Source organism: Coffea arabica, chromosome 5e, assembly GCF_036785885.1.
Source record: "Coffea arabica cultivar ET-39 chromosome 5e, Coffea Arabica ET-39 HiFi, whole genome shotgun sequence".
Classification (NCBI taxonomy): domain Eukaryota; kingdom Viridiplantae; phylum Streptophyta; class Magnoliopsida; order Gentianales; family Rubiaceae; genus Coffea; species Coffea arabica.
The window spans coordinates 49,898,142-50,032,957 of NC_092318.1; the positions used below are offsets into that span (position 1 = coordinate 49,898,142).

Genomic DNA, 134,816 nt, shown 5'->3' on the forward strand with positions numbered 1-134,816 from the left:
CGACATACCATCTTTATTGACGTTATAATTAATGTGAAGGTACAGTGATTAGTGATATTCTTAATATTAATGTAAGAATATTATAGAAAAAATATTAGACTAAATTTACTTTTTCAATAAAAATAATTAATTTTTTTTTAAAATCACGTGAAAAAAAATCAAGACTGTCAAAGTGGGATAACTAGGTATGCAACTAGAAAATTAACCAAGTGGAGAAGAAAAACATTTACTGCAGCAAAACACACATAGTCCCCATACTACCATCTTCAACTGCCATCATGATCTCATGAAGCTCATCTGTTCCCACAGTTGCTACCTAAATTATTAGTCTTGAATTCAGTAATGATATGACTTTGTGTGTCACAACTTTCTACTCCAACCCAATCACGCAATGACATCAGAGCCAGCTTTAGCACTCATAATGCTGCCACTACTATAAACTAAACAAATAAGTCTGCTAAGATAGTAATTGATATTCTAATAATGGCACTCACTATTAATTTAGTGTAGCATATTACATTGAGAAAGCAAGACGAAGGAAGGTTGGCGTAAGGCAGCTGCAAATCTTACCGACCAGCCGTTAATTATTGCCTCCTCAGCCCTCGATTTCTCATGTGTCATACAATTAATATTACTACTGGAGTATTATCAGCTTCCAACGACACCAACCAACATTAATTTTTTAGCATCTTACTGCTCCCAATGTAAACATCAACGCGGCTTTAATCAATTGCTCAACACTCACCGGCAGCTGTTTCAGAGCTTGCCTCCAAATTCCTCAAACTCTCATTAATGCCCCATTTCGTTTTCCTAATCAGTACTGCTCCCTAGAAAGAGATAGGGAACAATAATGGACAATACTTAGGTAAGTCTAGTTAAAAATTTTACTTGTACATCTATTCTATAATTACATGTGATGGTACATCTAACAGCAAACTCAATTCAGCATTTAAATTTAATGGAATCATATCTTAATATATTCAGACCGCTTTATAATAAAAAATTGAACATCTGAATTGATTAAGTGACATTGAGTTTTCTAGATAAAACTTGCTCTCGAAATTAGGTGATAATCTATTCACTTATCACTGAATGTAATATGCAGTCAAACGTATTAGATTTAATACCTAACAATTCAATAACTTAATGGATTCAGACTTCAGATTTCAAATTTCAAACTTCAGTTTTTAAACTGCAATTTTGTCAAATGCACCACCCTAAGTGATAGTAACTAATTGGACTATTTGTGTGTGTGTGTATATATATATGTGTGCGCGCGCGCGCGAGACATCATCTACAAGTAAACTTGTGAATCAAATCTATTTGAATATTTACGATAATCATTTGGTTGTAAAATTAAGAGGAAAGAAAATATTGACCATCAGGCTACATTTGATTTCTACTTGCATCCGCTAATATTCTCCTTTTTCTATTCACAAGAAAAAATTTGGGGCTCAAACCCATTGCAATCAACAAATTTAAGGGTTTGTGGATGGCCATTAAATTAATTAATACTCTTTTATTCTATATCTTTATTATCATCAGCTCCTTAATTGGGTCAACCTCTCAAACACCTAAGTATTCTCACTGTATTGGCCTCCCACTCTCTCTCTTTCTTATTTCTCAACAGTTGGGTCAACCAAACACGTCATTATGTTAATTTTTTGTCCCCCTCCCCAGCAGCCCCATTGGTTTTCTACAACACCATCCTTTATAAGCAGGCCTCAGCTGAACCCTCAAGACCTCATACATCATATTTTTGGCAAAACTCATAATGGAAGAAGAAACCCATTATCCAGCGGACTCCGACCTCGACCTCAGTTTCACCAGCTGTACCACCACCACCACCGACCGGACTTTCAGTGCCCGGAGCAGTCTTGCAAGAAGCAGCCTCACTCTCAGCTTCAACGAGTCCCGTCTTTCGTCCACTTCAAATCCCACTTCTTCATCCACCTCCATCCCCAACCTCCACCGTCGTGCCCACCGCCGACATGATCCCAACTGGGCTGCCATCAAAGCTGCCACCACGCTCTCCTCCGATGGAGCACTCCACCTCCGCCACCTCAAGCTCCTCCGCCTAGTCGGGTCCGGAAACCTCGGCCGCGTCTTCCTCTGCCGTCTCCGTGACTACGATCACGCTAACTTCGCCCTTAAGGTCGTCGATCGAGACTCCCTCACGTCTAAAAAACTCTCCCATGTCCAGACCGAGGCCGAAATCCTCTCCTCCCTCGACCACCCTTTTCTCCCTACGCTCTATGCCCATTTGGAAGTCTCCCACTACACTTGCCTCCTGATTGATTACTGTCCTAACGGTGATCTACATTCCTTGCTCCGCAAGCAACCGAATAACCGGCTACCCGTTGATGCGGTCAGGTTCTACGCAGCTGAAGTATTAGTAGCCCTTGAATACTTGCACGCACTCGGGATTGTTTATCGTGATTTGAAGCCAGAAAACATTCTAATCCGCGAAAATGGCCATATCATGTTATCCGATTTTGATTTATGTTTTAAATCTGATATTTCACCAAAATTGGAAAGTAGGACCCACGTTAATCCGGGAACCACCAGGAAACGCCATAGAAGAAGAACATGCAATTGTTTCGATGGACGACATCAACGGCAAGAAACGGTTATGGAATTCGTCGCGGAGCCAACGACGGCGTTTTCGAGATCCTGCGTTGGGACGCATGAATATTTGGCTCCAGAGCTAGTTAGTGGAAGCGGCCACGGTAACGGAGTGGACTGGTGGGCGTTTGGGGTGTTGATATACGAGCTTTTGAGCGGTACGACACCGTTCAAAGGTGGCAGTAAAGAGTCAACCCTGCGCAATATAGCGTCGACCAAAGGGGTGAGGTTTTACGTGGACGAGAGAGAGAGGGAGGAGGCAGGAATGGCTGAGGCAAGGGACTTGATAGAGAGGTTGTTGGTGAAGGATCCGCGGAAGAGGCTAGGGTGCGCCAGGGGTGCGACGGATATTAAACGGCACCCGTTTTTTCACGGAGTTAAGTGGCCGTTGATCCGGGCATACCGGCCGCCGGAGCTACGTGGGCTGGCGGTGAAGAGGAGTAAGAGTAAACCGCACGCGAGTCACGTGAGCGGACTGTCATCCTCCCCTAGAAGGCGGCGTTGCTGGTGGAAGAGGCTGTGTAATTATATGAGGATTAAGGGGTCTAAGTACAGTTTAAAGTCTAATCAGAACTATTACTGTTATGTGAATAATAAGGTTCGAAAATGTGTTTGAGATGATGGATCATTAGTACTCTTTTGTTGCTTCAAATCTTACAACTTTTTTTTTTTATTCTTGTCTGTTTTTTAGGATTTTTTAGATATACTTTGAACTTGTTTTGTCAAAGTACGGGGGTGAGAGAATAGATGAGTTTTGTTGGAGATGAGATTTCTTGAGTTAGTTCAGAGATTTGTAAATGAAAGTGTACACCAATGAATAAACGTTCGATGTTCATCATCTACATCTAGCACTTCTTGCCTTTATTCTTTTCTTCTGAAAAAAAAAAAAGGTAATTTCATAGTTAATCTTTTGGCCTTCTTTCTTTTTATAAATTGGTTTTGCAAAGTTTAGCACTCTTATGTTTGAGTTGATCGTGCGTGACAATTGATATTAGATCTAATTACTCTTATGCACTTGGTAAATCTCAATTCCACAAGTAGGTTGATATCATTACCACGGCATACTTGCCCTCTTATAAATTTATTTTAAAGATCTCAATTACCTAATATTGAAAAATCTTGCAATAGCTCGTTGCTTAATCAATAGGGATAATTTCAGAAACCTCCATGAAATTTTTAAGAATTGCAGCCATCTCTCTTGAGGTTTGAGAAACCACATAAACCTCCGCTAGAAAGTATGTTTTGGTAACAAATACAAAAAGTCTAATGAATATCCTATTTTGCCCCTATTTGATTTACATAACAAATTGAATGATAAAAGAAATCAAGTATTAGCATTACTTGTTAAGTAAAAAATTTTAAGATAGTTCTTTATAGTAAAATTTAGGCCATGTTTTAAGGCATTATTTTTTAATGTTTGGATTTCTTTTTCTTTTTCTAAGTAAGCCGTGAAGAAACTATTTTTAACAAATGCATCCCTGCTAGTCGACTATTTATAAAACTAATAAAGAAGTCCATTCAAATGATCTAAGAATTGAATATAATGTATTAAGTGAAATGAGGTTAGCATTTTTGGATAAAAAAATATTTGCAAAATATAGTTTTCTTTTTCTCTTTACACTCACTTTTACGTAGGATTTGGAGAGTTGTCAAAACTATTATAGTCTGTTCATAACATCAAGAGAGGTAAGTGTAATTTTTTAAACCTGAAGGGAGGTGGCCTAGGCTGCAATTGTTAGAAGCCTAGGGGAGGTTTATGAAATTACGCCTCATTAATATCCTTGGGCCATCAACCAATTTACAGTCTTTTGCTGCTTGTTATCAATTTCATGCCCTTTTTTTTGTGCGTGTATTTTTTCTTTATGTGCAAGTTTACACATTCATGCGGATTTTAGCGGAACCATGTTTGAAAGACGTTGGAGATGTAATTCATGTGGAATGCCCAATTCTGTACTAGATTTAAATGAAACGTATTACAGGGCATGTGGAAGAAACATCAAACATGATGGATCATCAACTTACCCAAAACAAATGAAAAAAAAAAAAAAGAATTCTCATCTTCACTGAAGCAACTAGCAGGAAAGAGAGGAGGGTTTGACTTTCAATAAACCAATAGTCAAGAATATGATCAAGCTAAGTTGTAGATTCGTAACAATATCCAGATTTTTTTACTTCTCAGTACTAAACAAGTTTAGCTGGAAATTTTTTTCTTCCGAGACAGCTCAACACTGAAAAAAGAACATGACCATAAGTTTCATAGGGAATAAAAATATTGTCAACTTGCATACCTGCAGTTTCTCCAGAAAAATTACTCCAGCTTAAGGGTTAAGGCCAATTACACTTATTATTTAATTGATAGTATAAATTTAGTGGATTTGGGTCAAAACTACTTGTTTCATTCAGAGAGCCAGATGATGATATATTCTGGGATGGTATAATATGGGCTCATCCTGGACTGGCCCATCCTTAGAATTGGACTAAATTGGACGAGTAGACATTCTAATGCCAATTTTGGTGTAAGATATATATATTTTTTTAATTTATGAAAGTAATTAGTTATTTCCCAAGAAGAAAGAGATGAAACAATATAGTAGTAATAAGGAACAAATAGAAATTTCATCTGGTAGCCTGGTCAGAAGATTCAAATACGATGAGATTATAAGAAGCGCATTCGTCATAATATGTAAACCACTACTACTACTACTAATCATGCTATAATATGCATTCACACGGAGGAAATTGATGCGTTGCATGCAACAATAAGGCTGTTGTAGCTCTAATATATAGAAGAGTTTTTATTCATTCACAGGTAGCTTAGATTTTGATAATGTCTAAGGATTCATGTCGCGGGACGTGGGATTGAGAGCTCGTGGAGGGGAAGTGGGATTTGAGCCTTCATTTGCATCACAGTAGCCAAGAAGAATGTCACTTTCTTCAGAATTGATGCCAACAGAGCCAAGCATGGATGGCCAACAATGGTGTTCAATGGTTCTTATTGCATTGCAGCAGCTTGGACCAAGGTATGTTTCCCCATTGAGGAAGAAGAGAACAACTTCACCGGTGCAGGATTGAAGCTCAAACAATGAGTCCCAGCAAGTAGATGTGCCGTCTTCGTCTAGTTTTAGCCTCTCCCACAGGGTTGACGATTTGGGCTTAAGTTCCCTGGAAATGACTGTGAGTGATGAAAAAGAAAGGACTAGGAAAGCTAATAACAGGAGTCTGGAAGTGTATGCCATTGTTTTTTTTTTTGGCCCCTTGGGTTAGAAATGGGGAAGAAAGAAGCAGAGAAAACAGTACATTATTGGACGAGGAGGTGAGGATTTATATAGCAGTACTGAATGGAGGTGAGGAAGCGACAGGGAATTTACGCAGGAGAAGATAGGAAGTCAGAAGTTTAACAAAAACTGATGTTACCTTTGAATGAAAGGAAGACGAATCATTACATCTGCATATATATATGATCATCCTATGAAGACGTAATTCAATTAGACAGAGGTCTTGAAAAGGTTTCTGAGTGTAACTGAAGATGAGTTAATGGTTATTCGTTCTAATCATTACATTAATGGTAATAATTTGAAGTGATCTTGGATCCGGGAAAGCAGCATAAATTGTTACTTGCACGAAAGATGCATCTCTTTAAATTCACAGGGGCAAATCGATATACATATTTGCATTTTGTTCGTCCTTTTTTCTTTTCTTGAATAGGACATGAGATTGAGAAACATGAGATTTTTTGTCATTGAATGTGAACATCTTTTTTTACATGTTAGGAATCATATGCCATTCAAATGATTGATACATATTAACCTGCCTCGACATACTGATGCCTAATAAAAATAAACAAATAAAAACCCAGGAGTACAAAATCTGCATCTCCTATTCTCCTAGGATGAAGCAGAACTCATGGCTCATTAAAACCTGCAAAATGTACAGTAGATACTCAATGTTATTCCAACCTCCTGATAACACATTTATCACCATTGGCACTGATACAAAGTAGGCAAGCCAAGTTGAGGACTAATGGGCATAATGCGCAAACATATGAGATGAGAGGATTTAGCTACCTTTATAAGAGCCATCCTCGTTCAAGGGAGTTTCCGATGTTGGAGATGATGGTGAATTGCTCGCATTCTCCCTAGCATCAATCAGCATGGCTACGACTTCTCGCATTGTTGGTCTGCTGAGATGAGAGATACTGGTACAGAACAATGCGATCTTAAGAACAAGAGCTATCTCGTCACTTGTCCTCCTTACACTGAGGTCTAGCCGTTTGTCATACACTTCTGAAATTTGTACAACTTTATGAATTGATCGTTTTACCCAAGTGACCAAATCGCCTCCTTGATCAAGAGGTTGAACAGGAGACTTCCCAGTGATTAGTTCCAATAAAACAACTCCAAAGCTATAGATATCAGATTTCTCTGTAACTTTCAGTGTGTAAGCATATTCTGCAATGAAGAGAAAAGCCACAGATATTCCTCAGTGTCCAAAAGAAAAATTAGCAACGATAGAACTTCTTACAGCTTAATGTTATGCTCGACACAACATCTTTTTTATCAGACACGATGTTTATTACAGATGTTCATTTTTTTCAGAAAATGCCCAGGGTGAAATACTGATGCTTGTCCAAGACCATTACTAGAATAGAGGAAGTATCAGCACTACATTAAGCTATAATCGAATCACAAGGAAGAAAGCATCAGAATCACTTGTAGTATTCTTACCAGGAGCAATATAGCCATATGAGCCAGCAACAGCAGACATGGACTTTGAGTAGGATAAGTCAATCAACTTTGCCAAGCCAAAATCTCCCACATGTGCCTGGAACAACTCATCAAGGAGAATGTTGTTTGATTTTATATCTCTGTGAATGATCTGGGGCTTACAATCGTAATGAAGATAGCATAAACCTTCAGCTGCTCCAAGAGCAATTTTGTAGCGCGCATTCCAGTCCAGCAAACAACTTCTGTTGCCACGCAAAAGCTCTCCTAGACTTCCATTTTCCATGTACTCATACAAGAGAAGATTGGAATCCTGATGATAACAGAAGCCATAAAGCTTTACAATGTTCCTGTGCCTAATCTTGCCAAGAGTTGATACTTCAGCATGAAAGCTATTGTCCGAACTAGGTGCTTCTCCACGGCCTTTCAGCTTTTTAACAGCAATGACCTCACCATCAGCCATTACGGCCTTGTAGACTGTGCCACAGGCTCCACTTCCTATCACTGCACTGTCTGAGAAGTTGCCGGTAGCTTCCACAATGTCCTGATATGTGAAACCTTCTTTTGGAAAGTAATAGTTTTCTAAGACTTCAGGTCTTACTTGATCTTCAAGTGAGATAAAGGAAGGTTTTTGGTGCTTTATAACCCAACAAAGAGAGAGAATGAAAGTCAAAGAGATCAATCCAACAATAGCGCAGACAATGCTAACCAATTTTTCCTTGGAAGAACCTTGCTTCAACCAGCTCAATTTTGGGGTTGATGAGGTATTAGTAGCTGGATGACAATGATATGAACCCAGTCCGCATAAACCTTCATTTCCAGCAAAATTGCTTGGGTCCATCTTCTGGAAAGCAGGGGTGTTTGGTATTATCCCAACCAGGTTGTTGTTGGAGAGGTTGCAGACAGTGAGACTCATTAAGCCTCCTATTGCACTGGGAATTTCACCAGAAAGCTGATTGTCATTGAGATAGAGCGATTCAAGCATCTGCAAGCTCCCCAGATTGACAGGAATGGTGCCATTGAGCATATTATGACTAAGGTTGAGGGATATCTGAAGAGCAGTAAGCTTACCAAGCTCAACAGGAATATTCCCGGAAAAGAAGTTGCCCCCAATTTCTAGTTCAGTAAGTCGTATTAGGCCTCCTAAACTACTTGGGATTAATCCATTAAGTTTATTATCTGACAGCTTGAGCCGTTCCAAGTTTGTCAGCATTCCAAGTTTTTCTGGAAGATATCCTGTGAAAAAGTTCCCACTAAGGTCAAGCCTCTGAAGTTTTACACAATTTCCCAATTCATGAGGAACGCCCCCAGAGAGTCGATTAGAAGAGACGTTGAATGCAACAAGCTTCACAAGTTTACCGATCTCAGAGGGGATATTTCCAAAGAAATAGTTGCCTGACAAGAGCAACCTTTCTAAATTCGTTAGATTGCCTACTTCTGGGGGTATGAATCCTGAAAACCTGTTATGAAAGAGCTCAAGAGCCGAAAGATTCTGAAGTTTGGACAATTCAATCGAAAGGCTTCCAGTGAGCAGATTGTCTCCCAACATGAGTGTCTCCAGAGATCTGCAAGTTTTTAGGCCATGTGGAATGTTTCCAGACAAATTATTTGACCCAAGGCTAAGAAACATCATTGTGTGGCACCTGCAAAGCTGTGCTGGTATGCTGCCTACAAGATTGTTCATGGACATGTCAACAACTTGAAGCCTGCTATTTAGTCCAAGTAACGGAGGAATGATCCCTTCAAGATGATTGTCGAAAAGCTGTAAATTCTCCAAGCTCTGCAGGTTTTGAAGCTCTACAGGGATAGTTCCAGTCAAATTATTTATTGACAAATCTAATTTACTGAGCTGCTTCAACTGTCCTAGCTCCCTCGGAATATCTCCTTGTAAGAGATTTTCGAAAAGATGAAGCAACCAAAGATTCGGAATTTGTCCCAACTCCTTTGGGATGAAGCCAGTCAAGTCATTTTCAGAAAGATCAATCTCAGATGCACTTGAACAATTCCCCAATTCTCTTGGGATTGTCCCATTTATCTGGTTTGTGTATACGTATAATCTTTTCAGGTGAGATAACTTCCCCAGCTCTTTAGGGAGGGAGCCAATGAATGCATTTTCATGCAAAGCAAGTAATTCTAACCTACTAAAATTCCCAACTTCAGGAGGAATCTCACCATAAAAAAGATTCTTCCAGAGAATCAAGCTGTTAAGATTGACAAGCTTTTGAAGCTCAACTGGAAAAGAACCTTCCAGCTGGTTTTCAGCCAGTCCAAGGACTTCCAAGCTCTCACATTCACTAATTTCTGCTGGAATTGGACCCGACAGATAATTTCGACCTGCCCTTATGATCCTAAGCTTTTTCAATCTGCCAATGGATGGTGGAATTATTCCAGTAAGATTGTTACTGTAAACTACAAGCTCTTCAATTGAAGCCATATTTCCAATTTCCTCTTGGACTTCTCCGAAAATGTAATTCTCACACAGATAAAGCTCCCTGAGGGATGTAATGTTGTAAAGCTGGGCTGGAATTTTGCTGTGGAGCCTATTTGTACAGAGGTCTAAAATCTCAAGACTACGACAGATTGCAAAATCAGCAGGAATGGGACCGGAAATGAAGTTTGTAGATACATTGAACTCAGTTAAGTAAGGAAGCTTACAAATGCTTGAAGATAGAGTGCCGGACAAGTTCAGGCGACTGAGATTTATGGAAGTCACCCTATATTCATCAGTACAGCCTATACCAGTCCAGTTACAGGGATTGGAATCCAAACCATCCCAGCTTTGCAGATTGCCACTGGGGTCTGTAAGGAAACTTTTGAACTCCAAGAGAATTGATCCCTCTTCATTCACAGATTGAATAGAGATGACCATGCAGCTACAGAGCAAGAATAGTAGCAAATGCTTTTGAATTTCAAAAATCCAACTGTTCTCCATTTTCAGTGGAAAAAAGCAAGAAAGGTCACGTGCTGGAAAGCAAAAATGAAAAATTAGAAGGCCTGCAGAAAGATCAAATTGCACTTGCCCGATGATCCTGCAGCATTGTCTATTCACAAGGGACTAACAAGAAGTGTATGGAAGAAAGATACACTCACTGATATTAATCGAAAGAATCTAAAAGAATCCTGAGTAAGGGAATTATTGTTCACTTCAATCTCTAATTTAAGATAAGTCTAACAAATTAGATAGACAACTTGGGTTGTTGAGGATGATAAGTAGCAGATAAGCAAAGCCAGACAATCTGAACGGAGAAAGACAATCGAGTAACAGTCGAAGTGCTACAGAGGCCTAAAGACAAAAGCCTGATTGCATAAAGAAAGCTTTTATTAAGGACTCTGCAACACGATACAGAGGATCAAAATGCTCAAATGTGTCTTAGCCATGACCCTTCAATTTCAATATTAGTTCAACCAATGGACCGCAAAGGACCAGCATACGGGGCAAAAAACTAGAAGAAGGGCCCTGTTCTAATGGGAATTTGATTTTAGTTCAAGCGTGAATAGCAATGATGATACTGATGAGCAATAGAAAGAAAAGGATAAGGCGTAGGAGAGAAAGAGCATGGCCTAGAGAGTAGAGGGTGGGGGAAAATAATGCATTTCTTTTCTTTCCGTGACTGATTGATAAGGCAAGAAGCAAGAGATGGACCGTGAAGGTCACGATCCAAACGAGAGAAAGAAAAAAGAGTCAACGGAAACTTTACAGTTGTGAGTACATGAATGTGCATGCGAGTGAGTGCTGTTGGTGGTTTGCTGCAGAAATTGCACAGCCACTTGCTTCTAATCTCCTTCTTCTTCTTCTTCTTGCACTCATGATCATCATTTTTTTTCCTGTGTAAGGTTTGAAAATTTTGATGCTTTAGTGGGGTGGAAACTGGATTGGACTTTGTACCATGTATGTGTACTAACTCGGGACAAAGATTGAGATTTGTCATGGGAATTCTCGGATCATGATCTCAGGCCACATTGCTTCTTGGCCTAACAATATGGGAAAATTTTCAATTGCCAATTAGGATTCTGGTATATTCGGTATCCTCTCTTTTCACCACCCCTTTTTTTTTTTTTTGGGTCTTGTCTCGTTTCTTTTACCTGTAACAAATTACTACTAGTGTGGAATGTCATGATTTGAAGATAGACTTCAAAGAGGAGATGAGTCCATAGTGGAGGGATGAATTGGAATCTCTAGCACCTGCCTACTTTTATATCAATGAGTTTGGCAAACCTTGGAAAACTATATGCAATCTCCTTCTAGAGCACAGAATTTTTTGGCAGATGACCAAAATGAAATGACATCAAGTCATCAACCATCTAATCTTTGAGGACTGTTGGCTTGGCTACCAAAAGTTGATTTTTTTTTTTTTTGTTTGGTTGCGGACTGTTTTCATTTAAGGTGCCTATATTTGACTGAATCACTAAAGATTGGTGTTCATGTTTAGTTGTTTACTCATCTTCCTGTTGCCTTATCGGTAAAACCATGGACACCAATCCATTCATATTTCCACTAACTCTCTGTCGGCCGTGGACAATAAAATTGGACTAGCATTCTTTTTCTTTTTATATTTAGATGTACAGAGAACACAAATTTCACTCTAATTTGGAAAAAAAACCTAAAAAAATAGTTGAAACAATTAAATGGACTTTTCCCTTAGAGGCACTGTTTTTAGGTTCGTATTTGATGTGAACTTATATTATAAGATTAATTTTTTTATATACTAACAATGTATACACCGTCCAATTTAGGTGTATGATAATTAATTACAATTTGAATTTAAAATCTAATCTTTTTTTATATATGACATGCATTCTACCCTAATAATATGTACACTGTCAATATATAAAACATTAATTCAAATTCATAAGCTGTCGAGAGTTAAATGAATGAATCAAAGTTACACCCATAAACCAAGTATAGTATAGTATGACACCTTTAGGCTTTATAAAAGAAAGTTCACACATTTTTATGTAAGAACCTAGAATAGTTTGCAAATAAATTTATTTAACTACCCATTTTATATAGGTTCCTCTAATGTTTAGAGCAAAATTAATTTTCAGAGAAGTAAAGACGAGCGACTTTTACAAATAGCACAACGCTGCAAGGATGGGCCGTTATTTAGTATGCGTTAACCCACTCGGAGTCAACAAATTAATATTTACAATTGGGCCAGTAGTTGTTTCAAAAGAACAGAACGTTGAATTGGGCCAGGCGTCAGCCACGCCAAGACGACAATGCACGACAATTGAAATAGACGGTGCCTTTTTATTCCCATGCAAAGCCGCTCTCAACAAAACTCCAAGAAATCCTCCTTGAATAAAAGAAAGAATTCGTTGAGGTTATCCTCTTCTTTTTTTTCTTTTTTGGTTTTGCCTTTTGAATTTATTCAAATGCTTATGTTTTTTCAAGAGTAAATTTTCATGGTTTTGTGATTGAGCGATGACATCATAAACTTGTTCAAGATCCATAATTCCTTGAGCTTCTTTTAATTGTTTAGACTTGCTCCATCACTAGTTGCCTAGCTATCTTTATAATGTAGTATTAGTTTTTCTTTTTTGCATCCTCATCTGGTTCATGAAAAAAAAAAAAAAATTCTATTGCAGACTGGTTGTGCGGCAGTTTCGGGAGAGGAACAGGGGAGGTGAGGGGGGGGGGAAGGGAGAAGAAGCGGGAAGTGACGAAAGAAAAGAAAAAAGAAAGAAAAAAAAAGAAAAAAGAAAAAAGAAAAGAAAGAAAAAAAATGAAAAGGAAAATAAGTTTTTTAATCTTACAAAAGTTGTTCTATAACTTCTACAGTGATCTACAGTAAAATTTTAGATAAATTTTCAAAAAATTCAGGTTCCAAACGGGCCGTTTTAGCCTCCCAAACCCAATTTTCTTCTCTTTTTTTTTCATTTCTAAATTCTAGATATATCCATTAAAATACTATTTCCTAATATAGTTTTCTATAATATCAAGCCATAGACACTTCTCAAAATATTTCAAAAGTTCTTTAAAAAATCAGGGAAAATATATAAACTACAATAACGATAACAGCAATCAAATCAAATTGGATTAGAAAAATGCAAACTTTCTTCTGATCAACGATCCGCAACTAGACGTTGCGCCCTCGGCCTTCATTAAGATATGGGCCAATTGCCAATGAAATCCTCCCTTTGGGCTTGATTGGGCTCTCCGCTCTTGGCCTATTTCCAATGAAATTTAGGTTTTTAAAAGTTTTTGCTTACGAAACAAGCAAGTTGGCCTGGTCCAATAGTCTTCTTCGCTGTCTCTTCTTCCTCCCCTTGCCTCGCTCCTCCTCTGTTTCCAACATTCCACCACCACATCCCCCCCCCCGGCGGCCGGGGCCCCTGTATGTTTCCCGACCTTCACTTCCCTACTGCTTCTCCCTTTCACGATCGTCTACCATTCTGTACTTGAATAAAATTGGCCCTTTTTCTTAGTGTTTGTTTGGTGCAGATCTTTTAAGGAAATTCCTGTTAATTTTTTATCCCTGTGTGAACCCGGTCAAACTTGCTATTTCGTTTTAAAAACGGTAAGACCTTGTCCGCTGTGGTATGGTTCCGCTCGTGATTACCACCTGTTCGATGATATTGATGAATGTCCATGCGTGTCGTATATGACGTGATGATCATGTGCATGAATTTGTATGAAAGTTTTTTGTTGATAATCTGAACAATTTTGGGTGAATTAGGATGCTTTTGAACCTTTGAAGTGTCCAAAATGAAAACTTGGTGTAAAAAGCTTAAGAGGTCAAAGTGGAATAAATACTTCCTTTTCTCAAGCAGGGTTGGATGCTTTATAGATTAATATTCTGGTTGTGGGAAGAATGGGCCTCAGTAACCGCAGTTTTAGATTGTGGTTATCTATTTTGCTGTTGGGTTGTAATCAGAAGTTGTGATGTTCTCTGTAATCTGTATACCAAAGAAAAGATTTTTGTGGCTTTTGGATACAAAAGACAAGCTTTTGTTGCCTCGTGGGGTGCTTTGGCCGTTTGCTCTTGCTATTTTCTTAGTGGAAATTGGAACAGGATTATGAGACCAGGATCAAGAAATTTATGATCAAAAGTACATTTCAGCTCCAGTTGGTGTTGTGGTATAAGATGAACTTTCGTTTCAGGTAATTCCTTTGGTTTACCAGCATGTCGATGATAACTGGAAGTGGAAGGAGGATCACCATCCCTGCACCAGAAATACCACCAAGTCATGCTATTTTCTCAGGTAATCTATGTCGCAAATTTATCCAGTTGGTGTCAATTCTTCTTCTTGTTATCATTACAAAGTTTCTGTTAACATCAACCCAAATTGTTGTGTTTTGGAATGCTAAAGTTCAGTTGTACTAAAATGTGATATTTATGCAATGGTTGAATCTTTAATGGGGTATGGTTAGGGAAACAATTGCGACTGATTTTGTCGACTAACCTTTGATGCTTTCTTGTAGCGAAAATCAAGCGTCAGTCCAAGAAGAAAAATCAGTTAAACTTTATCAAGACATTGGACTGTAAAACATTGCAGATGTGCGCCGCAGCACGCGAACCGTTTGGTGAAGCAAGATCCATGAGACATAAAAATCAGAGAAAGTCGGCCTCAATGATCTTTCAATCATCTTTGGTAAGTTTGCTGTAACAAATTCGTCTTGTTTATCCTTACCGGATGGTACTAGAGCTTAATTAAATGTTGCCATGCTGCATTGCTTTCAGTTTTCCAATTTTTCTGTCGCATGTTAATAATCACATAATAGTAATCCCGCCAGTTTATTTTTCTTAGTTCTGCCATGAATTTCTTTTGCAGGCTGCAAGATGTGTTGCCATACAGGCTCTAGCCAGTGTAGAAAGACATCCAACACTTACGATGCCTCGAATTAAAGGTAATATTCATAATTGTATTTCATCTTGTGGATTTTTGTTGCTTAATCTTTTATGCATATGCTCGCTGCCAGCTCTGTTTCACCCAATTACAAAATTTTAATTAGGCATAGGAAGTTTTGCATTTGCTTTTAGATATGTACTATATTTACGTGGCTATGCATCAGGTGATATAATGGCACCGAAGCTCAGTGACAATGGCCCTAGAGTTCCTCCAGGAGGTGGTGGAGGTCCTGGAAGAGGTGGCGGAGGAGGCGGTGGTGGAAATGGTGGAGGAGGATATTGGTATTTATATGGTGGATTCTTTCTTCTTCTGTTTCTTGCTTTTCTTTCATATCTGAAAGATCATGAGGAGCCAGGAATGTAGTTAGGAAAGGGTACAGTAGAAATTGATAGTTTGGTTTAACTACAATGGTTTACAATAGCTAGGAAAGGTCTTCTCTTATTTCCTTACAATGGTTTAACTACATCAGTTAAACTTGCCCTTTTTATTTTTTTGGCCTTCTTGAGCCGCAATGTTAGGCAGAAAAAGGGAAATTTTTTGATCAAGCGAGATCAACTTTTGAAGCATGGTTGATTTTGCATCATATTACAGAGTTAGAATTTGTGCTGCTGTATTTCTACCTCAATATGCATTACCATGGATGTTTGAAGTTTTACTTTTGGGCTACACATCATATTTCATAATCCAGAAATGCAGATACTACAAGAGAAGCTTCCTTTTCTCCTGAGCCTGAGTTTTAGCAGCACAACGAGGATGATTACTTTAGCTTAGTAGTTGCAAATCGCTGCTGATGATACTATTAATAGATGATGCATTCATCGATCATACAAGTTGCTAATATCTGTTGTGCTTCTTCACAACGATGAATGTCTTTTGCATAAGCGAATTGCTTAACCAAGTACTGCAACAGTTCCTGTCCCGAATTCCAGATAGTTACAGGGTTACAGCAGCCAAGTCAGGAAAGGGCTATTGCCAAATGTGTTGGCAAAAAGAGTTCTTGATTCACATATAGTGGTTGTAGAAAATAAATTTATGATCCACAACCCACTATATATATCTATAGTCCATGGTTCATTGCGTGGAACGATTGCTAAAACCCCTGCCCGTAATGACAAAAATTATGGTACAACAAATTTTTTTTCTTTAAAAAGAACAGAAAATAAGGAAAAAAAAAAAGAACTTAAAAAGTAATCTCATCCAATTAGCATCAACCAAACGACTCAGAGCCGTAAGTTTTGATCTTGTACGTTGAGCCATTTTATGTTGGGAAATGGAAGCCGGTGACATCAACCAAGCATTGGCATGGCGGTTCATTCTTCTTTCTTCTTCGGTGTCTGTCTATTCTGGAAAGAGCTGAGGGAGAAGGAGAGCTTTGGAGTCCCGACAGCAGTGAAAGTTTAGAACCTAGTCAAATCAAAGGCAAATTCGGCTACGTAAGAATCAAACTTGATCTTAAAGTATTCATGCATTTCACTTTTTTGGAGTTTGGAATGATTTTACTCGTTTGCAAAATTGAGTTTAGTATTTTGACGTGATGTTCGATGCCATATGAAATCTTCAAAAAAAACTGATTTAGGAGAATTTGTTTGTCCCTGGTGGTTGAGCACTTTATGCAAAAGAAAAATGTTGAGAAGATTTTTGACATATTTCGAGTGAGTGCTATTAGTTACTAAAAAAAAAGATGCATCTTTGAAAGTACTCTTTTGAGAAAGATAAATTCCTTTTTTGCATTATTGGTTCAGAATTAACTAAAGCTTAGCAAAAAGGCTGATTACTCAAGACATCCTTTAAACCAGGGTCATTTGAAGCAAATAAATTAAAATTTGCACAAGTAAAAATACTTCAAAATTTAAATGCGCAATTGCTTGCATCTTTTATTGCTTGCTTTTCCTAATATTAGGATCTTGTTTGGATTGTTGTTTTCTAATTAAAGAAAAATTTTTATGTTTTTTTATGAACACATTTCTCAATTATTTTTTAATTTCACATGTATCAAATCGTTACACTATATTTTTCTAAAAAAAAAAAAAAAAGTTTTAAAAAATACGGATCCAAACGGGTTTTAAATGTTCCAAGTTAATGTCAACTGATCAAGGACAACTTCATGAGGGCTGAGGCTTTGATGGAACTAATATTGGACTCTCCGTCGATAAGCGATCAACACTAGAATATACAAGGTGGCAAGATCGAGACTGAGGACTGAGGACGGCATTTTACCAGATCAAATGGCAAGTGAATAATTTAATCTTAAGTGGAGTATCAAGTTCGAGTTTAAATACTCAACTATACATTTCCAATGTAAATGCGTACCAGTACCTATTCTACCCGCTAGAATTTCTGCGTAAATTTGCAAGAATGAGTGAGGCAAGTGAGGAGGTAATTCTGTTACACTTCTGGACTAGCATGTATGGCATGAGGGCAAGAGTTGCACTGGAAGAAAAAGAAATTAAGTACGAGCACAAACATGAGGATCTAGATACTGGCAACAAAAGCGAGTTGCTCTTGAAGATGAATCCAATTCACAAGATGATTCCGGTTCTGATTCACAATGGAAAACCTGTTTGCGAATCCCTCATTATAGTTGAATACATTGATGAGGCGTGGAAAGGTAAAACATCACTCTTGCCTTCTGATCCTTACGAGAGAGCTCAAGCCAGGTTCTGGGCTGATTTTGTTGACAGAAAGGTAAACAGGCATCCTCTCCTCAGCAAACCTCTATAGGTTTCAGCTATTGTAAACAGTTCCCCACACATTATTCCCATCATGTCATCAGTATGGAGGCTTAGGATTCAGTTAATTTTTTCTGCATGCATCAATAACGGGTCTAAATACATATTACTTATGTATTCATTCAGATACACTAATGTAGCGTATATACTATCAGTGTAAGAAAGATTCTTGAAAATAACGTACTCTAATTGAATTGCAGGTGTATACATATGGCCGTCAAGTCACGTGGTCAAGAAAAGGAGAAGAGCAAGAAGCTGCAAAGATTGGCTTGATAAGCTCCATCAAGACGCTGGAGGAGGAAGCCCTCGGAGACAAACTTTACTTTGGGGGTGAAAAGTTTGGGTATCTTGACGTTGCTGTTATTGGTCTCTGCAGTTGGATGCATACCTATGAGACCGTTGGCAAGTTTAGTGCAGAGATCGAGTGTCCGAAGCTGATGGCCTGGGCTAAGAGGTGCATGGAGAGGAATAGTGTCTCCAAGTCTCTTCCTGAACCCGACAAGCTCTACAAAGGCATTATGGAATTGAAGATGTCTTTTGGACTTGAATAATGCGAAGAAGAATTAAGGGTTGTTGCACGGTCCTTTGTTCTATAACAATAATATGGCAAATGATATTGTCACAGTTAAAATTTTATTTTAACGGTAAATTTTGTTAAAGTGACAAATCTCCCCCTTGCATTTGGACTTGGGAAGGATTAAATTTGGCATTTTATGCAAAAGTTGATGTAGAAATAAGATTTGTGCTCAATCATGTCATTGTTCAACTTCTTTATGTTGTCTCAGCTCGTGTTTGTAATCCAAATTACGTTTTTCTCTTAATTTGATGCATCTATGGAACTAGTAAATCAATCCTGTGTGATTTATTAGATGTTTTGTTACTTATGGTGAAAAGCAGCAAGCAATTTCTATTTATTTTAAGGTATTGGCAAAGGATCTAGGAGGATTCAATGTACATGACAACAAAAAGAATATATCGAACAAATAATTTGGTGAAAGATCGTTTATTTGGACTAATTAATACATGCATCTAAAAATAGAGGAATCAGATATGCAAAACTTGACAGAGAAACACAATGTAAATAAATTTTGTTTTAATTTTAAAAAGGTTATATTGGATAAACATCCTAAATCCATTCAATGGAATGATTAATTGAGTATAACAATCATGAAGAAAGAAGAATTTTTAAAGTTGAAGAGGTTGAGAGATTTAATTTCTATCATACTTTTAGCGTTACACTTGATTCCAGTATTTACATTTATCCCCCTTTATCATCAATAAATTAAAATGGGATTCAATAAAAAGGCAGAGGAACACGAAGTAAAATTGCAAAGGCTTGAAAAATAAAAAGCAAAATTGTAATTAAAAGTGTGGTGTAAAACCAAACATTATCTTAGTTTCTGACCAGATAAGTTAATACAGAAAAATATTAGTTTTAGTGAGAAAAGGTAATTCTAAAAATGTATTAAAAATTAGTTTTGGTGAGATTTGCCAGCAAGTTGCGGGGTAGGGGATTAGTTTGCGGGTTCACTCCCTGCTGCGGGAAACTCTTGAAAAAAAAAATTATATGACAGGAGCAATGACTTATTTTGATGGTGACTTCTGACATTTACGTCCATAGACAAAAAAGTACTTAGTAGATTATTCAAGATGTATGAAAATTTTTCAAAGTGTAAGTAATTTTATCAAACCAGAAAAGAGAAAAATGCGGTTTTGGTATTCAAATTTTGACACATGAATGGTTTTTGTCTCCGAACTTTAGATAAAAGCAAATATGGTACCCAATTTTTTAACTTTTGAACACATTTTACATTTAGTACCTTTAATCGATTTTTTCCAAATTCTTATCAGAAAGAATCACGTGATACTCACATGTCTACCAACTATTGTATACTAAAATGCCAAAAAAACGTAAAATTTAGTCTTTCAACTTAGTGTCTGATATTTTACATTTTTTTTGGCATTTTTAATACAATAGTTGTTGAATATGTGACTATTACATGACTCTTTCGGTAGCAATTTGGATAAAAACCATCAAAGATACTAAATGTGCTCAAAAGTTTTTTGTTTTTTGGATCAATGTGCTCAAAAGTTGAAAGATTGGGTATCAGATTTGCTTTTGTCCAAAGTTTGGGGACTAAAATTGCACATATGTCAAAATTTAGGTACCAGAACTGCATTTTTCTTAAAACAAAAATAAATATGTGGAGGGTAACTACTGTAGCTTAATCATGTCACTTGCTTTTGCATCATAGTGAACGAATGGATGAGGAGGTGATTCTCCTGGACTTCTTGACTAGCATTTTCGCCACCAGAGTCAGAATTGCTCTAGCAGAGAAAGAAGTCAAGTATGAATCCAAGGAAGAAGATCTAATGAATTTAAAGAAAAGTCCGTTGTTGTTAAAGATGAATCCCATATACAAGAAAATTCCAGTTTTGATCCACAATGGAAGACCTGTTTGTGAGTCCCTAATTATAGTTGAGTATGTTGATGAGGTATGGAAGGGCAAAGCTTCCCTCTTGCCCTCTCATCCTTGTGACAGAGCTCAAGCTAGGTTCTGGGCTGATTTCATTGACAAAAAGGTAACAAATTATCATCTTCTGTTTGCAGGAATACGTATATTTAACTTTATGATTTCATGAGCGTCATGTTACCTATTGCAGCTAGAGGGTTTTGCTCGTAAAATATGGTCGACAAAAGGAGAAGAGCAGCAGGCAGCAAAGATTGGCTTCATAAATTGCCTGAAGACGCTGGAGGAAGGAGCATTAGGAGACAAGCCTTATTTTGGAGGTGACAATTTTGGGTTTCTTGATGTGGCTCTTCTTGGACACTATAGCTGGTTCTATACCTATGAGAAATTTGGTAAATTCAGTATAGAAGCTGATTGCCCCAAGCTGATAGCTTGGGGAAAGAGGTGTATGGAAAGGGACAGCGTTTCCAAGTCTCTTGCTGACCCCATAAAGGTCTATGAATCTGTGTTGCTGTGGCAAAAGCTTCGTGGACAGGAGTAACATGGAGAAGCTAGCTTAATTACGTTGTTATGGGAATTTATCTCGGACTATATTTCATGATCCATTTGAAATATTAAGCGTGATTATTTGGAGAATTTTGTGTATTTACAGTTTGCATTACAAGTGGATTAGGATGTAATAACCCTTTTGTCACAATAATCAATGCTTTCACGTTCCAAGTACTTCTTGATTCAGTTGTAGCTCGTAGATCAGACAAACTTTGATGTTCATACTAGCTTCAAATTTAGAAAATTAAAATTCTAGATCTCAAAGAAAAGCTCAGATGGTTAACAGGGGTCAACTGATGCACAAAACAGGCATAACGAAAGATTCAATTATTTCTTCATAGCTCTTCTTGAATGCAAATGGCCTAGTAGCAGACAGCTTGTTTACTACTGATCCTGATGACAAAGTTAAGAAGTACCCTAACCTGTGATCTGATGCAATCAAGGGAATTTAGGCAATAGAAATCAAACAGGTAAATAATAAAAAAGATTTGCAATCCAGTAAGCGCTCTATATGTGTTTCTTTATTCAACCCCAAAATGCTTCTTCAGTATCAGAACAAAGTCATAAACCTTTTCAGGATCAGCAAGGGACTTGGACACGCTCTCCCTCTGCATGCTCCTTTTAGCCCATGCCACAAACTTTGGGCATTCAGTCCCAATTTTGAAGTTTCCACAAGTCTCATAGGCATGGAACCAACTGTAGAAAGGAATCAAAGCCACATCTACATATCCAAACTCTTCACCTCCAAAGTAAGGCTTCTCTCCAAGTTCCCCTTCTAGTACCTTGAGCGCCTCTATGAATTCCTTCTTGGCTGCCTCCTGTTCTTCCCCTTTAGCAGACCAGGTTTTTCTTCCTAAAGTATGGACCTGCATTGCACAACTGCAGATGTCAATAAATACGTATGGAAATATAATTGACCATAGCATGCAATTTTTATTGTCCAATTCTTAACAAATTCATCTCATTTTTAATGTGCAGCCACACAAAAAAAAACACAGAGAGACAGTCCATATGCTAATCCTAGTACCTTTTGGTCAACAAAGTCAGCCCAGAGTCTAGCCTGAGCTCTCTTGTAAGGGTCAGATGGCAACAATGGGTTCTTATCATGCCAAACCTCATCAATATATTGAAGGGCTATGAGAGACTCACAAATTGGTTTACCATTGTGAATTAACACAGGGACTTTCTTGTGAATGGGATTCATTTGGAAAAGAAATGGGCTCTTTTTGGGCAAGTTCTCTTCCCTGTACTCATACTTGACACCCTTCTCAGCTAAAGCTATTCTTAGCCTCATGCCAAACATACTAGCATATGCATCCAACAGAATCACTTCACCATCCATTTTTTCAGCAAAAATGACAAGAGACTTTGGACACGAGATAGTGATAGAAGCAATGGAATTGATTGGGGGTAGTGTCACATTTACTGACTCGTATATATAATAGATTGCCTGAGTTGTACCTGTTGGAGCTAAAACATATGGTTGGTAGGTCCGGGTTGTGATTTCGTAAGCCATGAAATAATATGCACAGTTTTTTAATGGATATAATTTTCTTCTTCTAATTGAATTGTTCTGAAACTGAATAGTTTACTGTTTAGACTTTGTTTTCAACAATTGTCACTAGTTTCATAATTATAATTTTATGCAGTTACACTCCCACAGCATGGCAAATCCCCTGCAATTTTCATTCCCCAGTTGAAACATATCCAAATGATTCAAGTTTGCCAGTAGTAAACAGAGTATTTTTGCTTCTGGACTCGTTTGCAACATATTTTACACTTTTGTCAAGAGTAACAAAAGCCAACAAGAATTGGTACTTTTGTTTCTTAATCAATCCCATACTTCTTCTTCAATGTGAAAACATACTGGTAAAACCTTGCAAGGATCAGCGAGGGACTTTTGACACATTATCCCTTTTCATGCACCTTTTAGCCCATGCCACAATCTTGGGGAACTCTCAGTCTCTATCTTGAAATTTCCAAGAGTCTGTAGGCATGAAACCAAATATAGAAAGGTATTTATTTGAGCCAAATCTAAGTACCCAAAATTTTCACCTCCAACGTAAGGCTTATCTCCAAGTTTTCCTTCCAAAATTTGGGAGATTTCTATATGAATTCCTTCTTGGCTGCCTCCTGCTCCTCTCCCTTTGTAGCCCAAGTTTTTCTTCCTACATTACAAACCTGGGCAAATATGAGTCTAAGAATAACACTAGTAATAAGCTCAAGTTTTTGCCTTAGAAAAAGAAAACTCAAGTGTTTGTCCCTACAGTATAAAAACTGGGCTTTCCATCATGGATCAGAACTGGGATTTTCTTGTGAACAGGATTCATCTGGAGAAATAGGGCTTCTCCCCTGTATTCATACTGCACACCCTTCTCATCTAGTGCTATTCTGACCCTCATGCCAAACATACTGGGATAGTCATCCAGTAAAACAACTCCACCAGCCATTTTTTGAGATGATTTGCATCAAAGTAAGAGTAGTTACAGGATTGATTTGGTATGAACACTTGTATAGTTTGTCAACTGTATAAATTTTAGTACTCATATGTCAATTTTATAGGTGATTAGAGCATTACTTGATGGATTAATTTTTTTAATCCGTTGAAATTTGAAAGGGTTGTTATCTAGTGTAATTTAAGTAAAATAAAAAAAACGAGACAGAATAATGGCATCTGAGTACATAAAACTATTAGGTGAACAAATATTTCATCCACTCTGCAAGATTTTGATTAGGCAATTCTCTATCTCTATGGTTTGAAGTTGGAACTCCGCCTTGTCCATATACTATGGAATACAGTACGAGAGTTAGAGCTGTACAACACTAATACTTGGTCCTGGTATGGGTGATGATGCATTTCAATTATTTTCTTTAAACTCTTCAAACAGCTGATAAACCGATCGAGTCCAAGAAACTATACTTGAATCCCTCCTTCTCCCTGCTCTTCCGGCCCCTTCCTCTTCCCACCAAAAAAAAAAAGACCCTAAAATAAAATCCACAAAATAGAAGAAAATGGAACATTCTGTGGTAATCTATTCGATCCCAAACATCTTCTTCAGAAAAAGGACAGTATCATAAACACTGTGAGGATCAGAAAGGGACTTAGACACACTCTCCCTCTGCATACAAAATTTGGCCCAAGCCACGAGCTTTGGACATTGGCTCTCAATCTTGAAGTTTCCACAGGTCTCAAAGACATAAAACCAACTGTATAGAGGAATAAGAGCCACATCCACGAGCCCAAAGTTTCACCTCCAAAATTAAGGTTTTTCCCCAAGTTCTCCTTCCAAAATTTTCCGAATCTCTATGAATTCCTTCTTGGCTGCCTCCTGCTCTTCACCCTTTGTTGCCCAGATCCCTCTTGCTGGATCAAAAGCCTGCATATTCTCCATTAGTTAGTCAAATTTGTTTCTTCTTGCATAGTGTAACTTTTAGTTATTTTCCGTTTCACACCTAACATTAGTTAGTCAAAAAATTTTTCTTTTAATTCATGCAAAATCTAACTCGATAAAGAAGACTTTCTCCGGAAAAAAAATGAATAATATAAAATTCACACAGAAATCTTGCAGGGTACCTTTTTGTCAACAAAGTCAGCCCAGAACCTATGCTTGAGCCCTCTCATAAGGATCAGATGGTATCAATGGATTCTTGTCATGCCATACCTCATCTATGTACTGGACAATTATAAGGGACTCAACTATTGGTTTTCCATTATGAATCAAAACTGGAACTTTCTTGTGAATAGGATTCATCTCAAGGAGGAGTAGGCTCGTTGGTCAAGTCTTCTTCCTTGAGTTCATACTTGATACCCTTCTCAGCTAGTGCTATTCTGACCCTCATACTGAACATGCTCGGATAGACACTCAACAAAATCACTTCTTCACCAGCCATTTTCCCAGAGGATGGTATGAAGCAGGAGGAGTTTTCTTCTCTGGTGTGCTAGTTTTTTTCAAAGAAAATTGATGGTTGACCCACAAAAGAAGAGTGTACAGATTCCTGTTTTTTTAATAGTAGTACATTTGGTCGTCATGATTTTATTATTTAAGTTGAACTAGTACCAAGAAATGGTACCGGATCGTTCCTGCAACTTTCGAGCTCCACGCCCCCCAAGTCAGTGAGCCATTTTTGCTGTACTCAAGCAAGAGTTAATATGAGTTGGTCTAGAGATTTTCGCCAACTTCATCCAAGCAAAACATTTTTTGTAAATGAAGTGCACATATTTCACAAGTCAATAAAAGAAAGGAGTATCACATTAACATAATTTCGACATGGAACGAACACTCTGCTTAACTGAGGACAAAGACAATTGTCCTCTAAATTTGTGGAAGAAATAATATGCATATAAACAGCAGCATATCCATGAAATCCTAGTAGTAGTAGTAAACATCATTTACTACCAGTCCAGGATATCAGGAAGACGACGCTAAATCTCTTTTATTCTCACAAGCCAAGCAAACAAAACTAAAGGATTCTAAGACAGATCTACAAAGCCCAAAAAAGACAAAGCAGTCCCAAATACATATTCGTGCGTAGACTTTTATTCGATCCCCCATTTAGCCAAAAAAGTTGAAAGAGACTTTATTCGATCCCAAGCTGCTTCTTCAAGGACACAACAAATTCGTAAACCTTGTGAGGATCAGCAAGGGACTTGGACACAGTCTCCCTCTGCATGCATCTTTTGGCCCATTCCACCAGCTTTGGACACTCCGTTTCTGTCTTGAAATTCCCGAAGGTCTCATAGGCATAGAACCAACAGTAGAAAGGAATCAAAGCCACATCCACATATCCAAAGTTTTCCCCTCCAAAGTAAGGCTTATTTCCAAGTTCTCCTTCCAATGTTTTCAGAATCTCTATGAATTCCTTCTTGGCAGCCTCCTTTTCTTCTCCCTTTGTGGCCCAGATCCTCCTTGCAGAATCATAAAGCTGCATTTCACCTTAATTATCTCAGAAAAAAATTGAACAGAAAAATCCCTCCTTAACATAATATTTTTATCCCATATCTAACTTGTCATGCTTGCTTATGTTGTTTGCCTAAAATAATCTAGTGAAAATAGGTTAAGAAATGCTTAGTTCCACGACTAGACGATCTTGGTAAAGACAGTGGAAATACATGCCCGAACAACTGATTGAATATCAGTTGACAAAATTAGAGTTTCCATAAGAAAAAAATGTTACCTTTTTGTCAACGAGGTCGGCCCAGAACCTGGCTTGAGCTCTCTGGTAAGGATCAGATGGGAGCAAGGGATTCTTGTCATGCCACACTTCATCTATGTACTGAACAATGATAAGGGACTCGCAAAGAGGCTTTCCGTTATGAATCATAACTGGGATTTTCTTGTGAACAGGGTTCATCTGAAGAAGAAGGGGGCTCTTGTTACCCAAGTCTTCTTCTTTGTATTCATACTCGATGCCTTTCTCTCCCAGAGCAACCTGGACTCTCATGCTAAACATGCTCACATATGTACCAAACACAACCACCTTGTCACCAGCCATATTTTCAGATGATATTCGACCAAAACAAAACAAAAAAAAAAACAAAGAAAGAACTTTTCGCTAGAGGAGATGAAAAGAAAGCAGAATGATGGGCAATGGTAGCAATTTGTGAGCAACTAGCAGGTATAAGAACCGGGGTCCTGCGTTTTATAGTGAATGAGTGGCTGGTGATGGCAGCATGAAGGAATGGTTGGTAAGTGGTTGATTGTAGCAGGACATTTGGGTCCTCTACCCTTCAGCAATTTAGGCCACAAGTCAAAATGCAGGTTTTTTTTTTTTTCAAGCAGTAGGGATAGGATTTAAAGGCAAGGGAAGGAGAATTAGAACCATAATTTCGAAATCTTGAGAAAATGAAGGATCGCTTTTTCATGTGCTATTAATTAGATCTTTTTTGACTCTTTAATTTTTTTTTTCAAGATTCTTGAAAGCCACTGTAGGAATTTACAACCTATACTAGCACGTTTTTGTTTTGATATATGCTCAAATTTTTAGCATATAACTTAAGTTACTTGATAATATTTTGAATACAAAATTAAGTTTCCTTTTTCAACTACTCACTATAAATTGATAGAAAGTTCACAAGATGAATAATGGGTGCTTAATTGCTGTTCGCTCACAATTTTGACCAATTGCCACGTCTAAATCCAGCAAGTGCTTATCGCATCTGTGTGATCCGATGATTATTTAATTTTCTTTGATTTATAGGATTCAGTTGCATCTATACCCCTTCTTCCATAATCGATGTATGACCAAAAAAAAAAAAAATCACAACATTGTCTCTACGACTAAATATTAAAACCCGTTCCACTTGTTATTTTTAAAATTTCTCTGAATTTGAATAAATATTTCGAGATAAATACAATGCCATTTGAATGCAGAGTCACAGCTTTCGCAGTCAAAGTTCAAAAAAGAATTGATTAAATCCCACTGCCGTCCCCAATCAAATCAAAGGTTGTAGAGGATTGTGGTACTCAACAAATAAATATTACTAGTACTAGAATATTCGTTGTCTAGAACTTGTTCTAGGATGCTTGTCTTGCTTTTTTTTTAGAGGTGGCAATTTGTCCCAAGTTCCAGTGGGTCACCCATGCCCATAGGAACTTTGGGCGGGATGGGTACTGGAATTTGATATTGGGTTTAAAATGGAACAAATCCCAATTGTACCCATTAATTGATGGAAAATTTTGGAAAATACTTGGGTACCCATTGGGCTCAAATAGCAAGGGCTCTGTTTGGATTAGTTATTTTTTTGGGTGTTTTTGAAATATTTTATTGTCGCAGTGTATATGAAAAATTTTTACTATAATTTTTTTTGAAATATTTGATATACTAATATGGATGAGATATTTTTTGAGTTATTGTATATTACTGTAACATTGTATTTGAAAAATTTGTTTTTTGAAAATATAGCCAATCCAAACGGAGTCTTAGATTCAAAAATTATCTTTAACAATTTTTATAGTCATACCAGCGAATATAATCTAGCAATCTTCCTAGTCATTATCCACAAGAATTTCCAGCATTTCAGTCAGTTTAGACCTGTCATCCTTGGACAATGATGAGGATAAATATTCGACACCCTAAGTGCCTTTGCCATCTTGATATATGTTGGAATATGGCTGTATTATATCTATCCTTTCCTTTATTTGTTAATCCAATTTTTGGTGGGAATCCTGAGTATAAAGCACTTACATGTTTATTTAATAAAACTAAAAGAAATTTAATAAATCAAAAATCTTAAAGTTATATAAAAAATAAAAAATGAATTAAAGGAAAAATATATATAGAAAATTTGGGTATTGGGCGGGATCAATCTAAACCCATCCCAAAGTGATCCCGCCCAAGTTAGTCCCAAAACACATATGGGTAAGGTTGGGCCCAAACCCATATGACTCGGTTCCATCTTAAACCCAAGCAAATCCCGCCCATCCCGCCCATTTTGCCACCTCTACTTTTTTTGTTCCTCCTAATCACCCAAAATTACGCGACAATTATCTTCTCCATTAATGAATCAGAAGATTCTGGTAATTGTGAGTAAAATTATTCCCATTACCAGTTTTTTCAAACCAAATCAGCGCCCTGGTGGAAATTAAGCTGCTAAATATTAAAAGACTAACTAAGAAATTGAGGAAGAAAAACTTCGGTCCACGAAAAAGGTTATGGTCTCTTTTTCTTGATTGTCTACGTAGTAGCTGCTGCTGGTGGTCCCTAATTATTGGGTTCCCAAGTTTTTAGCTAAGTGCTTACGCATAGTCTTGAGGAATTTGACGTCACTCCTTAAGTAATCACATTCAAGCTTTTATCTTTCCCCCCCTCTCTCTCTCTCTCTCTCTCTCACGCACCTTTTTCTTCCTGATTTGCACATTATTTAAGTTCAATATGAAAAAAAATACGAAAATGGACAATTCAACTAAACCAAGAAAACAAGAAAAGAGTACCCCACCACATGTTATGTTTAAACTGGTCCGTACAATGGACCATAGAATTAATTTTTTATATATTGTTAATGTATAATTATTTTTACACCAACAAATTTACATCATGTTACATAATATAAATTTAAATTTAAATTTACACTGTTAGCACGTAAAAATTTAATTCTATATATGCTCAAATTCAATCATTTAGCTCTAGTTCTACCCCTTCTACATGGATGAAAGTAACTCGATTGTAAGGGTCAAAATTGTGTTAACGTATCAAAAGGTTGAGTTATGTATATATTTTAAAAATCATAAGAGGGTTATATGATAAAACATTAAATTATAAGAGAGATGTATGGTAAAACATAAACCATACGGGGTTAGAGTGTCATGCATATTATGTTTATATATTTTGATCATTTCAACCATTTTAGTTTCTAAATAAAGGTAATTTCGACATTTTGATGGGTTTCGTTACAAATAATCATATTCATTATTTTAATAAGTTAATCCAAACTATGAGGGAATTGTATATAACTTTTAAAACTATAGGGAAATTGTGTAAAAGATTACTAAATTACAAAGGAGTAAAGAGTATTTTGCCCTTATTTTTATGTTAACAAGTTTTTGGTCATATCACATAATATAAATCTAAATTAAGCGGAAATTAACACACACACACACCTATAATTAGACTAAACACACTGGAGTTAACGGAGAAATCGCTCCGAAAGCAATATAAGGGGGACCCACAAAGAACCCACGTTCAGCCAATTTGTGACAGAACGAGACCCCTATGGACTTTAAACCCAGAATAAAGACCCCACGATCTTCCGATGTGGGATGGTTGCCCAATCCCCCCCCCCTTCGGTGCACGCACCCTCACTACAAGAATGAGTTTGTTTTTTCCCGAAGCGGGAATCAACACACACACACACCTATAATTAGACTAAACACACAGGAGTTAACGGAGAAATCGGCCCGAAAGCAATCTAAGGGGAACCCACAAAAAATTCACGTTCAGCCAATTGATGACAAAATGAGATCCTTATGAAAATTAAATCCAGAGTAACGACCCCACGATCTTCCGACGTGAGATGGTAATTAGGTTTTGTTTGGATTGGGTTTTATTTCCCCAAATTTATTTGCTTACATCATCATTACAATTTTTAATACACCTTTTTACCTTTTCAATTATTTTTTTATCTCGCATACATCACATCACAAAAAGTGCTACAGTAAAAAATCTTTAATAATTCACAATCCAAACAGATGCTCAAAAGCCATCATTTAGCTCTAGCTCTACCCCACTACAGGGACGAAAGTAACTCGGTCATAAGGGCCAGAACTATATGTTAACGTGTCAAAAGGTTGAAAGGGATCTTGCTCGTTCTACAAGGATCCCGCTCGATCTCGAATTCTCGATCCACTAGTTTTTTCCTGTAAGAGACTGAAATGACACCATTATGAGACCATCGTATCTACGTGGCTATATTAAAAGGCCGCACCTATCAAAGTCAAAAAAGAAAACAGGGCATTTTCTTCTCTGGATTTCGATAGGGAAATATGGCGGTAGAAAGACTGTTTCCCATTTAGTAATCCAATTGACCTGGTGACCTTCAAAATCATGTTCAAAAGAAATTATGAAACATAATCCTTCACCCTTTCTTTTTCTTTCTCTACGATTTTATAGAATTTTTGCCTTTTTTTTTTTAAGTTGATGCTAACCTCTTCTACATCCCACTTGGTCAGTATTGCACATTGCAATTTGCATCCATCCATTCTTGAAATATTTCAAGAGATTTAAAACAGTTCTTGAAGGGGATATCCAATGGTTATTTTCTCCTCTTTGTAGTGGTTTGTCTCCCTCTAATAAACTGAACCAAATCAATTGTTTTTAGCAGAATTTGCACTATGGACCTTTTCACGTATGACTCAAATGCAGGTAGCGATATTGGTTTCTAAATACAATTGACTCATTCTAGATTTGTCTAGACATAAACATTCAGACAACAAATATATTTTGTCATGTACAAAACCTTGAAAATAGATCAGATTATACAATTGAACTTATTCAGTTAAAAAAAAAAAAAAAAAATCCCAAGTGTCTTAGTTTTTGCCTTTTAGGACTCTAATAAAGAACTTGAAATGCCCAGTAGGGTTCATGATCCATGTGCACAAATAATTGCAATTGTTGGCTGTGGACACTGTTCATTATGAAATTCCTATGTAGATTATTAATCTTTGCTTTCTTTGTGCCTATGATGCCAAATGATTGCAGTTGTTTGCAATGACGGAGCCAGGGGGCAGAGGGGGCCATGGCCCCCCCTAAGTTTTGAGAATTTTAATTCATAATATGTAAATATGTGTGTAAAATAAAATTGGCCCCCCCTAAATTTTTTCAATTTTAGTTTATATTATGAGAGTTGATATATATATATATATATATGAATTAGTCATCTTTGAATGGAATTTCAATTTTGGCCCTCCCAAAAAAAAAATCCTGGCTCCGTCACTGATTGATTGTTAAACCCATTTAGAATATGCCTGTCTCATTTGAATTGCAACTTTTTTAGAATATTTTTTTTTGATACATTCTTCTACTAGTATCTTTTTACGTCGCATACTCACGTCACTACAGTCAATATTTTTCAACAATGTCACTCAAAAACTCCCATCCAAACTGGTTCTTCTTATACTTACATTCCTTATGAGGTTTTCATATTACACAATAATCAAAGTGTGTAATAGATGGTATGTGCATTGAACCTTATTACCTAATCTCGTGTTATTGGATGAATTTATTTTATTTTGGCGGGCTAGTTATAACTTGTGCAAGACTTTAGAGTTGAGTGTAAAGCATTTTCAACCTTCTTTCACGATCATACGAGAAATGTTTACCATTCAATCACGTAGAAAATTTCCTCCATAAGCAATTCAGAGTTGGTCTCTAATCTATGTTGAAAAAGGTGCCCGATTGGCCTCCATATTGACTTTCGTTCGCTCTCTCGAACGAATTGAATGGAGGATGCTGAGCCCCGGTGAACATTTACAGGTGAACGGAAGGATTTATAATTGGAGATTTGCACGAATAATTAATCGCAGCTGGAGAATGAGAAAAGATACAGAGAGGACAGATTTCCCTTCTTGTCATCCATCACTGATACTTGTCTTACTAGTTTCGAACGGGTCCAAACATTGACATACGGTACTAACTGCTAACAGCTAAAGGCCGGGATATATCAGCTTGCTATCTCAAAGAAATATCAGCTTCAGTTAACATCAACACAAGGTTGCAGATTTCAACCTCTACTTCAGCATTACAGCACCTGCTGGAACTGTTTCATTGAAAGTTAAAACCTTTCTTATTGAGGAAAAAATCATAAGTGCAAGCTAAAAATACTCAATTATTTTTAACACGACATGTTTACACCTAGAGGGTTTTTTTTTTTCTCTAATAAGTGAGAGGTTTTGAATTCAGAACTTTCTATATACAATGCCTCTCAACTTACTACCCAACTAAACCCTCTCCCTCCAAGTTGCATCTCTTCAACTTCACATAAAGAGTGCTTAACTACAAAAAACCTATGAGGGAAACTACTATTCCAATTACTGTTCTGTTGTTTCACTCCAGTTTGTGAAATCATTAATTGTGATTTCTCTCCGTATTTCGGATAATTATGTGATTGTTCATAATCACCAATATATGGTTGTCGTTTCAAAATCACATATCTAAACCTAATCATTATTGTAGGGTAAAATAACTTTAAAAAGACAAGTCATAGCAATTTCAGCAAATAGATGGCAGATTTTGTACAAGTTAGAAAGAGTGATCTCACCTATTACATATATACTATGTTATATGACCAGATCAAGTCAAAAAAAGAAAAAATTAGAAAAGGGCTTTTCTTGTTTTCCAAGTAATTAGCGCAACAAGTCAAGTAGCTCCCTCATGTCTTCCTAATCCAAGCAGCAAGGATGAAGTATACTGGACTACACATGCCTCTGGCTCTGATTGGTTCACTATTAAATCAGCCATGATGGCAGTGACTAGAACCAAGGGGGACAAGGTGGGTTGGTTTAAACTTGTGTGAGGAAAAGGTGCATTTCAACGTTACTTTTTCATTGTTTGGCTATTATGCAAAAGGAAGCTGTCCAGAAAAGACAGACTTACGGCTTGGGGAATTCATATGGCTTATGACCTCTGTGAGCTTTGTAAAGGAGAAGTTGAAACCATGGATCACATATTTTTTGATTGCCCAGTATCAAGCATAGTATGGCAAAAGGTGTAAAATTTTCCCTGTTGAAATGGATGTGTGATCATTGTAGCTCAAACTCTTTTACGGACCAGGTGAGGAGACTTGTGCTTTTGCAGTTTGCTAGCGTAGTGTATCAATTGTGGTGAGCAAGAAACCAAGCTATTTTTCAGCAAGTTTCGTTATTTGCTGTCAGCATTATTTCTCCTGTCCTTGATTCTGTGAGAGATGCAGTTGCAAGCTGGAGACGCATGCCTTTTAACTACGCAAAACTGGGACTTGGCTGTGGCGCTGGGGCTACATAATGTGTGTTTCAGTAGATAAGTATTCTGGTTAACAGATGATTGTGGCATCATTTTGTGTAATAGTTATAGTGCTAGCTGCTTACATAGTTGGAATGAGTACATTCCTTTGCGTACACGTTCATTGCTGATCAATAAAGATTCAGTCTTGCTTACAAAAAAAAAAAAAAGGCTGACCATATTTCCATAATTGACAGGCTGACATTCTCTGAAAAAGAAAAAGGGAAACCGAAAGGCAAAAACATGGCAAAGAAGTATAGTAGTGGCGGGACATTTTTGTCAATAAAGTCAACCCAAAACCTTGCTTGATCCTTCTTGCAAGGATCAGATGGTAACAATGGGGTCTCATCCTGCCATGCCTCACCTATTTATTGGAGAATTGCAAGGGACTCAACTATCGGTTTTCCATTGTGAATCAAAACCGGGACTTTTTGTGAATGGGGTTCATCTCAAGGAGAAGAGGGCTTTTGTTGGGCAATTCTTCTTCTTTTGAGATCATACTTGATATCCTTCTCAGCCTGTGCTATATATTTTGACCCTCATGCAGAACATGCTAGCATAGGCATCCAAGAAAACCACTTCTTCACAATTGTCCTCTAAATTTGTGGAAGAAATAATATACATATAAACAGCAGCATATCCATGAAATCCTAGTAGTAGTAGTAGTAAACATCATTTACTACCAGTCCAGGATATCAGGAAGACGACGCTAAGTCTCTTTTATTCTCACAAGCCAAGCAAACAAAACTAAAGGATTCTAAGACAGATCTACGAAGCCCAAAAAAGACAAAGCAATCCCAAATACATATTCATGCGTAGACTTTTATTCGATCCCCCATTTAGCCAAAAAAGTTGAAAGAGACTTTATTCGATCCCAAGCTTCTTCTTCAAGGACACAACAAATTCATAAATCTTGTGAGGATCAGCAAGAGACTTGGACACAGTCTCCCTCTGCATGCATCTTTTGGCCCATTCCACCAGCTTTGGACACTCAATCTTGAAATTCCCACATGTCTCATAGGCATAAAACCAATTGTAGAAAGGAATTAAGGCCACATCCACATATCCGAAGTCTTCCCCTCCAAAGTAAGCCTTGTCTCCCAGTTCTCCTTCCAGCATTTTCACAGTCCCTATGAGTTCCTTTTTGGCTGCCTCCTGTTCCTCTCCCTTTGTGGCCCAAAGCCTCCATCCAGCATCATAAAGCTGCATTTCACCTTAATTATCCCAAAAAATTGAACCCAAAAAAAAATAAAATCTCTCATTAACATAATACTTTTATCCCATATTTAATTTGTCATGCTTAGTTATGTTGTTTGCCTAAACTAATCTAGTGGAAAAAAGGTTAAGGAATGCTTAGTTCCATGACTAGACGATCTTGGTAAAGACAGTGGAAATACTTGCCCGAATAACTGATTGAATATATAGCAGTTGACAAAATTAGAGTTCCCATAAGAAAAAAAATGTTACCACCTTTTTGTCAACGAAGTCAGCCCAGAACCTGGCTTGAGCTCTCCGGTAAGGATCAGATGGGAGCACGGGATTCTTGTCATGCCACACTTCATCTATGTACTGAACAATGATAAGGGACTCGCAAACAGGCTTTCCGTTATGAATCAGAACTGGGATTTTCTTGTGAACAGGGTTCATCTCAAGAAGAAGTGGGCTCTTGTCAGCCAAGTTTTCTTCTTTGTATTCATACTCGATGCCTTTCTCGGCCAGGGCTATTCGGACCCTCATGCCAAACGCGCTCACATGTGTATCCAACAGAACCACCTTGTCGCCGGCCATCTTTTCAGATGATATTCGACAAAATTAAAAGAGAAAGGATTTTTGCTATAGGCGTCGAGAAAAGAAAGCAGAATGATGGGCAAATGGTGGTAGGATAAGAGCCGGGGTCTTGCATTTATAGTAAATAAATCCGAGGTTGGTGATGGTAGGATTGATGCTACGCAAGCAGTAGATTCTGGGAACATTTGGGGCTCCACAGTCCACCCTGCAGCAATTTAGGCAAGAAGTCAAAATGCAGTGGTTTCTTTTCCACGTGTTATGAAAAAAATTAGTTTTTTTTTTTTGGTTGACTCTATAATTTTTTTAAAAAAATTTCTAGAAAGGCACCTTAGGAATTTATAACATATACTAGCACCTTTTGTTTGTTTTGAAAAACAAGCAAAAGAGAGCAGAAAACTGAACGCTGTCCCTCATGTCTAGGTAGGAGAGGATTGTAGGACGCTCGTACTCAACAATTACTAAAATATTCTTTGGTCTCAGGATTTTCGTCTTGTTTGTTTTCTTGTTCCTAATCACACACATAATTTGACAAAGTTTGTAGTCCTAATTCCACAAATAACTGCTTCATTAATAAATCTGAAGATTCTGGTAATTAATTGTGTAAGTAAATTATTGCCTATTACTCTCCTTTTCAACAAATTCAGGGGCCTGATGGAAATTAAAGGGCTAAATATTAGTATTTAATACACTGACTAATAACTAAATGATCCATAGAAAGGGTCAAAGACCACTTTTTTCTTCATTGTCTATGCAGTAGATCCTGCTGCTCCCTATTTGGTTCCCAACATTTTGCTATGTGCTTACGCACATTCTTCAGAAATTTGACGTCACTCCTTAAGTAATCACATTCAACCTTTTTATCTCTCTCTTTTTCCTTTTTTGTTTATATATATATATATGTATGTATATATGTATGTATATATGTATAAAGAGAGTGAAATACTATTACTATGAGGCTATCAGATTTATGTTGCTATGTTAAAAGGGCTGCACCTAACGAAGCCAAAAAAAAAAAAGAAAATATTTTCATCTCTAGATTTCGATAGGGAAATTTGGTGGTACAAGAAACTGTTTCCCATTTAATAATACAATTAAAATAGTGAGCTGCAAAATCATGTTCAAAGAAAAATGAAACATAATCCTTCACCCTTTCTCTCCTTTCTCTACGATTTTATAGAATTTTTGCCTTTTTTTTTTTAAAGTTGATGCTAACCTCTTCTACATCCCACTTGATCAGTATTGCACATTACAATTTGCATCCATCCATTCTTGTTATAATTCAAGAGAGTTACAACAGTTCTTGAAGGGGATATCCAATGGCTACTTTCTCCTCTTTGTAGTGGTTTGTCTCCAAGATCTCCCTCTCTTACGAACTGGACCAAATCAATTGTTTTTAACAGACTTAGCGTAGCAAGTCAACTAACAAAACAAGTTGAGTTTTTTTTTTTTTTGGTTTTTGTCACAACTGAGGAATATGAAGCATTACCTCCTAATTTTTGTTAGATTTAAATTTGGCATGCGTAAATAGAAATTAAATGATCTCAACATGCACTTGATTTTGATATAAAATCTTACTTTTCCAATTTTGATCTGAAAATTCTCGTGTTAAAAATCAAGTTAAAAATTCTTTTTTTTTTCAATTTAAGTAAAGTACATCGAATTTGAAATTTCTCATTCACACTTCTTCCTCCTCCCTGGCACCTAACTCAAAAAAGATCCAATTTTTTTTTTTTTTTTTTTTCCTTTTGAAGCAGCACCAGCTCGTTTGTTGCATTCTTTACTGTCAGAAAACTACAAAAGGAGCTTCAAAGAACGCAACAAGGTCCGATTGGCTAATTCAGAAGCCAATACAAGCAGCAAAAAATCTACCATTCGAACCAAACCAAAGCAAAGTGTCCTTCCCACAGGCAACACTCTCCGATTGGTGGTCTTTTTGGTTAGTCGTTACTCGTTCCTCTGAGCAAATATAAAAAAGAAAAAGCCCATTGGCCTTTTTTCCTCCCTTATTACTTCACTTGGGACTGTTAGTTTCTTCTTGTGATTCTCGTTTTTCAGTGACCCCCTCTCTCTCAAGATGGCAGATCCACCCAAAAAAGCACTCAGCAGCGGGGTGGTAACCTACGCTTACATTCTTCTTTATATTGCACTTTCCAGCGGCCAGATCTTCTTCAATAAGGTCCAACCCTCTTCTTGATTCTTATATATATACACATTAATTGACTGATTATATGTTCCTGCATTACTTTTCTTTTTTCTTTTTTTTTGTTGGGGGGGGGGGGGGGGGGTGGTATGTGTGCTTATGGATTGCCTCGGAGAACTTTAGAAAGCTTAATGGGGAAATGGGTTTCTGGGAATTTAAATATCTGATTGAAAGTGAAAAAGGTTGTCGTTAATTTCGACAATTAACTTGTTCAGATGAAGAAAATGTGGCATCAGTTTATTAACATGTTGTTAAGTGGGACTATATCAGTGTTATTAGAAGACCTTGGGAGGAGAATATTATCCTGGATTTTTTTTTTGGCCCGGGAATATTCAGGAATTGGTGTTGTTAGAAACAATTTAGCAATGCTAATGAATTTTATGCTTTCTGATCTTTCGGGTGCTCGTGGGATAGCTTTAAAGTTTGTCATGTGTCAGACTATTGGGGTAGGTGAAGTGAATTGCTTTCCGGAAGCTAGTGATGATATATAAATAATCTCTGCTTTCGTGCCATATAGGCATTCTTGTGGAAATATAGCCTAATAGGGTGACATGGTTACTTCATTGACGACTGACCTAAGGATGTATCTAAGCATTGTTATGAATGAGCATAGAAGTTTCTTGCAGCAGATCGTGTACAATAATATCTACATGCGCGAGTGGTGTTGCAGCTGGACACTATGAAAATGTGGCTTTCAGAAGACTTATTGGACGAATTGTTGTTGTTTTCTTAGGTTCTAAATTTCTAGGAGATTATATTAGCAGTGTTGCTTTGCTGCATTTTTAAGTAGTCTGAGAGTTTCGTTTCATTTGTATTGATCATCCAACAAAAATTTTGTGCAATGCAGTGGGTTTTATCCTCAAAGGAAATAAACTTCCCATATCCCCTTGGATTGACTCTGCTTCACATGGTCTTCTCCTCTATCTTATGCTTCGTGCTTACAAAAGTTCTCAAGGTATGTAAGTCAATAAAAACAGAAGTGTGGGCTTTATCATCTGGATGCTTTACATCAGTTCCTGTCCTTCTACATATTGTAACTTGAATGCTATATGTTCTTGTAGATTATGAGAGTTGAGGAAGGGATGACTCTTGAAATGTGAGTATTTTCTTATTCAATATTTGAAATAAATGGGCTGCTTCGCCCCCTTTCCTGTAAGACCCAAGTCCTTCTGGACAATGAATCCTAACAAAGGAGATTGTGTACATAAAATGTCCTTTTTGATCTCCTTCCCTCTCCAACCTCGAGATATATGATCATATCTTTGTGATAATTTTGTATTTGTATGGATCTTGACCACATCATCTTTTCCCAGCAATTAGTTGACCATTTAGTTTACTTCTTTGCTAATCTGGTTATGACAATTTCTTGTCCACTTTGGGCTCTGCAGATATCTTACATCCGTCGTACCTATTGGTGCAATGTTCGCTATGACACTTTGGCTGGGAAACACTGCTTACCTTTATATATCTGTTGCATTTGCTCAGATGTTGAAAGCAATCAGTAAGTATCACATACTCTTAGTGATTTTATATATAGGCTTTGAGATATATCTTATAGTAACCAATTCATATGGTTAGGGTGTTTAAACCCTTGCCAAGTATTCATGCCCGATATCATTCTTTGTTGCCAGAGATTGAGCAGTCTTATAGCCCGAATCATGCGGTCATAAATTACTTCCCTACTTTTTGGTAATGATATTGTTATACACAACTGTTCTTATATCTGCAGTGCCGGTTGCTGTTTTCATTCTTGGTGTGGCAGCAGGACTGGAAATGATGAGTTGTCGTATGCTTCTGATTATGTCAGTAATCAGTTTTGGTGTATTAGTCGCTTCTTACGGTGAAATAGATATCAACTGGGTTGGTGTTGTTTATCAAATGGGAGGTGTTGTTGGAGAGGCTTTGAGGCTTATATTCATGGAGATTCTGGTGAAAAGGAAGGGTATCAAACTAAATCCGATATCAGTTATGTACTATGTCAGCCCATGCAGGCATGTATTTGTAACCAAAGGATCTATGAACCATGATTGTTTAATTGTTCGGCCCTAGACTAATATGCTGCCAATTTAACAAAGAACTCGGTTTCCTGTGCAGTGCTCTTTGTCTCTTGATTCCCTGGATATTTTTAGAGAAGCCGAAGATGGACGATCAGGGGACGTGGAACTTCCCACCTCTTATATTGACTCTTAATTCTCTCTGTACCTTTGCTCTCAATCTCTCAGTGTTTCTCGTCATCTCGCATACAAGTGCTCTTACTATCCGTGTGGCTGGTGTTGTCAAAGATTGGGTGGTTGTCCTACTATCTGCAATTCTTTTTGCAGATACAAAGCTAACGCTCATCAACCTGTTTGGTTATGCCATTGGTAATTTTCTGAAATCTAGTTTTCACAATTTCTAAGAAGATTTAGCTTCAGATGATTGTGCCAGATATGCTTTTACCCATAAGGTTATCTGTATATGCTGAAGTTGTGCAATTCTTGTCATTGCTTCTACATATATTTAACAATATCGGTGACGATATCATAACCATTGAGGTTTACTTTGAGGACATTGGTATGGGTCTGGAGCTGATTTTTATCCTCGTCAAACCTGCAAAATGTGTAGGAAGGCAGGCTTTTATGCCACTTGTCTAAGGACTCGTTGGCCATTTTGCTCTGCTGTTCAAACATACTCCCCCATGTGCTAACTTAGAAGAGTGAAAGATATCATTATTAACCTATTGGCTGTATGGGACTCCTTGCAGCTATTGCAGGTGTAGCTGCCTACAACAATCACAAGTTAAAAAAGGAAGCTACTCAAGTCAGCTCAAATGAGTCTCAACCACCTCAATTGCTTCCATCTGTGTCTTCCAATGACTGAATGGATATCAAGAGCAGCATGCAACTTACTGTGACAAGTGCAGTGTGGTTCCTTCTTCCATCTGGGCCAATGAGATCACACGAATTTTTTTCCGGGAGAAGCTACCGTGCTTTTTTGTGCTACTGGTGAAATGTAGACTGATCTATTCCGAATTTTGCAGCTGGTTAGGGGTCGCTGATTTTCTTGGCAGTCAGGACAAGAAGGACCAGAGGAAGTTGGTTGTGAGTTATAGTGTAAAGTTGGACGCATCCAACCTTAGTTTTTCACGTGAGAAGGTTGGACATACACGGACAATATGTTTCTCTGCTTAAATACTAGTAGACATTTTTCTCGTCTTTTTTCTTCCGACATTTGATACATTAGAAGTTCAAATATCATCTAATTTGTACTACAAGAACAGGCTGTTGTGAAAGACATGCATGATTCCTCTTCTTTTCTTGTATGGATTTAGATGTATTCTGGCCTTCGAATCCCAGTGGAGACATTGACTTTGATTAGGCGCTTGCAAATGTCTGTACCATCTACCAAGTAAAGTCTGCCTTCCACAAACGTCAGTCAACCAGACTAGCAAACAAAAAGAAAAGAAAAAATTCAGATGTCTTAGTCAGATAAGAGATAAGACTGATGTTGTGGCATATTCATTCATTGTACAAGTGCTTCTTGGTTTTTTGACGTCTTGTTGCCGGCACATGATTGAATGAAATTCAGTAGAATATCCATTGTAGTTTTCTGTGCGTAAGAACAGTATGGCAATTATGCTGCTTAATTGTTAAGGGTCTGTCTAACGGCTATTATAAGGCACTCATTAAAATAAAATATATTTTAGGTATTATATATTTAAAAATATAAATAAGTATAAGAGAGGATAGATAAAATTAACTAGTGAAGGTATATAAATGTAAGAAAAGGTGATAATTGTTAGTATATATACTTATATGGTAGATTAGGTGAATGTTAGATGAGTACTCAGTGGGCATTCGTTAGAAAAATCCAATTGTTAATTGTGCGACATGAAACCTTTATGATTTGTTTAAATTCTTTGCTTGATTACTCGCCAATTTTAGCCTACTCGATCTATTTGCTTATTCAATACAGATTTACGTACTTATTTTGTTCTAAGCATTTTTTTCTTTACTCAGTAGTTCTTCAATTGAGGTTTAAATGATTGTGATTTTGAGTTTTTTTTTTTTAACTCAAATTAGGCAAATCACTACGAAATTATCACAAGGAGAAGGATCCAACAAGATACCAAAAAAAAAAAAAAAAAAAGTTACCGTGCAAATTTGTTTCAATACTACGGCAATCAAAATCTTTTCTATTTTGATAATTTAAAATTTTACTGTATCATTTTCAGATGAGAATTCAAAATCTTATTTTTTTTTCTTTGTAAATAAAAGCAATTTGATGATTTATATCCACCTTAGTGCTTTTTCTATTTTGGGGTCAAAGATGTGAAGAGAAAAAAATTTAACCAAGTCCATTATAAATAATAATAAATACTAAAAAGAAATGAGATATTTTTGTGCCCCTGCCCCTAAATTGTTTATATTGGCCGCCTTTCTTTTTTGTAGTTTTAGTAATGGACCCATATTTTTAAGTGACCCAAAAATTTTCCCAAAAAAACTTCATAAAATTTCCCCAAAAGGGAGGCTTTAGTTTTGTGGGGACTGTTCCAGTTTCCTCCTCTCCTCCCGATACTTTCCCTTCTCCCCCAAAAAAACGAAAAATTCCGCCAATTTTTCATATACAATCCTCCATATCTCTGATAAATCACAATAAAACCCTAATTTCCCCAACTTCGTCACTACTCTTATAATCTCTTGTATAATTTTTTGTCTCCAATTTTCAGATAGAGAGAGTTTTTGAGTTTCGAGTTAAGAAGAAGGCAGCAGGCTATGCGATCGCGGTGGGGCGAGGTGGCGCAAACCGATGTGGCGGCGGCGGGAGTGGAAAAACTGGAGGAATCAGGTCGTTAATGGCCGTACTGCAAATGACGTGGCAGCCGAGCTCCCTCAATCAAAAACGCAAGTCTGGTCCACCTCTAGGGCTTAAAAACCTCGGCAACACTTGCTATCTTAACTCCGTTCTTCAGTGCCTCACCTACACCCCTCCCCTCGCCAATTTTTGCCTGAAGTACCAGCACTCCTCTTCTTGTGAGTGACTCCACGCATCTATGTACTTATTCCTTTGTGTATTTTCGTCAACATCGACCAGGAAGCTAGGTCGAAGTGAGTTATTGTGTTTTCTTACCAGTATTTGTATGATTGCGTGTAATTTTGTTGCAGTTTCAGGAATTTTGAATCTTGTGCATGTCTGTGCGAGTTTGACCTGCCAATTCTATTGACTTGAATTTGTGTGATATGTTACAAATTTAAGAACTTTCTGTTATGTATGAGATTAAATGTGTCAATTATGTGTACATATTTTTGAATTCGAGCTGGAATTGTGCTTAGTTGTATTCTTGTGGTTCCGTGGTTAGTTTTTTGTGTAGTTATGTGTGATATCAGAAAGTTATTGAATTTATGTCTATTTATGATTCTGTGTTAATTATGTTATATTTCTTTTGAACATGAGTCCTGTATCATTTAACTTGAGTTCTTGTGCTTTGTAGCATATTTCTAATAATGTGTTATTTGCTGACAACTTAAGAAAGTACATCTAGGTAGATTTTTATGATTATGTCTATAATTCTTCATGTTTGACAGCGTTGAGTTGATTTTTTTTTTTTTTGTGTGCGTTTTGTTAGCAATTTCAGGATTCATGTTTATGTATGATTTGCGCGGCTCAATTTGACTTGGGTGTGTTTTTTTTGGGGAATATGTAGGTGATGCAGCTGGGGTAGCATCGGACAAAAAGAGAGAGTGTCCATTTTGTATATTAGAGAAAAGGATTGTAAGGTCCCTGAGTATAGATTCAACTTTAGATTCACCATTGAAAATAAATAACTGTTTGAGACTTTTTGCTGAGCATTTTAAACATGGAAGGCAAGAGGATGCACATGAATTTTTGCGATATGTGATTGATGCTTGTCATAATACATGTTTGAGATTGAAAAAACTGCAGTTGCAGCGAAGGAAAGGTGGGAGTTGTGGGGAGAGTGGTAATGGAAATACCATAGTGAAAGAGATATTTGGAGGTGCTCTGCAGAGCCAAGTAAAGTGTTTGTCCTGTGGGGCAGAGTCAAATAAGGTGGACGATATCATGGATATCAGCCTCGATATCTTACATAGTGGGTCTCTCAAAGATGCTTTGCAGAGGTTTTTCCAGCCTGAGATTTTGGATGGTGGCAACAAGTACAAGTGTGATAGGTAAGTACTTTCATTTTCGTTTCATCAGTTGTGGATATTTGTGCATGCACAATGCACTTTCATTTACTAGATTGTGGGTTGAGGGCTTGTTTTTGTTTAGTTGTAAGAAATTGGTGGCAGCACGGAAGCAAATGTCTATACTTCAAGCACCAAATGTTCTTGTAATCCAGCTAAAGGTAGGATATTATCTTGTCTCTTGTCTTTTGGGCATTTCAGTAATAGATGTGTGCTTTTTTGTGACTAATGTTACTTTTCTTAAAATGGCACAGAGGTTTGAGGGTATTTTTGGTGGGAAGGTCGACAAGCCAATAGCTTTTGAGGAGGTTTTAGTGCTTTCCAGCTACATGTACAAAGGAAGCCAGGTGTGTTTTCTCTTCATTGATGATTTAAAGGATCTTAATAATGTCGGTGGAGTCTGGCAACGTGTGGCGCATTGGCGAAAAACATAAGCTGAGTGTTTCACAATCACGTGCCATTACGCGTTAATTAGGCTGGCGAAAGTCATAGGATGAAATGATAAACCTCCACGTTGGCAATAGTGATTTACCGGCATGCAACTCACTAATGAGCCTCCCCCCCTCCCAATAAAAAAGCAATCAAAGAGAGACAACAGTAAAAATTAGGGGTGTATTCGCGTTGAGTCGAACTCGAATTCGATGTAATTTAGCACTACTCCAGCTCGAGCTCGAGCTTGAGCTTGAATGAGCATACTAACCAAGCTCAAGCTCGACTTGCTCATATTTGTTACCAACTCGAACTCAACTTGTTTGGACTCATAAATAATTCGAGCTTATTCAAGCTTGAATACTCAATATCCAAATTACAGTAGCATAATCAAAAACCAATTTCCAAAATTCCAACAAATTTCAAAATCAGTTTATATTTTCCACAAAAAAAAAAAAAAAGATTCAACCCAAGTACAAATCAACAATCTGGTGTTTCATAATCTTAAAAGCACCAAATGAAACAAGAAAAAATTACTTGAATAAAATGCAGCTTTTTAATCTTAACGTCACAAAGTGAAACAGGAAAAAATGCCAAGAATAGAAAAACATGGCATTTGCCATGGAGAGTACTTATTTGAACCCTTGATTGCCCAATCTTCCTTGTCTGAGCCCAACTTGAAATCCCAAAATTAGTTTGAACTTCCATGAGTGAAGCAACAATTGAGAGACGATGAAGAGAAAGAGAAGGCTAGAGAGTGGGACGGTGGTCTTTTAATTTTCTGTTGTTTAGGCCCTGAGGAGAGCAGTAGAAAGGGAGAGCGAGAGGGAGAGGGAGAGGTAGAGCGATGAATGTTTGGCTGAGAGAGAGTGGCAAAGACAGACAGAGATGGAGAATGGCAGAGAGATGAAGAAATGGAAAAAAGGGATAGATAGGATTGTTTGACTATTTAGGTAGGGTTTTTAATTTTTTACTATATTTATTAGTCTGCCCCCGGAATTATTGTTTTAAAGAATGACATTTTATTAATTTTTGAATAATTCTTTTCTTTATATGTGTAATTCCATTCTGATATAGTAATTAGATATGCTACTTGATTAAGCTCATCGAGTACTAGAACATGGCATTATAATGCTCGAACTCAACTCTAACTCAGTCAACACTGAGTCGAGTCGATCGGGTGACTTTGCACCCCTAAGTAGAATAAAATCCATCGTCTTTAGATTATGCTCCCAAGGTGGACACCCAGCCTTGTCCTTCCATGCCACAAGGTGGACAAATTTCACTGGCATATTCTGGTTCTAGGATCATTACCTCAGATTAGTCTGGAGTTCTGTTTGATGATCTTCTTGCCAGAAAGCCTAGAACAAGTGGATGAGGCTAGTGAGGTTGGAAATGTAGCCATGGTTGATCTTCTCTAACAAAGAACAAGCAGCTTATTTATAATTTCAAACAGTTTTGTTCTAAGTTCCTCTCAGTAGGGAAGAGAACACATGGTCCAAAAAATCAATTTAGCCCATCCTTTTGATGGATGAGAATTGTTTTTGCAATGTTGAATTGGAGTCAAGGGACCTCAAAACCCATTGCCTTGCTGCTTTAAGTCGTGGTGGGTTGATGCTTTTGTTAAGTTTCTTTATTGGGGTTCTCATGCAGTCTGGGTCTGTGTAGTATTCTATGATGCAGAAACAGATGAACACACATTTTTTTTAATGCTTGTCAAAAGGACAATGCAGTTACGTTTACTAGTTTAAATACAAGTGGTATTATATTAGCTTTCCTGGCTTAATCTTTGAACAGTTTGCATTTAGTTTGCAGCTCATAGAGTTGCTCATTGCATGATCAATGATGTTTGCGTTCTGGTGTTAAGTCATGTCTCTGTGATTTGTCTATCCTGGAACAATGCAACTGTTCTTTGACCAGTTGTCCAGTTTGAGAATGTGATAACTATTTAAGTACAATATGTATCTTGAATACCTGAAAGGTTACATATTAACCTATGTCATTCACTTTTTGTTCTTTTAAAAAAATATATATATTCTGCTGACCAATATTTTATTTCTTTTCCTTGTTACAGGATCTTCATCCAGAGTATAGACTTTGTGGTACCATTGTGCATGCGGGCTTCTCTCCAGATTCTGGACATTATTATGCATATATAAAGGTATTCCATGTTTTCTGATAGAATAGTTAAAGAACAGCTTTGTATATGAGTGAAAAACAGTTTTCTTGAATTTGAAGTTCTGATCATGTCGGGCATGGCAATTTTGATAGTGAATTTTATGGAATTGTATAAACAGGATGCTATGTCCCGCTGGTATTGCTGCAACGATGCTTATGTTACCCCTTCGAGCTTGCAGGAGGTTCTGTCGGAGAAGGCTTATATTCTTTTCTTCACCCGTTCTAAACAAAGGCAGCCACTTGTCAAGACTGGTTTGCTGGCCAATGGATTGAAGTCTCATGAGTCGAATGGCATTGATGCCATCTTATCAAAGTACAATCAGTCGAATGGCATTGATGCTAATGGGTCAAAGTACAATCAGTCAAATGGCATTGATGCTAATGGGTCAAAGTGCCATCAGTCAAATGGCAACGATGCCAATAGGGCAAAGTCCCATCAGTTGAGTGGCAGTGATTCCAATGGGTCAAAGTTTCATCAATCAAATGGCAGTGATGCCAATGAGTCAAAGAGGCATCAATCTAATGGCAGTGATGCCAGTGAGTCGCGGAGACACCAATCTAATGGCAACGATGCATCCAAAATCTTGAACTCATGCCAATCAGAAAAAGTGACGAAGACAAAACATGTTTTTGATCAGCACTTGGAGACTAATAATCTGACCTCATCAAAGGTCAATAAGGTGCCTGCTGGACTTTCAAGGAAGTTGAGTGTCTCTGAAAATTCTGATACAAGAAAATGCCCTGTCAATGGTGGTATCAAAATAATTGTTCATAAAAAGGATTTCCCTGCAACAACTTCCAAGTCTACCACTTCTACTGATACAGAGAACAATAAAAACAATGCACAAACTGTGACCGATGGAAATGGTGTTGGCAAAGTTAGACGAGATGAAGCCTTATATACTGCCAATAGCGGATCTTCTACGGTGGCAAATGGTCACTGTAAGATTCAAAATATAAATGGTGATTCCGTCGAGAAAGGTCATAAAGAAAACCATGTTAGGAGGGATATCATGGCAGTAGGAAGAACTCATAACCAAAAAGAGGAGTCTAATCCAGATGTTAAATGCCATTCTGATGGCTCAAGGTTGAAAAGAAAGTCACAGGACAAAGATCCTTGTATTTTGCTCGCAACAGATGCTCAATCTTGTGCCAAGGTGGAGGAGTTCAAGAAAGTGTATGTTTCTACAATTAATATGCTTATGCAGTTATCTTTTTTTGTTTCCGCTCTTTAAATATATTTTTTTATGCAAATTATTGTGTGGGGAAGCTCTGCTAACTAAATGCCCAACTGTTTTCCATGTGCTAAATAAAAGTGCATATACCAACTATTTTAGAGTATGATTGCTCTAACGGAGTTTTATGCTACTTTTTTCACGAGTATAATCATCTCAAGGAGTGACTTTATATGAGCTTGCTTCTGTCTGGGGGCCTGATTTTGATTTTTGATATGATCTCAAATTGCTTACGCAACGGTCTAAATTGGTTGCCTCTTGCGCACTTTTAGTTGTGCCTTGCACATTTATCTCAATGTATGTGCATTTATGTTGTCTTTGTTCGTTTTACTGGCTCAGCAAGGTTTTATTTTTGAATGATGTGGTGACCATTATGATGATCTAGTTGTTGCTTTTGCTGGTATATCTAGAGGAAAATCCCATATTCATTGCTTTTCCTGATTATAGATAAGGGTTTGGAGAGATGGTGCTTTTAGTCAAGAAGTATTTAAGTCAAGAAGTGCCTTTGAAGATATTGCTTGAATGTAAAGCACTTTTAATAATTGATATTTCTTGGTAAAGGCACTTATGTCATATGCTAAAAATTGTAGTTTCTTTTTTGGCAAAGTGCATTCATGGCCATGCATTACTTTCGCAAACAACCTTTCTATAAAGTCTCAAACACTTGCTATCTTTCATATTGATCATTGATCTAAGGATTCTCTCTCTCTCTCTCTCTCAGCATTGAGAAAGAGACTTCATCAGTGCTGGCATCATGTGGTTGGTCAGAAGAAGTTTACACTTTTATGCGTTCTCGGAAAAAGCTGTGTGTGGGACAAGCAGAATATGATGCATCAAATGTCAACCAATTGAAGTAAGTTTCTTGAGTTGTTGAAATTCAGGTTTTTTCCTCTGGCTTTCATGTATTTCATTCTTTAATTAATGCTTCCTTCTCTTTAGTTAACCTGGATGTGGAACATTTGATGCTTTATAGATGACCAAAATTTTCAGACACTGATTAAAATTGCTAGAATATGAGGAGCTGAATGTGTCAATAGTGTTTAGTGTTCCTGAATTTATTGTGTCCAAACAAATGGATTCAGCATACTGATTTCAATTGTCCTTGTATTCTATTGGAGAGCTCTCATGGACTGTGGAACCTTTTAAGCCACAAATCTGATTGCCATATTATTGCATTAGAGGTTGTTAACTGAAATGGGAGGTGAGACAAGTTAACCGTGGAATCAGTTTGTTTACCTGGATGTTGTGATTTATGATGTCATTACTCCCTTTTTACATGATTATCCACTTATCAATAAAATATTTTTGTGCCTGTGGAATTTAATTATGCAACCTTTACATGCATTTGATATTTTGTATCTTCTCTTCTTTGTACTTATTTGTAACTTACAGCTCATATGGAATCTCGTCTACATTTATGTCATACAGGAGGCTGTTGATAAAAGATGCCAAATCAGCCTTCATTTCAAAAATTCCCGAGTCGTTGAAGGGGAGGCTTATTGAACATCTAGTATTATTCAGCAAAGAGAAACAACCTTCTATTGCGTGAGCAGTCTTGCAAGGTAAGCATTCAAGAAAGACAATTATGTTCTCAAGATTTACTATGCTCCTCATTAGAAGAAATGAGATTTTACCTGGTCGCTCTGCCTTTAATCTCTTTTCCTTGTATGGACTGTACTTGAACATATGTTTCGGCCGCTTGCAGCCTCTAGCAATTGTAGATGTTGAGGTTGGCTCCTCATACTGTGATGCTGAAAATGATGGAGTTAATTTACTATGGCATCCTGAAGTCTGAATTTAATTACGAGTATATTCTATTTCATCAGTGGCAGAAGATACTCTTATCACATCTCTAATGTTTTTGGAACTCGGTAACTGGTCAATTGAACCAATTGTAGATGATCGTCCTGTAAAAGATAAGGCAAGGCATACAAAAGTCGAGCCTGGATGTCACCTTAAATTTTCTTCTTGCGGGCGGTGCAATAGGTGTTTGATAGAGAATGACACAAATGTTGCTCATATTGTATGATATCCTTTTTGATCGTATGTGTAGCATAGAATCCCATTTTATGGATGTATCACAATTTTCCCATCAAAATGTGGCCGGAGTGTACGATTGGATCAGCAATTGAGTATTATTACTGCTACTTTTTCTAACATTTGCACTGATCTTGCTTTTACCGTTTTGAAGTGGTGTTGTACTATATATGTTGTAGTTGTTGTGGACCTTCCTGCCGGTATACTTTTGGCGAAGTTTTTTTTTTTTTTTTTCTGCTTTTTTGGTTTTTGTAATGATTAAGTGTGATTCTAGTCTATTTCTGGTCCACCCCTTCTGGATGAGGGTGAGTTATTTAGTGAGCAAATTTGTATAACAAAATTTTTCCCCTTTAAACGCAAGTCTCTGTGTTAACCACGGAGGGAAGCTAATTTGGGGTCCCTCAGTCCGAAAGTTCTTTGACTACTTGGAAGTGGGTGAATGCTATAAAATTTAGAGAAGCTGAAGATGCTTATGTAGAATCGCGCTACCGTGTACCGTAAGATTTTTCATGAGAATTGAATTCTTCATGTGGTGTCTTACATAATAATCAACAGTTATTTTATAGCCTATGTTGCTAAATAAAATCTTGCCATAAGGTTAATATAATAGCTCTTATAGCTATTTTGAAAGCAAGAATCGAAGTGTGGAGGTTATTGATCTCTTAATGGGAAGGGAAAAGTTTTCGATCTTTTACTGAAAACTTTCACCCAAAATGATCTAAATAATATCTTGCCACAAGGTTAATAAAACAGCTCTTGTAGCTATTTTGGTCATTGATCTCTCAATGAAAAAGGAAAAGCATTCGATCTTTTACTGGAAAAGGGAATTGTAGAACCAAACTTCACTGAAAATGAGAAGTGGACTCAAATGACGCACTTACTATCCGTCATAATGTCAGGAACAGCGTTCATACGTCGTCGTTCTAATGAGTCTAGCTGAACGATGCAGTTGCACGAGAAACGGTGTCGCTTTACTTAAAAGATGTTAGTTAGTCGGTTGCATCAGTTTATAAATAAGGGACTCTGTGATTGGTCAGGGCATCTGATTGTAATAACAAATTTCTGTTACATTCCCTCCTCTTCCTTCTCGTTCTTGATTCTCTCTCTTTTTTTCCCCTTTCCCTCCAATTTCCAAATCTGGTCAATCAAAACCCTGACAAAGTGGTATCAGAGCTACCGATCCTTGGTAGCTCCAATGGCGGAAGGAACTCGCCTAAAATCCTTGGAAGAACACGTGAAGAAGCAGGAAGCAAGACTACAAGAGGCTTTGGAGGCATTTCACTCTTCTCAGCTGCAATTTCGAGCTGATTTTGGTAATGAAATCAGAGTAGAGATGGAGAATTCCAACATGAAGTTGGAGAAACTGGAGGCGGCGATGAGCGGATTGGAGCTGAAATTTAACTCTTTCCTACAGATAATGATGAACAGAGAAAAGAGCATTGCGGAGGAGGCAAGAGAAGGACCACTGCTACCTACTCCACCGCCTCAACATAGGATCAACAAGGGAGGCGAAAGCAATGGAGACTTCACCAGAAGAGAGGAAGGTAGGATCTATGCACCTCTTCCTCCTAAACTAGAGTTACCTCTTTTTCATGGAGAAAATCCACAGGAATGGCTAAGAAAATGTAATAAGTATTTTCTGAACTATCATATTCCTGAGAACCAGAAGGTAGATGTAATCGAGATGTTTTTAGAGGGAAAGGCAGATAGATGGTTTCAAGGCCTTAAGATGGAAAGGACAGGCCTCAGTTGGACAGAATTTGAGGAATTTTTGTGCAAGAGGTTTGGTAACAAAATTTGTAAAGATATAGTGGAAGAATTTAACAAGATCCAGCAGGTTGGGAGTGTTGAGGACTATCAGGAAAAGTTTGAGGAGCTCAAGCCATTAATGCTGATAAAAAATCCCTAATTAGATGAAGGATACTTTGTGTCAAGCTTCATTAGCGGACTTAAGGAAGAAATTAAACCAATCCTCAGGATGCTTAAGCCTACAGAACTGTCTGCTGCCTATGAAATGGCCCAACTACAGGAGTACTCCTTGCAGTTGCAGAACAGACAAGGAAGGGAAGTGCAGAAAAATCTAGCGGAAAATAAGTTCGGCATGCACAAGAGTCAGCCTCCAAGCACCAACTCAGGAAATCTATATAGGATTCCCCCTGTTAACCAACCCAAGTTTTCCAATGCAAGAAGGACAGCTGCAGATTACAATTCCACTAGGAGGATTTCACCTCAGGAAATTTAGTACAGAAGAAACAATGGACTGTGCTTTAAGTGTGGGGAGAAGTACGGAGCTGGACATTAGTGTAAAATGGGACACCTAAACTTCTTTCTTGGGGATGAAGAAGAGGACACGGAATTTGAGGATGCAGTGGGGGAACAGGATGAGCACACGGGGAATCTAGGAACTGTTATGGAGATGTCCTTACACACACTGTCAGAATCTCTCAAAAGAAACACTATCACAATCACATGGCATCTAGATGGAGAGGAGGTGCTAATCCTAGTGGATACAGGGAGTTCTGATAGCTACATCGACAGTGAGTTGGTCATTGCACTAGATATTCCTTACAAAATGGTTTCACCTTTCTCTGTTATTGTTGGGAATGGAGCATGTGTAACCAGCAAGGCCATCTGTCCAAGGGTCAGATGAGAAGTCAATCAACATCAATTTGGTTTTGACCTGAAAGTGATGCAGCTAAGTGGCTGGCATATTGTGCTAGAAGTGGATTGGATGACTCATTTTAGCCCCATCACGTTTGATTTCCACAATCTTAGGATCTCTATGGAGTATCAGGGAGAAACAGTTCATCTACAAGGGAGTTCAGAGGATTGTGAGTTGGATCTGATCAGGGGCAAAGATCTTAGGCATTTCATAGAATATAAGAAGAGATGCCTTGCTATTAGAACCATAGAAACAGAAATGGCTCCAGCAGGAGTCTCAGAAGGGACAAGAGAGGAGCAGCAACCTCAGGAAATCAAGGAATTGCTGGAAGAATTCTCAGAGGTTTTTCAGCAGCCTGTGTCTTTACCACCTATCAGGGCATGTGACCATGCGATTCCCTTGAAGGCAGGAGCTCAACCATTCAAGCTTAAGCCTTATAGATACCCCCATTCTCAGAAGGATGAAATTGAGAGACAGGTTACAGTGATGTTACAACATGGAATTGCAAGGCACAACAACAGTCCATTTGCATCACCAGTTTTATTGGTCAGGAAGAAGGAAGGCTCTTGGCGATTCTGTGTGGACTACAGGAAGCTGAATGCAATCACCATCAAAGATTGCTATCCCATTCCAAATGTGGATGAGCTGCTGAATGAGTTGGCTGGATCCAAGTACAAGTCTAAACTGGACCTGACTGCAGGTTACCATCAGATCAGGGTCAAACCTCAAGATGTGCACAAGACAGCATTTCAAACTCATTGTGGCCATTATGAATTTTTAGTCATGCCTTTTGGGCTGACTAATGCTCCTGCAACTTTTCAGTCCTTAATGAACCAAGTTTTTCGACCTTATTTGAGAAAATTTGTTTTAATCTTCTTTGATGACATCCTAATCTATAGTAAGACATGTGAACTACACTTGCAGCACCTGAGGCTTGTGTTGACTTTACTTAGGGATAATCAGTTGTTTGCTAAAGGCTCCAAGTGTTTATTTGCACAAATTAGAGTGGATTATTTGGGACACACCATCTTAGAAGAAGGAGTTAGCATGGATTCTTCCAAAGTGAACAGTATTGTAACATGGCCTACACCCAAGTCAGTGAAGGATTTAAGAGGATTTCTGGGACTTACAGGGTACTACAGAAGATTCATTAAAGACTATGGGGTTTTGTGCAGACCTCTGACTGAACTACTAAGGAAGGATGCATTTGTGTGGACTGACACAACTCAGAAGGCCTTTGACTTACTCAAAAGAGTGATGACCACAGCTCCAGTACTCAGGTTGCCTGACTTTAAGCAGCCATTTGTGGTGGAAACTGCTCCGAGTGGAGGGGGAATTGGAGCTGTGCTCATGCAGGAGGGTCATCTTATTGCATTTCTCAGTAAATCATTGAGTCCAAAGAATTTAGGGCTGTCTGCCTATGAAAAGGAATTGTTAGCATTAGTGATGGCGGTGACAAAATGGAGACACTACTTAGTGGGCTACCATTTCATCATCAGGACTGACCATCAATCTCTAAAATACTTGCTGGATAAGAAGTTGACAACAGCAATACAGCACAAATGGTTAACCAAGCTTCTGGGACTGGATTATGAGATTCAGTACAAACGGGGCAGTGAGAATTTGGTAGCTGATGCACTTTCCAGAAGAGCTGCAATGGGAAGTGGGGAGGAGCACAGGACAGGCACCTGTCTGGCTTTAACTACTGTTAAACCAGTGTGGATGACAGAACTAGTCAAAAGCTATGAGCAAGACTCTCAGTGTCAGGAGTTAATTGCCAAGATGGTATTAGAACCTGAATTCCCATATCAGTATCAACTAAGTGATGGTATCATCAGGTATAAAGGGAAGCTCTATGTAGGATCAAGTAATGGAGTCAGGGAGCAAATCATGGGAGCCTTGCACTCTTCTTCTATTGGAGGCCATTCAGGACAGAGAATGAGTTGGCACAGAATCAGTAGCATATTTTATTGGCCTGAATTGAAACAGGACGTTAAGAAGTTTGTACAGACATGTGATACTTGTCAGAGGAACAAGGCTGAGCACATTCAGTATCCTGGACTTTTACAGCCTCTTCCTATACCCAGTCAAGCGTGGATACACATCTCTATGGACTTCATAGAGAAGCTACCACTTTCACAAAACTTTGATACCATTCTGGTGGTTGTGGATCGACTCACCAAATACAGTCACTTCTTGTTGCTTGTTCATCCCTTTTCAGCTAAGCAGGTGGCACAAGTTTTCATTGATCAGGTGTATAAGCTCCATGGATTGCCTGAAACTTTAGTTACAGATAGAGACAAAATCTTTACTAGCCATTTCTGGAAGGAGTTATTTTGATTGGTGGGGGTGAATTTGTGTTACAGCTCTGCATACCATCCAGAGACAGATGGTCAAATTGAAAGAGTTAACCAGTGTGTAGAGGCATATTTGAGGTGTATGACTGGAGAATTTCCAAGTCAATGGAGTAAGTGGCTTTCCCTAGCTGAATGGTGGTACAATTCTGCTTATCATTCAAGCTTGAATGTGACCTCCTTTGAAGCTCTCTATGGCTACAAGGCATTACCTTTACCAATGGGTCCCTACTGTGACTCTATCGTTCCTGCAGCAGCTCAAGCACTCCAGGACAGAATGAGGATCTCAGCCAGTATCAAGGAGCATCTACTTAAGGCTCAGCAGCGAACTAAATATTTTGCAGACAGACATAGAACTGAGAGGAGTTTCGAAGTTGGGGATTTAGTGTTTCTCAAGCTGCAACCATACAGGTAGCAAACCATGGCCATTAGAAGGAACCTTAAGCTGTCAGCAAAATTCTATGGTCCATTTGAAGTGGAAGAGAAGATAGAGGAGGTTGCTTATAAACTCAAATTGCCCCCTGCAGCAAGGATACACCCAGTGTTCCATGTCTCGCTACTGAAGAAGAGAATTGGTCCACCACAGCAAGTCTCCACTACCCTGCCAGAATTCGATTTGCAGGATCAATGCCCCTTGATGCCAGAAATGGTTCTGAAGAGACGAGCTATTCTAAGGAAGGGAGTGCCCGTGGTACAATACCTGATCAAATGGCAACAATTGGAGTATGATGAAGCATCCTGGGAAGATAAGGATTTCGTGGAGCACCAGTTTCCTGAATTCAAGACTTGCGGACAAGTCTAAACTGAAGGAGGAGGCAATGTCAGGAACAGCGTTCATACGTCGTCGTTCTAATGAGTCTAGTTGAATGATGCAGTTGCACGAGAAACGGTGTCGCTTTACTTAAAAGATGTTAGTTAGTCGGTTGCATCAATTTATAAATAAGGGACTCTGTGATTGGTTAGGGCATCTGATTGTAATAACAAATTTCTGTTACATTCCCTCCTCTTCCTTCTCGTTCTTGATTCTCTCTCTTTTTCCCCTTTCCCTCCAATTTCCAAATCTGGTCAATCAAAACCCTGACACATAACTCAACTAATGTTGATATGGTGCTATTACTTATTCATCATTTTCCAACCCCTTAATCGATCATTCCCATTTCTGTGCCTGAAAGTCTTATTTGGTATGCGAACTTTTTGTTCACTCCTGCCGTCAAGAAGAAATGAGTCAAAAACTCCAATAATATTGTGTGTTTGGATAGAGATAATTTGAAAAAAAATAATTTGCCTCACAAATCCCAATCACCTTTTTATCTTACATATATCATATCACAAAAAGTGTTACAGTAATTATCTCAAATAAATCATCCAAATAAACTCTTACTGTGTATGAATGAATTTTCAGATGAAAGTGGAGAATTTTCTTAACATGTATTAAAAGTCGAGAAATCGAGATGCCATATCAGAAAAAGCTACAGTACAAACCGTGGAGAAACCTAAGGCTTCATTGGGATTGAGGAATTTGATGAAAGATTTAGTTGTTTAAAAATTATAAGAGGTATTTCGGTTTGTAATTCACCAATTATATAAATACACTTTATATATTAAATTAATTGGTAATTCACAAATCCAAATAACTCCTAAATCATCTAAACAATTAGAGGGATTTGAGAGGATTTCATCAAATCCCTCAATCCAAACACAACTTAATTTATCGCTCTTAGCTTATTGCAAGCTAATGCAGAAAAAGCCAGGCAAGCTTATATAATCAACAGTAGAAACAATAAAGAAATCATACTTGATGAGCTCATCGCTTAGCTAATTCTGTTAAATTTATGAGGGCAAACAGTCGGAAGTCCTTGAAGTGCCCAGCAAGAAACATTGATGTTACGAAAACTATGACAAATTTCCTATAAATACAACTCTGCAGGGTCTCCCTTCTATCAAACAACACCCGAAAATTGTGTAGTTTTACCGAACCACTCCAAGTCTCCAACCCTTTTTCTTTCCTTTCGTTTTTCTAGAAAAGATTCAGGTTTTGCAAAGCCCGCAAGAATGGCTGATGAACTGATTGTGTTGGACCACGAATATAGTCCTCCTGCTAACAGGGTAATAATTGCATTGAAAGAAAAGGGCATAGCCTTCGTGTCCAAACAAGAAGATTTGCCGAATAAGAAGAGTTCATTGCTCTTAGAAATGAACCCGGTGCATAAACAGATCCCTGTCCTAATTCACAATGGGAAGCCGATTTGTGAATCCCTCATCATTGTTGAATACATTGATGAAGTCTGGAACGACAAATCTCCTTTGCTGCCAGCTGATCCTCAAGACCGAGCTCACTCAAAGTTCTGGTCTGATTATATAGACAAAAAGGTAATTTCGACTGAATGAACCATTCTGTTCTCCTATTAGTAAAATTAGAACGAACCATTTTCGTGCCAGCTTAATTTCTTGAACAGCCCTACGTTAATGCTTCCACATAGGATTTTATGAAAATTTACAGAGAGTATGATGGCTTTTGAATTTTCTGATCTGATTATTGCGAGCATAATCTAACTATCCCGGAGTATATGGGTTGTGTAATACAGATCTATACTTCTGGAAGACCAGTGTTTGACAACCAAGGGTGAAACCCAGGCAGCAGCCATGAAAGAGCTAATAAGCAGCCTCAAAGTATTGGATGCAGAGCTTGGAGACAAACCTTACTTTGGGGGAAAGACTTTTGGCATCACAGATATTGCCCTTATACCCTACTACAGCTGGTTTTATGCACTGGAGAAGTTTGGAAACCTGAAGATGAATGAGGAGTGCCCAAAACTTGTTGCATGGGGTGAAAGGTGCAGGCAGAGGGACAGTGTGTCCACAACTCTGCATAATCTGTACGAGACTTGTGACTTCGTGTTGGAGCTAAGAAAGAAGCTTGGAGTTGAGTGAATGATAGGAATTGAGTATCTTTAAACTCTCGTATTTTATTTCGAAATCTCCTTTTTCCATCTGCATTTGTGATATAAACAATGCAGGCTTGCAGAATTAAGAAGAATAAAAGTTGCTTTAGGTAACAAGAGTGATTCTCACCCTAGCTAGTTTTGAAGGTTCAATTAGTGATATTTTCTATGGTTACTATTTTGTTCAAATATCACTTATTCAATGTTCAAATCGGCAGAGCTGAGATACATGTGTTATCATAAAAAGATTGTTTGAAAATAATTATAAATCAATAAAAATTTTATTTCCAATTTCATTTTAATGGCGTTTGCTCGGATGTTTTATTTGTCTCATTGTGTTGCTCCTCCTGTTTTGATGAAGCAAAAATTGCAAAAATATAAACACAGTGATTTTAAATGTTACAGCAATTCTTAAGTATCAATCATGTTTTTGTACAACTAAACTACTTTTCTCTTATTCAATTCCCAAAAAAAAGAATAACTTACATATCCTCTTGAAATTATTCAATTCTTAAGTGTTGATCCTCCCGTGCTATTAGGGTTAATTCTATTTTGCACCCTTTAACTAGAGCCTAATTACGATTTTGGTCCTTAAACTCTAAATTAGGACATTTTAATCCCTAAACTATACCTTGATTTCTACTTTGGCTTATTTTTTTCATTTTTTGAAAAACAGTTTTTAGTGTAAATGGAAGGTTTTCGAACATGTGACCTCTTATTTGGACCCCCTCCTCACGTCCCATCCAACCTATCCTTCTTCCCTAATTTTTGGTTTGATTCTTAAACTTTAAATTGAAACTCTTTAATCCCTAAAATATACCTTGATTTTCAATTTGGACTCCCAAAATACTCTCTTCCTTCTAACTTTAGAATTTTTTGGGTCATTGTTTAATTTGATTTTCTTTCTACGCCCTTACAACATGTAATCATGCTACTCAAATGACTATTGACCAGTATTCCGTTGTTTTTGGGGATTTCGTTAATGACTGTACTTAAATAGGATCGTTTTGATAGTTTAGAAACTAAAGTGTCTCAATTCATAATTTAGAGATCAAAATAAGAATTGAAGTACAGTTAAAGGTTGCAAATGGAATTAATCCCAAACTTTGGTGCTTTCACCCTTTTAACTTGCAAGACCTCTCCGGCAATTTTCTAAACTCTCTAGCATACAGATTAACAACCTGACACTCTCGTATGTTTCAGACGAGCATACTAAAGAGCTCCTTTCTTAGCCAAAATGCCAGCACAAGGATGTCTCTCTCTCTCTCTCTCTCTCTATTATACCCATGAATAGAGAATAAATCAACTCATTATATGTAGGACTTAGGGGTGGCAATTCCTGACCTGACCTGAAAACACGACACGAACCTAATACGAAATTAATGGATTTGGGTTGAGGTTTGGGAGGTTCGGGTCAGAATCGGGTCGAATCCGAAAAGAAAACATGTCGATTTCGGGTCAACCCGTGGTGACCTGATATGACCCGATATGACCCGTTTACAAATTAAAAATAATTTAATACACATAAAAATTATTGGAAATTTCGCCATTTTCGTCCCTAAACTTTTACACTAAAACCAATTTCGTCCTTTATGATTTTTTTTAGCCAATTTAGTCCTTTGACTATTTTGAAGTCTCCAATGTAGGACTTTTGCGGCAGCAACACCACATTTTACATATTCTGTACAACCGACGAGGGGTATATTTGTCATTTAAATTAAATTCTTTAATTTAAATGGACTACTTCTTCTCCATGGAAATCTCATCCCATTCACCAGAAATTCACACAAACTCTCTCTCACACACACTCAATCATGAAACAAAATTTACAAGAAAAAAACAAAAAATCAAAAGCTGAGTAATATCGTACATCTACTTATTAGTGCCACTGACAATTGGGTTTGCAGGGGGAAGGGCACTGAAGAACCAGAGTGTTAGCGGCCAAGTTTTTAGAAACAAGACAAACTCATGGAGATCGGATTTCCACGCATTTTCTCTTTCCGCCCCCCGTTTTTGGTGGGTAGGGGGGGTGCGCTTCTCGCTTCTGCTTGAGCGGCTAATCTGGGATTTAAGTTTTATTGTGTTTGTTTTCTCTTTAACTTCATATTAATGTTGCATTGAAATAATGGGGCGGTTTGGGAAATGATGAGACTGTTAAACCATTTTTGTTCAGAGGCTCTATTAGATTATCTGGGTTGTGCTGAACAATCTTTTGCACATCAGTCTGATTCCGAACACCTTTAATAGTTTGACTACTATTAAGGGAAAACAAATCAATTACTTCAACTTCCATTTGTTTTTTTTTTAAATAGGGGTTTTATCTTATTTTTTTCTCTTTCTCCAATTTCAGCAGAAAATTTGCCATCTGGGCGTGCATGTTTTAGTAGTTACCCGTTTTGTTTCTTTTAGTTTCCCAGTTTTTTTGATAGTACCTTTTGCCAGTTCACTACACGTGAAAATGATTGAGTTGGAGTAGATTCTGTAATTGGCAGTCATACAGGGGTGAGAAGTATTCAGCCTCATTTTGATGTTAACTATCAATTTGACGTAAAGCAGAAAGTCTTCAATTTTCTCAGCGTGGACTGAAGAATATATAATATGTGTGTGTGAAGTGAGAGTTTGTGCGAATTTCGTGAATGGGATGAGATTCCCATTGGAGAAGAAGAACTATAGTCAAAGTGCATTTAAATTAAAGAATTTAATTTAAAATGACAGTTATACCCATCATCGATTGTACAGAATATGTAAAATATGGTGTCGCCGCTGCAAAAGTCCTACATTGGAGACTTCAAAATAGTCGAAGGACTAAATTGGCTAAAAAATATCATAAAGGACGAAATTGGTTTTAGTGTAAAAGTTTAGGGACGAAAATGGCGAAATTCCCAAAATTATTTGATCTAACTAAACTAAATCATTCTTTTTTTTCAAAGGCATTAAATCATTAATTACTTAATCCTAAATGAATTTATTTAACTTGTGTGAAGTTGAAATTATCATATTTGGACAAATAATATATTATATTATTTTTTACTTTTATGCTATTTTAATTTATTTTATATTTGGTTTGGGATAAAACACTTTTACGGTGTTTAATTTATTTTACATTTGGTTTGGAATTATTTATTTAAATTTTTATTACTTGATGATGTAATTAATTTTGTAAGAAATTGATTTTATTAGAAATTATAGTGATAAATTAATAAATCAAAATTAAGTTTCGGGTAATTTCGGGTCGACCCTGCCAACCCGCCAACCCGAAATTTTCGGGTTCGTGTCAGGTATCCTGACCCGTTTCGGGTTGGCGGGTCAGGTTCGGATCAGCGGGTTTTTTGTTATACTTGGGCCTCAATCCGACCGCCAACCCGAACCCAACTTGATTGCCACCCTTACTGTAGGACCCTCATGGTATGTGTTGGACAAAGATGTCAAACAACATTTTTGTGCAGTATAGATAGTGGATGGCTCCTTGTATAACTTTAAACATTAATTTGGTTCGTAATAAACCTCGGGATAAATTGTATCAAAAAATGTATAGATAGTAGATGTCCTCTTGTATAACCAACTCCCTCCAGACGAATTGGCCATCACATTAATTAATTATGGAGTGGGAGATCAAAAGTTCAAATCTTGCCTCCCATCAAGGTTCCTCCGGCTTAGTTGAACCTTTCTATAGAATAGATTGCCTCCTCCCCCGCCCCCTAGGAGTAAGGGTAGACTAGACATGTGCATTTACGACAAAAAAAAAAGTCCTCTTGTATAACTCTAAACGTTAATTTAGTTCCTAAATAAACTTCTATTTAGGCAGGTATAAAAGAATAATTATGACTACGGTTTGTGGAAGAAATTCTGTGAAGAAGAAGCATACACAATTGGAAATCTTTAGACAATTTTTTTTTACACAGTAGACAACAAAATTATGTTTATTTCTATGCACCAAAAGTTTCCTAAATTTTCAACTAGTACTTGGCTTCATTTCAGCAATTTTAGGTGGGTGCAATTATAGGACAGTATTGAAAATTGACAATTCTTTTAAGCCAATTTTGAAAATTCTTCAAAGTTGAGGCGGTCCGCCACTGTTGTGCAACCGTTTACCATGAGATTTTGGAGAGAATCAGAGAAGTGAAATCATCGTCTAGTGTTTTCTGTTTTTTTTTTTGTTTTTGTTTTAGAAAGTCTTATTTGGTATGCTAGCTTTTGTTTAATTTTGCTGTCAATAAGAAATGAGTCAAAAACCGCCATTAGACTGTAAATGAATGAATTTTCAGGTGACGAAGATTTTAGTGGAGGAAAGAAAAAGATTCTGTCATTTCTTAAAGATGTAAAAGTCAAGAACTTTTGATGCTGCCTCAGAAAAGGATCGGCTACAGCTGAAACAATCAAGTAAACGTACTCTTAGCTCATCGCATACGTAATGCAGAAGAAGAGAAGCGAGCTTATATTATATGTAGAAACCAGAGAAAAAAGTCATACTACTGAATCAGTCTTAGGCCTTAGCTCATCGCATAGCTAATGCTGATAGAAATAGTGAGGCCAGAGGTCCTTGAAGTTCCTAGCAAGAAACTTCCCCTGTATGATCAATTTAATTATGGATTGATTTTGGGAAGACCATCACGACTTTACTATAAATACAACTCTAAACTGTCTCTTTTCTATCAAAAAAAAAAAACTGATTTCGCATAGTTTCACAGAACCACTCCTAGTCTCCAACCCTTTCCCTTTCCTTCTCTTTCTCTGGGTTTGGCAAAGCTTGTAAGAATGGCTGATGAAGTGATTCTGTTGGACCATGCATATAGTCCTCCTGCTGTCAGGGTCAGAATTGCATTGAAAGAAAAGGGCATAGCCTTCGAGTCCAAACAAGAAGATTTTTCGAATAAGAGTTCATTGCTCTTAGAAATGAACCCGGTGCATAAACAGATCCCTGTCCTAATTCACAACGGGAAGCCAATTTGTGAATCCCTCATCATTGTTGGATACATTGATGAAGTCTGGAATGAAAAATCTCCTTTGCTGCCAACTGATCCTCATGACCGAGCTCACTCAAAGTTCTGGGCTGATTATATAGACAAAAAGGTGAGAGCAACTGTCCAAATCATCATCTCAATTTTTAGTGTGTCCATATATCACTACTGTTCATATGGTTAACTAAATAAAGTGCGGTCCCTTATATGTAATACCAGAACGAATTATATTAGTGCCAGCTTAATTTCTTGAACGACCACCCTAGATTATAATGCGATTTTACATGGAGGTGGGTGAACAATGAATTTTCTGATCACTTTATTGTGAGCATATTCTAACTATGCCGGAATACATGTGCTGTGTAATACAGATTTATACCCTTGGAAGAGCAGTGTGGACAGCCAAGGGTGAAACCCATGCAGCAGCAAAGAAAGATCTCATAAGCAGCCTCAAAATATTGGAAGCAGAGCTTGGAGACAAACCTTACTTTGGGGGAAAGACTTTTGGCATCACAGATATTGCCCTTATTCCCTATTACAGCTGGTTTTATACATTGGAGAAGTTTGGAAACCTGGAGATGAATGAGGAGTGCCCAAAACTTGTTGCATGGGGTGAAAGGTGCATGCAGAGGGAGAGTGTGTCCACAACTCTGCATAATCAGTATGAGACTTATGACTTCATTTTGGAGCTAAGGAAGAAGCTTGGAGTTGAGTGACCAGAAGCTTTGTGATTTTCTCTGCGCATCTCTTTTCCATCTTCATTCAATGAAAAAAAAAATAAAATTGCAGGCTTGCAGGATTAAGAAGAATAAATGTTAGTTCAAGATATGAGAGTGATCCCCACCCTAGCTAGTTTTGAAGATTCAGTTTGTGATAACTTGTATGGTTACTATTATATTCAAATAAACACACAGACGATGTTTAATATAATTTGCCCAGCACCATGCTTTCAACTTTCATCAAATTGGCAGGGTTGAGATACATATACTAAAATAGTGAAGAGATTTATAATTTTTGTTCGTCCCATTGAGTGTTCTGCTTCGTTTTATTATTATATTGTCTGCACAGAGCCTTATGCATGTAGGATTTCTATATATGTTTGTGCCCATATGCATTTTGGTTGGCACTCATGCCTAGAAGAAATCCAGAGTTACATTTGTCCCCTCTATTAAATGCTCAAATCCAGAGCCAAAGAATTCCTCAGGTCAAGTGATTTTTTTTTTTGTTGGCTAATTATATAATTATTTTATCTCCTTATCCTTATATTTTGAATATTTTTAGTCTTTTAAGTCACTTTCATTTTTTTCCGACTCAAAACAATTGACTTTTGTGGAATGAAATAAACCTAATCCGAAAGCTAATATCAAAAGCCGACAACTCTTTAGTCTTTAAGTCACTTTCATGAGTATTTGAAATCTCAAACAGTGTAAACTAACCATAGGATAATTTTATGCATGTCTGCGTCCATTTATCATTTTGGATTCAAGAATTGATAGAACCTAAAATATGTGGTATAGAGCCAACCATTTGCCTCTCTAATCGGATGTGGTTTAAAATGCTCACCTCAAATTTGTGCCTCTCTCTTCATGACCATCACCCCCATTTGTCTTCATCTCAGCTATTATTTTATCACCTTTTTTTGTTCCATAACTCGTCATTATTTTTCTTGGTTCATTGTCCTTTTTCTCCTTTTAAGTTTATCTTCACTTCTCTACTTGCGGTTTCCCTCTGCATGCACTCTTCTCACTAGTCTTGCAGAGTTAAGGTTTGTCCCCTGCTTTTCACTTTGCTCTTTGCTTCTACTGACCTTATTTTGCTTTGCCAGACTCACATGATCAACCAATCCAGTTGCAACTTCCAATTCTATGATTCTTATATTGCATAACTATTTGGGCTTCTGTACTTCCAATTTTGTTGGGTTCTTGCTTAATTTTTTAGGCTCTTATTCAGGGGTTATTGCTCTTTCCTTAATGATTTCTTTCTTCGAGTCTTTACAGAGTATTCATACATATGCCGTGATGCATATGCCCCCTTACGTAACAGATTTTGGATGCTTCGGAAAAAGGAATTTTTGTGTCTTAACTGTTGCCTTATATGAACAATTAGAGAATATTCTTGTTTTGGGGATAATAAAGAAAATATGTGGTTTTGAAAAAGGATCGTGTAATTAATCTGTAATCTGAGTTTTGTGTCTCTCTTAACAAGGTAGGATCTTTAGGAGGGGAAGCTTAGAGAGTTTGCCGCAGAGATGGGGGAGATTACCAACGTCACGGAATATCAGGCAATTGCCAAGCAGAAGTTGCCAAAGATGGTATATGATTACTATGCATCAGGTGCAGAGGATGAATGGACTCTGGCGGAGAATAGAAACGCTTTCTCCAGAATTTTGTAAGTTGATGCCTATTTTCAAGGCCTAGAATAAACAATGGTTCAGTAACTCTTCAGCAATTTGTTAAGATTGATTGCTGATTTCATCTAACTATGCTGCTTAATTGAAACCAATACAGGTTTAGGCCACGGATTCTAATTGATGTGAGCAGGATTGACATGACCACCACCATCTTGGGATTTAAGATTTCAATGCCCATCATGATTGCCCCAACTGCCATGCAGAAAATGGCTCATCCTGAAGGTAACAGATTCCTAGCTTTTAACAAAACAACTTTCTTTCTTAGCAGCTGATACCCTATAAGTACCATAGGAAATGACAGTCTTCAAAGATTGATGATTGATTAACTCATATTCGTGTTAATACTGTTCAGAATTAGAGAACCTCCTGGAAGATATAGTCACGTCTCCTGGAAATATCCATTTGGGAATCCTGATGTTACCAAATTGTTCAACTAGGATTGTTATGCATAAAGCCATACTGTTATCAATTTGTTTCGACTTGCTTAACTTGAAGTTGAGCTTGCGTGACGTCTTCAAACTTCAATTTCTGTTAGCAAGCAATACTTGGCTGATCTTAGCTACCTGGTTGCACCCATTGCACCAAGAACCTTGCTCAATGTCCTTTTATTTGATGTAGTTTGCTCCTCAAAGTATTCTACTTTTGGATAAATGTAGTTGCAGTACATTTTGCTGATATCATACCTCCTTGGAAAGAAAAAGGGAAAAATGGAAAAGGAGACTTTTTGACTTGTTTTATATTTCTCTATGACAATTAAAGAAGCAGGAAAATCCTCTATATTTCTCTATGACAAAACAAAAGAAAGATTATTTATTGGAATGGGAACATTTTTAAAGTGATTGAAAAAGAAAAGATGAGTAGGATAATCCATGAAGGAAATGTGATTAATCTATTAGTCTCTGCATGATGTGAAGCAGCTCACTTCTTTGTACCAAACATGCTTTTGAAGTTCTTGAAGCTGATATGGACTAATTTTATGCAGGTGAATATGCAACTGCAAGAGCCGCATCAGCTGCAGGAACAATTATGGTTAAATACATATCCTTGGGAAATTTATATCGAATCTTTTGAAAGAAGATTTAGATCATGTTTAAATTCATAGAGTCACATTATTTGGCAGTATCTACTCTCCAAGAAGGCAAGAACTATCAAAGTTGACATGACAATGTAGCAAGATTTTTACGTTGTGTGGCTTTATATAGCACACTGGAAAATAATGGAACCTGGAGATTAAACTACAAAGACTTGTAATATACACTGAATTATTAATGTATGATCTGTTGGTGATTTCAGACGCTGTCATCATGGGCTACTTCCAGTGTTGAAGAGGTTGCATCAACAGGACCAGGCATCCGGTTTTTTCAAATTTATGTAAGCATGAATTTGCAATCCTTGCAATCTTTTTGTGTTACTGCTGTTGCTGTTCCAGCTCTTGACTTGTCATCATCAGTTACCTATAGACAAATTTCATACCTCTGCTATGCAGGTCTTCAGGGACAGGAATATTGTTGCTCAGTTTGTGCGAAGAGCTGAAAGGGCAGGTTTTAAGGCTATGGCCCTTACTGTTGACCTACCTAGAGGGGGACGCAGAGAAGCAGATATCAAGAATCGGTGTGTTTGAATTCCAACATTATCATAGATCTTAGACTTATTGAATTAGGTTGTGCTACATCACAATTTGAGGGGTTAGACTTTAACCTTAAAGTACTAGAGGTTAATAAACTATCTCCGAAGAGTGCATTTGACTGAATCTGATACAGATTTACTTTGCCACCATTTTTGACATTGAAGAACTTCGAGGGATTAGACCTTGGCAAGATGGACAAAGTAAGTTGCAACAATAACTGGTCCATATATGTAACTGGTCTGAATTTTTGAGGTCTTATACAAGTTTTAATTGTTGTCCTATTTGCAGGCAGATGACTCTGGATTAATTTCATATGCTGCTGGTCAAACTGATCGCACTCTAACTTGGAAGGTACAGTAGCTGCATTGTCATAACTGAATGGATCGTTTGCTAAGTCATGGACTCAACACTATGCTCACCCTAGTTTGGCTGCTTGCATCTTGGCATTCCCGTTGGAGCTATTTGTGTGGAACTAGTTTCTGAAAGTATAAAAACCTAAAAACAATTTTCATGAAACTTGAGTCAGTATCCTGAACCTAGTAGAAATGGCATACCATTCGTTATGAGTTTCCAATTTCTTTATATTCTCATTATTTGAGTAGGATTAAGGTGACATTACCAAAAAAAAAAAGGACTTTTAGAAAAACTGAAAGAGCATAGCTAGAAGTTTACCTTGTTCTTAAAGAAATCAATATTAACTATGTCTTTCTCAAAACTGACAGGATTTCAAGTGGCTCCAGACCATCACTTCAATGCCCATCCTTGTGAAGGGTGTCCTTACTGCTGAAGATGGTAAGAACTCAGAACAATGGAGGCCCTCACAATCACCTCTTTAGTGGTCAGGCTTTTGATGATATGTACTAATGTAATGAGGAAATGACTCTTGCAGCAAGAATAGCTGTCCAGAATGGAGCAGCTGGCATCATTGTATCCAATCATGGTGCCCGTCAACTTGATTATGTTCCTGCAACTATTATGGCTTTGGAAGAGGTGCCCAACTCTTGCCTGGCTTATCATCTGCTTTACATTTAAACGCCCGATGAATACACCAAAATTAAGCTAATCGGAAACTTTTTATCATATCATTATTTGGTAACCATGTTCTCTGATGTGAAAACTTTAGGTTGTGAAAGCTGCACAGGGTCGTGTGCCAGTGTTCTTGGATGGAGGGGTCCGTCGTGGCACTGATGTCTTCAAGGCCTTAGCCCTTGGAGCTTCTGGCATATTCGTAAGTTCAACATATTAACGAAATTTATAGTAGAATCTTCCATGATGTTGGTATGATCTCATTCTGTCCATAAATATGGACGAATTGGTCTAATGTAATTTGCATATGTTTCTGCAAAACAAGTGATCATGTGGTCATGTTCTGAATGGACAGATTGGAAGACCTGTGGTTTTCTCCTTGGCTGCAGAAGGAGAAGCTGGAGTTAGAAAAGTACTTCAGATGCTGCGTGAGGAATTTGAGCTAACCATGGCGTTGAGCGGCTGCCGGTCACTCTCGGAGATTACTCGCAACCACATTGTCACCGACTGGGATGTTCCACGCCTTCTTCCTCCAGCAAGGCTTTGAATGCAGCTGCCTAAATTAGAGGCAACTGCTTCATTACAATTTGAACCATGGCATTTGTGCTTTCAAGAGAATCCCTTTTCATGAAAACTCACTTATGTTTAAATGAGTCTACAATCTACATTATGATAATGTCAAAGCTTTTGAGTAGAGGTGGCAATTTGTCCCAAGTCCCAATGGGTTACCCATGCCCAAAAGGACTTTAGGCGGGATGGGTATTATAATTTGATATTGGATTTAAAATGGGATGCATCCCAATTGTACCCATTATTTGATGGGAAATGTTGGGAAATATTTGGGTACCCATTGGGCTCAAATATCTTCCCAAAAAATTTCATTTATCAAAAAATTCATCTTTGATTTTTTTTTTTTTTTTGCAAAAATCTGATTTTTTTGCACTTCCATTTTCTTTCTTTTCCTTTCTTCACTTTCCTACAAAAGAAAACCAATTAAGTAAAAATGATTTCATTTAAACAACTTAAAAAAAATAAAGATAACAATAAAAATAAAATGAATTGATAAAATTTTGTTGTCTACAAGAATCAATACTTTACTAACAATTGTTGGCACCCTTTATGTTGATTTTATGCTAATTGTTGAACTATCTACATAGATTTCTATATGCAACATTGTTATCAATTTTTAATCAGCTTTTTCGTTTCTATGCTAGTTTTATTCAGCATTTAATGTGAATTTCTTTTGTATCAAATTTTGGAAATTTTAAGAATGTCAATAAGAATGAATTTGGTATTAAAAAATCTTGTTTCTAGTTCTTGTGTTAGACAATATTATGGATAAGGTTGGAATATGGCTATATATCTATATTTTCCTTTATTTGTTAATCCAATTTTTGGTTTAATCCAGGGAGAAGATATGTTCATTCTTACCAAAATGTTATGTCTTTTAAAAGTAACTATTGATCGTTCTAGAATGTAAATGAATTCAGGAAAATATAAATTCACAATAAGATAAAAAGAAATTTAACAAATAAAAATATTAAAGTTATATAAAAAATAAAAAAGAATTAAAAGAAAAAAATATAGAAAATAAATTTGGGTATTGGGCGGGATCAATCTAAACACATTCCAAAGTGATCCCGCCCAAGTTAGTCCCAAAACATATATGGGTAAGGTTAGACACAAATCCATGTGATTCGGTTCCATTTCGAATCCAAACAAATTCATGTGCATGAGATTGGACCAAAGTTTATTCTAAAAATATGAGCTCTAGCTTTCTTATTAAGATGCTGCTATCTGAAGTATTCATCCTTTTCACAAATTTTGTTGTCTACCTCCATTCACAATTCAACATTATGGGTTGTATTATTGCAGAATCCTCCATCAGTTCCTACTTTAGTAGCTGTTAAATGGGCCAGCTGCCTGAGACATTCTGCTTTTGTATTAGACTGGCATAATTTTGGTTACACACTACTTTCACTGACTCTTGGGAGGGGCAGCAGTTTTGTGACAATATATCGTTGGTATAAGACAAACCTTTTCCATTTAAGTGTAGAATTGGACCTTTTCTTAATTAATGATTCATAAAGTCAAAACATATCTAGGATTGAGAAGCATTACGGGAGGATGGCAAGTGGTGCCTTTTGTGTGACAAAGGCAATGCAACATGAATTGGATCAGAACTAGGGGATTAAGTAAGAGTATGAATTCTCTTCTTCACATTTGGCTCTGATTGGTCATCTTATGGTTTAGCTCCAGCAAGTATTCCTTATCATTTTTGTGTTTTTATATCTCAGAGCAACTGTGCTTTATGATCAACCTCCTGAATTTTTCCGACCTGCTTCCATTGAGGAGAAGCATGAGGTACTTTTTTTTTCCAATCGGATTGTTCAGCAACATGTATTGACTTTGAGAATTTTAAAAATTGACTGTGGATTGTAGTTGTTTTGTAGGATCAGCGAAAGTCTCAGTCAACCCTTTGGACTTCAAGACTGCATAAGCTATGGTAGTAGTAACACAATTTGTTATGCAGTTGATCTTTATTTGATGTTGAATTAGTTGATGCCAATCATGGTTTTCTCTTAAAACTGCAGGAATGACTGGAACAGGTGAAAGTGATCCCAATTCTACCTTATTTACAATTCATACTGGCACAAATATAATTATGAAGCAGAACAGACCTGCCATCATTGTAAGCAGCACAAGTTGGTAAGCTGTTGATGTGTCTTCATTCAGTAGATCAACTAAGCACCTAATTACTAAATTGTAGATGACTATCCTACTCCACAGTATCTTGGGAGCTTATGAAACTTTTTAAGGTAAAGTTATGGCTTTAGTTCTTCGGAGACAGATAACCATTTGAGGAGTGTTATTGATTTGAGATCAAACTGTTCACAACACAGAAACATTGATTAGTTTAGTGATCTCCCAACAACAGAAATTAGTACCACTGCTGTTTTTGCGAGCTTCAAAACCAGAAAGAAGGGTACCAATGATAATCTGAATAGCTTTTTCATGCATTCTTCAATTCTTTCGCATGAAATGCAGTACGAAATGGTAGTTATGTGGTTAATGGGCCATAACTAAATGATGTGAGTTTATAGCAAATATAGATGGCGGCTGTTGTCTTAAGGAATAGCCAAATTGTTATAATGTTGTTATTCTGCATAGCATCTCTGATTCCATATAAGTAATTTTCAGGACTCCAGATGAAAACTTTAGCATTCTTTTGGAGGCAGCACTTATGTATGATAGACGAGTTGCAGGACTATTAAATGAGGATGATGTGAGTGATGGGGAAATTTTATGGAATGAAATCTTGTGCCAAGGTGGAGGAGTTCAAGAAAATGTATGTTTCTACAATTAATATGCTTATGCAGTTATCTTTTTTTGTTTCTGCCCTTTAAATATATATTTTTTTATGCAAATTATTGTGTGGGGAAGTTCTGCTAACTAAATGCCCAACTGTTTTCCATGTGCTATATAAAAGTGCATATACCAACTATTTTAGGGTATGATTGCTCTAACGGAGTTTTATGCTACTTTTTTCACGAGTATAATCATCTCAAGGAGTGACTTTATATGAGCTTGCTTCTGTCTGGTGCCTGATTTTGATTTTTGATATGATCTCAAATTGCTTACGCAACGGTCTAAATTGGTTGCTTCTTGTGCACTTTTAGTTGTGCCTTGCACATTTATCTCAATGTATGTGCATTTATGTTGTCTTTGTTCGTTTTTCTGGCTCAGCATGGTTTTATTTTTGAATGATGTGGTGACCATTATGATGATTGAGTTGTTGGTTTTGCTGGTATATCTAGAGGAAAATCCCATATTCATTGATTTTCCTGATTATAGATAAGAGTTTGGAGAGATGGTGCTTTTAGTCAAGAAGTATTTAAGTCAAGAAGTGCCTTTGAAGATATGGCTTGAATGTAAAGCACTTTTAATAACTGATATTTCTTGGCAAGGCACTTATGTCATATGCTAAAAATTTTAGTTTCTTTTTTGGCAAAGTGCATTCATGGCCATGCATTACTTTCGCAAACAACCTTTCTATAAAGTCGCAACACTTGCTATCTTTCATATTGATCATTGATCTAAGGATTCTCTCTCTCTCTCTCTCTCAGCATTGAGAAAGAGGCTTCATCAGTGCTGGCATCATGTGGTTGGTCAGAAGAAGTTTACACTTTTATGCTTTCTCGGAAAAAGCTGTGTGTGGGACGAGCAGAATATGATGCATCAAATGTCAACCAATTGAAGTAAGTTTCTTGAGTTGTTGAAATTCAGGTTTTTTCCTCTGGCTTTCATGTATTTCATTCTTTAATTAATGCTTCCTTCTCTTTAGTTAACCTGGATGTGGAACATTTGATGCTTTATAGATGACCAAAATTTTCAGACACTGATTAAAATTGCTAGAATATGAGGAGCTGAATGTGTCAATAGTGTTTAGTGTTCCTGAATTTATTGTGTCCAAACAAATGGATTCAGCATACTGATTTCAATTGTCCTTGTATTCTATTGGAGAGCTCTCATGGACTGTGGAACCTTTTAAGCCACAAATCTGATTGCCATATTATTGCATTAGAGGTTGTTAACTGAAATGGGAGGTGAGACAAGTTAACCGTGGAATCAGTTTGTTTACCTGGATGTTGTGATTTATGATGTCATTACTCCCTTTTTACATGATTATCCACTTATCAATAAAATATTTTTGTGCCTGTGGAATTTAATTATGCAACCTTTACATGCATTTGATATTTTGTATCTTCTCTTCTTTGTACTTATTTGTAACTTACAGCTCATATGGAATCTCGTCTACATTTATGTCATACAGGAGGCTGTTGATAAAAGATGCCAAATCAGCCTTCATTTCAAAAATTCCCGAGTCGTTGAAGGGGAGGCTTATTGAACATCTAGTATTATTCAGCAAAGAGAAACAACCTTCTATTGCGTGAGCAGTCTTGCAAGGTAAGCATTCAAGAAAGACAATTATGTTCTCAAGATTTACTATGCTCCTCATTAGAAGAAATGAGATTTTACCTGGTCGCTCTGCCTTTAATCTCTTTTCCTTGTATGGACTGTACTTGAACATATGTTTCGGCCGCTTGCAGCCTCTAGCAATTGTAGATGATGAGGTTGGCTCCTCATACTGTGATGCTGAAAATGATGGAGTTAATTTACTATGGCATCCTGAAGTCTGAATTTAATTACGAGTATATTCTATTTCATCAGTGGCAGAAGATACTCTTATCACATCTCTAATGTTTTTGGAACTCGGTAACTGGTCGATTGAACCAATTGTAGATGATCGTCCTGTAAAAGATAAGGCATACAAAAGTCGAGCCTGGGTGTCACCTTAAATTTGCTTCTTGCAGGCGGTGCAATAGGTGTTTGATAGAGAATGACACAAATGTTGCTCATATTGTATGATATCCTTTTTGATCGTATGTGTAGCATAGAATCCCATTTTATGGATGTATCACAATTTTCCCATCAAAATGTGGCCGGAGTGTACGATTGGATCAGCAATTGAGTATTATTACTACTACTTTTTCTAACATTTGCACTGATCTTGCTTTTACCGTTTTGAAGTGTTGTTGTACTATATATGTTGTTGTTGTTGTTGTGGACCTTCCTACCAATGTACCTTTGGCGAAGTGTGTGTGTGTGTGTTTTTTTTTTTCTGCTTTTTTCGTTTTTGTAATGATTAAGTGTGATTCTAGTCTATTTCTGGTCCACCCCTTCTGGACGAGGGTGAGTTATTTTGTGAGCAAATTTGTATAAGAAATTTTTCCCCTTTATACGCAAGTCTCTGTGTTAACCACGGAGGGAAGCTAATTTGGGCTCCCTCAGTCCGAAAGTTCTTTGACTTCTTAAAATTTAGAGAAGCTAAAGATGCTGATGTAGAATCGCGCTACCGTGTACCGTAAGATTTTTCATGAGAATTAGAGTGAATTCTTCATGTGGTGTCTTACATAATAATCAACATTTATTACTTATTCATCACTCACCGTGTACCGTCATCACTCAACTAATGTTGGTATGGTGCTATTACTTGTTCATCATTTTCCAACCCCTTAATCGATCCTTCTCATTTCTGTGCCTGAAAGTCTTATTTGGTATGCGAACTTTTTGTTCACTCCTGCCGTCAAGAAGATATGAGTCAAAAACTCCAATAAATGTTGGATAGAGATAACTTGAAAAAAAATAATTTGCCTCACAAATTTCAATAACTTTTTATCTCACATACATCACATCACAAAAAGTGTTACAGTAATTATCTCAAATAAATCATCCAAATAAACTCTTACTGTGTATGAATGAATTTTCAGATGAAAGTGGAGAATTTTCTTAACATGTATTAGAAGTCGAGAACTCGAGATGCCATATCAGAAAAAGCTACAGTACAAACCGTGGAGAAACCTAAGGCTTCGTTGGGATTGAGGAATTTGATGAAAGATTTAGTTGTTTAAAAATTATAAGAGGTATTTCGGTTTGTAATTCACCAATTATATAAATACACTTTATATATTAAATTAATTGGTAATTTACAAATCCAAATAACTCCTAAATGATCTAAACAATTAGAGGAATTTGAGAGGATTTCATCAAATCCCTCGTTAAATCCCCCAATCCAAACACAACTTAATTTAGCGCTCTTAGCTTATCGCAAGCTAATGCAGAAAAAGCCAGGCAAGCTTATATAATCTACGGTAGAAACAATAAAGAAATCATACTTAATTAGCTCATCGCTTAGCTACTTCTGTTGAAATTATGAGGGCAAACAGTCAAGTCCTTGAAGTGCCCACCAAGAAACTTCGATGTCAGGAAAACCATAACAAATTTCCTATAAATACAACTCTGCAGTGTCTCCCTTCTATCAAACAACACCCGAAAATTGCTCTTTTACCGAACCACTCCAAGTCTCCAACCCTTTTCCTTTCCTTTCGTTTTTCTAGAAAAGATTCAGGTTTTGCAAAGCCCGTAAGAATGGCTGATGAAGTGATTGTGTTGGACCATGAACATAGTCCTCCTGCTAACAGGGTCAGAATTGCATTGAAAGAAAAGGGCGTAGCCTTCGTGTCCAAACAAGAAGATTTGCCGAATAAGAAGAGTTCATTGCTCTTAGAAATGAACCCGGTGCATAAACAGATCCCTGTCCTAATTCACAATGGGAAGCCAGTTTGTGAATCCCTCATCATTGTTGAATACATTGATGAAGTCTGGAATGACAAATCTCCTTTGCTGCCAACTGATCCTTATGAGCGAGCTCACTCAAAGTTCTGGGCTGATTATATAGACAAAAAGGTAATTTCGACTGAATGAACCATTCTGTTCTCCTATTAGTAAAATTAGAACGAACCATTTTCGTGCCAGCTTAATTTCTTGAACAGCCCTACGTTAATGCTTCCACATAGGATTTTATGAAAATTTACAGAGAGTATGATGGCTTTTGAATTTTGTGATCTGATTATTGTGAGCATAATCTAACTATCCCGGAGTATATGGGTTGTGTAATACAGATCTATACTTCTGGAAGACCAGTGTTGACAACCAAGGGTGAAACCCAGGCAGCAGCCATGAAAGAACTAATAAGCAGCCTCAAAATATTGGATGCAGAGCTTGGAGACAAACCTTACTTTGGGGGAAAGACTTTTGGCATCACAGATATTGCCTTTATACCCTTCTACAGCCGGTTTTATACCCTGGAGAAGTTTGGAAACTTGAGCATGAATGAGGAGTGCCCAAAACTTGTTGCATGGGGTGAAAGGTGCTTGCAGAGGGAAAGTGTATCCACCACTATGCGTAATCAGTATGAGACTTATGACTTCATGTTGGAGATAAGGAAGAAGCTTGGAGTTGAGTGACCAGAAGCTTTGTGATTTTCTCTGCGCATCTCTTTTCCATCTTCATTCATGAAAAAAACAAAAAATTTGCAGGATTAAGAAGAATAAATGTTACTTCCACCGTAGTTTTGAAGATTCAGTTTGTGATAACTTGTATGGTTACTATTATATTCAAATAAACATACAGACGATGTTTAATATAATTTGCCCAGCACCATGCTTTCAACCTTCATCAAATTGGCAGGGTTGAGATACATATACTATCACAAAAACATAGTGAAGAGAGGAAGAAGCTTGGAGTTGAGTGACCAGAAGCTTTGTGATTTTCTCTGCGCATCTCTTTTCCATCTTCATTCATGAAAAAAACAAAAAATTTGCAGGATTAAGAAGAATAAATGTTACTTCCACCGTAGTTTTGAAGATTCAGTTTGTGATAACTTGTATGGTTACTATTATATTCAAATAAACATACAGACGATGTTTAATATAATTTGCCCAGCACCATGCTTTCAACCTTCATCAAATTGGCAGGGTTGAGATACATATACTATCACAAAAACATAGTGAAGAGATTTATAATTTTTGTTCGTCCCATTGAGTATTCTGCTTCGTTTTATTAAAAAGAAAATTTTAAAGGATTCGACTAAAGGGCACTAGTAATTCTAGACAGTAGTGTAACTCATAAAATTATTAATCATTCTTAAACTAGTAATTGTATTTTAATACGACTAACCTGACAATCTTTGTATCCGTGATTCACAAAATGAAAATTTATTATTATCATTATTATTATATTCAAGATAGGTTACATCTTCAAGTCTTGACTTCCATGGTCTACTAGTTCGTGTGAAACAAAAACTCTTTTAGTTTTGACAAGTTGTCGCCACCACCACAAATGTTATGGTAGACAATAATGTACATAAATAGATACTAGGAAACAAGTTAGTAGCACTAATTATTTTCAAGAAACAGATTAGTTCTAACAATCAATGTAAGCTTTGTCAAAACATGACATGTCCTAAGAATTTTCTACACCCCCCCCCCCCCCCCAACAAAAAAAAGAAAAGAAAGAGGCACCCCATAAGAAACTGCCATACAAACTTGCCTATTGCTGGCGTAATTGTCTGCACAGAGCCTTGTTCATGTAGGATTTCTACATATGTTTGTGCCCATATGCATTTTGGTTGGCACTCAAAGAAATCCAGAGTTACATTTGTCCCCTCTATTAAATGCTCAAATCCAGAGCCAAAGAATTCCTCAAATCAAGTGATTTTTTTTTTTTTGTTGGTTAGCTAATTATATAATTATTTTATCTCCTTATCCTTATATTTTGAATATTTTTAATCTTTAAGTCACTTTCATGAGTATTTGAAATCTCAAACAGTGTAAACTAACCATAGGATAATTTTGTGCATGTCTGCGTCAATTTATCATTTTGGATTCAAGAATTGATACAACCTAAAATTCCATTAATTCTGCTTTCAATCCAAGTAGTTACATATATGAATAACTTAGATCATTAGATTAAAGCTTCAATTGTTTATGTTCAAACACATGTAATATTCAAGGGAATGAGCTGAAAAATGAAATCCCAAATGTAGAAACTAGAAGCATTAGTACCTAGTTGAAGTACCAAGAATAGTTCCTTAGGAGACAAGGACTAACAGGACCCTCACCACCATTCTCTTCTTCATTAGTATGTTATCCATTCTCTGAGTCAAGAAATTTGCACCATATACAGACAAGGAGAGGAAGACAGTGATGTATTAATAGTTACTACTAGACCAGATAGAGGCACATCATTATATCAAAATAATACATAAAACGTGAATATATATGTACTCAGCATGCATTCAAAGAACTATTTCAGTAGGAGGAAAATTTTCAGAAATTTTGGTGTGGGATGATAATGAAGAAAACACTCTGAAACACACAAGATGTATGTGGTATAGAGCCAACCATTTGCCCCTCTAATCGGATGTGTTTTAAAATGCTCACCTCCAAATACTCATCCTCAAATTTGTGCCTCTCTCTTCATGACCCATCGGCCATCACCCCATTTGTCTTCATCTCAGCTATTATTTTATCACTTTTTTTTGTTCCATAACTTGTCATTTTTTTTCTTGGTTCATTGTCCTTTTTCTCCTTTTAAGTTTATCCTCACTTCTCTACTTGTGGTTTCCCTCTGCATGCACTCTTGCAGAGTTAAGGTTTGTCCCCTGCTTTTCACTTTGCTCTTTGCTTCTACTGACCTTATTTTGCTTTGCCAGACTCACATGATCAACCAATCCAGTTGCAACTTCCAATTCTATGATTCTTATATGGCATAACTATTTGGGCTTCTGTACTTCCAATTTTGTTGGGGTCTTGCTTAATTTTTTAGGCTCTTATTCAGGGGTTATTGCTCTTTCCTTAATGATTTCTTTCTTCGAGTCTTTACAGAGTATTGATACATATGCCGTGACGCATATGCCCTTTACGTAACAGATTTTGGATGCTTCGGAAAAAGGGATTTTTGTGTCTTAACTGTTGCCTTATATGGACAATTAGAGAATATTCTTGTTTTGGGGATAATAAAGAAAATATGGTTTTGAAAAAGGATCGTGTAATTAATCTGTAATCTGAGTTTTGTGTCTCTCTTAACAAGGTAGGATCTTTAGGAGGGGAAGCTTAGAGAGTTTGCCGCAGAGATGGGGGAGATTACCAACGTCACGGAATATCAGGCAATTGCCAAGCAGAAGTTGCCAAAGATGGTATATGATTACTATGCATCAGGTGCAGAGGATGAATGGACTCTGGCGGAGAATAGAAATGCTTTCTCAAGAATTTTGTAAGTTGATGCCTATTTTCAAGGCCTAGAATAAACAATGATTCAGTAACTCTTCAGCAATTTGTTAAGATTGATTGCTGATTTCATCTAACTATGCTGCTTAATTGAAACCAATACAGATTTAGGCCACGGATTCTAATTGATGTGAGCAGGATTGACATGACCACCACCATCTTGGGATTTAAGATTTCAATGCCCATCATGATTGCCCCAACTGCCATGCAGAAAATGGCTCATCCTGAAGGTAACAGATTCCTAGCTTTTAACAAAACAACTTTCTTTCTTAGCAGCTGATACCCTATAAGTACCATAGGAAATGACAGTTTTCAAAGATTGATGATTGATTAGCTCATATTCGTGTTAATACTGTTCAGAATTAGAGGACCTTCTGGAAGATATAGTAACGTCTGCTGGAAATATCCATTTGGGAATACTGATGTTACCAAATTGTTCAACTAGGATTGTTATGCATAAAACTATACTGTTATCAATTTGTTTCGACTTGCTAAACTTGAAGTTGAGCTTGCGTGGCGTCTTCAAACTTCACTTTCTGTTAGCAAGCAATACTTGGCTGATCTTAACTACCTGGTTGCACCCATTGCACCAAGAACCTAGCTCAATGTCCTTTTATTTGATGTAGTGTACATTTACAGTTTACTCCTCAAAGTATTCTACCTTTGGATAAATATAGCTGCAGTACATTTTGCTGATATCATACCTCCTTGGAAAGAAAAAAGGAAAAACGGAAAAGGAGACTTTTTGACTTGTTCTATATTTCTCTATGACAATTAAAGAAGCAGGAAGATCCTCTATATTTCTCTATGACAAAACAAAAGAAAGATTATTTATTGGAATGGGAACATTTTTAAAGTGATTGAAAAAGAAAAGATGAGTAGGATAATCCATGAAGGAAATGTGATTAATTTATTAGTCTCTGCATGATGTAAAGCAGCTCACTTCTTTGTACCAAACATGCTTTTGAAGTTCTTGAAGCTGATATGGACTAATTTTATGCAGGTGAATATGCAACTGCAAGAGCTGCATCAGCTGCAGGAACAATTATGGTTAAATATATATCCTTGTCAAATTTATATCAAATCTTTTGAAAGAAGATTTAGATCATGTTTAAATTCATAGGGTCACATTATTTGGCAGTATCTACTCTCCAAGAAGGCAAGAACTATCAAAGTTGACATGACAATGTAGCAAGATTTTGACATTGTGTGGCTTTATATAGCACACTGGAAAATAATGGAACCTGGAGATTAAAGTACAAAGACTTGTAATATACACTGAATTATTAATGTATGATCTGTTGGTGATTTCAGACGTTGTCATCATGGGCTACTTCCAGTGTTGAAGAGGTTGCATCAACAGGACCAGGCATCCGGTTTTTTCAACTTTATGTAAGCATGAATTTGCAATCCTTGCAATCTTTTTGTGTTACTGCTGTTGCTGTTCCAGCTCTTGACTTGTCATCATCAGTTACCTATAGACAAATTTCATACCTCTGCTATGCAGGTCTACAGGGACAGGAATGTTGTTGCTCAGCTTGTGCGAAGAGCTGAAAGGGCAGGTTTTAAGGCTATAGCCCTTACTGTTGACACACCTAGACTGGGACGCAGAGAAGCAGATATCAAGAATCGGTGTGTTTGAATTCCAACATTATCATAGATCTTAGACTTATTGAATTAGGTTGTGCTACATCACAATTTGAGGGGTTAGACTTTAACCTTAAAGTACTAGAGGTTAATAAACTATCTCTGAAGAGTGCATTTGACTGAATCTGATACAGATTTACTTTGCCACCATTTTTGACATTGAAGAACTTCGAGGGATTAGACCTTGGCAAGATGGACAAAGTAAGTTGCGACAATAATTGGTCCATATATGTAACTGGTCTGAATTTTTGAGGTCTTATACAAGTTTTAATTGTTGTCCTATTTGCAGGCAGATGACTCTGGATTAGCTTCATATGTTGCTGGTCAAATTGATCGCACTCTAAGTTGGAAGGTACAGTAGCTGCATTGTCATAACTGAATGGATCTTTTGCTAAGTCATGGATATTACTCAACACTATGCTCACCCTAGTTTGGCTGCTTGCATCTTGGCATGCCTGTTAGAGCTATTTGTGTGGAACTAGTTTCTGAAAGCATAAAAACCTAAAAACAATTTTCATGTTTTCTGGTGTCTTTTTGTAAACCAACGCGATGTCATCAAACTTGAGTCAGTATCCTGAACCTAGTAGAAATGAAATGGCATACCATTCGTTATGAGTTTCCAATTTCTTTATATTCTCATTATATGAGTAGGATATATTCTCATTATATCCTAAGGTGACATTACCAAAAAAAAAAAGGACTTTTTAGAAAAACTGAAAAAAGAAATCAATATTAACTATGTCTTTCTCAAAACTGACAGGATGTCAAGTGGCTCCAGACCATCACTTCAATGCCCATCCTTGTGAAGGGTGTCCTTACTGCTGAAGATGGTAAGAACTCAGAACAATGGAGGCCCTCACAATCACCTCTTTAGTGGTCAGGCTTTTGGTGATATGTACTAATGTAGTGAGGAAATGACTCTTGCAGCAAGAATAGCTGTCCAGAATGGAGCAGCTGGCATCATTGTATCCAATCATGGTGCCCGTCAACTTGATTATGTTCCTGCAACTATTATGGCTTTGGAAGAGGTGCCCAACTCTTGCCTGGCTTATCATCTGCTTTACATTTAAACGCCCGATGAATACACCAAAATTAAGCTAATTGGAAACTTTTTATCATATCATTATTTGGTAACCATGTTCTCTGATGTGAAAACTTTAGGTTGTGAAAGCTGCACAGGGTCGTGTGCCAGTGTTCTTGGATGGAGGGGTCCGTCGTGGCACTGATGTCTTCAAGGCCTTAGCCCTTGGAGCTTCTGGCATATTCGTAAGTTCAACATATTAACGAAATTTATAGTAGAATCTTCCATGATGTTGGTATGATCTCATTCTGTCCATAAATATGGACGAATTGGTCTAATGTAATTTGCATATGTTTCTGCAAAACAAGTGATCATGTGGTCATGTTCTGAATGGACAGATTGGAAGACCTGTGCTTTTCTCCTTGGCTGCAGAAGGAGAAGCTGGGGTTAGAAAAGTACTTCAGATGCTGCGTGAGGAATTTGAGCTAACCATGGCGTTGAGCGGCTGCCGGTCACTCTCGGAGATTACTCGCAACCACATTGTCACCGACTGGGATGTTCCACGCCTTCTTCCTCCAGCAAGGCTTTGAATGCAGCTGCCTAAATTAGAGGCAACTGCTTCATTACAATTTGAACCATGGCATTTGTGCTTTCAAGAGAATCCCTTTTCATGAAAACTCACTTATGTTTAAATGAGTCTACAATCTACATTATGATAATGTCAAAGCTTTTGAGTAATGATGGAACGGCATACTTCCCTAAATGGCCACAAGAGCCTGTCTTGTACATTCTTTCTCTGACACTATTACCATTGTTCCCTGAGCAGAATTTCTGTTTTTGATCTTCTGCAGTTCTACTTGATCAGATAAATGTTTGTGTTTCCACACTGGTTGATAAATGGTAGGGGTAAACTGTGAAAATGGCAGATCAGGAGCTCAGGAAGATGTTCTTTCCCAGCTCAGGAAGTTGAAACCCATTGATTGAATCACTGATGAAAACATGCAAGTAAAACATTCATCGTATAATTTCTTTAGCATTCTCGATGGGAGAAACCAACTTCAAATTAAAGAATCAGGGAATCATATTGAGAAAACAAACTTGAAAGTAATGTAAGGAGGGACCATACAATTTTCCTGAGATTGATTCTTTTGTTAGGTTCACTATTTCTGAAATAAGTCCTACTCTTTGTCGCTCATTACTTTTTCATTTTTCTGCTTTCATCCTTGTTGATTAGATTAAGAGTCTAATCATATTTTCAAGAGTAATTAATTCATAATCAGTTCCATAATTCAAGTCTTGACTTTCTTTCTATGACATTTGTAAAACAACACCGTATTGAAATCACCCAAAAAAATCAATTAATGAGACATTCTGAGAATCGTTGGTTCCGAATTTCTAATATAAAAAAAATTGGTATCAACAATTTTGTACTCCTTCTATCCACTTTGATAATAAAGTAAATTTTACCAAAAAAATTACTAAAGTGGGATAGATGAAGTAGTATAAGAATTTTTCTAATGAGGGGCACTCATCAAAACACGCAAATTTTACCAAATGAATACGCACTTAAATTTATTACTCTTGTATTAGATGCCTTTTCCAAATTAATTTGACTTTTAAAGAAAAAAAATTACTAACACTTAAAACTGTTTTAAATAGTGTGCCAGCAGCACTCATTAGTCAAACCCATTAATATACAACTTGCAATAAACTTTTTTAAAGATTCCAAAGTAATTACATATATATATATATATATATATATATGGATTTTTGCATACTAAACAAAATTAAAATCAGGGATAATTTCAGAAACCTCCCCTGAGGTTTTTGTCAGTTGCACTTGCCTCCCCTCAACTTCTAAAAATATCACCTACCTCCCTTGGCTGTGAACTGGGACCCATTGCTGACATAAGTTGCTGCATAATGACTCTTTTACCCTTAATATTTGCACTGAATAACATACGTAATTTAGATAAAATATTTTTAGGACTAAATTTGAAAATAAAAGAAGAAAACCAGAGTCTTGAACGATAAGAGAGGAATTGGCGCCAAAGCAATACTTCCAATCGCGCCATAATCTGACAATTATGTAGTCTTGTCATATATCTCCTTTATATTACTCACATCTTTACTATTGTGTTGAGAGTTGAGAGAAAGAAAGATTTCTGGAAGGAAGGTTTGAGACATAAAGATGTGAGACAATCAATTTTTCCTTGAATCACTGCTAATCTTCACAGCAACAGAGGTTAGAAATTTCGATTACTATGCTTTTACAAGGCATTTTGCATAAACTATTTTTATGATCATACTTAGTTCATGTTGTTTAGGTTAGTTTACCATGAAAACTTTGAGTTTTAGATTCTGATGATGATAAGGTTATGCTTGTTTAGATTTAGTTATGCATGAAAGTTTTGAGTTTTTGGTTGTGATGATGAAAATATAATGTTTGTTATGTCAATAAATATCATCTACATTAAATAAGTTATTCTTTAACAAATAAACTACAGAGCAACTGATTTGTGCAGATTATGACAGATTTTCTCTAGTCGGTAGTAAAAGCAAAATAATGTCGTGACATTATAGAACTAATGAATGGAGTTTTGTAGTTTTCATGTGAATAAATGGCTCTTTTAAGTGATATAAGTAGTTTTGCAGCAATAAAGTGACAAGGATGAAACTACTATAGCTTGGAAGAGGCACGTTGTTCTACTCTACGTATAGTAGTTACATGATTTCTAAGATTCCTAAGCTTATGTGTTGCTTCGATAATGCTTATCAGGTGATATTTCTTTGTGTATTTCATGTATGTTCAGATGCTCTTCATGTGTGTCATGTTTGTTCAAGTTACCAAGTGTAGTACTACGTGTACACCAGTTTAAGAATGAAGCCTTATTAAGTAATTCATTTGATATTGACAAAATCTGAGTTTTTGAGAATGATCTTTCTAAAATCTCTCATTTACTGAAATCTCTTATTAAGTGTGTTCATGCTGTATTAGTCTTTGATTACCAATATCTTAATGTTGAAATTACAGGATGGGAACTCTTGCTGCTCATGATATTGTTGTCCACTACATGGGGAAGAAAACTAGAATTCCAAATGTAGATCCTCAAAGATATTCTTACATGCAACCATTGAATGATGTTGCTGAGCAGGCATTGAGTGACATGCCTGAGAATGTGAATCTATTGCTGCACATGAGATATGGAATTCAAAAGCTATAGGTAGCATGGATATCATTGATGATCAATCTGTGAAGGAAATGTTCAAAGTTCATAAGAGTGAACTTGTAATCAATTTGTTTGTCCTTGACATGGATATTATACCTAATGAGGTTGGTAACAATTTAAATGGTCAATCTTTCCAAGAGAACTTGGGAATTAATAATAATGCCGGAAGACAGATTGAGTACTTTCAAAATTCTGGGGATGATGATGAGTATTATCATTCTAGTTCTGATGAGTCATGGAAACATCATTTGGGCAGTGATAAAAAAGATGGCTCAGATGATGATCGAGTGTCCCCTGCATCCAGTGACAGCAGTGACTTAAACTTTTCTGATATTGAGGAAAATGAAGATGATGATATTGTTCCAGATTCTGATTCTGAATCTGAGAAAATTCCTGATCCTATAAAAGAAGTCATGAAGTTTCTACATATAAGTTTCTTTTGTGTTTTCCAGAGAGGAAGAACTTCTCAAATGGTTGGTCCTTCTACCGGTAAAAGTTCCAAAATAGGAAAGGAAAATGCTTCTGCTAATGCACAATCAGCCTCTGCAGCTAATACCAATCAGAATTCCCAAACTCAAGCCTCTGTAAGCATTGAAGCTATTGCCAATATGGACAGTCAAAGTCTTACCAATAGTTTCAGCATGAGATTCTGAGTAATCTTGAAAGTTACCTCTTCCAATTGATGGAATTATTACATATGAGAGCACTATTAACTCTTATTATATTACTTACTAAAACTCAATGTAACTTTTGTTGGGTTGTGCTTCGTGGATGCCATCTCAAATTTGCTGCCCACTCATTACTTTTGGACATGCACTTGGAACTATGTTAGCAGTATGCAATCCTCACCATCTAATTGCAATAGTACACTTAGATGGTGTTTTGTCCAGGTTTGGATTGCAATAGCTAGTACTTATCATATGATGTTGGATTCTCGATTTTGCACAATATATTATGTGGCTTCTTATCTACTTTTGGTTTTGTTGGTATTTAAATTCTTCATGCATTAATCATTTTGCATTGAATCACATTCTTGGATGACAATGATAATAGCTGCATTGAATCACCACTCTTGGAGCCGTACGAATTTTTGGATGACAACTTTCACATACTTCTTCATTTTCACGAACACCCCCACACTTTTCGATTTTGTATCCCTACCACCCTATTACTTAAAACATTTATTAAAATAACATGTTGTAGGAAATAAAAAGGGCATTTGTGGGATTAAATTTCTTTCTCTTTCTTGATACTAGTATTTTAATCCACCTTTTTCTGATTTGGGCTGACAAGTTACTCAAGTTTTTCAAATAAGGGAGGTAAGTGATATTTTCAGAAGTTGAGGGGAGGCAAGTGCAACTGACAAAATCCTCAGGGGAGGTTTCTGAAATTATCCCTTAAAATTATGTATACGAATTATCCAAAAAGAAATTTATTTAATGGAATTACCTTTTTTTTTTTCAAAAAGTCGAATTACTTTTTATTTTTTTATTTCTAATCGAATTACACAACCATACCGTACTAAACAAAGGGTCAAAACGCCGACGTTAATTTTCATTTTCCCGGTTATTCACGATCCAGTCTCCGACCTCTACCCGCCCGTCCGCTGCCACCTCCTCCCTTACCCAACCGCCGGAAGCAATTGGAAAATCGAAAATCGCACCTTTGTGCTGTAAAGCAAGTATAAGAAATGTCAGGTTTGTATTGTTATTTCATTACTGGTGATTCCTATTAGTTTTACGATCTGATCAACTTTCACTACTAGATAAAAACGAAACGAAGATCGGAAGGAGAGGCCGAGCAGCTGTGGTTGTCCTCGGCGACATCGGCCGCAGTCCTCGCATGCAGTATCACGCCCTCTCCCTAGCTTGCCAGGTCTATCTATAATTCTACACACAAACAGTTACACACTTCATTTAAACTATATGAAATATATATTTTTTATTTTCGTTCAGTATTTGATGATGTTTAGTATCACTTGCAAACTGCATTTTAGCCTTTTTCTTCTGACTCTTGTTATATCAATTCCCATTCTTCGGTTCAGGCTGGCTTAGAAGTAGATATTGTTGCCTATGGAGGTAAATATATGTTTCTTTCATCAAGTAATCAATTATCAATTGGGTTGTTATATTTTCAAGTTGCCAGCAATTTTAGCATTTACAAAGATTCTTGCTTGTTGCTTTATTCTATGCTTTGATTCTGGCTAGGTTCAGAGCCCCACGCTGCCTTGTTACAGCACCAATCCATACATCTTCACAGAATGGTACTACTATGAGATAGATATTTCAAAACATTTTGAGCTGTGTATTTATAGTTTTTTAGATGGTGTATGGTAATTTACGTTTATTATGTGCTTTTAATCTGCAGACACAGTGGCCATCTGTACCTCAAAGTTTACCTAAGATACTTCGGCCCTTCATGCTTGTGCTCAAGCCATTAGTTCAGTTTCTTGTGCTTCTTTACTACCTTTGTTTTAAAATACCCGCGCCTGATGTTTTCTTGGTGCAGGTGAGTTTGAATTTTTCACTTAAATTGCCACTGAGGTCTCTTTTTCTAGTATGAGTGGTTTTATTTCTCTTATTTGGCTAGTAAGTTGTTTGTACATGTTGAGGATGTGGATTAAGTCTTTGCTTTGAGCCTTTGATTGGTATACCAGAAAACTATGTACTCTTTTATATTTTGATGCAACAAGAATTCTGTTTTCTAAAGGAAAGATTGATTTTTTTGCTTAGCAATTGTAATCTTGGTCTACTTGTTGGTTGTTTTTTTCTGAAAGAAAAAAAGACCGTTGTTCAACTTGCAGTGTATTAGCCTCAAGGAATGCAGATCTGCCTCTGCAATATTCCTCTTTGTATTCTGGCACTGGAAGGTTTTAGGGAAGAGCTTAAATTAGAATCTTGAAATGGTTTCTGGTGTAAGGATACGGAAATGAGTTCCAAGAAGTGACACTTGATAATGTCATTGACTTGATGACATCCTAAGTTCCTAAAAACCTGGGATTTACCCTTATGAAATATGTGTATGCAGCTTGCCTACCTTGGTTTTGTAGATATATCATGGCTGTGTGTTGAAAGAACACTTGCCTGCTGTAGTATGGAAGATATGAGAAAGGGAAATTTGCCAATTTGGTCTCTAGTTCAGAAAAAAACTTTTTTAGTCCTTCACATTCAAAATCAGCCAAAATAGTCCCTCAGATATTGAAAAAAAAAAGTCTGCCTATTTGGTCCCAAAGCTCATTTTCGTTCACTTCTTCAGCCAAAAACCACATTCCTGCCTCATGTGTTCACCTCAGTGAGGATGGCTTGTGCTTGAAATTATGAGCAAGTGAGGGAGGTGTCCATTTTTTGACTGGAGAAATGAGCGAAAATGAGCTTTGGGAGCAAACATGCAAAATTTTTTTTTGTATCTGAAGGGCTATTTTGGATAATTTTAATTGTGAGGGACTAAAAAAGTTCTTTATGAAAATGTGAGGCACCAAATTGGCAAATTTTCCTACGAGAAAAAATAGTTAAGAGATTATCTCTTGTATGGTGGTGTATTACCAAATAGTGGAGCAGAAGATTTTGCTTTTAATGGATCAGATGTCTTTACTTCTAAACGTGTATAGCCTCAGCAAGCAATGCCTTTCATATGCATGAGATTGGAACAAAGTTTATTCTAAAAATATGAGCTCTAGCTTTCTTATTAAGATGCTGCTATCTGAAGTATTCTTCCTTTTCACAAATTTTGCTGTCTACCTCCATTCACAATTCAACATTATGGTTTGTATTATTGCAGAATCCTCCATCAGTTCCTACTTTAGTAGCTGTTAAATGGGCCAGCTGCCTGAGACATTCTGCTTTTGTAGTAGACTGGCATAATTTTGGTTACACACTACTTTCACTGACTCTTGGGAGGGGCAGCAGTTTTGTGACAATATATCGTTGGTATAAGACAAACCTTTTCCATTTAAGTGTAGAATTGGACCTTTTCTTAATTAATGATTCATAAAGTCAAAACATATCTAGGATTGAGAAGCATTATGGGAGGATGGCAAGTGGTGCCTTTTGTGTGACAAAGGCAATGCAACATGAATTGGATCAGAACTGGGGGATTAAGTAAGAGTATGAATTCTCTTCTTCACATTTGGCTCTGATTGGTCATCTTATGGTTTAGCTCCAGCAAGTATTCCTTATCATTTTTGTGTTTTTATATCTCAGAGCAACTGTTCTTTATGATCAACCTCCTGAATTTTTCCGACCTGCTTCCATTGAGGAGAAGCATGAGGTACTTTTTTTTTTCCAATCGGATTGTTCAGCAACATGTATTGACTTGGAGAATTTTAAAAATTGACTGTGGATTGTAGTTGTTTTGTAGGATCAGCGAAAGTCTCAGTCAACCCTTTGGAATTCAAGACTGCATAAGCTATGGTAGTAGTAACACAATTTGTTATGCAGTTGATCTTTATTTGATGTTGAATTAGTTGATGCCAATCATGGTTTTCTCTTAAAATTGCAGGAATGAGTGGAACAGGTGAAAGTGATCCCAATTCTACCTTATTTACAATTCATACTGGCACAAATATAATTATGAAGCAGAACAGACCTGCCATCATTGTAAGCAGCACAAGTTGGTAAGCTGTTGATGTGTCTTCATTAAGTAGATCAACTAAGCACCTAATTACTAAATTGTAGATGACTATCCCACTCCACAGTATCTTGGGAGGTTATGAAACTTTTTAAGGTAAAGTTATGGCTCTAGTTCTTCGGAGACAGATAACCATTTTAGGAGTGTTATTGATTTGAGATCAAACTGTTCACAACACAGAAACATTGATTAGTTTAGTGATCTATCAACAACAGAAATTAGTGCCACTACTGTTTTTGCGAGCTTCAAAACGAGAAAGAAGGATAACAATGATAATCTGAATAGCTTTTTCATGCATTCTTCAATTCTTTCGCATGAAATGCAGTGCGAAATGGTAATTCTGAAGTCTTGTTTTCACCATTGTCCCAAGTGCAGAATTATGTGGTTAATGGGCCATAACTAAATGATGTGAGTTCATAGCAAATATGGATGGCGGCTGTTGTCTTAAGGAATAGCCAAATTGTTATAATGTTGTTATTCTGCATAGCATCTCTGATTCCATATAAGTAATTTTCAGGACTCCAGATGAAGACTTTAGCATTCTTTTGGAGGCAGCACTTATGTATGATAGACGAGTTGCAGGACTATTAAATGAGGATGATGTGAGTGATGAGGAAATTTTATGGAATGAAATCTGTAATGGGAAGCAATTTTTGTACCCAAGGTTGCTATTCATAATTACTGGTAATGACAGTTAATTCATGATTTCATATTTGTTGATTTACTGTTGATAGAAGTTTTTGTTGGTCACAAGCGTCACTCTACTTTTTTTTTTATTTTTCTCCCCTTCTCCATGCTGAAGGAAAGGGACCTGAGAAAGACAAATATGAACAGAAGATAAGGAAATTGAAACTTAAGCGAGTAGCATTTCGTACAATGTGGTTGACGGCAGAGGATTATCCATTGCTTCTTGGTAAGCTGTTAGAAGTTTTTCACTCCTGATCTATTCTGAAGTGGAGTATCTGACTGTCCATTGGTCTCTTGATTACAGGTTCTGCAGATCTTGGTGTTTGTCTGCATACTTCCTCGTCTGGGTTAGATCTCCCAATGAAGGTATATGTGCCAGATTCATTGTCTTTGTTTGCTAAAGAGTTATTGGCAGAGTTTCTCAATCTCATCCTTTGAAGCATGGGTCTTTTAGGTTGTGGATATGTTTGGCTGTGGATTACCAGTTTGTGCTGTTTCATATTCTTGGTAAGATATTTCTTTCAACCTGTTGTGTGTATTTATGTTTATAGCATCTATTGACTACTATTGATTTTTTCCAGCATTGAGGAGCTTGTTGAAATTAATAGAACTGGTCTGCTCTTTTCGTCTTCTTCCGAACTTGCTGATCAACTCATGGTAAGCTCCATTCTAATGGCTTGCAATGTGCTATGATGGGCTTAATAAGGAGTTAATAACAATTTGAATTCTTCAGAGTTTGTTCTTTCAGTTTGGCCTGATGAGTTGGTATTCCTTAACTACTACTGATAAGAAATCATTTTAGATGCCATATTATGGCATGATTTACAAGTTAGAGAATTGCAGTGGCTGGACATAATATATATGTAGAACATGGAACAATATGCTATTGCATCAAATAACCAATTTAGGTCAGATATGGGAGGTGGGCCAATGAGTTGTAAGCGCATTAGGAACGTGCCTGACAATTGACATATGCGATAGGAAAGCAGAATTTGGAACTTGGCTTTTGTTCTTCTATTTGTTATGACACAGATCATACTCTGCAGATGCTGTTCAAAGGGTTTCCACATGAATGTGATGCATTGAGTTCATTGAGGGAAGGGGTATTAGCAAAGGCATCTTCTGCAAAGTGGGTAACAGGATGGGATGAGAATGCCAAGCCCTTACTATCTGAGGCAAGTAAATCTTTTGTTAGCTCAAGGACCTCATCTTCTGGAAAGATTTTTTGGGTGAAAATATCTCTCCTCTGTTAACATTTTCAACGAAAAGACTGTCTTTTACTAACAGGATTTTTTTTCATCAATTTATGAAATTTGCTTGGTATTTGAGAATCTCTCTCTTGAAACACCAACTAAGTGAAATGCTTTGTCATGCGACAAGATATTCTCTGCAATTGTATATATCTTAATACTACTAGGAGTCAAAGTGCAGGTGCAGGTTTACTGTTGTGACCACAATTTTGTGGGTTTTTTTTTTTTGCGGTACTAGTCCATTGTAAGTTGTATTTTATGAACATTCTTGGACTAGAAATCAAGTGAAATTTATCCAAATCAGAGTGTCTACGCAGCATTGTTCATTTGGAACTGGAATATAATTGTTTTGCATTCTTGTTGCAGGTTATTTCTCAGAACTTCAGCTGACTCAGGTAGACTGTAGCACCGAATGTTTTGAGTCAACTATGTTTGCGAAGAGGTTGCATCTCCATCTAATTGGTTTTTGATCTGAGTGGCGTACTTTGCATTGTGGAAGTATCTGGGCAACATTGAGCCCCTCGTGATCTTGAAAATATGCATCAACAGATGGTCAGTTGTGAGCCATGTAAATTACGTTTCATCTGAAGTGCTTGTTCCCTCTTTGTGCAACTTTTGTTTAGCAAAAATTCTTCCATCGTTAATTTGAAATTGTACTAACATATTATAATGTTGTTGTTTGAGCAACAATGGTGTGTGCACCAATACTACAGAAAATAACATGTGTGGTTCTTAAACTGCGCATTGGTATGAAACATTAAGGACTGCCAATGGCAATTGAACGTTTTCGAATTTGTCTTCAATTCGACTGCTCGCCAGCTTTAAGAGTAACTTCCAGGAAACGCCCAAAGGCCTAAGCCTCCCAAGCTCCACTACTTAGAAACCATTCCAAGGCCAACGTATGTATGGCTCGAGAAGAGAACAACAGAAATGGAAGCGAAGTGAACTGCTTAATAAGTACATTAATGGTGAGTAGAACTTATTTAGAACCTCCATTAATTCATTAAACCATGGTAAAGGTAACTTGATGTACTCCAGACAAAGATGTATGTTTTGATTATTGGAATGATCTTTTTGACCATATAAGACGTTTATTAACCAAAATAAATGCTTTTAAATAGTATATTGACAATTTTGCTATTTGCTCTTTGTATATGTCCAATTTTTTGCAAAAAGATTTTTTTTTTTTTTTTTGTCAAAAATGGATAACACTGTCCAGATTGAGTGGAAGGCGTGCTTACCTAAATACTTGATTTTGTATACAAAAAGCGTTACGCAAAGATCACGCTTTCAAATGTATAAATCATAACTAGTACATATTATTTCTATCTACCTTTTACAAAATGGAGAACACTATCCAGATTGAGTGGAAGGCGTGTTTACCTGAGTACTTGATTTTATATACCAAAAGCACTACACAAAGATCCCAAATGTATAAATCTCTTTTGCTTTGTTTGGATTCATCAGTTTTTTAAAAATTAATTTTTTAAATACTATAAAAAATTTTAAAAAGTATTTTAAAAGATACTCTAAAAATAGTCTAATTTATTTTAATATTTAAAAATATCTCAAAATATATCCTAAAAATATTCTAAAATATACTTTAAAAACTCTTACACTAAAATTTTTCAAAAACACTCCCAAAACATTAATCCAACTGGGGTTTATACAACTAGGGTTTATCAGCTGCAAATATAGTGCTTCCAGCCACCACCCTTCACCAGTAATCAATGGCGAAGAAGCGAAATCGAATTACAAACCCAGAGCCGTTCCTCTCTGCCGATAATGACGAGTCCAAGTCCACTACCTCCACTTCCACGAAACGCCGAAAGCCTCCCAAGCTCCACCAGCAACAGCAACAAGTACGCCGCCGTCTCCTTTCCCCAACCCACCCCTCTTCTTCATGTATGGAATCATGTATTTATTTCGTGTTTAATGGATTTAGGTGATATCGTCGGGAATTAGTTCGAAGATACTGAAGGAGGCGTTAATTCAGCAAAAGGAAATTGAGGAAGAGGAGGCGCAAGAGCAAAATCCTAACTTGGTTTTCGTGGAGGAGCCGAAAAAGGTTGCAGAGGATGATGAAGAGGAGGATATTGATGATTTCGGGGGATTTTCTGAAACTCGGAGCCAATTTGGTGGCTGGGAGGAGGTCTGCTCCTTTTTCCCCTTTCATTCTAAACTTCCTTAAAATCGTTTTTTTTTTAACTGAATATTATGGCTGGGAATGGGAAATGCAGTAGTGACATTGGGGATTGATACTTCTCTGAAGTAGCTATTTTTAACTTAACGGCAAATATCAGCTTCATGTGATGATAGAAATAGGATTTAATTTCTATATATAACTAAGCTGTATATGCGATTCTGAAAATTTTAGCTAGGATCTCAGCAGAATATAGTTGGAATTACTTTTATATATTCAGTTGGCAACTTGGGAGGGGCGGGGGAGTGGCATGGAGTTTTTTTCGTCTTTTGGAGTTGTGTCCTTGCCCTATTATTTATTATAGTAATGCAGCAGGATCAAATTGATGAGGATGACGAAAAGCTACTGGAAGCCTTTCTGTCGGTTGATAGTCGTCCTCAGCGCACATTGGCTGATATTATTGTTGAGAGGATCAAAGAAAAAGATGCTCAAGTTTCTTCAGGTCTTCTTCTTATTATTCTTTTGATTTCGCTCACTGTTTAATGCCTTTTGACTTGATACAAAGAAAGTTGAAAGTTGTAGTCACCTGAAATGAGACTGTGGAACCTTTTTCCCCTCCTTCATTCATAAATCAAGTTGTTGCTGCTCTTCTTTCCGTATGATGATTTGCTTTGAAAACTGAGTTCTCTATTTTATGTGCTTTGGGAGTATCTTTTCTGAAATTATAGGATTTTTACAAGTTGTTTAACTGATTTAAACATCTGATGCATTAGAATATGGTAAATAAGATGAGGTTTTGATATTTTTTTTCCCTAAACTAATTTCATGTTTGTCTCTGCAGAAGCACGACCGATGCCAAAATTGGATGATTCCATCATAGAATTATATAAGGGGTACTTAAATTTTCTGACACCCCATCCCTATTGTATGTGATCTTACAAACTTTATGAGTTATTGATGTCAGTGGTTAATGCTATGCAGGGTTGGAAAGCTACTTGGCAAATATACCTCAGGAAAAATGCCAAAGGCCTTCAAACACATACCTTCAATTCAATTTTGGGAGGAAGTCTTGTATTTGACTGAACCTGAGAAGTGGTCACCGAATGCCATGTATCAAGCGACAAGAATTTTTGCTTCCAATTTGGGTGTGAAGAAGGCAGAACGCTTTTATAAACTTGTTTTACTGCCACGTGTTAGAGAAGATATCAGGAAGAACAAAAGACTGCATTTTGCCTTGTATCAATCTCTGAAGAAGTGCCTGTATAAACCAGCTGCCTTCAATAAGGGAATATTGTTTCCACTTTGTGAGGTACATTTGCTTTATAATTTTGTGCTTGCTAGATTTCCAACTCCCAATGTTCTTGCTTAAGCAAATATTTTATTTCCTTTTTCCAGTCAAGGACATGTAATCTCAGGGAAGCTGTTATAATCGGAAGTGTTCTTCAGAAGGTCTCCATTCCGCCTCTTCATTCTAGGTACTGTTACTTTTAGTGCCGACAAAATCGTGTGGTTTCTCAATTTGAGGCACAAGAAGTTGTTTCATTTTCCTTGGGGTTTGGGTTGGAATAAAAGGACAAAGTATAAAGGGTTTAATTGACTAATTTGCCATAAAATGAAGAAAGATGGCATAAGGAGAACATGACTAGAGGCAAAGAGTTTCTGAATCCCTCCCTCCCTCCCTCCCTTCCTCTCTCTCTCTCTCTTTCACGCGCGCACACAATCTTTAGATAAAATTGCATCTTTCAAATGGCATCCTTTTCTTTGAGTATTGTTGGACTCCCATGCCAAGAGGGGGCTTTTGCATGTGTGCTTTATTGAATTCAGTTTTCATGTAATCATTGCTTAGTTCCCTCTGTTTTTCTTAATTTTTCCGCAAGGGCATAAACAGTTTTAATATGGGCTTTGCAGTGTAGCATTATTGAAGCTGGCAGAGATGGAGTATTGTGGAACGACAAGGTATCAGCCCAATTTACGTTCCTGATCTTAACAACATTCCACACTCTTCTTTCAATTATGTCTTCAGTTCATCTGATAGCTGTTAGTGAATGTTTTCTTGCAGTTACTTTATAAAGTTACTAATCGAGAAGAAATATGCTTTGCCATATCGAGTGCTTGATGCAATGGTTGCTCATTTTATGAAATTCTGTGAAGATTCAAGGACAATGCCTGTGATCTGGCATCAGTCACTTCTTGCTTTTGTGCAGAGGTTTGTAGCTTAATCGCTGATGGTTATCTGACAACTAATTTGCCTTTAATACTTGTCTGATTCTTCTCCTTTTTAACTGTTTTTGTGGTGGTGGTGGTGGTATTGATTTTTGGGTTTGTGGGATTTAAAGTTTCTTTGACTACTTTAGGTGGAAATGTTTGGCATCCTGGTCTTTAGATTTGAAGTAAACATTAATTTGTTGCCGGACCTAGTTGAACAATTCCTTTAGCTAATAGAGGCAGCGTTAATGTGCATTAATTTGGATGCTCTATTTTTTTTTTTTTTTGATCCAGTTCCAGAGCTCCATAGTAGTCATCTAGGTGTCTTCTCTGATTTGCAATTATCGATGTATGCACATGAACTCTCCTTTTTTTTTCTCCTTTGTAAATTTCTCATGTATAACAATTGTGTGGAAATGCATAGGTACAAAAATGAGTTGACGAAGGAGGATAAAGCTAATCTCAGTACACTTGTTGAAAAGCAGAGACATTATTTGGTATGCTAATTAACCTAATAATTGCAATCGCTTTTCCTGTTGGACACAATGTTTTTTTAATCTAATTCATCTTCTTAAATGCAGGTTACACCTGAAATATTGAGAGAGTTGAATAATAGCCGTAACCGTGGGGAGAAGGAGGATGATCTTATGTCTATCTATATCCTTTTCTCTTCAGGATGTCTTGAGATTTTAGGTCCTTGTTTACTCTAAGAATGAGCTTACCATATCAATGACATGTATGATCGCTTACTCCTAGAAAAAAAAATTTACAGTGTACAGGGATGGAAGTTAAATATATATGGAGCTTCTGCCTCAGAATGTTGGTATGCGTTCTGTTCATTTATTTTTGCCATGATTGCGTCAGGTGATTGGAATGGCTTTAGGCATGCATTTATTGGCAGTTTCAATATTTACGTTCTGCTTTTCTGCTTTTTGTTAATTTTGTATCACTGTTTCTCTAGTATAGACTTGAACTTACAGTGTGTAACTATGGCTTTGCAGGTAATTTCACTAATAGTTGATAATAACCGGTACTTTAAGAAATTTTTTAAATGTCTTGTTGTGGAATACTGATTTCTGCTGGACTACATTCTTGCTTATTTTGTTTCTTTTTGGGTTTAATTATTAATAGATGTGTGTTTTGCTTACTTCAGTTGACAAGTATTTGGAGTATTTTCTTTTAAAATGATTGTGATCTTCAGTTCGGATTGAGCTTTATTTCCTTGACTTCCCAATACCAGCCCCAGTTTCTGTTATAAATAAAGCAATTGAAGAAGATAGGTTTGATATTCCTGAAGTTCCCATGGAAGAAGATTAATTATTTCTACGGCGACTAATTTTTGGATTACCAGGTATCCCTTCTGTTTACAATTATGTCTTATTGGAATCTTCTCATGCTTGATATTCATTACTAGCAACTGATTTGAAGTTTCTAACCTCATAATGCAGGTGGTTCCAGTTTTGGGATTCGGAGGGGGAAGAGGCTTGTAATTAAAAATTATCCAGTCAGATTTTACTCTTCAAGACACAGACAAAGGGTGTTGTTCTTGTAGGAGAGCTTGCCAAGTGCATCGAATGTTATGGTATATTTTAGTCTGGTAGAGATATTAAAACTTGTATTTTGCTTCTTGGACCTAATTGATAGTCGTGGGCAAAAATATCATTATGTTTTGGTAAAGATCATTTCTTGTACTCGGTGGAATGAATATAATCTGCCATGGGCTATTGTTAGATGGTATCCTAATAGGGAGGGGAAGAATTGTGTTGCTCTAACTGGCTGGACGTTAAACTGCATGCCAGAATGAGAAAGGAGAAAATATGGTCTCTAAATGAGAAGCCCAATTGAAAATGTAGGGCTATTTGGAGATACAATTTGGATAACTTCTTGTAATAATCTCTAACCATTTTCTGTAGAAACAAACATGCTGCATGGAAAAGTAATATACTTCACTCACAATGGATCAATTTTTTTTAATTAAAATAGATTAATTCACTCAACACCAATAAATAACATAAGAGTTTTTCCATGTTCTAGTGTCTTAGCAGAAGTTTAAACATCAAAATGGACATGGAGTATACATAAAAAATAAAAAATTACAACCTTTCCCTAAAATGCAATACTTTTTCGCCAAAAGCTATGTAGAGAGTAACAAAATTGAAGAACCTATACCAACAAAAACATGTTGCGAAAACCTTCAATTTCCTTGCCTAACAAAGACCAAAGGAGCATTTAAACCTTCTAAACTCCCTTGGATGGACTCCAAGCCTCAGGGCCCTCAACCACAAAATAACTAAAGATCAAGAAAAAAGTAGAAAAAAAAAAAAGGGAAAATGCAATTTCCATATTGGAGATTTTGAAGAAAACTCCCTTGGCCATTAATTTGGGTAGAGTTGGTTGGCATGGCAATGCAGAAAGTCCCCTGTCCAAACAGATAGATCACGCTTTCATACAAATAGAGGAAAGTCGATGCATCACGTTTTCATACAAATAGAACCAAAGTTTAACTGGAGGCGCAGTCAGAGACAGCTACATTCCTTGTTTTCATCGCCCCCATATTGCCACCTTTTCTTTTCATTCTCTTTAATTCACCTCAATTAGATCGCCACCCTTTTCTCAGTATCTCCGCCCCGGCTCTCTGCCTCATTTTTTTTTTCACTTGTATAAATTTTCTCATCTACTCCCCACCGTTTTTCCTATCTGCCCACCCATCGTTACTGGCATTTCCTTTCCATTTGCTTAAAATCTCTGCAGACAGAGACGAATAAAAGTGGACAATGGCGGCCATGTTGCACACAATTGGAGTTGCTTCACCAGTAGCTTCAGGAGGGGTCTTCCCTGATCATCAATCTAATAAATTTGCTGTTTCCTCGCTGCATTCACTCCCAGGTTTGTTTCTTTCCTTTTATTCTTTGTTCTTTATTAGTTTTTTTTTCTTTAGTCTTTTTTCTTCAGAAAAATGATGAAATGAGAAGGGAATTGGAAAAATGTTAACAAGATTGGATTTTGAGTAATGGGTTGGTAACCTAATTAGGCCAATGTCGCAAATTTTAGCCTTTTCAGTTTAGGTCATGAGTTGAGTCCATGATCCATTGTTTCAAGGTTGCATTTTTTATCAATGTGAAAACGGGTTTCGAACGAGCATTAATTGTTGAGTTGTTTCCTCTTTGTTTTTGTTAATTTTGCGCTGTTCTGCAGTGATTAGATCTGAGGCCAGGTCGAATTTGAGCTCATTACATGAAAGCTACAGAGCAGGAAAATTAATTGCTAAAGCAGTTGCAGTGAGTGCACCATTACCTTGTAGAATATCAACTGCTTATTCCTGTTAATTTGATACTAGACATACATATTTATCTTTTATTGCTATGTGATCAGACAAAGGGTGAGAATGCTGCTGCTTCGGGTGCTTCGAAACCTGGGTATTTTCTTTTTTCTTTCTTATGTTTATTCATTGAATGTTCATATTTTCTAGTTCAACTATTATATTTGTTGTTTTCCCACTTGTTTAGTTCGTTTTGAGTTCAATCTCATGGTTCTGAACTTCTATTCTACAGAAATTGAGTGTTGCAATTGTTGTTGTGGTTGACTCTTGCTGTATCTCTGTAGCCTATTTCTACTGGTTAATCCATCAATTGAGTTATCTACGTTTCCTTATAAAGTTTGCCTTGAATTCGGAATTCTTTTGTTCCTTTTTTTTTTGTTTAAAAGAAAATCCCACTTATGGCATAAAATATCTCGGTTTCTTACAAATATAGCTGTATTTGGGACCTTCGGGGACTTTTATCACAGCATTCCTTTCTGGTAACTGTCAGTGATGGACCTTAAAATCTCACCTGCCTCCAAATGAGAATATACGCAATATCTTTTCTTACTGCTGCAGCTGCAGCTACATTCATAAATTCCGGAAATGTACATTTTCAACTTATTATTCGAGGGACAGTAAAGAGGTGCATGCTTTTGAATTTACAATAACATACAACTTATAGGAAAGCTTTCTGTTCTTTTGACGAACTTTCAAGAGTGTTGATATTTGTTTGACATGGATTTCGCTAGTATGTGTGGGTGCATTTGTGCAGGGGGAAGGTGTGCGGATGTTCACCTTTCTTTTCCCTTTTCAGCAAACTGTGATATGATTTTTTTTTGTACCAATTTAAATTGTAACATTTATTTCATCACTTGTGTAGAATAAAGTATCTCCCAAGTTTAAAGCCCACCAGTGGTCCTTTATCCCTAGGTTTCTGCCCTTGGAGTCTTTGTGTTTTTATGTTATGAAATTAGTCTGAAAACGTAACGAACTCACAAGCTAAAGCACATGACTTTTATTAAAAGGACAATTACAAGGATAGCTTGTGTATGAAATTGTTGAGCCTTATAATCTTGAATATCGGGGAGATTAGGTATTAGACTTTTTTTCTCAAAGAGTTTCAGGTTGTATTTGTGACTGGGGCAAAAAGAACTTTAAAGCTTCTGACATCAGGTTGTTTCTTTGTTGTTTATCGTTTTACGTAGAAGAGGGTGAAGTGTACTAAAAATTGTGGAATTTCAGAAAGGAGGTGTTTTACATGTACAAATCACAAATTGAGGATGAACCTATACCAAAATAAGAGACGTGTTGTAGATGTGTTCACTGGAAAATGGCAATAGTGAATGCAGTTAAATTTCCTTTCTATTTCAAATATGTCTAATGCAGTCAATCTATTAGACATGCATTCTTGAGCTGAGACCATCGTGTTTTACTATTTATACAATCGTACACCATAGAAATTGGAGAAAGTAAAACTTTTACTGATTTCATGTGTCCGAACAGGTCAAATTAACTTTGTTTTTGGGAGGCTTCTTTGAGGGAGTCACTTTTTTATAGTGACTTGTATTGCAAGGACTTGAGATCAAGCATTTCATTTGTGCACCATCAGATGAATTGTTTGGCGAGATCTAACATTGCATCTACTTTGTTATAAGTGAAGTGATGTTAAAGTAGTTCCTTTACCATTGTATCTAATGTTAAATTAGTTTCTTTAAGCTATTCTTTTTGTCATATGTGATAATAAACTCCCCCTTCCACAAATAATATTAGGCATGAATTGCTGCTATTTGAAGCCCTTAGAGAAGGACTGGAGGAAGAAATGGAAAGAGATCCTCGAGTTTGTGTCATGGGTGAAGATGTAGGTCACTATGGCGGCTCATACAAGGTCACTAAAGGTCTTGCACCTAAATTTGGAGATTTAAGGGTGCTTGACACACCCATAGCTGAAAACTCTTTCACAGGCATGGGTATTGGGGCTGCAATGACTGGCCTAAGACCAGTCATAGAGGGCATGAATATGGGATTTCTACTGTTGGCTTTCAACCAGATATCTGACAATTGTGGCATGCTTCACTACACATCTGGTGGTCAATTCACCATTCCAGCTGTGATACGGGGGCCCGGAGGCGTAGGGCGCCAACTTGGGGCAGAGCACTCTCAAAGGCTTGAGTCTTACTTTCAGTCAATTCCTGGAATCCAGCTGGTTGCTTGCTCAACCCCTTACAATGCAAAGGGGCTTATGAAGGCTGCCATTCGTAGTGAGAATCCTGTGGTTCTGTTTGAGCATGTGCTTCTCTACAACCTCAAGGAAAGAATTCCTGATGAAGAATATGTACTCAATCTGGAAGAGGCAGAGATGGTAAGGCCTGGTGAGCATGTAACAATACTAACCTACTCACGGATGAGGTACCATGTAATGCAAGCCGTTAAAACACTGGTCAACAAAGGATATGATCCTGAGGTCATTGATATTAGATCCTTGAAACCATTTGATCTTTACACCATTGGAAACTCTGTGAAGAAAACTCATCGCGTGCTTATAGTTGAGGAATGCATGCGGACAGGTGGTATTGGAGCCAGCCTGACAGCTGCGATAAATGAGAATTTCCATGATTATTTGGATGCACAAATTATTTGCCTGTCCTCCCAGGATGTTCCAACTCCTTATGCCGGTACATTGGAGGAATGGACCTTGGTTCAACCGCCACAGATTGTGGCTGCTGTTGAGCAGCTCTGCCAGTAGCATCTGCCACAGCAATGGCGGGATTAGTTGCAACTAAGGTCTTCCTTCACACAAAATATCCAGTCCTTGATGGCATTGATTTCTTTATTACTTTGTAACTGAATATTATTTTCTTTTTACTGTTTTAGTCGGTTCCAGTTTTGGGCTAGTGGCTATTTGTTGGGTATCAAAATTGCAAAGAAAGTGAGTATTGTGATGACATCTGTTCTCAGACAAAATTTTCACTTAAGCATGTTCAACCTGAAAGTAACCTGCATATGTTCTGATTGAGTTTTATGCTTTCTGTTATGCTCTTGAACGCTTGGTGAGTGCTTGTTGTTGGTCTAACCTTCGTTCTTAAGAAACAGATCTCAGTTCATAACACCATTTATGACGGAGCTTGAATTTGATTGTGATAATATAGGAAGGTTGTACATTTAGTGGCCCGAAATCTTCAGCCTAATGGCACCCTCTCGCTCATAATTTTCTCCTTCTGTCCTGGTCACTCAAAGAAATGTAACAGTAGTTATATAGAATTTCTGTTTCTATAACAAATTGTTGATCAGAAAATTGGCACTTGGTCATCAGATAATAAGAGCTTTTAGTTTTTTGCAAAGTTTACCATTTCTAGTAGTTGAAATTTGATGTCTGGCTTCATTCGTCTGAAGTTAATGACTGTAGATAAGTTGTCATTGCATGATGATTGTGCCTTTTCTTTGATGTCAGGCAATTTCTGAAAGATTGTTGCACTGTTCTTTGACACAATAATGTTTCTAGTTAGTGTTAGCCTCACCTCTTGCTTTCGTTTGTAAAATAAATAAACCTTAGCCACACACGATGTCACTCGAAACAATGAGGAAGCCTGGATATGCACAAAAATGGACCCAGGCCCTGTGGTGGTTACTCTTATTTCAGGTTGGCCTTTTCCACCACCTTTTTTTTTCAAAAAAAAAAAAAAATCCTTACTTTTTAAGAGAACAGTTTGTTGAATTTTGTGATTTGTAGTAGCTCTGATTAAAATCTAGTGCAGAATTCGTTGTGATAATTTTCATGCTTGAGATGAGTTATCCAATTCAATAATGTTCTGCTGCAAGTTTCTTGCTGAAAATGTTATTCTCTTCTTCCGATTATGTATGGAAATACATGTAAGGAACATATATAAAGTCAGACATTAGTGTTTTCTGTACATACTTCTCTGCAATTGAAATCACAAAATTTCTTTCCTTAATTTCCCTTCTCCGGCATCTCAATTCGAAGGAGAAAAGTGAAAAATCTTCATCATTTTTCAGCAAGTTGAAAGAAAGCAAGCTGAAAATTCCCCTCACCAGAATAATTTCAACGAGATGGTACTCACTACATATGACCTTTGAACAACCGAAGGGTACTGTTTGATGATATGTCACTTTCTTTTCAAGTATATGGTTGCCATCAAGAGATCAGCTTGAAAATCTGATCCTTACAATCGGTGCCACTCCATTAATCATTGTGATTACATTTAGCAAGAACTTGTTACATACGCACTGTCGATTTGGCTAATCAGACATTTTAGACAGCAAAAAGGTTCTCAAACATTTACCTTTCTCTGGTCAAGTTGGCCTCATATCTTCCCATGTGGAACGTACAAAAATGTCTCTATTGACTGATTTTGCTAGGCTGGAAATATATGCTTGAGATGTGGACTGTTGTGCTAGAATCTAAGATTGAACTTTTAGGTACAACAACTAATAAGAAGCAAGGTAGAATTGTCCTCTTCTCTTCTCTTCTCTTTTTTTTTTTTTTTGTGGCTAATCTTCATTCAGTCTTGTTGTATCCTACCAATTCTTTTTTTTGCAGCTATTCATCACTGGTACGATATATTACCAGACACATCCATATTTCTGGCCCTGTGAGATGCCACGTTACAGCAAGCAATAATTTTGCATGCCAAACACCATCCCATAATTTTGATATTGTCGTTGGGATTGATTCATTCTGCAACCAATGCTCCCTATTTATTTTATGTTAGTTAAGGTAGCTGATGTAAGAGATGTTCCCTTTTCTCAAATTCTGAATTAGATAAATTGGGGGGGGGGGGGGGGGGGGGGGGGGGGGGGGGGGGGGGATGGGGATGGGGTTTTGGTCCTTTGGGGGCTGTGAATGACTTGAATGTTGGTGGTCAAATCTAATCTAATGTGGGCAAGATCATGTGGGTGAGGCATACACTGATGTCAACAGAGTCTATGAGGAACAAATTTCACATAATAATAATTTCCCTATCATGGTTCATGCTTTGGACTACATTCGTCTCCATCTCCCCAAAAATTTACAGGGAAAAAATGACATCAAAAGAACAAATAATGACATTTCTTTGCCAGCAATTTTACCACCATCAATTCTCTGTTGAATTTATATCAGAATCTAAACATGGCCTGAATGTACCAACAGATATTTGAGAGATCAAATGGCCTAAATGTAACATTTGTTGGCGAAATTGATCTGTTTGTGATTGGTGAAGCTGAATAATGATTGCAAAGAAAAAGGACGAGCAGATGTGATGGAAACTTCTTGTTGAAATTCCATGTCACCATTTGTTTCATGGGGACCGGTTCCTATCCCATTGCCACGTTTTCTTTCTTTCTTTCTTCTGCGTCGGCAAAATAAAGTTCTCTCAATTGTTTCGGCTGAAAATGAGATTGGATAGATCAACAACGTAGCTGGTCCATTTTACAATATTGGCTGTTTTTTTTTCTAGCCCCCTTTAACTATTCGATTTCTCAGTGCTTTTCACCGAAAACAAAAGCTGGATTGTGGTCCATTTTAGATTCTATAATTGTGGATTTTTTAGTTAGAGCATCAACATTACACTTTCCACCCGTCCATCCTCGGCATCGCCCAATGATCAGCACTAGTGTTTCTTTTTCTTTTCTTCTTCTTCTTCTTCTTCTTCTTTTTAAAGTGGAGGGTACCCTCCATGGATTCTGCTTGAAGAATTCAATTAAGGGCTTCTAAATATCTGTCAAGAACATCTTTTTCCCCTAAATAATGTGAATGTGATCGAGCTTAAGTGTCCATTACACATCACAACCCCACACACATTAGCAGCACTCTTATCTTCTTAACAATAAAGTGCAAGAGAAAATAGACAGCCATATGAGGTTTGTTCACGCAGTAGATGTTTCTATCATCTATGCGAATGTCCATGCTACTAGCAATAGCCAGCCCTTGCACTCGAGATTTAAAAGCCAAAGATGATGTACTCGAGATTTTCTTCTTGACCCCTAGCCTGCTAGTTTCCAACAGAGAACTCTCGAGGGACTTTGACAAAGAACGATGAGAATGATCTTAATTAGTAATATATATATATATATATGGTCCGAAATTCCATGGAAAGAAACCTTCCATGTTTCAGCACAGGAGGGTTTTCCATGCACTATATATCACCAATATAGACACATGTTTCTCGTACGTACCCTAGCTTAATTACTATATTAGTGTCACCATTTCTCTTGTTTATTGGTTAACAGCTAAGAAGAGTAGGAACATGGAGATGTTTCTCAAAATTGCTATTGTTCCTAAATGCTCACATCATTCTATGTATTATATATGTATGTTTTGCTATGGCCATGTTCTCCTGGTTTCGCATGATATATTTGTGCTATTCCACGGATTCTAGAGGTAGATATTTCTGTGACAAAATCCCTGAAATTTGAACCTCATCAGTTGACTAGTATGGAGCAGCAGCACACATTTCTGCTTTGCATATATACGGTTAATGTTTGATTCATGACTTTTTGAGACATCGAAAGGGGCTCATTGATTGCAACCTTTTATTTTATTTTTTCTTTTTGCGTGTGTATGGAGTTGCTGGTTACAACTTTCAATAAGGTGGCTCGAGCTAGACCAAGTATTTATTTCCTACTCTAATTTAATCCTTGTTCTCTGCTAATCATTGGACCAATAGGGATTAATCCCTGTAAAGAACTTAAAAAAAAAAAACAGAGAGAGAGAGAGAGAGAGAGAGAGCTCAGATAGATTAACATATTAGCTAGTTATACACATGAACAACTAAGACTAAGATTATACAAAGACCCTGCTAGCTGAAGTTTGGGATGCAACTAACTAGCTAAAATCAACTGCAGTTGAGTGCTGTCCTGATATGATTAGACCATAACTTTTTGGAAATATCAAAGATACGAGTTTGTTTATTATAATTACAATTTATAAATTCCATTTCCAACACACATGGTCTTGACGTACATCTTTAGAGTTCTGCATAGGGTTGTCATTTTTTTTTTTTTTTTTAAAATGATGGTTGTCATGTATTTAAAGTGTCAATCGATCGAGTTGGTACGTTAACAATTTAATACTACTATGTTTAATTATCTTTTCACGAGCTTATAATTAAATAATTGACCATGATTGAACCCTTCTGACTAAGTTTGATTCGACTATCAAGCAGGTTGCTAATGGTTTCACTAGCTTCCCCCAATGCACACCTACAAGGAATCCACTTAATTAATGAAGCAAAAAACCTCGAAAAAGGCAATGAGTTGTGGACAATTCATTAGCCACACAAAATTCAACTGAAAAAAAAAAAAAAAAAACTCAACAAGTTTGGTACTAAACATCATAACAACAGCATTTCTTTGAGGACCGAACAAGCTAGTTTGGTACTAGATATCATCACCACATCACCAACAAAGAACTACTACTAATTTATGGTCCTCAGTAACCTACATTCGGCAGTCACAAGTGATCCCATGTGTGTTTGGTTTATTGAAGGGAGAAATCTGCAGATTGTGTAGTTATGAACCAAGAATTAAGAATTATGGGATGGGGTTTTAGAAGTCTGCATAGTTATTTCTTTTTTATACTCCCTCCGTCCCACTTTGATAGTCCTGTTTTCATTTTTCGTCTGTCCCAAATTGTAGTCCACTTTCCAATTGAAGAATTTTAATTTTTCTAAAATACCCTTATTCAATGTAAGTTGTTGTTACTATAAACCTACCCTATTTAATGAGAATTGATTCTTTTTTTTACCATCAATTCAAGTTTCCATAAAGTTGTACTCTAATTAATGTGAGGGTATTTTAGGAAAATAGTTACATAAATTGATTGTTCCAACAAAGTTATCTACTTTTTCTTAAACTGTGTAAAAAAAATCAGAACTATCAAAGTGAGACGGAGGGAGTATATGGAAAGTACGCGTCATGTTATTCGTCATTCTCCATAGGTTTTAGAAGCCAGGTGATAATGTGGGATGGAATATTCTATTCCTCTTTTTTTGTATTTTATTTGTTTAATGTACGCCATCAAATATATATATATATATATATATATAGGAGCAATGACGCGTGGCCTTTAAAGCAATCATACGATGAAGTCTCCAGGCATTTGGGCATCTAGCAGGGATCTATTGACACCTGCCTCTGCAGTACCATCCACATATAGTAAATAGAATGGGGGTTATAATATTTTTTTTCCCTCTAACTATATAAGCATTATTCAATCTTCAACTGTTATAATGCCATTAGATGTATTAATCTTGGAGGGCATCCTTAGAACAGCTTATTATAGGTTATGTACTAGTTAGTATCTTTTAAGTGGAGAAGGCAAAAAAAAAAAAAAGAAAAAAAAAGAATGAATGAATCAAAGACACGCTGATGAGGACCAATCAACACAAGATTGTGAGTAGATATTCCAATTGGTGATTGCCAAGGAAGGCTAGGGAAACTTGAAAAGAAAGAACTTTTTGAAAAGTTGAAACTTGGGGTAATATTTGAGTCTTGACAGGATCCATGCAATTTTTCTAGTCAGCTGCGTGTGCTTTGACTCCACAGAAACCACAAGAATTATAAGTTGGCCAGCTCTTAATTTTCTATATTGTCGATCAATCGTTCGACACTTTTGATTGGAAACTCTCAGAAGAAGAAGCTAATGTAGGAATTGGCTTGTGAAGTCGGCAAGTTGATCCCATATCAAGATTCAAACATAAAATAATTCCTACTGCATTGCCGTAGCAGACTTCGTTAGAGTAGCGATCCAAGTATCTAACCTAACACTCTACTTTTCAAGAAGAAAAAATGGATTTACTATATGGGGAAACGGATGTGTGTCATCGTCCTGAATAGGGTTGCCATGTAGTACTAGTATCAATCTTCCACTGATGCCTCATCTTTCCTTTCCAGGGCTTTCTATTTGAGTAAGCGTGGCCAATATTTTAGTGATGTATAAATTACTTTTTCTTCTTCTAGTGTCTCTCTCATTCTCCGCAGATGGAAGTCCAACTGCCACATTTTTCATTCATGGGCCAAAAAAAAATAATAATAAAATGAAATGAAAGGCCTTGCCCGAAATGATGAAAAAAACAAGAAAGAAAAGAGCAGTTTAATGGCCTCAACTTTCACCTATTTATTTTCCTTGGATTTTGCAGACATTTATGCATCCAATCTCACTGTTTTGAGGAGTCAATACTAAAAAAAAAAAACCCTTAGGCAGGCGGTTAATCTCGTTTCAATTACAGAATTGAACTTTGCGAGTGGAACTATTCAATTTCTTTTCCTTCTAACATCATCGTTCTTGTGGGGATAAAGGCATGCAGCCGCCTACGCATGCATTTGAGGCTTTGTTCAATTCACCAGATGCTACAATATATGTGGCAGCTCAAGAGGGGTTGCCTGTGTGTAATGGCACAAACATCAACCTTTTAAATAAAAGATGAAGGGACCTTTCTCGACACAGAATCAAATCAAAATCATAATTGCTCACAGTCACATCACTAATCCTGTGAAGTTTTTCTTCTTCTAGTTGTTGTGGTTTAGTGTCAATTGCCGTCCATTCTTTAATGCATATTTTACCAAAAGAATGGAAAACAAATGGAATGTTATTGATAATAATTAATTAGAGTTTTCAGCTCAAACCTAGCATCTAACTAACTAACTAACAGAGCGTGTTAGGATGGCAAATTATGTACCTGTCTGTTTCATAAATACATCAAATCGAAAGAGTATTACAACATTTTTTTATAAAAAAAGAAAAAAAAAATTATCCCAAATAAGCTTCCATCCAAACACGCTCTATATAGTATCCCTATTTAGTAGTGTGTTTTCTACTCGTGCTTGCAAATTGAAGGCCTTCTTAGCACTTAGGATAATCAGTTCTTGAATGCTTCATCAATGATGGAGAGGAAATGAAGGGCAAATGAAATAGATGAATTGTTCATAAGTAGAATTCAAATAAAAAAGGAAAAGGGAAAAAGAAGAGCAATAGTCAGAAATTTCCTTACCCGTACCACAACGTTGCGTGAGTGAAGCTTCGGTAGGTCTATTGCGGTACAAATGGTCGGTGGAGTGACTTGTAGGCCATGACAAGTTTTGTCTGGGAATGATTGTGATTGGATACGATCCTGTTCAAACAAAAATTGAAAGAATTAAAAAATGGATAAAAAAATGGAATTTGGGACCTGGCTGACCCTGACCACAGTCTTTGGTCAAATTGCGGCAAGTGCCCGGTAAAGCCTAGAAATGATTAATGCAAAACCCAATTTCCAATTTTGCTCTGCGCTTTTCCTCCCTTTAGCCTGTCCTTATTTATTTCAGTGCGTTTACTACTCTTTAATATTTGCAGTGGTAATTGATATTAGTAGGAATTAAAGGTTATGAGTTTAAATTTCCGTCTTATTTCTCTCCTAAAAGCAAATATTTCTCAATACTGCTTTTTTTTAAAAATAATTACTATATGCGTTGTGTTTGGATTGCATTTTCCATGATTTTTCATGGAAAAATCATTGTAGCGATTTGATGTATGTGAGGAAAAAAGGTAATAGGGAAATGTGATCACGGAAAACGACGTAATTTTTCGACGAAAAACCGCAATCCAAACAAGGCCTTTTGGACAAGCTTTGACCTAGTTTTAGGTTGTAGGTGCAACCAAAAAAAAAAAAAGTTTATCAGTCGATATACTTCAAAGTATGTAGAACCCAAAAATTCACCAAAAAATATATAAGTTATAGGAGATATATTTTATAGAAACAATTTTGTTTGGATAGAGTATTATTTGAAATAATTACTGTAATATTTTTTGTGATGTGATGTATGTGAGATAAAAAAATGGTTAGAAATATAAAAAGATGGATTGGGAAATGTGTTTATGATGCAAACGAAATATTATTTAGGATAATTTACTATCCAAACAAACCCATTTATGTATATAGGGAGGCAATTTGCACACATAAAAATATGTGTGGAGAAAGAAATAATACCAATAATATATCATTAATCACGCGTAATCACAAGACTCTCAATCATTCACTCTTCTCAGTTAAACACAATAATATTACTCCCTATTTATAAACTAGATGATTCCATAAACAAGTCCTACAACCACAAGAAATTTCTTGATAAGATACTAATTTCTAAACAATAAAATTACCATAATTTAGACTCTAATAAAATTATTAAAACCCTAACTTGACTAAAACACAACTAAATAATAATATGAAAATTTCTCATTTTGAATCTTGATTTAATATGTCAACATTGCTCCTTTACATCAAATTCTTTCTTGGATCAGACTCCCTTAATTTTTGCTACTACAATATCTTGCATAGACTGTTTTTTGTTGCCCAATTTGATGTCAATTTATTGACAATTCACTTTGTAGTTTTCATAATCACAATTCAATGATTCTTCACCGATTTATGTCGTAACATCCACAATCAATCTGACAATTTTCGAACTATTCTTATGGTCCAATTCTCATAAATTAGACACTCCACGACCAACCTTGTAGTCTAACTCGATCAACTAATTTTTTCACAACAATTTTTATGGTCTAATTCCGATAGCAGAAAATATCCACAATTAACCCTCGTAATCGGGTCAATCCTTTAATGTTTACAGGCACTCCAGGATTAATTTCTTGAATATAGGGATTTGATATCAAGAATAATTTGTTAAATCTAGGGCTCCGATACCAGATGTAGAACCCAAAAAATTCACCAAAACATATATAAGTTATAGGAGATATATTTCATAGTAACAATGTATAAAGGGATGAAATTTATACACATAAAAATATGTATAGGAGAAGAGGAATAATACCAACAACAATATATCATTAATCACAATACTCTCAATTCTTTACTCTTCTCAACTAAACACAATAATTTCTCAACTAAATATAATAATATGACTCCCTATTTATAGACTAAATAACTTGATAAACAAGTCTTACAACTATAAGAAAATTTTCCTGATAAGATACCAATTCTTAAATAATAATTTATCATAACTTAACTCTAATAAAATTACAAAATTCTAATTTGACTAAAATACTATTAAATAATAATATGAAAATTTTTAATTTTGAGTCTTGATTTAATATGCAAACAAAGTAGCCACCCATGAAGCTTCCTTGACAAGTATTTGGTTTGGCATTGGACAACATAAAGTGGCTGGAAACTTCATAGTTTCCAACATTTGACGGCTAAAGTGGTTCATATGACCAATGAGACTTATGACACATAAGTGATAATCAAAAGGGCTTTGTCTGTTTCACATCTTAGAAGTGAAGACCTTGATCATATTCAAAAGCAAAGATTCAGTGTCAATAATCGCTACCGATACTGCCCAAAGCAAGAATAGAAAGCGATGCAGAGTTTTCCAGATGGTCGGTGCAAAACGCGAACCACGAATTTCTAAGCCAAATTTTGTTCATACTGGATTTTCTCAAACTTAACAAAACTATGAAGTTGAAAAAAAGGCATGTGAAACCTTGTTAATTTCTTGAGCAAATTAAATATATATGTGTGTGTGTGTGAACACGAAAAACCAATTTGGGGAATTGTTCTTGGTTTTCTCATCCTTTGAAAATCTTGATCTAATAGTATTATATATTGTCCTCCTTTCACTTTTGCCTTGTACAAAAATTCAATATCTACTCTCTTTAAAACTTAAAAAATATTTATGTTCGACATTTACGAGTCGCTCCCCTTTCATGAATTATATTCTTGGCTCCGCCAGTGTGTTGTAAACTAAACAAAATTAGAAATGGAGGATCATCAGTGTATTTACAACCACTTCATTTTATTTGAGATGAAAAATTAGGATACCTTTTTATCTGTTTCACGTGAGTAAGAAAGTTAGTAAACGTTTTTAGAACACAGTCTACAAAGAGACAATGAGACATAAAAGTATTAGCCAACATTTTTATAGGAGTGAGGATGACCAGAAGAAAACTAGGGCACATGATGTTGTCAAAAGGCAGCTATCCCTTTGTTTCTTTCCCATGGCCGTCTCTCAATTTGTTGTCCTTGTAGTCCCTCCTGAATTTCATGTCAACAAACTTTTCACTTTCCCAAAAACATATTGAAACCACTTTACAATTTGTGCTGCCCACCTTTTAGGTCAGGGCACTAATTAAAATAGCAAAACAAAATTTTGTTTTTGGAGTATAAATATAAAAAAAAAAATTAGTAATTCATAGCACTTCTCGACAATTAAAAACAAAATTATGAAGAAGTTAGCATTAACCTATAAACATCATTTTTTTTTATTCCGCTATTTTCAGGACGTGAAAAGAATAGTAGCACAAGGTGGGGGAGGGGGGGGGGATTGAGCCTCGATCGTTTTGCATTTTGAGGATGAAGTGTCAATAAGATAATTAATAAATAGATAAATGACGGCCTAACGAAGGGTTCGAACGGGCAAAAGGATTCGAAACTGATAATAGCCAACAATTTGAAAAACACAAAGAAAAAATTTGGGAGTCCAAACTTCAAATTGATCGTTATTTTATATCCTCTCTCTTTCCAAAGAAGGAAAAGAGGTTAATTTGATGAAAGAACAGCTATTATTCCCTGAGAAAAGGTCATGTTTTCAAATTTCATTACTGATGTAAGGATTATATTAATGGGTAATTTGTAAGAATCTCCATAAGTGATCGACGGTCTCGAAAGTATATTCTGATCCGTGATGGTAATTGAAATCGAATTCTCTCAAAACTATTTTCTATCAAAAGAAAGAAAAGGAAGGACAACTTTCATTCAATATATATATATTGGTTGCAAATATGGGCTAGTATTTGCTAATTGTCTTTGCTTTCGTCCGAGTAAAACAATTCCATAAAACTAAACGAATCCAATGTCTCTCATTTTCAAAAGGCGAATATAAGTCAAGAAAGTTTGGCCCCAGAATCCCCAACTCTTACCTAACAATACCTGTTTCCATTCTTAATCATGTAACATGAGCCCCCCAACCATAGAATTTGCATGATTGAGAAGAATTATAGGAGCCAATCTCCATCCTTTATGGCATCACAAGAGATTCAATAAAGACGTTTAGACAGGGATGCATAAAATAGTGGTTAGTAACATAAACTTGTGAATTCATGCATAAACTCAATGTGATTAGATCTACGCCATGTAACAAAACTTGTAGAACTGTAATGCAGGGGCGGATCTACGGTGGAGGCACTGGGGGCACGGGCTGTCACTGCTCCCTTAAATTTCTATAGTACTCATAGAATTTTGATATAGTTTCAAGTGTGCCCATTGAAGTTTTGTGTATACATTAATTTATATGCTCCTAAAGTTGGTTTTGATTTTGCCTATTGCTACAACTACCATAGAAAGGGTTTTTCAGTTGTGAATATAGTGAAGAATCGATTACAAAATAGAATGGAAGACACTTGGATGAATGATTGTTTAGTTACTTGCATTGAGAAAAATATATTTCGTGAAATTCAAAATGAAAAGATTGTAAACCGTTATCAAAATATGAAATCCCGTCATGAGCAATTGTAAATGGTTTAGTTTGCCTTTTGAAATAAATTATTATTACATTAATAATTTTGAGTTTGTCTTTTTATGTTTTTCATGGAATATATGCATCATTTATACTTGTTGGTGAATATTTTTTTGTTTAAAAAACTAGAAAAGAGTGGGTAAAAATTTTTAGAATTGCTTTTGCCCTCACTGATAATTTTTTTTGGCTCCGCCATTGCTTTATGGTCTTAAAATGGATTGGCTATTCATCAAAGGAAACAGCAACATAATAAAAGATCCATAAGGATCTCAATTCTAGACAGATAAGCACCCCATATTTCTAATTTTCGAGTATCTATGAGAGCTACTGCCCAATTCACCACATACATTTTTAGAAGCTTTTCTTGAAGGGAGGATTAAAATAGGATAGATTGATGTTTTGCTGGCCAAAAGTACACTTTAAAAATGAATGTGAAGCATTGACTCGGACGTAAGACAATTGTTTCAGGCACATATTTTAAATAGTGGACATTAATATCACGGTCTAATTGTTGTTGATACACATGACTGCCTGTATAATTGACTGCTTCCGATTTAGCATATGCAACTTATTGCCTAAAGTTCATCCCACAAAATTGAAAAAAATGTCCTTAAACCAATGACAAGACTTCACGTACTGCAATTCTTGCACAATTGCTTCTATATTTAAAAGTCTTCTCGAGACCAATGTAGCAAGATAAAATAGGCTCTAGATTCCAAATGATGTTGGGAAGTCCAAAAAACGAGGAATTCTTGATGTATTGATATATATATATATATATAAAGTAAATTGCATTTGTCTAATTTTGTTCTGAGATGGTCTGCGAAAATGTGTCATGTGTCTTGAGAAGATGTGTATTAACTAACTCGTCACTAATGTCAATAGATGTAGATTGATTCAACCATCGAGGTCCTCCTTTGTCCAAAAGTTAACACTAGTAATTCAACAGACCAACAATACATCACCAACAAATCCATCAAATGAATAATAGAGCTCATAACCAACTACTTTTAGAATAGTTGGCCACTAGATATAGCCTGTTAAGGGATTGAATCCCTTGACTTGCATTTTTCTTCAGGATTTTTTGAAAGTTTCACTAGCGAGTATAAATGCATCAGTTTGCCCCTGTAGTGGTTCAGTTTCCTTCAGATTCTCCCTTAACCCATTTGGGCCCACCTCCTCCCCCTTCCTATAGAGTAGGAATATTCCTAAAATAAGAAAGCAAGAATCAAATTCCTTGACTTGCATTCATTTTTATGATTTTTTAAAAGTTTCATTAGCGAGTGCAAAAACTCCCATTTGGTCCGGTGGTAGTTCGGTCCCCTCCAAATTCTTTCTTGACCCATTTGAGCCCACCCCTCTTCCTTAGCATAGAGTAGGAATATTCCTAAAATAGGAAAGCTATGGTGTCTACAAAAAAAAATGAATAATAGAGCTCATGGAGAAAAAGAAGTTACATCATTAGAGAAATTGGATAGACAACCAATTAATATCCTTCAAAAAAAAAATTTCTCCCAAACGGTTGCTTCCTCTCTCTTTAGCCCCAAATCCCTGGATTGATAGATGACAGTTCTCAAATAAGGAAATTGAGCATCTGAGAAACACTACACCACTCTTACAATTTTCCTCTATGTATACACATGGTTAATGCGACCAACAATTGGTGCAAAGTATATGTTGGTCTTCTTTAGTTAACTGGCTAACTAAACACACCAATGGTTAACCGATTTGCGAATCATCAGTTGCCACAAAGCAATTTGATGATCTGCACAAAAAAAAAAAAGAAGGAAAAGAAAAGAAAAGAAACATACAACAATTAGTCTAAAAAAGACAAACGTTTGCATCACTAGATTAACTTTCAATCACTTTGAGGTAATGGTGCTTTCATCAATTTATAGAAGCGTTATGTGAGTGTTTCAACCAACAAATTTTCCTTTCATTCCAACTTTGCAAGAGCTATTGAAAGTTGACCTCTTGTCGGGATATCTTGAAAGAAAAAAAGGACCAATTGTCGTGTATCCATATCTTTCTTTCATTTTTTTTTCCTTTTATTTATTTATTTATTTTGCTGAATAAAGGTTTAAACTAGCACATCATTGCAGCCTACAAAATACACTTTTCTTTGATTTCGTTTGCACAAAACTGATTGGCTCATTCAATGTACATCCTAGATTTGATTTGCCTGGAATTGATCCTGGGAAGTAAAACTTGCACATTTCAGACAAGCAATGATGAACTTCACAATTCTTTTTTTTTTTTTTTTTTTTTAAATGTCAGCGGAACATTAACGGTGAAGATATAGTGGAAACTGGAAATAGTGTAGTGACTGTAGTCCATTAATTACATCAGCCAAGAAAACAGAGTATAAACAGAGAAGGATATATATAGATATATATGATGAGGCATGTACAATACTATATACTCCCTCATATGCTAATTTTATGTGGAAGAAAAAGCAGAAACCAGCTGAGCTCGATCCCTAACTACATCAAAAGCTACAAGCTGGTCCTCCAAAACCTCTCACAAGAACTTAAATCTCTCCCCGAAAAGGGGAAAGGGAAAGAAAGAAAAGAAATGAAAAATAAAAGAACAAAATTAGACAACCCCCTGGGAAGGGATTCCTCAAGGGAGACTCCGGGGACGTATCTGCAGCCATCCCTCTGGTAAATCTCCCTCGTATTTAACGTACTACATGAACTAAAACTTGGAAACATAGGTCACAAGTTTCTTTAAGTTCCAGGCTATCTGCACCAAAACTAGGCCTGGCTTGCCAAGTCCTTGGCACTGATAAAAGTGCCATGGAAACCATATGGAACTCTTGATGGCAGCTGCACTGATGCCTCTAATTCCAATGTCATGGCGTTGACAATTCTTAGCTCCGATTTCCATTCCTTCTCGTCATGAACAAATGCCAGAATGTAACCATCATCTTCAGCTTCACAATTGGGATCTCTTGGGAGGAACAGAGGCTCACCACCATATTTTTCATCTCCATAAATGAACTTTTTCACTTCACCGGTGAAAAGGTCCACCTTTGCAAAACCAGAAACTTTAGGCCATGGCTCAGCTATAGCCAGATATGCGTACCTTGTCTTCCTCCCAAGCTTGTTTCTGTTCACCATTCCTGCCTCCAGATTAACTTGATCCTCAGGATTGGATATGATTGCCCTCCTGGTAGACTTGCCCGTCTTCAAATTTAGCCGAATTTCAGATAAAACACTCTTCAACCCCTCGTCACATTCATTGAAAATCGAGTCAGGTGGAGTCATACATGATCCGATCACCACAATTTCATCAGTTTCAGGCTCTTCCCAGGCATTCCACAGATGAAAGCAGAAGCAGTCAGGGACTTCTACCCACTTGATCGCTGAACTATCCTCAGCATACTTATCCAGTACACCGAATCTTGACACCTTCTCCTTGTCATACACCACCGGGGAGCCCCCACGAATCATTTCAGACATCTTGAAGACAACTTGTTGATCAGGGATTACCACAAAGTTGTCAGTGATGGCGAAATCGTGCATCATGGTTGGTTCAGGAACTGGGATTTCAATGTCTTTCGACTTCTCCCCTGTTTTCGAAAACCTGAAGTATTTCAGATAAGGCTTCTGAATTACATCGTAGCTCAGAGCAAAGAGCTCCCCAGTAACAGGGTCCAGCTTTGGATGAGCTATCATGGTGGACTTGAGCTTTCCATTGAAATTGTATCTCTCAACAGTTTTCAGGTCCCCCGAAGGGGTGATTCGAACATGATACGGCAAGTCATCTTCAGACATGGCGAGTAATCGGTTGTTGAAATAAACCAAGCCGGCGTTGGCCACCCCCGTTCCTTGGCTATGATCAAGAAGCCCAAACACTCCACGAGCATAGAAAAGCATAAGCCTGGCTATGCCGGAGTGGCCATGGAGCTCACCAATGGCTTTGGGGAAAACAGGACGGCCTAAAGACCTTTCCTGGGCAAGCCTCTGAGTCTCCGTAAACCTGCAGGCATAGCTGGCAGAGCCGTTCTTGAATTGGAGGGCGTGGATCATGCCGTCGCCGTCGAAGAAGTGGTGGCCGGCGGCAGGTTCAAAGAGTGGATTAGCACCGTTTCGGACGTAGACGCCCTGAATGGAATTGGGAATTTTTCCAGTGACCGGAAGTGCATGCCGGACGGGCTGTTCCGGTACCGGAGCAAAGTTTCCAGAAATTTGGATTCTGGGGTCTGCAGTTTTTGGCAGGGGCTGCTCCAATTCCCGCGCAGTCAAGGCAGTCTCCACCGCGTCTAAGGCCATTGCGGCTGCCCTTTGTAGTACGTTCCATTGTGGGGTTGATGGCGACCGCGATGGTGATGGCGACGCCGATTTTGATGGAGACGGAGTTGGCACGGTAGCAGTACCAGTGGGAGTTTTAGATGGGGTGGCAATAGTAGCACTGCTACCAGGAAGAAAAAGAGCTGGATATGCAGTTTTGGCAGAAGAAGAAGAAGAAGGAGAAGAGGTAGTTGTTGATGATTGCTTTGGGAAATGGAGTGTGGACGGTGTCTGCAAGGAGCAGTTAATGTAGTTATGCTGTGTACTGGGATGTCTGAATGCTAGCGTTTTTGAGTTCGGAGAGCAACCCAAACCCAAGCCCATCATCTCTCTTGACGAAGGAGGCAAAATCATGGTCATGGGCACGGGGGATTTTGGATTAACCCATGAATATGAATTTGTAGGAGTGGAAGCAGAGATCATAGTGGCTTTTTTTTTTTTGAGTTTTTCCCTATCTTTATCTCGTTGGTGCGATTGATTGATTTTCCAATATGGACTAGTGTAGTAGAAGTCGTCGTCCAGTGGCAGTAGTAGGGAGTTTTTTTTTTTTTTTTTTTTGGGTGTTGTGACTGCTTTTCTTGAATAGTTTTAGTTTTTGAGAGAGAGAGAGATTGAGATTTGAGAGAGAGAGAGAGAGGGTTATAAGAGTAGTAGAGGATGAGTGTGTCTTTGAGGGGGAAAAGAAGGAAGTGAGACAGAGAGTATATATAGAGGGAAGTGTGGGGATGGAGGTCCAGCTCTAACGTGTAGGTGAAGCCCACGTGTTTGATAAATGGAAAATTTGGGGGAAGAGGAAGAGAGAAACTCTCGAAGGAAGGATTTGCCAATAGCCCAATTAGCATTGACCTTGTGGGGGTAGGGGGCGCGGGACATGGTTTCTTCAACCTTTGACACGAATCATCCTCCTCCTCGAACGACCTCTCTTTCCCCAGCCTATAACGTGCTTTAGATTTTGCACTAATAATAATAATAATAATGCCCAAACCCATCGACCAATCGGACGCGGGATTCATTCTACTCAAGAATCACACCTGACTAAAATTATTTCCTCATCAAATAGTAGTATGAATTTTTTGCCTCCTTGTTTCTGCATCTAACCAAATAATTAATTAAAACTCAACAAAACAAAACGTCGAGTTGAGTTGAGTTGAGTTGAGTATCGTGCAAGGGAGGAATTAAAAAAAAAATTGTTGTGGATGAAAAAGTGAGGGTACTAAGGTAGTTAACTCGGATCACCTTTTGGCTTAATTTTCTTAATTTTACTTTTGGCACGCAAGTGAGCTTTTGTCAATGGTCCACATTATGATGTATATTTAATATTTGAACCCCCTAATACAAAGTATTAGGGACGGTATTAGGGACGAGCATAGGCATATATGCCAAGATAGATTAGACAGTTATCCAAAAACTTGTACTTGTAGACACCAGATGAAGAATTATTCCTTTGTACTTTCTAATTATCTCTATTACTTTAAACATATCAAAAGCCACCACCCTCTCTTGGATGCATGAATATTTCTCTTTTTTTTTTTTTTTTTTTGTTTCCATCTATATATATATATATATAATTAGATCATCATATTCAATGAACTAATACAAAATTAGCCCCTAAATTGATGTTCAAGCTAAAGAATAGATATTAATGTATGAATTTCTAAAGTTTCAAATCCTTTGTGGGATATTATTTAGTCTTAGTCTCACCGCCTATATATATGCTTTATCATTTCTTTTCCCCAAGTCTTCTTGGTTTTTTTTTTTTTTTTGGACAACCATATAAGAAAATCCTAAGGCTTGTTTGTTGGTGGGAGATTATTGGTGCATTGTACTCGTCGTATAAAAGTTAAAACCCCGCGTTCAACCCTCTTCAAGTTATAAGGGTCTATTCCTTTCATCAAAAAAAACCAAAAAAAAAAAAAAAAAGTTAAGGGTCTATTAGGGTCTATTCCCCCGTACACGTGGCGGTTAATTTGGTTTGGCGAACCTAAGTATTGGTCACATCACAATGTCCCACACGCTTGCCCGCAGACCAGCAGCCCCAATAGCAATTGTCCAATTTTCCCTTTAATTTTGATCCTAAACTTAAAGTTGTTTTCTTCGGAAATCAATCCATGCTGCCCTATGACTCACTATGGATATATGACTAAAAACCATGAAGATGTGGGACTTCAAAGTCTTTTCTACTTGTAGAGAATGACATTGCACAAATACTAACAAGGGAAAGTCAATTTCAATCTTGTTTTGTTTCTCTCTATATATTAAAATGTTCACACTGCTTTATATAATTTCCTTCCCATCCCTCCCCCCCCCCCCCCCCAAAACACACACACAAGAATTTTGTGGGATTTTGAGGTGATGAACTTATAGGAGGATAGGCCATTATGAAGTTAAAATATTGCAGAGGTTATTCCAAGTGCTTAACGTCTAAAAACCACGTTGCTTTTGAATTTTCATAGTGCCAATTATTGATGTTACTTAAAAAAGTGTGGCAATATTTTGTGAGTACCCAAAAAAAGGGGGGGCAAAAAGAAAATACTCATCCATCATACAGTTTTCTGAGATGAAATGTTGGCAATATTCATGTACTCCTCACTCAGGGATAGAGAAGGAAACAACAAAATGTGCTGTGTCAAAGATTATGTACGTAGCTACAGAATTGGATGGCATTCTTTGTTCAGCACGACCTAAGTTTTGCCTTCCAACTTTTTCTGCGACCAATTTCAGAAATTCTAAAAAAAAAAAAAAAAATTTGGTGGAATTCACGAATCAAAAGGGTAAAAAAACTTTAAAGATGCAATCCCAAACAAGCAGGGGCTCAAAAGTTTAAAGGCTGTGTTGAGTGTTGACATGCAAAGATAGTGGGTTTCCAACTTGAGGGCAAGAACTTTTCTAACTATAATTTCATCTCGCAAGCCGATCTAGAACTCGGCAGTGGGCAAATAATTCAAGAAATTGGACTTTTCGGCCCTACCGATAAGTTTGGGTGGCTAACTAGCTAGAACATGATTGAAAAAAAAGAAAAGAAAAGAAAAGACTGGTGCAATCTTCCATAGAAAGTAAGATTAATCATTAATTTCAGTGGCTACTCCTGAGTAAGATATCAATATCTCCAGTGAACCTTGCAAAAATCCCTTTATAAAATTGGCTGAGTACTCCTGATTAATGGAGCTTCCTATTTCATAGCATTGCTCATGTATATATGGAGGGAGGGCGTCAACTGTTAATGGCACATATCTGATATCTCCCTTTTTAACATATACTACTATTATGCTACATCTGCTGTTTCATCAAAGGGTTGACTTCTCCAAATGTGCTTTTGTACATATCCCTAGCTTTCTTCCATATTTTATCTGTAGCAAATGTATAAGTGGTAGTCTGATGATTATGCTGGTTTCTGACATTGGATAACCAGTTACGATGTTTTCCATTAAGGGTTTTTTCTTTTTTGTTTATAACCATTCACCCTAGAAAGTCCAAACCAGTGGGTAAATTAGTCAGTGTATGGACTTTTTCCTCTAAACAAATGCAGTCCTAGGTTAAAAAAGTTTCTGATGTGCCAGTTAAGTTCTAATTAGTCCTGAATCCATTTAAAATACGCTTCCCTTTCCATCTATATATAGATACAACTGTGCATGTACTAATTAACCAAAAGAAGCTTCTCAAAATCTTAAAATTTTCACACTAAAAAACTGTTAAGTTCATGAACTGCTACATTACAGTACACCACGTACAATCGCTGTCGATCAGCACAAGTTTAAAGGGTTTACATTTGCTGGTAAAGCAAAGAGCAGACAAATAAATGCAGACTGCATATTTTGCAAAAATTTAAGAGTATAAATTCGTTGAGCTTGTGTGTACATCTGTCATTTGAAGTTAGTTAATTAAGCAAAAAGAGTTGATTGATTGTACACTTGTACTGTTATGTTTGTGACTAGCTAGCGGCGGTGCGGTGCTCCTCCTCTGTAAAATGCTCAATTTATGCCGTGGAAGTAAAGAAGAAGAAAGAACAAAAAACCCAACAGTTTTTATCACCAAAAGGAGTTTTTAACTTCCAATAATAAGCCAACAACCATTGCCTGGCAGACTTTTTATAATACTAAATTGTCCAACAACAGGACTTAATTAGTCCCCCCCTAATGTCATGGATGACTCCAACCCACAGAAAAAAGGGTTCTTATTTTATACCCAATAACATAACACAAAATAAAAGGGAGAAAATTAAATCATTTGATTTGATAGAGATGATCCTTTTTGTCATCTGTCGTCAGATGTCATATAAAATATGATTTAACATTCTAAAGCTTTCTACGTGTTCATTCGTGACAACAATACAATGCGCTTAGCGATCAGATCTCCATTAAGTTTTTCATAGCATTTCCTCAATTTTATGTTACATCAAGTTTAAGTTGGACCAGCCATTGCACTTTATTTTTTTATTAATTATTTCATCTTCATGTACTAATCCTTATTTTTTTAATAATTCTTTCATCTTCATGTACTAATCCTTAGGATTTTGTTAAACTATGTCTCTAAAGTATGTTCTTTATGGAAACAGCGTAACCATCTCAATATACTTAAATTATATATACCTCCTTGATCCCTAGCATTATTTTCCTATACAAATTTTGTTGAATGGAAGTCGGCAGGCCCTACCAAAACCAAAAAAAAAAATGGGAAAAACCAAGCGTTTCTGCTTTCCTCTCCTCTCCTTTTCTTGTACTTTGTATCATATTCGAAAGTTGGACAACTTTTGAATGAGACCTTAATTAGTCTAATAGTAAAAAAAGAGGGATTAACCGCCGTGTAAAATATACTTAAATTAAAGTCTCATTGGCATGTTGTTTGTAATGTAACTTTTAGATTATATCATAAACTTTTGCTAGGCCATTAAGTTCCCAATAAACATCGGATTAGATCAGCTTAATTGTTAAGTCGCTTGAAATCCCAAAAAGAGAAATGTTATTACTATATATATATTTCTGTCGAAACCACCACTTGTTAGTGACAAGTTTTCATTCGACTGCGAGCAGTACAATTGGACCACTTATAGAGCTTTGTATTATGGGGACAAATAACAGCCATGCCATACCTCATTATGACCTTGATTGCTTTCTTCTTTGAACAACCTTGTTTATAGGTCTAATTAGGCCTCGATCATGGGGATGGTGATTGGAACGCGTGATTTGGTCATATCAACGAAGAAGGAAAAAAAAAAAAAAGAAAGCAATTTAATATTTCTCTAAATCTAAAGAAACTTCAATACGTTCACATATGTGTATTATGCCCATACTTTTACTGTTAGATAGACTAATTGGACTGTGATTTAGTGGCAGAATAGAGGATAATGAGATAAGCTAATGCAATATTTCACTTTATAATTGTTGTTCATTCAGTCTACCTTCTTTCTTCTTCATTTCTCCCATCTTATCACTCGATGCAACCCTTCCGATCCTGTCTACCTTAGATAACGTAGTACATGAGCTTAATTAATTAATATCGAATAGTATGAGTGCGAGTAAAAATTCAACCATTTAAAACCCAATTTGCAATTAGACTAGCGGCGAGAGAAGTTGGTCACTCATATCATGAAATAAATAAATAAAAGTTGTAGTATATGAGTTTCAGGGTATTGGCAACGGAGGAAAAAAAAAACAACTTTGTTAAATGCCTGTGTTAAGACTACTAAGAACTAAACAACAAGAATAGAAAAAGAAAAGAATCATGGTTAGTGAGATATTGTTTGGCATATACAAACAAAGGACATTTTCAATGAGAAGATCTACAAATATTAAGGAGTAGTCAAGGATATGATTTTGAATAATGGCATGTTCGCAAGAATATCTGATGCAAGTTGGCTGCCGTAAAACCCTTTCTGGTATTCAGACCAATGTATGATTGGAGCACAACAAATACTAAGCAAACAAAATCAAGATGCTTTTTTTTTTTTTCTTTCCTTAAAAAAAAAAAAAAAAAAAGTGTTCTTGGCTGATGATCATTGGCAATTATGACAAGATCGACCCAGTTGCTCCTTTGAGATCTTCCGTGCAAGCTGTGCATGTTACAAACACATGTCAGCACATGCAAATTACACAAATTAAACCCCTGTTTAATTCTTTGTCCATCTGATTCATCATGTTCCATCTTCGGTTGGTAGCAGGAGACTTTAGAAAAAAGAAACTAAAGAACATCGTAGAAAAATTTGATACCAAAGAAGCGGCGTGTTTGGGGCCCCTTTAATGTGGTCTGATGAATTATATATCTACGACCATTTATTGAAACAATCAAGGATATACTGACCCTTGTATTATTAATTGAGTATTAATTAGTTCTTCTTCCCTTCCTAGGACGAATTTATTTAATTAGTAGTAGGATGTTTCCATTAATTCTAACGTACTCTTCTTCTTCATGCTGCATTTATTTTCTTTGGATTATCCAGTGGGTGGATCAGGCATTCTAAGTAGAATTAATGCTTCTGGGAAGACTCGAAAATCATGCAAAGTTTTCGATGTGATTAACACTTTAATGCATGCATTTTGAACAGAATTAATGTAGGCGCAGGGCAGTAATCAATCATACGTACACTTGGGATATCGCGCTAAGCTATAAACTTGGGTCGATGCATGATATTAGTAACAACGCAATTGTTGTTAAACAAGGAGCAAGTGGGGGATTAAGCTTTTTCTTCAATGCATATGGGCCGGGTTTCCCTTTCCCATGTCTCCATTGCGCAAATCAGTAGTATTTTAATGATAAATATATATATATATAGTTACAGAATCCATCCATCCATCCATCATCATCATCATCAACTGACATTACCTGAAAAACCTACCAACTGCAAAAGACAGCAAGAGCCCCCCCCCCCCCCCCCCCCTGATACATAACATTAAATTAGTAACCGTTACTGTTGGAAGTCGATTTAATGAGTAAAAGGTTGGGTGGCTGGCTGGGTGGCTACAAGGTTCAAGAAAGAAAACAATGGGTGCCCATAATTCTCGGACTATCCCAGATGATATGTTCATGCATTGTCGAGGAACAAAGATGAAAATTTGTTGTTTAACATGATTACGATACCAACCCAATGTGCACAATTCAAGGATGACAAATTGACAATTCCTTTCAAACTTTTTATCTCTGTCGAGAGCCTTCAATCTTTTGAGAGCTCCATGGTCCCATTTGTAAGGGAATGATCAGGGGGTGTCACATGGATGCATTAGCAACAGCAACAGGAGCCAATGTGAGGCAGGTGGATACACTTAAGCAAGACGTACGGTGGGGTTTTCCATTATAATTTCCACCAAGAATATACATATATTTATACATATATTTTAATGTAAGCAATGTGCGCCCCCCCCCCCAAACACCCCACTTCACTCTTAGTCTCTTACAAACAAACAAAGAAACCGAGAGAGAAGAAAACATGAAAATTGTTGAAATGGGATCATATATATGTGTGTGTGTGATGGAGTTAAGTTTTAATCACACTTTTTAGTGCAAATTTTGCCATTTAAAATTAGACAGAAAGCTTGGACGCCAACTTAGACGATTCATCTGATGCATATTTTCATGATTCATCTGATGCTATTCTAAACCAAGTATGCCATTAATTAATTGCCCGCCCGTGTCACGAAATTGCTCGACTCTCCACTTATTAAATGCACAAAAGAATTGCTTTTTCAAGAGCAACTCAACCTCAAATAGTGAAAGAGAGCAACGCAAATTGTGATCTTTTCAGTGACACACAGAAACAACTACACACACATCCACAAACAAATTGCTAGACTGCTATTAATTAGTACTAGTTTCGTATGCATTTCGGAAAAAATATCTCCTCGATCGATCACACATTGGGGTGGTGACAGCACATAATTAAGACTTCCCACTTTGTGATTTATAATAAGTTAATTATAATCCAATAATTTGGGTTAAGTGCTAGATATTTTATTCTGAAGAGCTATATAGCCCCCATAATCTTCAATATTATTGTAAAGCAATATTTACCCTATCCTCGTAGTAATCCTTATCCAATGGCATACGTAGCATCTAAAATGAAAGTTCTTAACTCTACGCGGTTCCATTAATTGAGAAAATTTTGATGTGCTTTAGAATCGAAATTTGTGTGTATAATCCAAGGACAAATGGCAAATAATGGGTTCCATTTTCCTGTACATAGCTGGATGCGACGTGTAGAACGAAAATGGTTCGGAGGACCAGATGAAAGTCATTATGCAAATGCAGAATGATTACTGCGATTGAAAGAACGAATCCCATTTAAGGCAACTTACAGCTCCTGCATGAGCTTTGACAAATTTTGAGTAGAAGCCACCGGAAAGTCGGCAACGCAGCCAATAACTAGCTATCATTTGGCCCAGCCAGGTCATGGCAAAGCTCAAAACTACGTGGAAACCCACATAACGGGGAGTCCTGACTTGTGACTAGACAGAAAGGAGAAGAGAAGACGAGGTCAAAAAGCCCACTAGGAGCCACTTGGAGCTCCAATTAAATTGCCACCCAAACTAATCGTACCATTTGAAAGCACATATTGGAGAGAACGTCCCTACTTCCCTTCAATAATAATCATGCAAACAATTCATCCATTATCATTCCCATTCAGCAATCCAGACGTCTAGATGGTAGATAGTATGTAATATGTACACGTTGTTTGGTTGGTTTGAGATAACGATATAATGAAATGGGATTCAAATGTACATTATTGACATTATTTGCAAGTTTAAGACTCAACTTAAACTTGGATATGAGTTGTATGCTATCCTCATGTCTTTCTAATATCTAAAAGTTAAGTGAGGGCATCCATTTAAAAAAAAAAAAAAATGACCCTAATTAGCATTCCCAGAAAAGTTCAGCGCACTCCATCTTCTTTTGTAAAGCAAAAAAGGGTTTTTTTTTTTTTTTTTTACAGTGCTAACATTATTTGTCTTAAAAAGCTGAATAATTATTTCTGCAAAGGTCGATTCCATACCTTAACTTAAAATATAGGTGCATGGTTACATATATTTTTACTCTACATTTGTTCAATTTTTACAACCAAACAATGAAAATTACCCCGTGACAAGTGCTCGGTGAAATCAATATGTTCCTCTTAATTAACAAGACTTCGTCAAATTGTCTAGTGCGTTTATACCTCCGTGTGATTGACGGACTATTGTATGGAGCGGGATTTATTCAATGCACAATCTCGGACATCGGTCGTAGTTTCCCTTGTGAAAAATATTTTTAAAAAAAAATAAGTCTCTGTCAAATTGCATCCCTTTTGCTCAAATAGTAGTCTCATCTGGAGATTATTTTTCATCTAGTTGCATGAAAAACAGTTGTTGTCGAATAATTACTTGATGACTAGTCACGTACTCCTTCAATTCAGTCTTACATAAGTAGTTGTCAAGCATGTTGAACATTTAAAGCGCCACAAGTAAGCACAAAACCCTCATACCAATTCAGCTAGACATTTTCAATGCAAATTGAGAAGCTTTCCCTGTAAACATCATACCAATTGTTGTTTTGATATCCATTGTAGAACTTGATATGCATGCAAACGCACACTTGCATCGGGAAGAAGAAGTGACAAAAGGTCACTTCTGACAAACCTAAAATAATTGTACCCAAAGCCAGGAACAAAAAAAAAGAAATACAGTGAAAAGATAATTCCCATCATAATGTACAAAAGTAATGTGTAAGAGAAAACAAAAAACAGAGAAAATTTTCCTATTGGATTGGAGAGTCCATATAATTGGGGGGTGGAAACTGTAAAATAGGAAAGGGAAGTAAGAGAAAGACTGAAGGCAATATTTTCTTGAGGATAATTGGGCATAGAAGACAGTCTGCTGCTTTGTCGGTTATCTGTCTGGGGGCCCACTCACTTTTGTTTGACCCACATTTGTTGGGTGGAGCTGACATTTGATAAGACAAAGCTGACTAGCAGTCTTTCCCACTTGCAACTTACACACTACCTCAGTATACAGAGCTATTTATTGACCGCCATTGTTTTTAGCCTTGAAAATGAAAGGCATGCCGTCTGATAAGAGTCACATTTAGAGGATAGGATTAGGAGTAAGAGGAGGAGTAGGTTAGATTAATTACTATCATTTGATAAAAAAAAGAAAAAAGAAAAGCATGCAAATAATGCAGCACCAAAGTTCCCTTTATCTTATTTATTTATTTAATAACGAAGTGTACAAGTGAAAGCAAAAACCACCGAGTGCTTGTACTTTCTTGAATGAATACCCAATTTCGAAGTCGGAATCTTTTTTCTTTCATGCGACAAAAGAAAATTAAATATTGAGGTGAACAAACAAAGCCAAGGTAAGTTGGCTTAATTCAATTGGTAAGGTCCGACCAATTTTTCAGTAAAAGTTTGTGCATTCGAATTGACATGATGAGGATGATGATACCGAGCAACCTATAAGAATCTTTGTAAACGACTTTATCTCGACAATATACCTTAATTATTGAATTCATTTAACCTTTTTTTTTCTCTTTCAAAATTAAAAAAAAAAAAAAAAAAAAAAGGGTTGACAAGACTCGGACAAGTTCCTAATCCAACTCATGTTTTCCGCCTTTTTACCATGTTTTCCACCCGTTTACTTGCCAAATTTAGGTGTTGACTTATTAAGATATCCAGTCCGCTCCCATCATGCGTATGCTTAGGAAACTTGATTTTTTGGGTTGTGAATTAGCAATGTTTGTGTACCTAAAAAGTTTAGGAGACTCTCATAAAGACTCGATTTTGTGGGTTGTGATTTTTTAAACTGTGTGTTACTATCGCAATATGTAACAGAAGCACGTATATACAATCATTGCTGCGAAGTTGGTGCTCTTCTCGAAGGAATTATGGTAATTCTGCACAATCCATTGAGCTCTGCTTGAGAAGCTGTAATAATTGGGGGGTTGTAGAGAATATCCTTTGGATGCCATTCCAATGGGGATGAGTACAAAATAGGACACTTGGTCGCTGCTGCTTGTAACATTTGTTCGGATGTGCTTTACTTCCAATGAACCAGAGCCTTTATGTGAACGATCGATCACTTCTCCTTTTCGTATGAAATGGACTATGTACAACAAGCTAACTGCAAAACATTGGATAAGAAATCTGACTACCATGCCAGTACTTTTTAACCCAAATGCGAAGGGAAAAAGAAAGAAACAAAAAGATCTGTTCCAATGGGATAGTTGTGGGGCAAATAATACCGTAACACGTTTTTTTTACACGATATCTGTAAGATAAAAAGAGACAATTGAAAATGTGTGTAATCAGATAAATTTGTATAAATAATTTATTAACCAAACACATTCAATTATTGTTTCATGAATCTAAGAACAAAATTTATTGTGCATGATGTTAGGCTGCCTCGCACAAATTGACCTTCCAAAAAAAAAGAAAAAGAAAGATCATTCCAAATTCTGATTTCAAAGAAGTAGAGAAGATTTCGAAGATATGCTTCACCACCTCTGTCTCAACATTCATGAAACAAATAGATAAGGTCAGCATGCAGGTATGTGCACAGAGACGATTCCATCAGATTTTTGTGCCGATTGGAAATCATCTAAAGTTGATGGAGCACTTTATTTTGCTTACCAATACTTCTTTCTAACAAGAATATTGCATGGTTCATTGGATTTGTCAAAAAATCATCAGACAAAACTTTATGCACCTAACATTGGAAACTTCAGGCATCGCACATGCTTACCTAACGCCTTAGGTCATATGCATATATAATCCCGTCGTCAAACTATTCTTCAAATAATGGATATGAACATCACTTGACCTAATTTTTAATCTACTACTAATATTCATGCACTTTACGTTAAGTAATGACTAATTGAAGTCAGATTAGTGGTAGATTACACTCCTTTTTCTACCACCTTGCTTTGCTCAAAAACTTTTCTCCAACACACGGCATTATTCATCGAATTCTTCAATGTACTAAATTCAAGTCGGTTCTTTTCCTGTTTATTTTTTTTCGGTTGGTCTTCGGTGATAAAATTCTAGTCAATGACAATGAATAAGTTAAACACGTATGAAAGGACTAATCAAATCATCTTTTCCCTAACTGCATAAACGTCATCGCTTGTACAGGCTCGCTTAAATTCATGAAAATTCAAGAATAACTCAGAATACTAGCCTAGAACATATAAATATATACGTACTTGAAGTCTTATGATCTATGTTGCGACATAAGTTAAATAACATATAGATTATAGACCCTTAATTCCAACTTTAATTTGTAGAACCAGATAAAAAGTAGCTAGCTAAATTTTTAATACAAACTTAAAGACCTCAGCATCGTAGAGCAGCAATATGAGTCATGTTCAGCATAGGTTTTTCCTTAATTAGTCAAGATAATTTAATGCACTCCAGCCTATGAACTAACTAGCTAGTACTCAATCTTAATCATGCACAGACCATATGATACGGGATTATGTTATCAGGTTTTAGGTTTAGTGTTTTGCTTACACTATTGATGGTGATAGGAACTAAAGAGAATGTGGTTGGAACTTACTTACATTGTCTTTTAAGTTAACGTGTGATTGCCACTAAGGAATTCACGAAGCCAGGTATTTGGTTCCACTAAGTTATCGTCCGCATGCATTCTCTCTTCTTTCTTCGGCCTCGATGGCTTGGACAAATCCAGTGGAGTTGTTTGAAAAGGTGGCTTGAACTATAACTTCTAGTAGTATCCGTGTAGGACATTTCATTTTCAGGACTAGGTTTGATTAGTTCTCATGTAAGTTTGTGAAGTGACCTGAGCAAGTTAGTCAATTTAGTTAGCTGATGAAGCTACGGGAGAAGAATTCCCAGGCATGCAAGAAAGGTTCTTTTGAGTTTTGACAGGTATCTGGATTTCACAATCCTGCTGCCAATGATATAAATATCGATAAAAACATCAAACCTTTTATTAGATTTGTCAAAAGTAGCAACAAAAGCAATTGATTATTGACACATGGCATCATTTTACTTGTTTCTTGTGCATCAATATTGCTCTCATTTTAGTTAATTAACGGTTCTTATTAATAGCCATGAGATGGTTATTCTTTATTAGAAAACCCAAAAAAAAAGAAAAAAAAAAAGAAAAAATGGAGTGGAGTTGTAGGAAGAAAACTTAAAGCGGGAAGGGGAAATTAAGGGGATCAGGAAGACACAGTGAGATATAAAACAAGAGGAAAATCAAGATCGTAAATCAGTGAGTTATATCAGATCCTTCATCAGACAAAATAATTAGGAGTAAGCTAAGCTACCAAAGAATAAGCAAAAGGTTAATGAATTAGACCTTATACAGTTTCAATTCTGTCACAGTTGAGAACCAGTAATAGGTCGAGATTTTCTTGATGAGCCCAGGAATATTGTGGCGATGTGATGACCCTTATGGCCATAATTAAATAAGTCACGTCTTGTCCAACAAAGTGAAGCAATCCAAAACTTTTCCTTCGATTTGTAATATCTAATTCCACACGAAATTGTCTGGAATTCTATTAATCTTGCCATCTTTTGGAACTTAATGCACCTCAACCTAAAATGATTTGACCCTTGTATACTAGAAAGTGTTTCTAGCTTTTAAGTTATCTCTTCCTCTCCTGTGACTGGCAACTTTCATTGAATTGGAAGATATATATATATATATATAACAGGAAATATATGATTCTTTCCATTTGGGGAATCAGACCCTCCAATACTTCTTTTCTTATACGCTACTTAGTTGTCTTTCAATTTGTCCAAAATTAAGAAAATGAATCCCATTTTGCCTCTTTCTTTTCAGATTCTCCAAAATTAGTAGATGTTTTTCCTGATTACACCCCCTCCAATTTTAGTATTCATCTCGTCCTCGTGTCCAACTGTGCCTAGAAATTTAGTTGGTTTTCACGTAAATTCCTAGTTACAAACACGGTTAATATATATAAAGTTGCACATTCATCTTTTCAAAAAAGGAACAAAGTTGTAGGGATAATTCTGGCAATTTTTGTCACTGTAAACTTCGAGTTAACTCGCTTCGCTTTCAGTTGATAGCTGTTATATTTATTACGTTTTTTTTTTTGAAACATAATTAGCTCTCCAAACAGCTTATATTAACTATATAATTACATTTGTCAAAAAAAGAACTCTTTTATTTATTATAAATTGGAAAAATTAACGTGGGTACACTTGCTCTTACAAATCAACACAAACCGTGTTCCACTAAAACTCAAGTATGACTGTGTTAGACCCAAAAGGTTCCCCCAAGAACCCTTTTCTTTTTTCTTTTTTCTTTTTTTGTTAGGGAAGAAAAGATCACTGATATATTCATACATTCATTCATTCAAATCATTTAGATTTTTTTTTTTTTGAGCAAGAGAATTTAAAGATAGTCAACTGTTATAGTGTATGGGATAATGCTGCAGTGCCCTGAAGGCAAAGGCACTTAGACATGAAAACATGACTGGTATGTTTTCTTAACTAATAAATTTTTTATTCCCAAAACTCAACATAGCTGGGAAAATCATGAGATCTTAATTCGTAAAAACATGAACATTCTATTTTCTTAATCAAGTAATTATCTTTTTCTAAAGAACCATATTAGCTAGAGAAGTCATGACTCTTAAGACCTTAATTGAATTGTTATACCATTTTCTTTTCTCGTATTCACTTCTAAATTTTAGAGTTTCTCTCAAATCAAAAGGTAGGTTATATATATACACACACACACACACACATGGTAAAATTATATATATATATATATATATATATATAGGGATAATTTCAGAAATCTCCCCTGAGATTTCTGACAATTTCACTAAACTCCCTTAAGATTTTCAATATTACACTTACCTCCCTTGATGATAGACAATAACTATAATAACCTTCATAATTTTTTAAAAGATAAGCCATTGATAAAAAAAGGGAAAAGATAACAGAAAAAAAAAGAAAACAATTTTTCTTGACCAGGCCATATATTGTGGCCAAACTATTCCAGTTATGACCATTAAATTGTAACCTTCAATCAAATATGCTAATCAAGGGAGACATCTCCTTCCTTCTATCACTCAGATATGCTACTGATGTTGATTATGATGGAAGCAATCATCATTACCAACAACCCAATTATTTATGTCATTGAACACAAAAAAAACTACTTGATAATAAGAAAGTATAATTTGATAGATTGTACTAAAACTACTACCCCAAACTTACACTTTGTTGATGTTTTGCCTGATTCCTCTTAATGGACATCAAACTTGTTCTCAATAAAATTGTGTCAATTCAGAGAAAAAAATATGAGCTGATATAGGATAACCAACCCAAATGTTGAGAGCAAAGGTCAGAAGAATTTTGGTAACTGGGGGTTTCGCCATTTGAGTGGGGAAAAGGTAAGAATTGTGAGTTTTATAACAAATGGTTTGACAGGCAATATATGGAAGAAATCTATAGAGAGGTAAAGATTGTGAAGGTAAGAATTACGACGATAGATTTTGGCACCTAAGATAAAGAGTTTGTTGGAAAGAAAAAGAAATGAAAAGAGTTTGAAAGTTTGGGTAGATGCAAAAAATCATGGGGATGAAAAATATCCGAACATTGGCTAAACAATAAAACTCATAATTTTGGTAGTATACAAGTGTATTCTTGACTTTTAAAAAATTTTACTGGTCATTCATATTAAGGAAATTTAGATGAGGACAATTTTGGGCATTCATATACTTTTTTGGTCTTACGTTATCAAGTGAAACCCAAACCTATATTTTAGGGGAGGTATGTGTAATTTTCAAAACGTGAGGAGAACAGTCTGAAATTACTAGAAACCTCAGAGGAAGTTTCTGAAATTATCCCATATATATATGTATATATATTTCTTATTACTACTTCCATAACCCTATTATTGACTTCTAACGTAACTAAACATTAAGTCGTGACTCCTAGGAATTACTACTTTATAACTTAATAATATATTTACCACTCAAGCAGTATCTGACATCGGGATATTGCTCGTTATCCAATCGCTTTGCTGTTCGAGGGAGTAAAAGCAATAAGTTGGCGGTTCAATCCCTTTCTTGCTTTAATGGAGTTAATTCAATCAAAGATAAAGGATTCAAAGATATATTCCGATGTCACATTAAAATAAACATAACCACCCAAAAAAAAAAAAAACAATTTAAAGAAAGAAGATCTTGTTCAACTTTGGATTCAATCCTCATCCAACTGAAAGAAAACAAGCCATCCAATCATGCAAGTCTTTAATTAAAAAAGTGGGTACTACAAAAGCAAGGGAGACACTTATTTGACTCGTCAATCTCATCCTATAAATATAAAGGGCTGTCCAAATACTTGAGGGAGACACGAGGAATCGACTAACCAAGGAATCATACAAAAGAACGACGGAAAATGAATTTAATAGCTAAGGCTAATGCCCCCAATACGTCAAATCAAAATAAACTGTTCAACGGCTAAAAACTGCCTTATTGAAATCAGCCCTTCAATTTGGGCCACGTTTACAGGTAGAATCTACTTTCCATAAAGGGATGCCCTTGTCGTCCACCTGATTAAAACGTGGTAAATTGACCATCACCGTCCTTAAGACCGACACGTGTCCTTGCGCCGCGTTTCTGGGAGCCCAGTTAACCGACACCCGCCTAAAGCTAACGGTCGAACGAAATCTTTCTTTTCGTATGGTTAGTAGATTCAGATTTGATTCAAAACCGACCGCATTTGATTGGATCTTTTGCTTTTTCGTGTTGAAAATTAAGCCGAAAAGCAAATGCATGAATTCCATTCCATTCGGATCAAGCCCTTAATCATGCACCTTCTCTATTCTTTCTTTTTTCTTTTTTTTTTTGGAGGAAATTTGCACTTAATTTTTAATGACGGACATGCGCAAATTCCTAGGCACCAGATTTCAAAGGAGATGCATTTTAATTATGTGGTTCCATTTGGACTGCTTTTTCTGAATTTTTTATGAAAAAATATATTATAACGATTCGATACATGTAAAGTAAAAAGATTATTGAAAAATATAGATGCAAAAAACGTAAAAACTTTCACTTATGAAGGTGCCTTCTTGAAACCCCAAATTTACACTTCACTTAAGAATAATTCATTGTTATCGCATTTCTACATGAGGTTGCATGACTATTAAAAGTTGGAACAAAATATCAGCGGTCATGTGATCAAATAAAAAAGGCCACTTTATCACCGGTGAGTGGTACACTTCACTAGAAAAATAGGTAACTTTTAAGGCGGCATTGCTTGCAAAGGAAAGGTAAATGGGGTGGCTCCTTATTATTCCCATCTCAGACTTTGTGTCGTCCGTGTTGTAAGGCCCAATATGTGTACAAATATCCAAGCTCCATTCCAGTATAGTTGCTGGCTTCAAGCCTGACAATCTTTCTCTCGGCCTTTCAAGTTAGCCCAAGAGGCTAGCTTTCCATTTACAAGATAAAGTAGAAGATACTGTAATAGCTTCACGTATGAGATCTTGTTTTAAAGGCCTTTACGGAATAAAAGCTGTAATCCTCTGCTCAAATAATTGCTGTAGTTTTTCAAGAAAATGTCATATCCATTCATGTGAATAAATCACCGAAAATAATAGTGTTCGAATTGTTTCCTATCACCAAAAAATGACAGGATAATTGGTATTACGTCGACGGTGAGCCCAACAAAATCGTTGAGGCACCATCAAGTAGGCTTCCTTCGAAAAAAAAAATTATGATTTGGTTTGGCATTAGCTACGCGTAAACCAACTCAACAAAATTCAGCATGATGAGATAGAACCTAATTAGTAATCCAAGAAAT

At 36.7% G+C, this 134,816-nt stretch overlaps 20 protein-coding genes, 1 non-coding gene and 2 pseudogenes across 38 annotated transcripts; 17 read left to right on the top strand and 6 right to left on the bottom strand.

The window, feature by feature from the left end:
* Positions 1-1,732: 1,732 nt before the first annotated feature.
* On the top strand, positions 1,733-3,463 carry LOC113690920 (serine/threonine-protein kinase WAG1-like). Its single transcript, XM_027209047.2, has one exon. The coding sequence runs from the start codon at positions 1,775-1,777 to the stop codon at positions 3,239-3,241; it is 1,467 nt and encodes a 488-aa protein (XP_027064848.1). The 5' UTR covers positions 1,733-1,774; the 3' UTR covers positions 3,242-3,463.
* Positions 3,464-6,339: 2,876 nt separating this feature from the next.
* Positions 6,340-11,182, bottom strand: LOC140006690 (uncharacterized). Its single transcript, XM_072049036.1, has 3 exons — positions 7,350-11,182; positions 6,690-7,073; positions 6,340-6,543 (listed from the first exon to the last, which is right to left on the bottom strand). The coding sequence occupies exons 1-3, from the start codon at positions 10,276-10,278 to the stop codon at positions 6,527-6,529; spliced, it is 3,330 nt and encodes a 1,109-aa protein (XP_071905137.1). The 5' UTR covers positions 10,279-11,182; the 3' UTR covers positions 6,340-6,526.
* A 2,391-nt stretch (positions 11,183-13,573) lies between these two features.
* On the top strand, positions 13,574-15,866 carry LOC113690227 (uncharacterized). 3 transcript variants are annotated; one of them, XM_072049037.1, is made up of 6 exons: positions 13,589-13,684; positions 13,792-13,867; positions 14,452-14,552; positions 14,773-14,942; positions 15,123-15,198; positions 15,364-15,866. In XM_072049037.1, exons 3-6 carry the CDS (start codon positions 14,474-14,476, stop codon positions 15,561-15,563), a joined length of 525 nt encoding a protein of 174 aa, XP_071905138.1. In that variant the 5' UTR covers positions 13,589-13,684; positions 13,792-13,867; positions 14,452-14,473; the 3' UTR covers positions 15,564-15,866. The 3 variants fall into 3 exon arrangements, with proteins under 3 accessions (XP_027063863.1, XP_027063861.1, XP_071905138.1); XM_027208062.2 differs by lacking the exon at positions 13,792-13,867 and having other exon boundaries at positions 13,574-13,684; XM_027208060.2 differs by having other exon boundaries at positions 13,580-13,867.
* Positions 15,867-17,464: 1,598 nt separating this feature from the next.
* On the top strand, positions 17,465-18,750 carry LOC140006324 (probable glutathione S-transferase parC). The gene is made up of 2 exons (XM_072048149.1): positions 17,465-17,885; positions 18,130-18,750. Exons 1-2 carry the CDS (start codon positions 17,556-17,558, stop codon positions 18,478-18,480), a joined length of 681 nt encoding a protein of 226 aa, XP_071904250.1. The 5' UTR covers positions 17,465-17,555; the 3' UTR covers positions 18,481-18,750.
* A 1,412-nt stretch (positions 18,751-20,162) lies between these two features.
* LOC140006691 (probable glutathione S-transferase) lies at positions 20,163-21,123 on the top strand. The gene is made up of 2 exons (XM_072049041.1): positions 20,163-20,512; positions 20,594-21,123. The coding sequence occupies exons 1-2, from the start codon at positions 20,192-20,194 to the stop codon at positions 20,939-20,941; spliced, it is 669 nt and encodes a 222-aa protein (XP_071905142.1). The 5' UTR covers positions 20,163-20,191; the 3' UTR covers positions 20,942-21,123.
* Positions 21,124-21,261: 138 nt separating this feature from the next.
* Positions 21,262-22,342, bottom strand: LOC113690823 (probable glutathione S-transferase). Its single transcript, XM_027208897.2, has 2 exons — positions 21,977-22,342; positions 21,262-21,815 (listed from the first exon to the last, which is right to left on the bottom strand). The coding sequence occupies exons 1-2, from the start codon at positions 22,289-22,291 to the stop codon at positions 21,471-21,473; spliced, it is 660 nt and encodes a 219-aa protein (XP_027064698.1). The 5' UTR covers positions 22,292-22,342; the 3' UTR covers positions 21,262-21,470.
* Positions 22,343-23,969: 1,627 nt separating this feature from the next.
* Positions 23,970-25,038, bottom strand: LOC140006692 (probable glutathione S-transferase; annotated as a pseudogene).
* A 143-nt stretch (positions 25,039-25,181) lies between these two features.
* LOC113690821 (probable glutathione S-transferase parC) lies at positions 25,182-26,667 on the bottom strand. The gene is made up of 2 exons (XM_027208896.2): positions 26,125-26,667; positions 25,182-25,872 (listed from the first exon to the last, which is right to left on the bottom strand). The coding sequence occupies exons 1-2, from the start codon at positions 26,440-26,442 to the stop codon at positions 25,528-25,530; spliced, it is 663 nt and encodes a 220-aa protein (XP_027064697.1). The 5' UTR covers positions 26,443-26,667; the 3' UTR covers positions 25,182-25,527.
* A 7,318-nt stretch (positions 26,668-33,985) lies between these two features.
* LOC140006693 (probable glutathione S-transferase parA) lies at positions 33,986-35,332 on the bottom strand. Its single transcript, XM_072049042.1, has 2 exons — positions 34,891-35,332; positions 33,986-34,623 (listed from the first exon to the last, which is right to left on the bottom strand). Exons 1-2 carry the CDS (start codon positions 35,206-35,208, stop codon positions 34,285-34,287), a joined length of 657 nt encoding a protein of 218 aa, XP_071905143.1. The 5' UTR covers positions 35,209-35,332; the 3' UTR covers positions 33,986-34,284.
* A 1,649-nt stretch (positions 35,333-36,981) lies between these two features.
* LOC113690818 (probable sugar phosphate/phosphate translocator At3g14410) lies at positions 36,982-40,764 on the top strand. Its single transcript, XM_027208894.2, has 8 exons — positions 36,982-37,144; positions 37,264-37,384; positions 38,256-38,363; positions 38,470-38,504; positions 38,797-38,909; positions 39,138-39,399; positions 39,503-39,771; positions 40,152-40,764. Exons 2-8 carry the CDS (start codon positions 37,283-37,285, stop codon positions 40,265-40,267), a joined length of 1,005 nt encoding a protein of 334 aa, XP_027064695.1. The 5' UTR covers positions 36,982-37,144; positions 37,264-37,282; the 3' UTR covers positions 40,268-40,764.
* A 1,085-nt stretch (positions 40,765-41,849) lies between these two features.
* Positions 41,850-49,591, top strand: LOC113690817 (ubiquitin carboxyl-terminal hydrolase 25). Of its 4 annotated transcripts, none has more exons than XM_027208890.2 (9): positions 41,852-42,420; positions 43,092-43,575; positions 43,676-43,751; positions 43,845-43,937; positions 46,094-46,180; positions 46,317-47,374; positions 48,154-48,285; positions 48,861-48,994; positions 49,138-49,591. In XM_027208890.2, the coding sequence occupies exons 1-8, from the start codon at positions 42,243-42,245 to the stop codon at positions 48,979-48,981; spliced, it is 2,229 nt and encodes a 742-aa protein (XP_027064691.1). In that variant the 5' UTR covers positions 41,852-42,242; the 3' UTR covers positions 48,982-48,994; positions 49,138-49,591. The 4 variants fall into 4 exon arrangements, with proteins under 4 accessions (XP_071905140.1, XP_071905139.1, XP_027064691.1 ...); XM_072049040.1 differs by having other exon boundaries at positions 46,377-47,374; XM_072049038.1 differs by having other exon boundaries at positions 41,851-42,420; positions 43,676-43,937.
* Positions 49,592-54,906: 5,315 nt separating this feature from the next.
* Positions 54,907-55,287, top strand: LOC140007094 (uncharacterized). Its single transcript, XM_072049805.1, has one exon. It carries the CDS (start codon positions 54,907-54,909, stop codon positions 55,285-55,287), a length of 381 nt encoding a protein of 126 aa, XP_071905906.1.
* Positions 55,288-56,450: 1,163 nt separating this feature from the next.
* Positions 56,451-57,543, top strand: LOC113690825 (glutathione S-transferase U25-like; annotated as a pseudogene).
* A 2,018-nt stretch (positions 57,544-59,561) lies between these two features.
* Positions 59,562-59,662, top strand: LOC113691171 (small nucleolar RNA Z122). The gene has a single exon (XR_003448584.1). It is a non-coding gene; the product is annotated as a small nucleolar RNA Z122 (small nucleolar RNA).
* A 2,411-nt stretch (positions 59,663-62,073) lies between these two features.
* Positions 62,074-63,315, top strand: LOC113690723 (probable glutathione S-transferase). The gene is made up of 2 exons (XM_027208730.2): positions 62,074-62,497; positions 62,757-63,315. Exons 1-2 carry the CDS (start codon positions 62,183-62,185, stop codon positions 63,099-63,101), a joined length of 660 nt encoding a protein of 219 aa, XP_027064531.1. The 5' UTR covers positions 62,074-62,182; the 3' UTR covers positions 63,102-63,315.
* A 641-nt stretch (positions 63,316-63,956) lies between these two features.
* LOC113690721 (glycolate oxidase-like) lies at positions 63,957-68,082 on the top strand. 2 transcript variants are annotated; one of them, XM_072049044.1, is made up of 12 exons: positions 63,957-64,150; positions 64,595-64,777; positions 64,893-65,017; positions 65,778-65,824; positions 66,089-66,166; positions 66,282-66,406; positions 66,556-66,622; positions 66,711-66,773; positions 67,145-67,214; positions 67,312-67,412; positions 67,546-67,650; positions 67,804-68,082. In XM_072049044.1, exons 1-12 carry the CDS (start codon positions 63,972-63,974, stop codon positions 67,993-67,995), a joined length of 1,335 nt encoding a protein of 444 aa, XP_071905145.1. In that variant the 5' UTR covers positions 63,957-63,971; the 3' UTR covers positions 67,996-68,082. The 2 variants fall into 2 exon arrangements, with proteins under 2 accessions (XP_071905145.1, XP_027064529.1); XM_027208728.2 differs by having other exon boundaries at positions 64,014-64,150; positions 64,591-64,773.
* A 1,250-nt stretch (positions 68,083-69,332) lies between these two features.
* On the top strand, positions 69,333-73,008 carry LOC140006694 (UDP-glycosyltransferase TURAN-like). Of its 5 annotated transcripts, none has more exons than XM_072049046.1 (9): positions 69,333-69,472; positions 69,539-69,649; positions 69,746-69,812; positions 69,902-69,954; positions 70,043-70,157; positions 70,650-70,797; positions 71,576-71,707; positions 72,283-72,416; positions 72,560-73,008. In XM_072049046.1, exons 2-7 carry the CDS (start codon positions 69,616-69,618, stop codon positions 71,579-71,581), a joined length of 423 nt encoding a protein of 140 aa, XP_071905147.1. In that variant the 5' UTR covers positions 69,333-69,472; positions 69,539-69,615; the 3' UTR covers positions 71,582-71,707; positions 72,283-72,416; positions 72,560-73,008. The 5 variants fall into 5 exon arrangements, with proteins under 5 accessions (XP_071905147.1, XP_071905149.1, XP_071905146.1 ...); XM_072049048.1 differs by having other exon boundaries at positions 69,539-69,643; XM_072049045.1 differs by having other exon boundaries at positions 69,554-69,649.
* A 1,263-nt stretch (positions 73,009-74,271) lies between these two features.
* On the top strand, positions 74,272-75,498 carry LOC113690722 (glutathione S-transferase U25-like). The gene is made up of 2 exons (XM_027208729.2): positions 74,272-74,756; positions 74,972-75,498. Exons 1-2 carry the CDS (start codon positions 74,439-74,441, stop codon positions 75,314-75,316), a joined length of 663 nt encoding a protein of 220 aa, XP_027064530.1. The 5' UTR covers positions 74,272-74,438; the 3' UTR covers positions 75,317-75,498.
* A 1,867-nt stretch (positions 75,499-77,365) lies between these two features.
* Positions 77,366-81,689, top strand: LOC113690720 (glycolate oxidase). 2 transcript variants are annotated; one of them, XM_027208726.2, is made up of 12 exons: positions 77,366-77,505; positions 77,943-78,125; positions 78,245-78,369; positions 79,143-79,189; positions 79,454-79,531; positions 79,647-79,771; positions 79,921-79,987; positions 80,076-80,138; positions 80,547-80,616; positions 80,714-80,814; positions 80,948-81,052; positions 81,206-81,689. In XM_027208726.2, exons 2-12 carry the CDS (start codon positions 77,986-77,988, stop codon positions 81,395-81,397), a joined length of 1,113 nt encoding a protein of 370 aa, XP_027064527.1. In that variant the 5' UTR covers positions 77,366-77,505; positions 77,943-77,985; the 3' UTR covers positions 81,398-81,689. The 2 variants fall into 2 exon arrangements, with proteins under 2 accessions (XP_027064527.1, XP_027064526.1); XM_027208725.2 differs by having other exon boundaries at positions 77,947-78,125.
* Positions 81,690-85,595: 3,906 nt separating this feature from the next.
* On the top strand, positions 85,596-91,386 carry LOC113690724 (UDP-glycosyltransferase TURAN). Of its 5 annotated transcripts, none has more exons than XM_027208731.2 (17): positions 85,596-85,734; positions 85,803-85,912; positions 86,082-86,115; positions 86,245-86,300; positions 86,405-86,545; positions 87,815-87,963; positions 88,030-88,134; positions 88,237-88,303; positions 88,383-88,446; positions 88,535-88,649; positions 89,181-89,347; positions 89,466-89,576; positions 89,655-89,716; positions 89,805-89,857; positions 89,932-90,007; positions 90,397-90,525; positions 90,967-91,386. In XM_027208731.2, exons 1-17 carry the CDS (start codon positions 85,728-85,730, stop codon positions 90,988-90,990), a joined length of 1,470 nt encoding a protein of 489 aa, XP_027064532.1. In that variant the 5' UTR covers positions 85,596-85,727; the 3' UTR covers positions 90,991-91,386. The 5 variants fall into 5 exon arrangements, with proteins under 5 accessions (XP_027064532.1, XP_027064534.1, XP_027064533.1 ...); XM_027208733.2 differs by having other exon boundaries at positions 88,394-88,446; positions 88,535-88,549; XM_027208732.2 differs by having other exon boundaries at positions 88,045-88,134.
* An 829-nt stretch (positions 91,387-92,215) lies between these two features.
* On the top strand, positions 92,216-96,678 carry LOC140006695 (bystin-like). Of its 3 annotated transcripts, none has more exons than XM_072049051.1 (12): positions 92,216-92,462; positions 92,546-92,752; positions 93,116-93,245; positions 93,585-93,636; positions 93,725-94,052; positions 94,139-94,218; positions 94,652-94,699; positions 94,803-94,949; positions 95,373-95,445; positions 95,530-95,605; positions 96,186-96,299; positions 96,377-96,678. In XM_072049051.1, exons 1-11 carry the CDS (start codon positions 92,331-92,333, stop codon positions 96,263-96,265), a joined length of 1,353 nt encoding a protein of 450 aa, XP_071905152.1. In that variant the 5' UTR covers positions 92,216-92,330; the 3' UTR covers positions 96,266-96,299; positions 96,377-96,678. The 3 variants fall into 3 exon arrangements, with proteins under 3 accessions (XP_071905152.1, XP_071905151.1, XP_071905153.1); XM_072049050.1 differs by having other exon boundaries at positions 92,217-92,462; positions 96,397-96,678; XM_072049052.1 differs by having other exon boundaries at positions 92,218-92,462; positions 93,119-93,245; positions 96,397-96,678.
* Positions 96,679-97,463: 785 nt separating this feature from the next.
* LOC113691065 (pyruvate dehydrogenase E1 component subunit beta-3, chloroplastic) lies at positions 97,464-101,262 on the top strand. The gene is made up of 4 exons (XM_027209250.2): positions 97,464-97,834; positions 98,144-98,226; positions 98,321-98,364; positions 100,020-101,262. The coding sequence occupies exons 1-4, from the start codon at positions 97,723-97,725 to the stop codon at positions 100,990-100,992; spliced, it is 1,212 nt and encodes a 403-aa protein (XP_027065051.1). The 5' UTR covers positions 97,464-97,722; the 3' UTR covers positions 100,993-101,262.
* Positions 101,263-115,119: 13,857 nt separating this feature from the next.
* On the bottom strand, positions 115,120-117,739 carry LOC140006696 (9-cis-epoxycarotenoid dioxygenase NCED1, chloroplastic-like). The gene has a single exon (XM_072049053.1). It carries the CDS (start codon positions 117,470-117,472, stop codon positions 115,511-115,513), a length of 1,962 nt encoding a protein of 653 aa, XP_071905154.1. The 5' UTR covers positions 117,473-117,739; the 3' UTR covers positions 115,120-115,510.
* Between the last annotated feature and the right edge of the window lie 17,077 nt (positions 117,740-134,816).

What these genes read in the sequence shown, in the direction of transcription:
- LOC113690920 (XM_027209047.2), top strand. Translation starts at nt 1,775, where the DNA reads ATGGAAGAAGAAACCCATTATCCAGCGGACTCCGACCTCGACCTCAGT.
- LOC140006690 (XM_072049036.1), bottom strand. Translation starts at nt 10,278, where the DNA reads ATGGAGAACAGTTGGATTTTTGAAATTCAAAAGCATTTGCTACTATTC. An exon ending in ATATGGCTATATTGCTCCTG is followed by an intron (nt 7,074 to 7,349) that starts GTAAGAATACTA and finishes TCTTCATTGCAG; the next exon opens with AATATGCTTACACACTGAAA.
- LOC113690227 (XM_027208062.2), top strand. Translation starts at nt 14,474, where the DNA reads ATGTCGATGATAACTGGAAGTGGAAGGAGGATCACCATCCCTGCACCA. An exon ending in AAGTCATGCTATTTTCTCAG is followed by an intron (nt 14,553 to 14,772) that starts GTAATCTATGTC and finishes GCTTTCTTGTAG; the next exon opens with CGAAAATCAAGCGTCAGTCC. An exon ending in TACGATGCCTCGAATTAAAG is followed by an intron (nt 15,199 to 15,363) that starts GTAATATTCATA and finishes GCTATGCATCAG; the next exon opens with GTGATATAATGGCACCGAAG.
- LOC140006324 (XM_072048149.1), top strand. Translation starts at nt 17,556, where the DNA reads ATGAGTGAGGCAAGTGAGGAGGTAATTCTGTTACACTTCTGGACTAGC. An exon ending in CTGATTTTGTTGACAGAAAG is followed by an intron (nt 17,886 to 18,129) that starts GTAAACAGGCAT and finishes ATTGAATTGCAG; the next exon opens with GTGTATACATATGGCCGTCA.
- LOC140006691 (XM_072049041.1), top strand. Translation starts at nt 20,192, where the DNA reads ATGGATGAGGAGGTGATTCTCCTGGACTTCTTGACTAGCATTTTCGCC. An exon ending in CTGATTTCATTGACAAAAAG is followed by an intron (nt 20,513 to 20,593) that starts GTAACAAATTAT and finishes TACCTATTGCAG; the next exon opens with CTAGAGGGTTTTGCTCGTAA.
- LOC113690823 (XM_027208897.2), bottom strand. Translation starts at nt 22,291, where the DNA reads ATGGATGGTGAAGTGATTCTGTTGGATGCATATGCTAGTATGTTTGGC. An exon ending in CTGACTTTGTTGACCAAAAG is followed by an intron (nt 21,816 to 21,976) that starts GTACTAGGATTA and finishes TGTGCAATGCAG; the next exon opens with GTCCATACTTTAGGAAGAAA.
- LOC113690821 (XM_027208896.2), bottom strand. Translation starts at nt 26,442, where the DNA reads ATGGCTGGTGACAAGGTGGTTGTGTTTGGTACATATGTGAGCATGTTT. An exon ending in CCGACCTCGTTGACAAAAAG is followed by an intron (nt 25,873 to 26,124) that starts GTAACATTTTTT and finishes GGTGAAATGCAG; the next exon opens with CTTTATGATTCTGCAAGGAG.
- LOC140006693 (XM_072049042.1), bottom strand. Translation starts at nt 35,208, where the DNA reads ATGGCCGGCGACAAGGTGGTTCTGTTGGATACACATGTGAGCGCGTTT. An exon ending in CTGACTTCGTTGACAAAAAG is followed by an intron (nt 34,624 to 34,890) that starts GTGGTAACATTT and finishes GGTGAAATGCAG; the next exon opens with CTTTATGATGCTGGATGGAG.
- LOC113690818 (XM_027208894.2), top strand. Translation starts at nt 37,283, where the DNA reads ATGGCAGATCCACCCAAAAAAGCACTCAGCAGCGGGGTGGTAACCTAC. An exon ending in GCCAGATCTTCTTCAATAAG is followed by an intron (nt 37,385 to 38,255) that starts GTCCAACCCTCT and finishes TGTGCAATGCAG; the next exon opens with TGGGTTTTATCCTCAAAGGA. An exon ending in GAAGGGATGACTCTTGAAAT is followed by an intron (nt 38,505 to 38,796) that starts GTGAGTATTTTC and finishes TGGGCTCTGCAG; the next exon opens with ATATCTTACATCCGTCGTAC.
- LOC113690817 (XM_072049039.1), top strand. Translation starts at nt 42,243, where the DNA reads ATGGCCGTACTGCAAATGACGTGGCAGCCGAGCTCCCTCAATCAAAAA. An exon ending in ATTATTATGCATATATAAAG is followed by an intron (nt 46,181 to 46,316) that starts GTATTCCATGTT and finishes TTGTATAAACAG; the next exon opens with GATGCTATGTCCCGCTGGTA. An exon ending in GTGGAGGAGTTCAAGAAAGT is followed by an intron (nt 47,375 to 48,153) that starts GTATGTTTCTAC and finishes TCTCTCTCTCAG; the next exon opens with CATTGAGAAAGAGACTTCAT.
- LOC140007094 (XM_072049805.1), top strand. Translation starts at nt 54,907, where the DNA reads ATGGCCATTAGAAGGAACCTTAAGCTGTCAGCAAAATTCTATGGTCCA.
- LOC113690723 (XM_027208730.2), top strand. Translation starts at nt 62,183, where the DNA reads ATGGCTGATGAAGTGATTCTGTTGGACCATGCATATAGTCCTCCTGCT. An exon ending in CTGATTATATAGACAAAAAG is followed by an intron (nt 62,498 to 62,756) that starts GTGAGAGCAACT and finishes TGTGTAATACAG; the next exon opens with ATTTATACCCTTGGAAGAGC.
- LOC113690721 (XM_072049044.1), top strand. Translation starts at nt 63,972, where the DNA reads ATGACCATCACCCCCATTTGTCTTCATCTCAGCTATTATTTTATCACC. An exon ending in TCCGGTTTTTTCAAATTTAT is followed by an intron (nt 66,167 to 66,281) that starts GTAAGCATGAAT and finishes TCTGCTATGCAG; the next exon opens with GTCTTCAGGGACAGGAATAT. An exon ending in GAAGCAGATATCAAGAATCG is followed by an intron (nt 66,407 to 66,555) that starts GTGTGTTTGAAT and finishes AATCTGATACAG; the next exon opens with ATTTACTTTGCCACCATTTT.
- LOC140006694 (XM_072049046.1), top strand. Translation starts at nt 69,616, where the DNA reads ATGAATTGGATCAGAACTAGGGGATTAAGTAAGA. An exon ending in AACTAGGGGATTAAGTAAGA is followed by an intron (nt 69,650 to 69,745) that starts GTATGAATTCTC and finishes TTTATATCTCAG; the next exon opens with AGCAACTGTGCTTTATGATC. An exon ending in ATTGTAAGCAGCACAAGTTG is followed by an intron (nt 70,158 to 70,649) that starts GTAAGCTGTTGA and finishes AGTAATTTTCAG; the next exon opens with GACTCCAGATGAAAACTTTA.
- LOC113690722 (XM_027208729.2), top strand. Translation starts at nt 74,439, where the DNA reads ATGGCTGATGAAGTGATTGTGTTGGACCATGAACATAGTCCTCCTGCT. An exon ending in CTGATTATATAGACAAAAAG is followed by an intron (nt 74,757 to 74,971) that starts GTAATTTCGACT and finishes TGTGTAATACAG; the next exon opens with ATCTATACTTCTGGAAGACC.
- LOC113690720 (XM_027208726.2), top strand. Translation starts at nt 77,986, where the DNA reads ATGGGGGAGATTACCAACGTCACGGAATATCAGGCAATTGCCAAGCAG. An exon ending in GAAAATGGCTCATCCTGAAG is followed by an intron (nt 78,370 to 79,142) that starts GTAACAGATTCC and finishes AATTTTATGCAG; the next exon opens with GTGAATATGCAACTGCAAGA. An exon ending in ACCTTGGCAAGATGGACAAA is followed by an intron (nt 79,988 to 80,075) that starts GTAAGTTGCGAC and finishes TCCTATTTGCAG; the next exon opens with GCAGATGACTCTGGATTAGC.
- LOC113690724 (XM_027208731.2), top strand. An exon ending in TTTGTGACAATATATCGTTG is followed by an intron (nt 87,964 to 88,029) that starts GTATAAGACAAA and finishes TGATTCATAAAG; the next exon opens with TCAAAACATATCTAGGATTG. An exon ending in ATTGTAAGCAGCACAAGTTG is followed by an intron (nt 88,650 to 89,180) that starts GTAAGCTGTTGA and finishes AGTAATTTTCAG; the next exon opens with GACTCCAGATGAAGACTTTA.
- LOC140006695 (XM_072049051.1), top strand. Translation starts at nt 92,331, where the DNA reads ATGGCGAAGAAGCGAAATCGAATTACAAACCCAGAGCCGTTCCTCTCT. An exon ending in AGATGCTCAAGTTTCTTCAG is followed by an intron (nt 93,246 to 93,584) that starts GTCTTCTTCTTA and finishes TTGTCTCTGCAG; the next exon opens with AAGCACGACCGATGCCAAAA. An exon ending in GAGTATTGTGGAACGACAAG is followed by an intron (nt 94,700 to 94,802) that starts GTATCAGCCCAA and finishes GTTTTCTTGCAG; the next exon opens with TTACTTTATAAAGTTACTAA.
- LOC113691065 (XM_027209250.2), top strand. Translation starts at nt 97,723, where the DNA reads ATGGCGGCCATGTTGCACACAATTGGAGTTGCTTCACCAGTAGCTTCA. An exon ending in CTCGCTGCATTCACTCCCAG is followed by an intron (nt 97,835 to 98,143) that starts GTTTGTTTCTTT and finishes GCTGTTCTGCAG; the next exon opens with TGATTAGATCTGAGGCCAGG. An exon ending in TAATTGCTAAAGCAGTTGCA is followed by an intron (nt 98,227 to 98,320) that starts GTGAGTGCACCA and finishes CTATGTGATCAG; the next exon opens with ACAAAGGGTGAGAATGCTGC.
- LOC140006696 (XM_072049053.1), bottom strand. Translation starts at nt 117,472, where the DNA reads ATGATCTCTGCTTCCACTCCTACAAATTCATATTCATGGGTTAATCCA.